The sequence below is a fragment of the Melozone crissalis genome, unplaced genomic scaffold, assembly GCF_028551555.1.
Source record: "Melozone crissalis strain CALT ecotype California unplaced genomic scaffold, PUWL_Pcris_2 ptg000027l_1, whole genome shotgun sequence".
Lineage (NCBI taxonomy): Eukaryota > Metazoa > Chordata > Aves > Passeriformes > Passerellidae > Melozone > Melozone crissalis.
Genome location: NW_026535805.1, coordinates 75,282,865 through 75,427,043, shown reverse-complemented (window position 1 = coordinate 75,427,043; position 144,179 = coordinate 75,282,865). Strand labels below are relative to the sequence as shown.

General features: G+C 37.4%; 2 protein-coding genes across 3 annotated transcripts in view; one reads left to right on the top strand and one right to left on the bottom strand.

The window, feature by feature from the left end:
- IRAK1BP1 (interleukin 1 receptor associated kinase 1 binding protein 1) overlaps window positions 1-19,948 on the top strand; it is a 19,963-nt gene extending 15 nt beyond the window's left edge. Inside the window, exons 1-4 of one of the 2 annotated variants that reach the window (XM_054279838.1) lie at window positions 1-246; window positions 6,754-6,819; window positions 10,639-10,769; window positions 11,778-12,059. The exon at window positions 1-246 is cut by the window's left edge and continues 15 nt beyond it. In XM_054279838.1, the coding sequence (XP_054135813.1) occupies window positions 1-246; window positions 6,754-6,819; window positions 10,639-10,769; window positions 11,778-12,048 (714 nt within the window). In that variant the 3' untranslated portion in view covers window positions 12,049-12,059. Of the gene's footprint in view, window positions 247-6,753; window positions 6,820-7,337; window positions 10,770-11,777; window positions 12,060-14,976 lie in introns of those variants that run through there. The other variant, XR_008483200.1, reaches the window with a different exon arrangement.
- Window positions 19,949-27,222: 7,274 nt separating this feature from the next.
- Window positions 27,223-136,230, bottom strand: PHIP (pleckstrin homology domain interacting protein). The gene is made up of 40 exons (XM_054279370.1): window positions 135,958-136,230; window positions 135,790-135,848; window positions 135,572-135,601; window positions 135,354-135,413; window positions 125,277-125,427; window positions 125,065-125,163; window positions 114,412-114,572; window positions 109,141-109,362; window positions 108,475-108,575; window positions 100,852-100,922; window positions 99,985-100,085; window positions 99,828-99,868; window positions 98,637-98,735; window positions 96,477-96,630; window positions 95,408-95,542; window positions 80,258-80,386; window positions 74,975-75,200; window positions 71,948-72,085; window positions 70,731-70,914; window positions 70,044-70,167; window positions 62,192-62,332; window positions 61,326-61,402; window positions 60,423-60,654; window positions 57,365-57,484; window positions 53,696-53,803; window positions 53,118-53,242; window positions 52,838-52,920; window positions 49,606-49,717; window positions 49,309-49,370; window positions 47,633-47,788; window positions 45,581-45,701; window positions 43,814-43,939; window positions 41,728-41,800; window positions 41,275-41,325; window positions 40,821-40,970; window positions 39,201-39,353; window positions 36,999-37,162; window positions 36,243-36,523; window positions 35,762-35,923; window positions 27,223-33,992 (listed from the first exon to the last, which is right to left on the bottom strand). The coding sequence occupies exons 1-40, from the start codon at window positions 136,001-136,003 to the stop codon at window positions 33,346-33,348; spliced, it is 5,475 nt and encodes a 1,824-aa protein (XP_054135345.1). The 5' UTR covers window positions 136,004-136,230; the 3' UTR covers window positions 27,223-33,345.
- Between the last annotated feature and the right edge of the window lie 7,949 nt (window positions 136,231-144,179).

The following is a 144,179-nucleotide window of genomic DNA, read 5'->3' as shown; positions in this document are numbered from 1 at the left end:
CCGCCCCCCTCTCGCGTCTTCGCCGAGCTCGACCTGGCCCCGTCCCCGGCGGGACGCGTGGAGCCTGCGGCGCTGCCCGGGCGGGAGGTGCATGTGAGCGGCAGCGCGGAGCTGAGCGCCCGCCCGGACCGGGCGCGGGTGTCGCTGCGGCTCGGCAGCCGCAAGGAGGCGGCCGTGGCGGCGCGGAGCAGCGTGTCCCGCCGGCTGCAGTACATCGCGCACACCGCCCGCCTGCACGGCATCCCGGTGAGCTCCGCCGCCCGGGGCCCGCTGAGGCGCCGGGGTGTCCCCAGGGGGAAGGCGGGGGGGCAGCAGGCGGGGCTGTTCCCGGTCCCGTTCCCGGTGCCGCTCGGCAGCCGGCGGGGTGCGGTGCCGTCCCGCCGGAGCGGCCCTGAGGAGAGGCGCCCGCGGAGGGCCTTGGTGCCGGCGGGAAGCAGGGCAGTGACGGGTTTGGAGCTCTCGGAGCCTCGGGAACCGCTGGGAAAGCCTGCCCGTCTTTGGAAGGCTGCAGCCATGCCAGCCCCAGCGGAAAAGGCGGAATGTCGCTACCCGGGCTTTCCAACAGGTTGCTTGTTAAGCGTGTAAAAGCCGTCCTGTTCGACTCGCACGGTGGTGGAATCGCCGTCCCTGGAGGCACTTTAGGAAAGGCTGGACGTGGGTTTTAGTGCCATGGTCTATTGACATGATGGTGTTCAGTCTAAGGGTGCACTCTATGATACCAGAGGCCTTTTCCAACCTAATTCTGTGATTTCTGGTGTAATACAGCATTCATCCGTGCAGGCGAGTGAAACTGATAAAGTTGTACACAGTAGCATAACCTGTACCTGTGTGTGTCAGACTAACTGTGATGACCGGAGCTTAGCAGCAAATACATACAGAGATCTTTCCCTCTTTCTTGTTCTACTTAAGTAGAGAGGTTTTGGAAAACTTGGGATATGATCAAGATAGCTGAAATGACAGAAGCCCCTTGTGGACCCACAAAGTTCTTTTACCACAATGAATATTGTAGCGTCTGGAAGTAATTTTGCAACAATGAAAAAAGCACAGACTTACCTTTAAAGCTCTGTCCAAACAGTAAATGCTCCATAAGGGTGATATTTGTCCTAGTAATTGTGCTGATGATGTTTTTGGATTTCACGAAAGAGTTTTGGACAGTGTTCCACACATAGGGCTCTTAAAAACAGAAAAAACCCCTTATCTTTTATGGAATATGCAGTTTTTTTCAAAAGTTACTTCTTATTGAAGTTCCCTAGGAGGTTTGTGCCTTTTGAGTGTATTCACAGTTAAGCTAGGGGGAAAGGGAGATGATCGGGTTTGCTATGAACACCAGATTATTCAATGGAGTAAAAAGGAATAAAAGGAATTGCAGAAGGGTTTCCTGATACTGCATGATGGTACAGTGCAAGTCAGAGTTAGTAAATGCAAAGTAGGAGAGTCAGTTACTCAGCCTAAACAGTGATGTGCCACAGTGAAATTGCATGCCCACATTTTGGATGCTGCATGCATTTGAAGATAAGTACTGGCATCAGCTTTCATTCCCAAACAAAATAGGATTTTGTGGGATTTTGGTTTTTGAACTGTTATGCTGTCTCTGTAGTATCTATATAAATTGTTCAGGAGTAAAGAAGGCAGTGAAGAAGACCACTGTGCCCCTGAAAAAGCTCATATTGCAGCTCTGGGACGAGACAACAAGGGGGTATGGAGGCTGCTTCAGGACAGGTATTGATTGTGGCTGGGTGCATGTCTGTCACAGGCAGCGTTTGTCAAGGGTCCCATTGACATCAGAATGATTTGTTCAACCAAAACTGGTGCATTTTAGTGAGGGATTGCAGGTTACATGCCTTCAGTGTCTATTAAGTGAATTAACAGGAGTTTAAAGTGGTGGGTTTTAAGAGGAATGGGAGAAGACAAAGCAATTCAGCATGCATTCCTTCCTATTAGTAGAGAAAATGTTAACCTTTGTACCCACCACCATGGTGAGATACCAGATTATGGGAGATTTTTGTCCTGTCATTAAATAGTTCTTCAGAGCATGGCTATATTGGAAAAGATAGTTGCAGATATTTCTCCCACAGTGAATCTGAACAACTGACTTCCAGTTTTGACTTGATACTGGTTGAATTGGGACAGCAAGGAGCGTCCAACATGTAGTGGCTGGCACACAACAAGAGCAGGCAGGGTGTGAAAGAGGTGAGTGTGCTTTAGAGGGGCTGTGTGCACCACTCCAGGCTAGAAAAAAGGATTGCAAACTGAAGTATGACTTGGACAAACAAATGACTTTATTTGGATTTATAACAGTCAGGTTCAGAAAAGTAATGTGAGCAGGCAGGCAGGGTGGAGAGTGGGCTGTTTTTACAATGTGAGAGTATTTGGTGTCTTATTATAGTTACAATAATTTCACAGTAATCTTTTTCTCTTTGGAAGATGCTGTGTGTTGGAGAATGGAAATGTTCTTTCCACTTAGTTGAGAGACTGTGAAATGCTGCTTGAGTTGTGGGTTTCTCAGTGTTAGCAAAGTGTTAGCTCTAGGGAACTCTGAGAAAAACAACATGAAGTTATTTTTTTTCAGAGTAGTTCCCCACGGTATAATTTTTAGTGCTTTGTTTCATCCAGTTTTAAATCACTCTACTGCTGGAGCTTTTATTTGCCTTGCAGCTTTTCCACTAACAACTCTCACTGCTGGCAATTTGTTCTTTAACTGCGTTTGCTAACTTCACTTGCAGCTAATACCATTCTAGGCAACTGTAAAATTAATGTCTCTTCACAGTCTCCATATGGTTCTAGTTGTTGCAAGCTTATCTAAGGCCTCTTTAGAAATCATCTAACTATGCTATATATTTATTTTAATTAATGCACAGAACAATTTTCTTAACCCTTATTGTTGCTATAGTAGGAAGCCTGTGAGATGGGAAGTGCATAACCTTGGCAGCAGCAGGAGCTTGCATTAGCAGCTTCTCAGGAGGCCTGGGGGCAGCACCTGATTTCCATATACATTTACACAGGATTTTAATCAGAAATAGATGCACATAGTGGCATTTATTTATAGAGTGCTGTAAGTATATGCAGCACTTCAGAGCACAGAATGTGGTTTCCCCATTGATTTTACTTTCCCTGCAGCCTTCAAAGCAATCTCCCTTAATCAGCCCAGCTGCTCAAAAGTAACATTTTCTTCTCTTTCTCTGGAAGCAAACAGATTTTATATTTGCCAGCTATGATTTATTTGGGGAGTGGTGTGGAGATGACACTTGTTTTCTTTAATGGCTATATCTAACTGTTGGCATTGGCACCATGTTTAAAATAACAGTGATAATATTTGTTGTACCTGTCAGAGTGTTGTAGAACAAAACAAACCATCTAGCAAAATATATCTGGTAGGCTCTGTGTTAGAGATTGTCTGAACTGGGATACCTCCCTTGGATTTATGTGCAATATTCTTCATATTTCAAAACTTACTCTGGAGTCACAGTTATGGATGAACATCCATACAGTCAGTTAAAAAAGGTTTTAAAGTTTGCTGACTTAGTTGCAAAATCTTCCAATGACAATATATCCCTGACTGAAGATAAAAACCTGTGTAAGGCATCACCTTTTTTATATTAGTACATATTTAAAGAAATATCTCCAGAGTACCCTGCATTTGCTGAGTACAAATCTGCTTTTTGTCTTTCTTGTAATAACTGTTACATATACTTCGGTTATTTCTTCTTTAAGCAGCAGAAACTTTTTCACGATGGGTTTTGGGTTGTCATTCTGTCATCTCATGCCAAATAGACCAGACAGAGTGTGGGGATGAGAGGCTGGAGCACAGCTACCCAATCCCAGAAGGTGCTCAGCATCCTTAACTATCTGGAGACACTGTGGATGACTGGCAGGAGACAGCAGCGTACATCAGGGCTCTCAGTAACCATTTCCATAGTGCCAAGAACAAAAATGCTGTGATCACATGGAAGAAGCTGACTCTTTTACTCTTTTGACTGTTCAGATATCCTTCTTTTTGATAATGTAAAGTTGTACTGGATATATCAGTTCAAATGTACAAGTGGATTTTAAGAGACATTTTCAAATGTCTCCAGATATTTTTTATTTACAGTTACACATATCAGCATACATTACCCAACAGGCATTAGCATACATTCCAGACTGTAAGTGCTTTTCCTTGCTCAGGCTTGGCTTGTGTGTCATAAAAAGGTCTCATAGTTTCATTAAGTCATTAGCCAGAGCAGAACATAATTTTATGTGCAGATGGGCTGTTCTTTTAGTATTAGTATTGTTGCATACTTGTCTCCTTGAAGTATGCTTTTGCTAACTTACCCATTATTTTTTTTCCTGTTCTCTTCTGGGGAAAAGAGCAGTCATTCCTATAGCCTGCCAGTGTCATGAGGGTGGACACAATGGTCCTGTGACTAAGACATTGTCCAGAAGTAGCAGATAGGAGGAAGGACTATAAAAGGTTGTGTTCAGTTGAAAAGAGTGAAAATATAAAGCAAAGCAATTTCTAGACTTGATATGCTCAATGGGATATCGACTATCTTTTTCATTTTTGTTTCTTTTAGAGTGCCTGAAGCAGTGATGTGATGCCACATAAAAAATTGGCTTTATAAGCAGAATTCACAAGTGTGATTCTGTTAAGAGTTGTTCAATGGCTTCTGGGGTGATTGAAATACCAATATTGTTATATTGGTTTAATTATTTTTTGTGATTCTTGGCTCACAGATTTAGAAAATATAGAAAGTTATTCCAGATGTCCAGAATACTTGAGGTGCAGCTTTCCCTAAGTCACAGTGAAAAGTATTTCTTCTGGGGGCATTCAATCAAACTGGTATTTCCTCAGCCAAAATATGAATAGTAGACATAAGCAGTAGGGAAGAAACATTTTTGCTTTTGAAGTAGTCTCAGTCTTGATTCCAATTTCAAATTCTGTTGTCTCCTACCTGTCTTTTCCATATCTTTGTGTGAACACAGTCACAAACAGAAGCGAAGTATCTAACAGAAAATGTATCACAGAAGGCCACCTTGTTATGACTTCAGCAATTGCTTCATCCATTTATCTTCAGTAGCACATACAGCTACTGTCACATTTGGTGGGATTAAATTTAGCTGTGAAGGAAATTTTGTAATACGTGGTGCAGAATGATCTTTCACTCCATAGGATTGATCTTGCCATAGCGCCTGGTGCCACGGGATGGCAGTGTCCTTAAATACACAGGAACCTTGGGAGGGCACAGCCAGATTCCAAGGCTTGGATCTGCTCAGCAGGAAGGAGAACCTGTTTTAAAAAGGATTAAGGAGAGGGGACAGGGGAAAACAAATGCATTTTTTCTATGTTTACAGTTGTGTTACAGCACAGCTATTTCTGTAAGATACGAGTTGTAGTAGTTTGTTTTTTCTGTGTGGTAATTTCTATAAGATACGTGAAACCTCTGGGGAAAAATATTTCTTGGCAATTGTAATTGAATTCTAACATGAATAGTAAGATTTACCCCATCCTGTAAATTAAATGAGCTGTTGGTGCTAGACGGTCTTGATCACTCTAGCAAACGCCAGCCAAATAAAAGAAAAAATACAGCTTTTATGGACTACTGGCCCTTGCTAATCCTTGCCCTTACTAGAAGAGACTTTCTGAAAATATCTAAAAATAGGACTGTTGTGCTTAAATTTGAGCACTACCAATCAATCATGATACAAATTTTGAAATTTCAGTTTTTTATAGACTTCTATTCAATGGTAATAAAACCGTATAATATTTTTAAAGGAAAATGCTTCTCATAGTTAATATAATTTGCATTAACTTATGCATGCATGCATGCTACATGATAAACTTGAAGACTTGAGCATCTGTAGGAAATACTCTGACACAAAGCATCTTGAATGTCAACATTGAAGAAAATATTTCCTATGCAAATAAATCTAGTAAATAAAACTTCTTTAGTGACTGGAAGGCTGGGTATTTGCTTTACTACACTTCATAGGTGTTACATGCAAAGCTGCAATTAAACTGTAGGCTGTGCTTTTTTTGCTATGTTTGAGTAATTTCACAATAAATTGTTTGTTCAAACTGTTTGCTGCAGAGCAGAGTGGGTGAAAGATATGTGACTGTTAGACCAGTAGCAAGCTGGTCAAATATTCACATGTAACTGCAGTTATTCTGTATCTTCCTGAGTTCAGTACCTTATTTACGTGTCCTACAGGATTTGCTAGTGCTCTGTGTGCAGCCATCATGTTGACCAGTGGAGCTGCTGTTGATGCCGAGGCATCACTGGTGGAACAGCCTTTTTCAAGGGTTACCATTATGCCAGAATAATTGCTGTTCAATCTTTGTTCATATCACCTTGCTACAAGCTGCTGCTGCTGCTGAAATATCTTAAAAGAGGGGCCTAAAAAGCACTTCTCACATACTAACTTTCTAAAAGCAATGGAAGCTTCTAGATTTCTTGTACCAGGTGAATTTACAGCTACACACTAATACACACAGCTTCTACCTAGCAGCTACTTTTATGACCTAATTGTTCTCTTCAAGGGAATAGCAGCAAAATCCCATTGTAGAACTACTGTATAATTGATTTAGAATAATTCAAGAAATCTTTAACATCCAGCTAGTTTTTAACTGAAGATACTTGCATGGAAAATTCAAAATTTCTGTTTCAAAGTCATGAGTAATATACCAAAACAGTTCAGCTTTTATAGGACACCATGTAGATATAGCAGATCCTTAATTTCTGTCTTTTAAGGTTGTATTCCTCTACTTTGTTTTAGGAAGAAAATATGACTGTAACAGAAGATTTTAGTAGAGTAGAAAATACTTACCAAATGGAAGCAGAGGTATGTATTCAACCTAACCAAAAATAAAAATAAAATTAAAAAGTAAGTGTGTCAAGGACCTATAAAAATTTGCAGACTATCTTTACTCAGACCAAGGAATATAACGGCAGCATAGTCCAAAAGAACTATTTAAGGACTGCAGTTTATAGCAGAGTTCAGCTGCAGTCTTCTGTTGTGCTGAACTTGTTTTCTTCTCAGATGAATGTGTGCTTTTTAAATGTTACCTGATGCCACAGACTGGCATATTTGGTTCTGGGGCAGTGTGAGCAAACCAACAATTCTGAACTTTCCTTCACCTATAGCCCTTCCTGCCCTCTGCTTCTTGCAAGGAGTTGGTGAGTAACCTTTTTTTTTCCCCAGCTCAGCTTTCTTTTTTTTTTTTTTTTCATTATTTTAGCTCCTTGAGCTGGGAGCAAATGCAAGACCTGCTTAGGCCACAGTTGCAGAGCACCTGGATTTTGGTCTGTTCTGTACAACTCTGCCATCAGCTTGCTCTAAGTAAAGTAAAGGTAATTGTTTCCTGGGTAATTGGCTCAGAATTTTGTAGGTAAAAAGTGCTCTGTGAAATGCAGATATTATGGGAATAATCCCATTTACTTCAGTATCTGCTGAGGGAAGTATATATTTGCACATTCATGCCACAGTAGGAAATAAATGCTGTGCTTGAAACATTCACTGAGGGAAATTGTGTGTTTAGCTAATGTATTTTTTAGACCATAAAACTTTAATCACTACCCAGCAAGTTTAGAGATCCTTACAAAGTAAACCTGGAAGCCTGCAATAAAATGATAGCTGGTTTATAGAGCTGTGGTTTAGAGTCCTCTTAAACAAGTTCAGCCTCCTTAGTTTGCTTGCTTTAAGGCATATTCTTATCTAAATAACACCAATAAATACAGAAATGATTGAGAATTTGCAGAACAAAAGTTGGATTTTAAAATGAGTCTTAAGATACTTAAATGGTGTGCATTCATGTTCTGAATGACTTCAGCTTCATCATGGAGACACATACTACCCTGAGAGCTTAAATCACCATGTTTTTTAGATGACCTGTACTTAAAAATTAATAAACCCCCTATTATTAATTATTATATGAATTATTGTTTATGCTACAGACAAGCTTAGGCTTGCAACTTCAGTCTTAAGTGGTAACTTAACCAATTATCTGCCTTCTGCTATTAGTTTTTATGCAGCAAGGATTATATGTGGAAGGCTGATTACTTTGATTTAGTGTTGATTTGTAAGCAGCTTGGACCAGCTGTAATTGCTGTTGCAAAGTTGTGTGGTTGCCTGGGACCCTGGGGGTTGGAACTGGAAGAACCGTTGCACAGTGCTGCTGTTTAGGCTGCCCTGCACACTGAGGTAGCAGTGTGGCCACTCTTAATGCAGAGATCAGTCTCTCCTTGCTTCTCCCTTTATGAATATCCTTGTTTCATTAGTGCAGCTTCATAAACTAGTGAGGGTCCATTGACAAGCCTGTTTGCCTACTTTAGCAACATGAATGAATTTAAAACTCACTTCCACTCACTTCTCTATTAAGAGTTTGCCATTATATCTGTGTTACATGTAAAGTCTTGGACATCCTGTTTTACTTCATTCTGTAAACTCTTCATCATTTGTCTCCTGTAAAGAATTTTTAGAAGACTGAAAAATTCCCAGGCGTGTAGCTATTTAAAAGTATAATGAAGAATTCAAGATATTCTTTCAACTGTAAGGAGATAATCTTAATTCATGCTATAATAAAGGAAAATATTCAGAAGAATGAAGTTGTGTATAAGATCACAAAGCTTTATAATATCTTTATCATAATAGTTCATTTATTGTGTGATGTTCTCATGGGAGGAAGATTATGTTGGGTTTGTGCATTTCTTTATATGCTCGCCTCCTTATAAACCATAACTTCTTGTCATTTGCAGCCTTTTCCAAACCTGGGAATGTCTCTAATAGTTTTGCATAGCTTCTTGTTACCTTTTAATCTTAATAATTGACAAAGTTAAAACATTTATTTGCATTTTAATGTTGAAGTATTCTCTGTAATTGTAAGTGGAATGTATTAGATGTAGCTCTAAATGAAAATTTTTATTTTAATTTTTTTTAGGAGGGGGAAACAGCAAAATCAGCTGTTGGTCAGTTGTTTTCTGCTTCTGAGGGTACCTGATCAAGTGGGTTTTTTTAAACAGTAAAGTTCCTGAGTGCCCAGAAGTGCCCCAGTCTGAGCAATTTATCTCCTGCTTAAGACCCATAGTTCTTTTGTTTCATCACTTTTTTTGTTTCATCCCCTAGAAGGAACAAATCTTGTAAATGCTGATGGCAATCTGGAAAACACTATGACAGTCCTCATAGTGAGACTTTACACAAAATACAGCTATGACAGTTTCCTGGCAAAACATCACAGGGGGATGTGTGCTTTTTATATGTATGGCAAGAACTCCCGCTGGAGAAAAAACTGTAGGTGTAGCCTCATCTTCAGTCTGTTCAATTGACACTGCACCTTTCAGAGCCACTGAACCAGTGCAAGGAGCCAAGCCAGGATAAGGTTCAGGTACTACACCAAAAGGCTGTCAAGGGTAACAAGATGGGAGCATTAATTACTTTTTACCTTACTCTGCATATGAAGTAGCTCCCTCCTTCCTCACTGAGAGGCTCAGCTTCTTTGAATTATCTCATTGTGCACAAGGTAAATAAATCTCTGATATGCACACAGGAAGGTGCTGCAGTGCTGCTGACATGCTGTAACTGAGATTTCTGTGTCGTATCCCTTCACTGGGGTAGAGTGGTGCATAGACTGCAGCAACCATGGGGGCAACTGTATGTCCCACGTGTTGGCAGTAGAATTTTCTTAACTGCAGGGTTTTTCTTCCACTCCTGTGGAAGCTGTATTAATATGCAAAAACAAGGGAGTTGGGGATAAGAGAGAAGGTGAACCTGACTCATGGTGGGAGCACTGTACTGGAAGTGAAGATGAGGCTTTAGGGTTTTTTTAAAAAGGTTAGGGATCCAGGATTTCTGATTCCTGAATGCTGTATCAGCGCAGTGTCATTGCTTCAGCCCTGGCAGCTGTGCTTTGCCACAGAGAAGAGCTGGCTTCTGCCTGGCAAGTTGCTGCCTGGCTGGACTTTGCACCAGGAAAACTGTTGGGCTCTGGATGCAGAGCTGATAGTGATTGCTACTTCATAGCATTTGGGAAGGACCTCAATTCCTAGTGCATCTTCATTTAATGCTTCTTACAGCCAGAGCCTGTTGGGTGTTTAAATTGTTTTTAATCCAAGTCTGAAGTGACCTGTTCCCTCTCAGCACTGCAGTGAGTCTGTTCAGACAACACAGGATTTGGAGCCCACTGCAAGGTGAACTGGGCTCAGTCTAGCTTAATCTCATAGCTGAGGTTTCTTTAATCTAATGCTTGGAATTAAAATGTATTTTTCCTTCATGCACAGTGTTTTCCACATAATTTTGTATGAGCTTCTGCATAATTAACATCCAGCAATCTAAGAAGGGACGAATCAGGATGCATCTAGTCATGTGCACCAGAGCACATTCATTCTTCAGATTGTTTGCATACCAAGAATTCTGCATTTCCTCAGGAAGGGATTTCTTAATCCTCAGTTTTAAGCTATTTAAGAACTTCTTTCTGTTGCAAACATAATGCTAGTTTCTAGGGCTATATAAAAGTCTTACAAGTTCATAAATGTTGGAGTTGTATATGGCACTAGTGTGTTTAGTTACCTTGTAGATGTCTGGCCTTACACTGATTTAAATGCAAGTGTTGAGTCATAGTGGAAAATGAAAATATTACTAATGTGATGTCTGTTCACTCACTCCCAGGTCTGTATCATATTCAGTGATTTTGGAAAAATGCAGAATGTTTGCAATCTACTCATTGAAAAGTTAGGAACCTCTGTTACCATCAATCCACCTCATTTCTACCATACACCAGAAGCCATAGACTCACTTCGGTAAGTTCTCTCACGTGCCAAAAGTCTTACAGCCTCAGTTAATAAGAATACATAATTTATGCTGTTTGCAATGGGAGCAAGTAGTTTCCTTCACACCTATGAATATTTATGTTAGAGATTTCAGTATTTAATATAACTTAAAAGTTAATGTTGTTCAGCCTAGAAGGTAGAATTTGTTCTTGTCCCTGTGCAAAAGCAGAATGTAATAAAAGTTATTTTCCCACTGATTTCCACTGGAGTATAATCTGCTGGGAATTCTTAGATCAACAGAATTTGTCTCTGATTACATCATCATGTGTAGATTTCATTTGTATTCATTCATGAGGGTGCAAGTGTGTTACCAGGTGTTGATAATTTTAAGTACCTTTGCCAATTACCATTACTGTTAGCTGACATGATCTGGAAAGAACCATGTGTGACACATCTCAGCATCAAAATATGCTGCCCTGAAGCTCACAATCTTGATCTGTTTTAAGCATTGACTATTCAGTCCAGGCTTCTCTCACTAAATGGGAGGGACAGAAGGAAGTTTAGTCTTGGTTGGGGTTTTGCCTCTTCTAAGAAAAGAACTGCCTGGTCCAAGCAGCAAGCTTAATTAGCTGCTGTTAAAGGTTCCAGAGATGCCAAAAGTGAATGCCAGAGGTATCTACAGGAGATGAGGAAATATGGCCAGTACTTTAAGCAGGTGCTAATATACCTTGCAGCTGAGCCACCGAAATGCCTGGAGCAAGGGTTGAGCTCTTGCTCGACTCAGCGTGGATGCCTGCAGCATGCAGGTGTTAGAAATGCTTGATGTCATCAGAATTAGTGGATGCTGACATTTCCTCCACACACTGTCCCCTCAATACCCAAGCAGTGGCTCAGAAGCTGGGGGAAGGTGATGTAGGTGATGTGCCTTAGCATCTCTGCAGTTACGAAACCTGCGACACTAAAAACAAAAAGCTTGGCAGGAGCACTGGTACATCAGTTGATCCTGCCTGTTATTGTGCTGCTGCTTCCACCTCTCAGCCGCCAAGTGTGCGTCACTGCCGTGGGAAACACGCGCCGCAAGGCCCAGGAAGTCTGTCAGCTCTTTGGCCAGGCATTGGGAAAGCCTTTATTGATAAAAGAAGAGGACACCAAAGAATGGGGAGGCCACATAGACAGTCACCTGTCACTCTCTGCTGATTCACAGACTCTGCAAGAAAGAATCCAAAATGCTACTGCTTATGCATCTTGTAGAGTGTTTGCTGTGTTTGAGATAAAGGGAAAAGAAAACCGAAGAAGCAAATTGCCCTAGAAACCTTCAAATCCTACACATCTTAATAAAATTTTTATGCTTACTTGTGATTTTTGATGGTTTTTTAATTCACTCTTGTGATAAGTCTATCCCCTAAAATTAAGGTTACAGTTAATTCTTGAAGTACAGTTCACAACTGCTTTTTTTTTTTTCCCGGCCCTTGTAAAACAGCAAGATATTTGATGTGCCAAACATTTGGCACACCTGGCTGAAACTGTACTATATCTGAAACTGTGTTTACCTTTCCTCCCAAAACTGGAAGGAAGTCAATCTCCATTACTAAGTCATGACAAACTGAGCATGCATTGTGTTCACTTCTGACAAAAGTGTGTACAACATAAAACCTGCTTAGGAATGTTTTATTTCATCATAGGAAAAAAAATATACATTTTATCCTGGTGTCTGTTTGCTCAGTTTTAAAAAGGACATCTGTTATCTGGATGTACATTACATGTACAGACACTGAAGTACTCAGGCATGAGGGTAGAGTTTTTTCAACCATGGCTGCATAATGTATTTTGATCCATCATATCCACTGAAGTAGGTTTCCATATCAGGGTGATACACCTGAGAAAAAAATATTTCAAGTTGAAGAAGCATTAGAATTGGCAATAAATATAAACTGATACTTAAATGAAGTATTGAAGTTACTACATTGTTTGAAAACTCCTGATGAGTTTTATGTACATAGAGGTACTTTCAATGGCATTTTCTGTGTACCATAACTGAATTTCTGTCATCAGAATAGCAACTCTCTCCAAGTACTTTACAAATGTTGAACAGATCTCATGAGATGTTACAAGCTAGATTTACACCAGCATCAGTGTTTAAAATCAGCACTGTTTCTTACTGAAGTAGTTCCCACTTGTGTTGCTCTAACATTTGTTAGAGGTATTTGGTATTTCTTTTAGCTGGATCAGTTATCTAATCCAATGAGGCAGCGAGAACAGTAAAGAAGCAGTGGGGGAAATGGTGAAGACAGACCCAGATGATGACCCTAGGTCCAACATGAAGATGCAAACCCACCAGGGACAATCCAAGCCTTGTCTTGGTGCAGGAAGCCTGCAGTGAGTGGCTCAGAACTGTCAGCTGGGAAAGGGTCATGACAAGTCTAAGCATTTTCTGATCTCTCAACTCTTCAAGAAATTACTGTGCCTATTAGGCTGTACAAAAGGCTGAGTGAGGGCAATCCACAGACCTTTTGAACCTGAGGCATGACTCACCATCTGTTAATAATCTCAGCTAGACAACTTTGAAATACCTGGTTTTGTGAGCTTGTTACCAATAGTTTCTCCAATAATCTTCGTGGAGAATTAACCTGCCACGTGGGTGAATAAAGCAATTTGATACCATAAAAGCTAATTCCACAAGGTAAATATTTAAGATGAAGTATCTTATTTCTCCTGATGGAATACAAAGGAAACTGAAGGTAGCCAGCTAACTGGCATAGTGGAAGATGCATTTTTAGACAGTGTGGGCAGAATACAGTTTTAAATATTTATGATACTCATCTGGAACAGCATAGTTTCTGCTCCTAAATTCAGGCATGTTGGCATATTCTATATTACAATTGGTGACTAAACAAGAATGGACTGAACTAAGGCTTCTCCCAAATAAAAGAGGTGATTGTGTCACACTGCTTGAGAGGGGTCCTTTATATGCAGCAGCACAGTTTTGAGAGAGAGCATGGAGAGCCTTCAGGCCAGTCTGATTTACACAATTCCTTTGGGGGGTTTTCCCAAAAGGCAGGGGAATGTGCCAATTTTAATCTGCTCTGTTTGACTAGATCAAGTGTCTTCTGTTAAGGGAATGGTTCATCTGCTTGCTGTTTTTTTAAATACAGACCCTGTATTTACTGTCCACAGAGGAGGCATCCACAGCAGCATAGGGGTCCCTTGCAAAAAGCCACCTGTATGTATCTTGCATGCCTGAAGGCTGTTTTCTGGCTCAGAGTCTCAGACTAGTCTAAAACTTAGGTGTGCCTTGCATAAGCCAGGAATCAAAAGCTACTTCAACCCTGATACACAAAACAGAATTTTTGGCTCCCGAAGAATTTTACAGTTAAGAAAGAAGACATTCTTCAGTCTGGGCAGCAGCTGAGCAGGAGCTGTTTGAAATGGAGATTTTTCAGAGTAGAATTGAGAAACCAGCATACTTTACTAGATCCCCAGAAATCACAAAAGTCTGTGTCTGCAACAGCCTATATATAATGGAAATCAAGTTGCTAAAACACTTACAAACCTCAGCAGTTGAATACTTCAAAGTGGGTACTCCCCACTTGAAAGTGAGCTTGGTCATTTTTCAGCTTCAAAAACCCATGCTTGAAAGTACAGCAGTAATTTGTTTATCTGCTTTCTCTATTAGTTTTCACTAACTTTGCCTCCTAGCTGGTATTTATTAAGCCAAAGGTCAGCCAACTTTTAAACATACAGGATAACAATCAAGTTGCAACTGAATAAAAATAAATACTACCTCTAATCCCATAATAACTGTTATCTCTTCCTCAGAAACATAAGCTGTAGATTTGCCACATCCATTTGCTTTGTTAATTAGAATTCGATAGTGAGGAGTATCTTTTAGATCCTGTAAAAATAGAAAGAAAATAAATAGCCTCAAAGAGAGATGATGACTAAAGATTACCTATTATAATCAGTGAACTTTCAGTGGGCTTACAGAACCTAAATCCCCTTGAGATACATGTATATATATATGTGTGTGTAAGTGTATATATATATATATATATATACAGCCAGTTCATTTTTGATTTTACCAATGTCAGAATTAAATATAAAGTAATCAGAACTGCAACACACGAAGTTCCTGGGATATCTGAAACATTTTTTAGGAATCAAGAGTTTAATTAACCTTTTCTTCCCACAGACCTTGCAAGAAACAAGATTTACAATATCCTTGCTTTTTTGTACATAGGCCCAATGACGATCTGCTACCACCCTTTTTCCTTCACAAGTGACAATGAAACTCCAAGAGAAGAAGAGACAAGTTCAGAACATAATGCTACCTCCAACAACCATGGAAAGAGCTAAGGCAACTTCTATGTGTGTATATACATGAATCTTCCAACAAAGAAGTACCTATGAAAACAAATCCTGGGCCAGGGAATATGGGCCATGATATTCACTGCTGTCCATAAAAATTCCTGCCCAAAGTAACCCACAATCTAAACACAAAAAAGTGATGGATGAATACAGATGGAGTTTATGAAGCAATCAGTATCAATCAACGAACAGGCAGTGGCCTCTGCTCAGTGATTTCATGAAGATCTGGAAGTCAGAGGAAGGCTAGGAAAAGTTGGGCTGAAAACCTGGCTGATGTTTTGAGGGATTTACAAGGACCAAGTTCAGTAAGCTGCAGCCTAAAGGTCAGAAGGCATTTTGCTAAGTGCTTGTGACATGATAGGCAAAGGCAATTAAAACTCAAAACCAGCAAAAGACGCTTACCATTGCTCTTGAAATTAAAAACAATAAAAATGAACACAAGGCTAGGACAGCAGAAGAGTGTAAGGTACATAAAAAGAATCAATATCTGCTAAGAAATTCTTGGGGGTTCAGCTGGTGATAACAGTACTGAGTGGAGAAAAGAAAGCAAGGATGCAGGTGTTTTAGAAGCCAAAGATGAGGGACAGTTGGATAAAACTACATTAGGGAAGGAACCAAATGCACAAAATGGGACAATGTCAGTTCCCAGCTGAACATGAATTTTCTGCTATAGGCGAAGATTTTCATGTTTTCCTCATTTTCACTCCTCTGACTTAATACTTAGTGTCTTCCTGCCACTTAAGCAGCATGTCAGTGGCATGCAGAGTGTGCAGCACTGCATTACCAGATTAGCGCTGTCAACAAAGGTTTAGCATCTGATTTTCAAATACAAGGACTTAAGCAAAAGAAATTCAAAGGCTTCAAGAATTCTAACAAAAATGTGTTTTTAAATAGATTTACACTCCAAGTAACCAGATCCTCAAAAACATTGCTTTTTCACTGAAACTGATTAAACACAGAGGATTACTTGCATTTCTTAAATGCAGTGAAGATTCCACCAATTATGGATAACCAGATAAAGGACTTAACAGCTTTTCAATTTTAGTGACATGGCAGGAGAAATCCATTCAGACATCATAGGTTGACACTGTTATTTCAAATAAAACACTGTTTATAAAAAGTGAGTAGTTATAATTTGAGATATATCCACTGCCCTGACCAGCAAAGCTTAGCCACTCAGTGGTGTAAAAGCCAAGCTGTACTGGGACCACAGTGCAGAAGCAGCAAAGGGACCACTCAGCTGCACAGATGATGCAGAACTCTGGAGTATTTCCCACTAGGATGGCAGGAATTTGGTCTGCAACAGTGTTTCTGAGGGTATTTTAACCTGAGTTATTCTGTGTATATATTAATAAAGCAAGAGTTTAGTACATTCAGACCTGTTTCAGTGGAGGATATCTGGGTTGTAGTTGTTCTTCTGGAGTGTTAGCTTTTACATCCCATCCAACAATGACTCCTGAGTAGCCAAATCTTCTGTGAATTATTACCTGGCCCACACAGAACTTAATATATTCAGGCTTTGGACTGTGAACATGAGCTGATTCTAATTTAACAAAGAAAGAGACTTAGCAAGGATAAAAGTTTGGTCAGCTATATTAAATATTTTAACAGAAATTATTCTGACTTCTACATGAAGAGAACTGATAATTAGATTAATAGGGGAATTAAAGAAGAACAGGTGCTTTGTTTGTTTCCCCCCAGAATATTAATTACTATAATTTACAAAGGAACATCCACTAAGAAACTTTTCTATTTGTATGCATTTGATATTACATAGGGATTTTAACAGAGTTTTAGAAAGCATTAACACGTGTGTGCATTGACAGTTACTTAAGCCTTACATACAGTATTTTACAGTGCTGACTTGTGGTAACTTATTGTGACATTATTTTTTGCCAGTTTAGGTCACAGAATTCTTCTATTCAGTCTGATTAGGGACTTTTTTCCAGGAATAAAGTGGTCAGCTATTTCTTTTTTCTTCCTTCAAAATACATACACTGAGGTATTCAGTAAAATACATACATATAGTTACATCATATTGATACTATTACACAACACAGGGAAGAGGCCTTGGATTTTATGTTTACTGTTTTGTTTACTGAATATTATCAATCATGTTTAGAGACACGAAAAAAGGAAAACTGTCTGCCATTTACAAATTAAGTAAAGAAATCCACTATAGAAGCCTTGTAGACAAGATCATAAATAAATTATGAAATTGCAAAAACTTCAATACCTGCAAGATAAGAATGGGGTTTTGCTTCATTGGCACCGCTTTTAGCTTTGTTCTCTCCATAGTACCAATTCCTAAAATGTAAAATTAATAACTCAACATACAAACAAGTTCTTTAGAAGCTGAGTTTTAGTAATAATCAGAAGGTTAATTATCCTGAGTGGGATACTGCAAAGCCTTTGATACAAACTTCTTTACAATTTGAAGCCTGCATGAGTTTTACATAAAAACACTTTTAAGGAATACACAAGAAAAAGGAATTTGTTCCAACAGGAAAAAAAGAGTATGAATCTCATTTCTTTGCATATGTTACTCTACAGTTGCATTAGAATTTTTATATCAGAGGAAACTCACTAATTTTATAGAGGTGAGCAAACACTGCTCTGCAGTGTGATTCTTCAGTATCTTTTGTGAAGTTTTTTAAAATTGGTTTATACCGGTATGGACAAGGTGTCTGGCAATGAGTCCCTGCCTAAGGCTGCAGTAAGTGTAGCTTTTCCTTCTTCACTAGACTGAATTTCATCTGAATGTAAAAGGTGGGCAGCAGGAGATGGACATGTTTAGAAAGGGGAAATGGCTAACATTTTTCATTGCTATAGTGAAAAAGAGAAAGTATAAAGAAACAATGAGAATATGGAACATTTCCTTCTGCTGGCAATGTAACAGCAGCAGTCTATGAACAGAGGAGTTTGGGTAACATTCTGCATCCATACTAGCCAGCAAACCATTGGTGCCAAAGAACCACAGGTTGTCCTAGTCTCCTTCCTCTTTGATAGTGCCTTTCAGTCTTACTCCCTTCACCCTGCCTGCAGGAAAATGAGAGCAGGTTCCTGTGCAAACAATGTTTTTTACAAAAGTTTTGGTTTAGCTCAAATGTATAGAAAGACTTAAGGCTGACAAGTACCTCTTAACAGAAAAGGAGTGGGCAAAGTTAAAACAGCAGCTAATATGTGTCTCAAATGACATTATTTTTAGAATAGCAAATTCTTTATAAAATATTCAGAAGACACAGACAATATACACAAAATATATACAAATAATCCAACTATATACAAATAATCAATGTATCATTGCATCTTTGCAGGCTTTATTTTAGATATGCATGGAGCTTTCCACGAAGTTGAGAAGCAATTTATGGTGAACCTTAGAAGAGCACAGTTTTTGATTCCATTCATAGACCATTCCCCTAGCTTTTGCTGGAAGCAAAACAAAGTCAGGATCCTCCACAGTTCAGAGAACTTGACACCATTGATTATTGTACATGGATCAAGAATAAAGGACCTTTGAAGGTCCATACAGAGTAAAACCTTTGGAGTATTTCTACTCCATGAATTAAATCTCACAAATAAGGCCATCAACAAACTGAAAGAAGTCCATGAAGTCTTCTTAAATTAAAATGGTGTGTATGTATGAATGGATAGAATTTTAGTTTTTCTAGACCAATCATTGTTATATGACCAATAATCAAAATTTCATTACTTCTTAGCCCACAGATTTTCTGTTTGTGATTCCTAATTCAGATTTTGAACTTGAACTACAATATAGAGCATAAGATATCCATCCAATGCTAAAGCATCTGATGTGGCTAATTGTTCTGCCTTCAGAGTCAGATAAATTTGAGGATAACATGTACAGAATTACTGCATGAGTTACGTTTAGTTTCACATGGAGTTCAGTTTTGATGTTTGTGTAGAAAGTTCCAGATGAGTCTCAGAAGCAAATGAGAGATATTTCCTCTTTGTCCCTTACTTCCCCCACAGCACACCTTCCTGCTCAGAGCAGACCATGGCTGAAATCTCCTAGGTGCAGACAGTAACACCCTACCTTGTCTTTGAGAGCCACAGCTTTAAATGATCTGCCCACGCATCCAGACTCAAGTAAGATCTTGTTGAGATGCTCCAAGAGGCAGTTATCCTTTAGGAGTAAAAATGGTCGTAATATTGTTTTTAAAACCTTCTCTAGTGTTCTTATATAGATTTTTAATATTTAAGCTTTGAAGTTTCATTTCTGTAGCAAAGAGAAAGAAGGGGTCAGTGACCGTGAACAATTTCTCCTCAAGATTAATATCAACACTGAAAATGAATATTCTTTCAGTCATCACTTTTACCAGTAAACCATATGTAAATTTTGGAAAATACCATTTTTCATTACAAGATTGCTTTCTTCCTGTACTTGGACCATAGGAATTGTTAAATTACATTCTGATTCTGCAGCTTCAACTGTTACTCAAGAATAGAGAGCATGAGATATTTTTTTAATGGTGTACATAATCAAAATACTATTAAAAAAGCCTACAGGTTTTTGCATAAATCTAAATAATAAGTGGTTGACTCATTCCATGAGGCCTGAAAATTATTTCACTCTGGGTCTTTATGCATAAACCAAGCTTAGTTCTCTTTTCATCAGATCAATCTTTTGCTCTTCCTGCTTCATGCACTGGAATTCCACAGATGCACCACACAGCCAGCGCACTGCACAGGCCACATGTACAACTGAGTCTCTCTTTGCATGGTTCATTTCAAGATACCAGTGTTTGCCAATGGACACCACTATCAAAAATTTGGATCTGATGTAATAATCTCCACTTTTTCTTTGGAGATATGTGTGTGGGATTCTGCCAATACACTTCTTAAGTCATAGACGAAATGGCACTCCTTACTTAGCTCTTATGATTGTCCCTGCCTTAGGTAATTTACTGTGAGTGAATTTTGTTGGTTAAGAGTCTGTACTGAGTCATACTATGCAAGAAAATATTTTATAACAGTAAATGTCAAAAGGTGATGGAAAATCAGAACTAATGGTACTTAATCAATCACTTAGTTTTCATCTTTTGAAAGGGACATAACCCTTAATAATGTACATTGGAATGTCACAAAAAAGAATGAGGTTAAGGCACTCATGCAGATTAATAAGATTTATATGTGAAGAAATCAGCAATTGCTGTTTGAATTTTGAAACTAAATACAGTCATATTAAGCCATAAAAATGCCTGAGGTGTGATTTAAATGTTGGTTTTGTATAGGAATAGCCAATCCACCCACACTTCAGCTTTCCAGGACAAAGTGTCATTGGGGATGAGGGAGAGAACTCCCTTACAAATAAACACAGTACGGAAGGGGAGTCTTACAACATTTCTGTTATTTGGATGCGCTCGGCAGAGTCCGTTCCGTACCACTGAGATATGAAATACTGTGCAGGAAGAGCAAAGAGCAGCATGGAAATCTGCAGAGCGGCAGCTGCATTGATGTGAGGCATTCCAACAGGAAGTTTCGGCAAAGACACTTCACTGCTCCCTGCTCTGAAAAGAGGAAGAGAAAAATTTTAAAAAGAGATAAAATAAGTAGCTGAGAGCTTTGCTAAATGTGTCAAACTTAAAAGTTTCCTTCAGGTTGCTTTGCTGGTTCACAACATTATGTACAATCTGTACTCAGGCATTTTGGCTACAGCTGTAGCACACTTAATTTAGGCCACTTTAACTCCATTAAATTTCATGGTGCTTACAAAAGCTAATAGAAGACTAAAGTACACAAGACAGAAAAACCTGCTTTTAAGATTTATACAGGCAACTCTTTTGTCTGTAAACAGAGAGGGGGGAAAAGGAAAAGAGGAACTGGGAATTTGTATGGTTGTCCAATTTGCAGTAAAAAGCTGCTGTCCGTGAACCAAATTATTTGTACTGCATTGTCATCTGATTGAGTGCATTAAACATGCCTGGCATACCAGATTGATGGCCTCAAAAATAATCTGTTTGCATTCAGTGGTAATTGCACATCTGACAGAACTAAGGGTTTTTTCTTTCAGGCTGAAGGCACTTACAGCACTGTGCCAGGTCGATAATGTGCCACAGTCCCACCACTAGATTAGAAAAGGATTTGACATCCCCTTTCATTCCCATAGGCGCCTGAAACACCATGCCAGTGCATATTCATGGCTCTTCCCTCCTTCTCCAAACCATCAAGATATTCACCTTCACCTGAGGACTGTCTTTACATCTGGTAGGCTTTTTCAAATCAGAACTAAGACGTGCTGAAATTTGAGACTTGTGTCTTTTACACAGGTGTTCTCACAGTACCCGGTTTACTGCAGCATTCACCCACTCTGTTCTCCAGGAGCAGCTGGTGCAGCTCCTGCTCTCTCCTGGAATGGAATACTCAGCCCACGAGCAGAAGCAATTCACTACAGTTGTGTCCGAATTGCTTCTAGATCCTGCTGTCCTAATTTATGTAATATGCAAAATAATTTGGGTTACTGTAATGTACACAGCACAGGTGCACATGGGAAGGTAGATTTATGAAAACTGCCCAACAAAAGCAGTCAAGATCACAAAGAGGAGGTTCAAAGAATATTGTAAGGAATATGGAAACGTCCTAGTGTGTGATGAAGCCTTACTACAAACTGTATTTTTAACTTCTGCATCATCTGCTTTGGAGCCATCAGTAAAGAAAAAACGTCTCCTAATCGCCTATTAGACGTTATCAGTAGCTGTAGAGTACTTGTTTAGCTTTGTGTGGTGTGGGGGGAGGAAGAGTCACAAGTAGCCATGAGCGCCCTGGGGGGCTGGACAGGAGCCGGGGGTCGCCGCCGCGCTGCCCTCTGGGGCAGTACAACTTCTGCCGCTGTGCATCTTCCTCCTGTCCCTGAAACCGGCATTTTCAGCAGCCGCATTCCCCAGACAGAAAGGATGCGGAGGCATACATCGAGTTAGCCCGAATCAAAACATTTTTGTGCATATTTGGAAGCACCCGAACGCCCGCAAGAAGAAGAGCGCTGTGCCTGCAGCCCCTGAGCGGGGACCGAGCCGCAGCAGCCCCGAGCCGGCAGCGCCCGCGGGGAGCCGCAGCCCCAGTGCTCCTGTCCTGGCTCCCGGTGAGCTCCCCTGCTCCTGTCCCGGCTCCCGGTGAGCCCCTCTGCTCCTGTCCCGGCTCCCGGTGAGCCCCTCTGTTCCTGTCCCGGCTCCCGGTGAGCTCCCCTGCTCCTGTCCCGGCTCCCGGTGAGCTCCCCTGCTCCTGTCCCGGCTCCCGGTGAGCCCCTCTGTTCCTGTCCCGGTTCCCGGTGAGCCCCTCTGCTCCTGTCCCGGCTCCCGGTGAGGTCCTCTGCTCCTGTCCCTGCTCCCGGTGAGCCCCTCTGCTCCTGTCCCGGTTCCCGGTGAGCCCCTCTGTTCCTGTCCCGGTTCCCGGTGAGCCCCTCTGCTCCTGTCCTGCTTCCGGCTCCCAGCCCCGCTCCCGGCCCCTCGCCCGGCCCAGCGCCCACGGGCGGGAGGTGGGGCCCGAGCAACACCGCCCTGAAGGAGCCCGGAGAGGCGAGCGCCGAGCCTGAACCCGGGCCAGGCTCTCAGCCGCGTTGGGAGGTTGCCCCCTGCTCTCGGCTTTCCCTCGCACAAAAAGCTTTCAGGGCAGAATTGAAGGATTTCTTAATCTCAAAACGCAACAAAATCCCCCGTGGACTTTACACCCCGACAGTTTTAGAGTTAAAATAAAGAAATAAAAAGTTCTAAGTTATTTCTTCAGACTAACTTAAAGACAGTAACATTTTCAACTTCCTTACCTAGGTATTTTTTTCTGTGAATGTGGATGAACAAGTGGCGTGAACCGGTATGAATAGAAGTCCGGTGGTTTTCTCTCATGTGATGTTTATGCAAAATATGTCGTAACCCTGTAACTCAGCCTCATGTCCTGCCTCTCTCTACGCTGTTGGTACTTCAGAGAGCCCCTGGTGCGGCCCTGGCCCGGCAGTGTCACGGCTGGATGCCGGCACAGCTGAAGCAGGAGCGTCCTCGGTGGTTTCCATAGCACGCGTGTCAGCAGCAGGAGCTCCTGGGCTGCCCCTGCTGCAGGGAGTCAAACCCGGCCATGAGCCCCAGCTGTGTCACGGATTGCTGTGGTGTAAATTCAACTGCAACCAGATTGGCTGATGGCACCCAAATCAGAGTGGGAGCAAACAGAGGAGGCAGACTCAAACTGCAAATGATCCAGAGAGATCGGAGCAATGGGAACATTATAGACAAGAAGAGAGATTCATCAGTGGCAAACCTTGAGCCTTACCAAGAGAAAGGAAATGCTCTAGCCATCGCTTTCTCACAAGAGAAAGGATGCTCACAAAGAGCAAGGCTCTGAAAAAAACCAAAAATGTTACCAAGCCATACCTAGTGAACATGTGGGAACTAAGGGCCCAGGCCTAGGATGGAATTTTGTTGATGGATTTAAACCTGTGCAACATGGCAGGAATGCCCAATTGAAAACTCACATGAATACTAGCCTACACTAGAAATACAAATTCTACCTAAGAAAAATAGTTTTTTAATCATAGAATCATACATGGTTTGAGTTGGAAGGGACCTTTTCAAGGGCACCTAATCCACCCCTCTGCAATAAGCAGAGACATCTTCAGCTAGATCTGGTTGTTCAGAGCAACCTGTTTGCCTCACAGAGCCCACCCCGAGGAGAACAGACTCGTTTGGGACATCGTGGCTGTGTTTGCATCACCAATCCCAGGCTGCAGTAAATTCTGGGACCTACCAGCTCCCTTGAGCAAAACCTCAGGAGCCATGTAAACACCTGATCCTACCTCAGGGAGGCTCAAGGTTTTAGTGTGACTCAATTACTACCCAAACATTAGGACATCTTCTTAACACAAAGCAAATCAAATTGCAAGATGATTCTTTTACAAAACAGCTTACTGCCCATGTGCTTGAGCAGAGATCTGCAAGAGCCAGAAAGAAACCAGCCCTGTGTGTTCTGTCATGACACAGGGGTGGGCAAAGAGGCCATAGCCAGAGGAAAATTACAACTTCATAAATTAGCATGCAAGAAAAAAGAAACAATCCTGACCATAACACAATTTCAGGTGATCTGCCCTTTCTTAAGACAATGCTTATGTGAATTTTCTAGTAACTTTTCCTAAACAACTTAACCACTGATTTCCCTTGTAAACTTTATTGATCAGAAGTTTGGCACACATTGTCGCACATTTTACAGCCTCAAACATTTTACAAGCATGAAACAGCATAAATGTTTTGAGTTCCAGATATTTAATCTTTCCCCATGTACTTGTGCATGCAGACTAATTGCTGTCAATGAAGGACAGCAATAGTACAGACTGCACATCTACCCAGCTCCTCATGTTGAGATTTTAGCTGGGTAAAAATAGGCAGTGTATTGAGAGGCAATCATTAATTAAAGACTTCTAAGTAGCTTTTTTTTAAAGCTTTTGACAGCTGTATTCCAATTCTTAGCAGTTCATGGAAGTTTACTCCATCTTCTTTAAGAGTTAAGAGAATTCAAGTTTTGAATAAGGTGCTCAAATTTCAGAAAAATAACCCCACTAGATTTCTCTGCTACAGAATACAAATACAGTAATTCTTTCTAATATTTTAATCAGATTCTAACCAGGTTTGCATTTTAAGTTCTGTCTTTTTTATTTTTAATATTCTTGTTCAAAGTCAGATTCCAAGATCTGAGACAAAACACAAATTAACAGCTGAGGTTGCCTGGCTCTTGAATGCTAACATTGTTTGAAGTCAATACCTCCAGGAATAGGCTTCTGCAGAAATTTGATGCTGAATGAGTTGGTTGCCTGCCTTTTGCTTCCTCCTTCTTGATTTTTTTTCAGTTTTTTTTTTTTTGTTGTTTGTTGTTTTTTTGGGGGGGTTTTGTTGTTGTTGTTATTTATGTATCTAGCTAAAGTAAACTGAGAGGCCAACAGACCAAGTTTAGGTAAAATCTTCCCATTTCAGAGACAAGAAAAGGAAGCATGAAGGAAGTTTGTATGGCTGTTACCAGAGTAGGAACATCATTCCCAAATCTTCTACCCTGTCATCCCTTCAGCACTCACACAGATTTCAAAGTATAAGAGAAGATTCATAAATTCTCACTACAGCCCTTTCAAAAAGTAAATTAAGCCTTTTGCAAAGATTTCTTAGCACAATATTTCTCTGAGCTAGAAAAACAACCAGACATTTTGGGCTTTGAGTTTACTGTTAACAGTAGTAAAAGCCACAAAAATTATGTTTTGCATTATAATTTGTTGTACAGTAACTCAACTTTATGCTATTTAAATTCCAGTCACATTGTCCATTGCTTGCTGGCACTTGCTTTATTTTCACATTTGCTTCAACTAGCAACATTGATTAATCTTTAAATGCATTACACTTTGCTCATTTATCTTTGGAAAAAGTGACAAACATTTTTTGCAAAGCTCATATTGATGGCTAGAGCAGTGAATACTGGCTTTGGCCCAAAAAACTTTTCACTTTGAAAGCAAAATGGTGAACTTCAACAACCACACAATTCCCTTTGTTTAATGAGCATTATGATCTGTCCTGGTTAGAGAGGGGGTAGAGTTTGCAGTGTGGGTGTGGCCAAGCTGTTATTCTGCATCACACACTGCATCACCTGGACCTGGACTCAGCAGGAAAAGGCAGGCACCTTATGGAAGTTGGCCACTTTTGCCTCTCCTGCTTCAGCAGGAGGGTGACAGCAAAGGACCCATGGACTCCATCCTGGGACACTTTTCTGGGACACGGTGCTGAGGCGAGGCTGTGGCGTGGCTCCCATGTGTGGCACTGCAGGGACAGTGATCAGGGACAGCATGAAGCCAGCATCCCAATGGGACATCCTCCCCTGCCCTGGTGCACAGGATCATTGGAAGCAGCAGCAAATGCACAGAACTGAGCCTGGCAGAGCAACCCCTACTCAGATGACTCAGCTTCCAGGGAGGGTTGTCTATCACTGTTTTCCATTATTTTTGGCTGGGAAATGTTGGCCCTGGGAGCAACCCCACCACACTGCCATGTGGGCAGCATGCAGGAATGATCATCCTATTGCCTTTGTCTGGAAAAACCACATGGACACAACCACATGTTCACCACCGCCTTTGTTCTTGTTCCTGGTGGTGAATACCTTTTGGTGGGTAAAACACCTTCTCTTTTTGTATTGTACTGTGGGCGTCTTATTCCATCATTTCATGTTTCAGTAAGTTGTTATGTCTTCCCATATCTCTCCTCTTTTGTCTCTCCTTTACTGGAAGGGGCAGGGGCTGGGGTGTGGCTTGTTTGGAGTTTAATTTCCTGCTGGTGTTAAAATCAGTACATGCTCCAACAGCATTGTCAGGTACCAACATTTCACATCATCTGTTAATACAAAGCAAAGTCTTGATTTCTACACAAAATGAAAGAACTACAGTAGGTTTCCAAAATATACCTGTCACAGAAATGGGAACAGGGAAACAATTGTATTTTAAAGGATTCTGTACAGAGTTACAGAAATATATTTTTATATACAGAAAAATATTTTTAGCTATTTTCAAAACAAAGGAAATTTTATTAAGTGCTTAAGACTATTCTCAGCAACAAAACTGAAATCCTGGACCTTGGAGTGGCTTACGCTTGGATGAGCATACCACAATTACTGTTGTGCTGTAATACTGGAAGGAAATGTACATTTAACAGAACTACCACCTCCAGGACATAACAGCACCACCAAAGTGTGTCATATTTTCAGTATTCTTAAATGATTTTATCCAAGCAGAATGCGCCAATGAGCAAAACTCACACGCTTGGGACAGACATTTTTTTCTCTGTTAAAACAGGTCTTGCTTTTGCCAGACTTCACATGGAGTCTGGAAAGTCACAGGGAACTCAATTCATTCCACTGTGGCCATTCCACATTCCAGTCACCCAGAGGCACACGTACCTGCATCTGAGTGAGGCTCTCCTCCATCACTGCCTTGGGTTTTCAGGTAAGGAACATAAGGAAAAGATCATCTGATAAAGTAAAGTGAAATTAAACAGAATCCACAATTCTTTTTTCCTGCATCTATTGAACAGAAAAATGAAGATATAAACAAACTAACCCTGCAGTTTTGTGAAAACACATCCTATGTTGAGTTTTCCTTGCATCACCCACTCAGGGCAGCTAGGCTACAGACCAGTAATCTGCAGGAGGGAGGCAGGGGATCCTCTCTGCTTAAGTGTTTCTACTGTCTTCTGGAGCTGTTGGGAGCAGAGATTTCCATGGATTGGACGCAGCTGTGGTACAGTTGTCACCTGAACAGGGAAGGCTTCCTGGAGGGCTAGAGGCAGGTGCCCTGGTGCACACATGGAAGTGAGCTAAGAGGACTCAACGAGGTGTCTTCAGTGCCAGATGCTACTGCCTTTATATTTTTTTTAGGAACATCATTCAACTTATTACTACCCAAACATTAATCACCTTGAACTGCAGGGCTTAGTGAAAACCCCTACCAAATGGCCAATTCTGATCTCTCTTCAGAGTCAGAGAGTGCTCTGGTTCCAGTTTTGTCTGTTCCCACGTACCCACTATACCATACTACCAGATACAGCTATTCCATATTCCACAGGGAATTAAGGAGCTGAATTTAAGGAGTTCTGAAAAACACAACCAATCATCCCATAGCAGAGTTATAATTAAATTACCAGATAGAAGCAAACACTGTTGGACAGCTTAGAAAAACATGTTTTCTATTTATTTAAAAATAAGTTTGTAGTTACTACATTGCAGTGACAGTAATTCTTACACATACATTCTAGTTTGTATAAAAGGATTCAAAGTATTATGCATCAAAACTAACATAGAAAGTGTCCACATAACAGTAAAGAAATTTCCAATCCATATGTACAAAAAGAAAGGGCACTGTTATCCTGGTGAGATACTTCAGGTTATATATAACATGATAATCTAGATTTCTGGAAGGAAAAAAGCCTTGATAAAGCTAAAGAATTATAGTTTTCAAAACTGTTACTCATTACATACAACAGATTTGTGTTTTACATAATTCTGTACAAAATAAGTGTAATTTTTAATCTGAAAATCTGTCAGTTTTAAAATTAACCTTTCCAGGTAATTTACTTGAAGTTGAGCTCCATTCTATACATTTTGAAACATTATGACAGAATTTAATTCACGCATGATTATTATCCAGTTGTCCACCACACTTCTGCAGTTTTAGTATGGTCCAAAAATGTAACTTCTGTATGGTCTCAATGCATTAGCAAACCAACCTGCACAGCTGTAAGCACAAAACAGTACATGTACATCACACAGTACATGACAGGTACTTCTATTTCTTTCTACTCCTAATTTGTGTGACCTCATTCTTTGTTCTTTCAGTGTAGAAATTCATAGTATAGTACTACTTTCCCTCCCTAAAATGTTATTGTTTGTATTAATTGAAGTGAATTTCCTGATGTATTTATCTGCATTAAAAAGGACCCAAATGACTACTTGTCTCACTACATATCTCCTAAAAGCTAAATTTATTCACCCTTATTTTATTGCAGCATATAAGGTTTCTTTCTAGAGTGCCTTGAGGCTGTTAGAACCTTGGGAAAAGCGGGGGGAGGTGGTGAGGGGGAAGCAGCTAATCACCTTTTTCTGCAATTTAAGATGTCTTTTAATCTGGTTTCCTGGCATGTTTCCTTCTCTAACACACTGTAAAAGTGGCATGGCGAATTCCCGCATTAAATCCAGCAGAAACACAAGAGCACCTGGAGGTTAGCTCTGGTCTAAAAGCTACCTGCTGATTTCCCCCAGACATCATGGAAAGTCAGCAAGCTGGAGTCAAAATTCAGGAACAAGAAGCTACATAAGCTGTCAATGCCAGATTTGTTATTTGAAACACATTGTCAAGCCTTGACCAGATTTATGAAATGTAATACACTTTCCTCTGCATACAAACAAATAAGTATATACAGTAATTTACAGCAGAAAAATAACAGCCCTTTTATCAGTTGAATATCTAGGTCCCCTTGGAAACCAAACTGTTACAAGAACTTCAGGGATAAAAGAAAATATATACTCATTTTACACAGTTCATTTGTCTTCATTTAGGTCATAAACAGAAAATGAGCTTTTGCTGTTTCTAGGTGAGGTTTCAAAACCCTCTACCTTTTCTATCACAGCACTGTAGCAGAGTTATAATTAAAAGATTTTATAACACTGTTAAAAAAGGCAAAAAGAAAAACCTTTGACAATCTACTGTCAACAAAAATATACTAGTTAGAATAAGGTAAGGACTCGGGACACAGTGTAAATATTGTGGTATGGGTATATTTTAATTGACCAGTGAAGTTAAAATTACCTCAGCAAGATTCACATGCTACAAATAAAATGTGAATGTTGATGAAAGTGAGCTTAAAAACCTCTCACCTCCAATCTACTACATAAATACAGAGTGAAAGGGGTCCCATCCAGTTAAGCCTATTGCTTTTATAGAACCAATCAACTATTTAACATGTGCCTAAATTCAAATTACACACTAAAGAATTTACTTGTAGTCCTCAATCCAGCAAATGTGAGCAAAAGATTTAAAAATGTGGTGCAAAAATCCTAACAAGTTTGAAATTACTGAATGGACAGACTGTTTTTTGTGTTGCATGTAGTCCTTTTTTTGGTAAGACAAAAGCCTCTGGCACAGAATTGGTACTTAAAAATATTTGTACAGCAGTACAGTGAATAAACTGTCTCTACACTACAATTTATTTTTGAATAGATATTAATATCTATACGTGCTGCATCAGGGTCCTTCATCAATTAATAGCTTTACAGATATTAAGCCATAGTAATATTTAACTCAACCAACTCAACCTCACAAGTCTATCAACAAACTGACCACAGGTACAAACCGGACACTGTACAAATAAACATCTGTAAATCTTTATCACAGCAGTCGAATCACTGGAGGAAGACATTTCTCTGTGAAGTTGGATCCCTGGTCACTGCGCAGTGACAAAGAGCTCTGGTTCAATATTGACAATAATAATGAACGCTACAGTGGTAAGATTTCAGTTCAGTTCCCAGAGAACAAACTAACAACAGAAACAGAGTGGTAGAGTTGTTAAGTATGTAGGCACAGGCACAATGATTCCTGTTAAACATTTAGAGCACACTTATGACAGAAGCAGAAGTATTTCCTCACTGGCAGTTAACACACTGTTATCCAGATACCACTCAACAGCAAATACCAATTTTAACGTTTCCCAGTATAGCATAGAAGTACCAGAACAGTATCCTCATATCCATGTCAAATATAAACAAATTTAATGAATAAAACTGAGTTAATTGCTGCCAGATCATTTGCATGTATGTGGCCATGAAGCTATGTTATTTACAATGCAAATGTAAAACAATCACATGAGGTTTTGATACTCCATTTTCTGAACCAGTTGTTAGGTACTTGAGATGGCATTATAAAACATGCATAACTATAGATCTTAAATTATTTCAGAACACTGATCAATAGTTTATTGCTCACATTTAAAAATCTAAGACTCTGTAATCAAAAGCTCTTTTTCTGTATTGATACAGTAACTCACAACCACCTCAAATAATAAATTTTTCCCCAACCAAAATACAGTCTGATGGTAACTAAAGTCTCATAAATAAAGTTTGCAACCTAGTGAAATTAAATTATAGAAAATATAAATTTTAAATAAATCTGGCATTAATTTCTAATAAATGTTAAGCGTTGCTTCTATAAAAAATTGACCCAAATTATCCACAGTTTATTTTTAAAGGAAAAACATTAATGTGTCTAATAAGAATCAAAAAGTTACTGGCTAAAGTCACCGATATTACTGGGTGGGAAGCAGTACCCATGTTCTGCAGGTAAGGCCTTCTACCCTTGTAAAATTAAAATGTACACTCCTCTCCCTGCTGTTAAGGGAACACAGATTACTTCAGTCTCCAAAACTTACACACAAGGTATTTTTGATATATAAATATATACATAAACATGCCATATAAAACATTATTACAAACGGAGTAAATACAGAAGATGAATTTTAGATATAATCTATTTTATATATTACAATGCAGATAACATCAGGAAATTACACATTTTCAAATGATTGCCTTCATCAGTGAGATTAGACAAAATTAACAAGTAGGATCAATCATGTTTGAATGGAGAAGCTGTATTGCAACTGTACAAACATAGCTTGTTATCTTACCACGTTTAGTGACTCCATTTTAATCAGATGATAAAGAAATACTTGTTAGAACAAAAAAATACACCAGCAAATCAAATACAAACTAATCCCTGGCCCCCAAATTCAAATCCATAACAATTCAAAGAGGATCTGGAAAATATCTCAGCCATTTTTTGTAGCAAAATGAACTACCTAAAACTAGGTATGGTGAATACTCATCTGCTACCCACAGTAGCCTATTTATATTACTCTTGGTGGAAAATACCAATATTCTTTCTTCAAACTTTTAGGCTCTTTTTTTTGTAAGAAAATAAAGAGTGAAGAATCAGGCCTCAAATACATATACAGAATCTGTGCAAATTTAAGATCTTAATTCTGCATGTCTTCCCTTCCAGACATTGCAGAGGATGTGTAAAAACAAAAAAAGTATAACCAGAAAATTTTGGTTACATTTTTGTACCATACCAGATCTCAGTAAATACCACTACTTATGTATTTTTTTCCTTGAAACTGGACAATACTTTTTTTAAGTGATAGAAAATGGTATTAAGGTTTGTTTGTAAAGGTATAAAATAACTAAATGTACCATAAACAAATAAATAACTGCTTTTCTTTTCCAGAGCAGTACATATAACAATACATTCCCCCTAAGTCATATAGTTATCATTTACAATAGACAACTTAATTTTAGTAAGGATGCGAGAAATAATAGAATACAAGGCACAATCATTAAATGGAATTTTTCTTTAGGGTGTATATTGACATATGTCAGCGTGATATACCATAAAAAGTGCAGAAAAACACAATGTGCAATGAGACCACTGTATAAAACATGATTGCATAAAAAGTGATTTGGCCTTTTAACCCTAATAATTGAAAATAACCAATCTTCCCCTTAAAATTAAACTATAAAGTATGACATTTACAATTTTCAATTCTAGTGCTATCTAAAAAATCCTGAAAAAAATTTATACCTGGGTAATATTTTAGACATATGTGTTTATGTATATATTAATATATACACATACACTATTCTTTGTAGGTCATTTCAGCCTCTTAAGCATGTCTAAAGTTGTAGAAACAACAATCAATCTGGATCAGAAAGTAAACATCATAATTCCATACCTGTCCTGTAATTTCCTTGAATCCTTTAACCAATTATACATTTAGACTAAAACATCTCTGTCAAAGGACCCCACCAGTGCATTATTTTCTACCAGAAGTACCAAAAAGGATACATTTCAGAACAATGTTAACAACTTACTATTTAAAACAAGACACAGCTTTTATCACTGCAAATGGTATGCTGTACTGACACTCAAAAAGAAAAAAAGGTTTTCCACTGCACTGATTCTCAGTCTTTGGCACAATAAACAGAGATTAGTGATTGATACAAGAATCAAGGTCTGAAAAATTAGACATTAGTCAAACTTTTTCCAATGTGGATATATATATTTGTGATTACATTTTTGCTATGTTTGGCAGAACTTGGATAAACAATGGCCTGTGCTAGGCTTCTTTTGCAGCTGAACATTCCATCACAACTGAAATTAAACTTTTTCAGATTAGCAAAGTTTGGTATTTTATTATTTAATAGAAATGCAAGTGAATTTACTGCCACTTTTTGCCAAAGTCTGCCTTCCTAGGCGACTTGACTTTACAATCCAAGTGTACCTTGCTTGGTCAAAAATAGATTTCTGTTTTCAATTTGTGGCAATTAAAAGTTCTATTACCTTTTTTCAGTTGTGTAGAGATATTACATACTACTTGAGCAGAGTAGCTCTGAACTCCGTACGTCAGTCAGAAATTGCTTCAATTATTTTCAACTGTGAACAAAATGACTGTTGAAATGTATAACCTATTTGGAGGGTAATAAATAGCAAAAGTTTAAAATATATATTTCTTTCAAAGAATGTTCTTTCAGTTTATCATTTTGCTAAATTTTTCTCCTCAAATCAGAACATACTCTTCTAACCCATAATAGCAGCAGGGAAGCAGAAGTCTGTTCTGCTGTTCCTTAACTGTACCTGCTTCATAGCATTCTGAAGTAAAACCCTTGGTAAAAATTACCAACCAATTAAATTAGCTTTTGCTTTTTCAGTCAACTTTCGGACTCTGCCTCTGCTTGAAGTTCCAAAAGTTAAGGAGGTGTCTTCAAACAATAGCTGCCTTTGCTCTTCCTCAGAGTCATCTTCATTGTAAAAGGCTGTCCTCCTACCCTGGTTTCTAGTTCTCATGTGAGGTTCAGAATCTTTAAGCTCTTCAGAACCCTCCTCCATAGGCTCGTGTGTCTTTTTCCTCCTGCTTCTCGTTTGCATTTTCACATTTGCAGGAGCTAAGAGGTCTGAGCCTGGCTGGCGGCTCTTTATCTTCCTTTTTGGCTTTCTACCCCCTCGGCCTTTTCTTTGTAACAAGTCTTCCTTCACATTATTTTCAGAAAGAGAATTGCATGCAGTAGAAACAGAGGCTTCCTCTGGTATATCCCTTGTGGTCTGGATTGTATTCTGCTCTGCAACCTTTTGCTGTTCAACAATTTGTAGCTTTTTTGGTTTCCTGCCTCTTTTCTTGTGCACCACCACTTCACAGCTACTGTTATTAGTCTCCACCTTGGGCTTCCGTCCAGGACCTCTTTTAACTGGAGGTTTCAAAGGCTGTCCTCCATGTCCATTCACCTGAATGCTTCCTGATGCCAAAGCATTGTTCTTGCAATCTGCTGTAAAGAAATGGTACAGAAATGTACACGTCACAAAACAGATTTGCATTTACATTCATTTTCACACTGCCTTAATAAAACTCTTACTAAAATATCTGAATGGATTCACAGTGATTGCCAATCTGTCAAAATCTAAGAAACCCAAAGTTGAGCTCAGAGAGGTTCATTCTACAATGGAATGAGGATTAACTTCTAGTTGGATTTAGCATGTGGTAGCTGCAAGGAAAAAAACCCCAAGAAACAAAAAAAGCCAGGAAAAATGCGGGAGGGGGAGGGGGGGAAAGAAGGGAAAAATGGGAAGAGCTGAAGGGTTTTTCTCAAATGATACAACACCAGTGGGCAGAACTTCTATTTTGTATCTGCAACAGCAAAAGGTTGCTCAAGAAGCATTGGGAATGGTGCAAGGATCAGGAATGCTTCACAGTAAGTCATCTCTGGAGAAATAAAGATTTTCTTTCAACCTGAGGTACCATCTTTTGTATCAAATTTGTACAGATTTCTCACACTAGCAGACAGCAGAATGTACTTGCTTGGAGACTTTTACAGGGTATGAGTTTTCATTATGTGAGGGGTAATCAATTTTCTCAGCGGGGCACGTCACTGGACCTTTTAGAAAGATGTTCTGACACCACAGCCTTGCCTAAAATATGGCCAAGAACAGGCTCATAGCCAGCATGGTAGTTCCTGCAGCCCTTTCATGAAACACCTACACACAGCTTCTGCTGTGTTTGAACGTGCACCATCATGCACTAAAAGCACAGGCCTCCTCTGTCCTATGAGTGGATGTAAGGAGACAGGACCATGTCAACAACACTCAGAAATCCCTGACATCCCATCCTGTAACAGCTGCATATTTAGCCATGCAATATGGGAACAGCTGGGGCCCTTGTGAGAAAGCTTACAAGCAACGGACAGATGATTTCACTTATCAGATCAAGAGCTACTTTTTCAGAAGCATGGATGAGTAAGAAAGAATTCCTTGGGGAGAGGACTACAAGGAGTAGGCAGATTAATTAGATGGGACTCAATCTGCAGACTACTGTGTCCCCATTTTCAGAGAAAAGATGTTTAGTGGATCTACCTGCTTAAACCATCTTATGAACATTTCAAAGCTCCTTCTTAAACAGGAAAGCTTTCTGACTAGGAGATCCTATTTCAACCTCCACAGAAGCTTTGAATTTTAAGGTATTCTGACATCAAAAGACCAATCAAGTTCACTCAAGAGATTTCATGAACTAGGTCCAAGCAGGTCATTCAAATATACTAAATAAAAGCAGTAAACACTGCATAGGTTTTTTTGCTGTGCCAAAAAATGAAAGAATGAATTTACAGCTGGGGTCTTCTGATCCTTATGCTTGCTGCTGCACAGAATGTCATCACACTCAGTGTTACAGACCCAAATATAACCCACAGAAGTTTTATGTGATTAAACACACAGGATTTAGAAACTTTTAACATGACATTTGTAATAATTTAAATTAAGGTATTTGGAAAAGTAAATAATTCCAATTTCAATTGAGATGCTAACATTTCAAAATCATCTAAACAACAGTTATCACACCATGGAAATGGTGTTAAGAGTGGTCAAAACCTTGCTAATTCATCAAGAAGGAAACTAATGATGACTGAGTTGTTTTGTTAGATTTCCCTATTCTGTTAAATCATAATGCATTCTAATTTCCCCAAATTACCACAACGTAAGTACAACACTACAGTCACTACATCAATAACTCTGAGGGTGGGGAGGAAGTTCCAGAGAAATTTGGTACCTTGTGGATTAACAGTGGAAGATTTTACTTTGCGCTTGATTTGCTTCTCTTTCTCAGGATTTTCTTTTGTGGAGTTATTCCTAGTGTTATGACTGTAATCAGATGGGGAAGGGTTTGATAAAATATTCTGGTTCTTGGAATGTTTGGTTGAATTCTCCAGTACTAGAAGGACAAAAAGAAAAAAAAAATATCAACTTAAGTAGTTTTTACTACATTCAATCCTGTTGGGCTAAAATGGAAGTCATGTTCTACTACAAAAAATTTGACTCTGTGGTCCAAAAGGGAGAAAGCTTCCTACATAAAATGACACAGCCTAACTTGTTCAATTTTCCTCTGAAGAGCCTCAAAGGCCCATCAGTTTGAAAACAGAACCAGTCTTAATGGAGACAAATATACTAGATTTCCAAAGAGCCAGTTTTATCTTCAAAAACATTCATGGCTTAATTCATAGAAAACCAAAACCAAAAGCACCCCAACTTGCCTGACTTTCCTGACCCTGCAGTAGTATTAGGCTTTGCAATTAAAGGCTTTATAGTTAAAGGCTTTGCTCCTGAAGAGGTGGAAGGTTGCTCTGTGACAGCCATGTCCGTTATCCCCCTGTTGCTCCGAGTGCGCACGAGGGAGGCGGCCTCGGCGGCCCTTCCGTTCATCTGAGGCGGAGCGTGTCGCGGTGCTGTCGACCGTGCAGGTGCAGAAGATGATGAAGTGGCAGAAGTTTCTGCCTTCAGCTGAGGTTTTATTAATCTCCTCTTCCTTTCAGGGCTGCAAAAGGAGTAACAATTTGTATCCTGGATGACCATCTCATCATTTTACAGGAATAAATAAAATTAAATGCTAGTGTCTGAGATTGTGGGAGTAAAACAATCACCTCTGCATGAAGTATGTTAAAAATATGGCATTTACTGTGGAAATTCATGTAAGTTGTGAGCTTCTGGAAAGTGAATCTTTACAATAAATACTATAGTTATATGATAAAGCATGATGCCATCACTATCCTAACGATGCTGTTTTACTGTACACATTTAGCAGTTATTTGAATTTTAAGCACTTACACTAGGATAGCTCTAAGTAAAGTTTAAAACTCTTCCACATCATAGGGACTTGCATGTCAAAGCTACCATTCTGCAATATAGGGAATAGTAAAGGAAGTATTAAGAAAAAAACACACTAAGTTTTATTGTTTAGGTATGTCAAAATTTCACAGCATTTCATGAATACTGTAAAGGAATTCATGTACCTGGATGCAACACTACTGGAAACTGAGCTGCTTCTACTTCTTTTTTTCCTTCGTTTCTTTATTGTATTTCTTTTATGAAAGCGTAGGGCAGATTTATAATCTGATAAAATAGAACTTATGTGTTCTTCAAAGAAAGCAGAAAGGCGCAAGCTCATGCTGTAGATCTGAAAAGGAAAAGCCAGTAAACAAGTTTGATACTTTTCCAAAGTGTCCCTTTACTTATTTATCACTAAACAACAGCTAGAAAAGTAAAAAGTTTTTTATATAGAAATGTTTTAGGGAAATTTACCATCTGCCTCAATAAATATATGCTAACCCATGTGTAGATTTGCTTTAACAATTTTCATGATTTTGAAAAGTGTATCACAACTGAAGATGACACAGAAAACGAAGAATTGGAAAAACAAGTCTTTCAATTGCCTTTCTAGACTGTATCCCTTTCTAGTTTCAACAGAAATCACAAAGAGAGATCCTTAAGGTAATTTTGCTGTATCATACCTAGGGTCAAGAAATCTTATTTTCTGCTCTATTAGCTTGTATCCTTATATCCTATATTTGAACACTCTATTCCTTTTATAGATGAATTGATACCACAAGTAAGTTGGCTGCAAGAGGTACAATAAATGTATTGGAATTATGTAGGTGCACTTTTTTTTTCCTATCTCTAGACTTGGATGATTTACAGCAACTCCCAAATTCAGTTTAGATCATAAGTAATTATTTGAGCACAGCTGCTATTCTGGAAACAGAATTAGTGACCTGTACTTTGAGGAGACACAGCACCTTGAATGAAAGACAAAGACAATATTGAACCAGTGCCTACTTAATGCCACACCAAACCATCTGAGCACCAGACTCAACAGGTTTGACTGCAAATTCTGCATGTGTGACTGGTGATAGCATGCAAAGGAATGTGAGTCTGATGTGCTAAGCAAAAAACAAGCTGATGACTTTAGGTTTACTGATCAAGAAAGCATCAGTGACATCAGTTTACGGTTCAAATAAGCATCAGTGACATAAAGTAAGATGCTAAAAATATAAGTGCATGACATAGTATAAACATGACATTCAACTACATATTGCATGCACTGAAAGCACATAGGTTCTAGAATATTAAAACTCTTGACATTAGAACCTTCCACTTCCGAGTAAAACAAAAAAGACAAATTTATTACTATATCTGTGTGTTTGGATGAAACATGAAAGAAATGAAAATGTCAAAAGAATCTATAAAACCACACAAAGCTAAAGATAATGTCAGGTATGATGAGGTCAAGGAGAGAAAGAAAAACCACAAAAGAATCCAGACCTGCCCCAAAAGCCCTGCCATTTGCTGCAACTGAACAGAGTAATTCTTTTATAGGTTATGGCAGCCTCAACAGAGAGTGGGCCTGTCTGCTACTGACTGGAGAGTAATCACTGATCCTGCTAGTTACCTACTAAGAAATTTGTGCCCAAGTCTTAAAACAATGAAGTCCTAATGATTAACTTGCTATTTAGAACAGCCCAACATAAAAGCTGTTAATAATTCTGCTCTTAAAACCTAACACACATTAGTAGAAGAAAAGCTACACCGAAGCCTTGAACCCATGTAAATATGCATCCATGGTTTAACTGCTATCAGACACTGCACCTACTACTAGCAGGACATCTCAGTACAAAGAGCTTTGTAAGCTGACACTTTGTGTAAACTGTCCTGTTTCCCAGAAGTCCTAAGAGCTTCATTACAATCCTAGTGCACAGTAGTGAACAGCAGAGAATTTCAACATCCTCATCTGTCTATACCTGCATATTTCAGTTTGGGGCAACCTTCAAAGTAGAGAGGCTCCCGGGGTATTTCTTATGAAAATCTGGTTTCTTCCCCAAAATACTGGTTAAATTTCACTATTTTACTCATAATCCTGCTTCTATAGAACTTTTTTTCCACGTGCTTTTCCATTTAGACCCACTTTCTAATATTTACTTTTGAAACACACATGCAGAACATCAGAACTTTTGATATTTAAAAAGCACACATTCCTTTCTCTTCAAATACAAAGCTGTAATATTTTCTCAGAAATATTAATATTTTAAGATCAGAAATAATGAAACTTGTTTTTTAAAAGCAATCAAATTACACTGTCTCTCTGCTTTTACAGTCCTATATTTTTCAGAGATAAATGTTCTTTCAAACAACAACAATGAAAAGCAATAAAATCTTACCCTTGATCTTTTACTTGGTGTATAGGCCTTGGAATTGCTGAAAATTAGTCTCACATCTTTACATAACTCCATTGGTGACTCGTAGTTGCCAGCTTCCAGTGTTTCTCTAACAGTAGCAAAGTCCATAGGAGTGTCAATAATATCTCTATAATCCTGTTTGGAAATAGCAAAGCAATTTATTACAGTTTTTCTCCCAAGCCTGAATATCTAATTTTCATTAGGATGAGTTTGATAAACCTGTTTAAGCAAAATGTCCTCTTTGAATAGGTATGGAAGACTGCTGAAGATATTTTCCCCCTTTCCACTAATATACAACATAACTCCCTTACAGACATACTCAGCAGGGTCAAGGTTAGAAGTTAACTGATAGATTATTTAATTCATTTTATAAACCTATTTACTGAAATGCAGAGCTCAGAATTTGGTGTCCTAAGGGTTGCATTACTGATACACTGACATGAAGATAACAGTGATATGAAAGTGTGACTACAAGCCTTCTGGGCAGCTTAGAAGCTCAAACTTAGGACTAAGACTAATACTGTTCTCACATATTAGCTTTAAAATGTGAAGTTTGAATACTTGAGCCTGATCAGAGGCTTATCACATCCTTTCTGAAACCTGAGCAGTTTCCTAAATGGAGACCCAAAAATCTATGAATGTAATGAAGTATCAAAAACTCCACAGGCTTAGGCAGGACCCAAGTCAAGCCAATGACAGAGATTTTTTTCCCAGACAATGGAAGAAACAGAGACATGTTCACACAAGGAAAAGCTTAAATACCAAATTTAACCAACAAGTTTTAGTTAATCTGTGAGAGCAAACAGAAGCTACAGGAGTGCCTCTGCATGTTAAACAGGCTTGTGACACCAGGGACCAGTGTGTTTCATGCCTAAGCCTAGCAGAGTGCTCTCTATCAGCTCATTTGAGGATCTCAGATATATAGGGCTACTTGCAGTTGGCCACAGCATAAAGTTTAGGTTACATAAAAAATAATGGTACCCAGCAGCTGCAGAAGTACCAAGACAGATCTACTAGTGATGTCTGAAAAAGAAGCATTTCTTTTCTCTAATTGAGACAGTTAATTTTGCCCAAGTTAATCACTCTAGAATAATATTTTACAGAATTTAAGATACAGTAGAAGGAAAGCAAGCAAAATATTTGCTTTATTACTCCAAGTTTTCATATAATCTTACTTTTAGTTTTTATACTCTGAAATGAAACCAATGATCCTTGACAACACATCACATGCAGCAACCAAATATATGCATTTCATATATATGACCATTTTTCAGTCAGGAAAGGAGAGACATCTTAATTGCAAAAGCTGTCATTTACTTTAAAAGCTGTAATCTATTTAATAACATAAGCATCCCTGAATATAAAATATTTTCCAACAAAAGTATGAGAGAGCAGAGAAGTATTATTTGTTTAGAAATTCATTGAAAAAAAACAGTAAACATTATTTTAAAAGTGACAATGAAGTGCTGAAAAGAATTCTGTCACTACAGCTGCCTGAAGTTTCAATTGAGCTAAAGAAATGGTCAAAGTTAAAAAAAAACCAAACCAACCCACCACTTAACAACTGGATTATAACCAGTCATCTTGTTCTAAAATACTCACTGGATACTCAAGAAGATCCACTGGTTGTCGAAATGGTTCAGAGTCCTCACACTGAAAAATGAGATTGAGCAGCTCCTGGCATTGCTTCTTCCATGACTGAATGTCATATGACTGAGCCCTGTTACGCAGCCGCCGCTTTGGCTGATGGTCCTGAAATGACAATATTGCCCGGTGTACATTAAATAAACTAGCTGCTTTTACAAAATCAATGGGACAGTTACCCCACAGGATATAAATGAATTCACAACATGCAGCAGCAGAGACAGAAATACTTTTACATTGAACAGTTCAGTAGAACAACATATCACAAAGTTCAAAACTTTCAAAATGCTGACATTACACAATACTAGAAATAGTCAGTTTTACATTCCATTATTTACAAATACAATATAAACAAGGCAATTTCAGCAATGTAGCACTAAAAATATAAATTAAAAAATTTTAAAACATTTACCTTTCTTTTTCTAGTGGAAGTCCCCGGCACATTTGTGTCTTTCTCTTCTTCCTTTGAGCAAGATAATGAGTCGCATAAAAAGGTTAAAAAATATAAGCATATATGAGTAGGTGAGTTTTTTTATATTCTAAACTTATAATTTGAGTCTTTACAGTCCTACCTACAGTCCTACATCCTTCTGAGAAGCATTTCATATGACAGTCAATTTTGAGAACCTCTCAGAAATCTAAGCAGCATCCTCCAGCAAACTATTAAAGCTCTCTGCACTAAAGGAAGAGAGGAGGCTGGATTTTCACCCAGTTTCCCAGCTGACAAGAAGAAATGTTGTACTGACAGAAAAGTACACTCCACTTCCCAGCAGTGACTGAAAGCAGTACTTTGGTCAGTACAGGACAGACAGCAGTCTGGTTTCTCCAGTGTATCAATGCCAATGCCCAGGACACAACCACTTACCTCATCAGAGTCAGACAACACTTTCTTCTTCATTGCGTTGTATAATGGAATTATGTCATAGCAGCTCTGGTCTCTGTAAAAAGAAACAGAAGCTAACATTTATTTTCTATCACCTGTGGAAACAACTGTAATTTGCTTAGGAAAAGCAAAATATTTATGAAGCCATCTCCGAATAAATTGAGAATGTGTTTAGTGCTATATGAATACTAAGAGAATTGAAGCAATAAGTCAAGCTAACCACCTGCTCAAAAACTTGTAAAATATAGATCACTTAACAGTGTGAATGTTTTAAAATTAAAAATCATAATCCTTTACCATGCATTTGCCAGCATCAGAAAAATCTAATCCTGTACTATATAAAAGGTTTGAGGCTTGCAGTTTTTTAAGGAGCATTACAGTAAATTTATTGTACAAAAGTGCAATTTAATAATTTTATTTAGCACTCACAATCTATGACATTTGAAATGCACGTATGGAAGGACCAACACTGTTATTGTGTAAACCTGCATAATGAATTTAGCAGAACACGCTGATTCTCAATTCTTGATTAACACCTAAAGCTCCTTAGAAAGGAAAGCTCAAAGGTGTTCTATTATGTAGCAATACAAACCACTGGGAAGAAAAGTGGTTTGTAACACTTTTACCACTTGTAACTGCAAACACTCAGCAACTCCACACGGAATCAGAATCCCTAATACAGGCTACTGCCATTACCACTAGAATAGCTGTGTGTGAGAAAAGGTAAAAAAGATAAACTAACTGCAACACCCACTGCCCATCTTCAGCTCTTTAAGATACTTGGGTGATGTAAGAAACTAAGACATATATTCTCAGAGGCATCGAGATATTTCATTCTCATTAGAACCATGGGCTTTGCTTTCCATTGTCTAGGTCTTCTACCTTACAGTTACAACCATAAAGCCTGGGCTTTACATGAATTGCTAGTTCACTTAAATTAGTATATTCATAGAGTCAAGCTATAGCCCATTATTAAATAAGAATATCCAAGAATATCCACTAATTTAACTAAGCCAATTAAAAACATACACTTTGAAAAACTCTGAGCTACATACACTTTGAAAAACCCTGAGCTGCTTAATTAATCAGAAAAAAAACCATGTAGGACAAAGATGTTAAAGAAAATTAGTAACAGAAAAACCCTTTAGATATGCATCTGTTCCTAATGGTATATACTTCACTAAAACTTTTAATGTCTAAAGTAGTTAAGTGTTTTACATTCTCCAGCAAATATTAGAAATCACAGGCACTAGAGAAATTGAAGATTTATTTATGGACTCAAAGTCCTAGATTTCCAAATACTAAACAGAGTTCTAATGTTTTTTAAGAACACACAAAATAAAAAAGAACTAGATTCAATTTAACATTGACAAGTGAAATCACTAAAAATGTCACAATTTTTGTTAAACTAATGAAGTATCTTGCTGTGTCTGCAAGGTGGAAACGGCAGCGCTCACTGTGTATGAGCAAACCAAGGCTGTGGGCACAGTAACTTCTTACAAACTTCAGCTCTGTAGATGTGTCAACTCAATGAAAAATCTTAAATATTTGTCATTGAGTCTATAGATAATAATAGAATGTTTGAAAGACAGCTACAACTTCAGTTGACTACAAAGCCTTTAATTTTTACTTTGCATGCATATCAAACATAATTTTCAAACCTATTATAAATTGTAGTCTAGATTTCAGATTTATGCTACCATAGCCAGTATTCAACCTCAAAAACAACCAACTTACATTGGTAAGTTAGAACTCCTAACTTACCAATGAATATATCTGTATCTCCATGAAGATCTGTAACTCCATGAACTCAAACCCATTTTAATCATTTAGGAGAAAGTCTCTCAAAATAAAATGCCTTGCCAATATATGCCTTTCCATGTATTACAAAACTTGTTTTGCAAACTTATGAATTCTTTGTTAACATAAGCTCTATTCTTTTCTGCCCCAACAGCAGACAACAGGTTTATTTAAAGTGCAGAACTATCTTACTTTAAAATTCCGATCTAAAAAGGCTCTTGCCTTGATAAGAGATAGGAATAAACAACAGACCTACTAAGCAACTCACTTTATGAAGTGTAGCAGAAGATCTGTGACAAATTTGGCAGATTTGACAATAGGGCTTCCAGGTTCGTTAAATGTGCGAGTATTGTGTTCGATGTACCGCACTTCCCACATTAACGAAGAAAGGCGCCTGTATCAAAACAGTTACAGGAAAGAAAAGGAAAAAGAAATAAGGGCAGCTTCTAGCAATATATATATGAACAGGGGAAAAGACCTTACAGCCCTCTTCTCATTCACCATTGTTTTTCCTTACATCAGAAAATGTGCACATCGGATATGCTGCCCTGAGTGACCAGCAGCAGGCAGCTTCCTCTGGCTTCCCATTCTTATGTTATGTTCTGTGGTAATCTCTACAAATGGCTTTAAGAACATATATTCACTTCAGCTTTTATTTTTCCTTTATGATATATATAACCCATCCTACATAGCCTGTGAACTCAGTTAAGGATTAACAAAATAGTAATAAAAATGTTTTACAGTGTACCTTTTTCTGACAGACAACAATCAGATTTCTCCTGATTTAATAACCTAACTATAGAATGGTCACATTATAAAATATTATGCACAAAAGCAGAATAACTGAAAAAATAGATCCAAATATTAAAAAAAAGGTAAAATAAGAAAATAGTAATGACTGATGGCATAAAAGTTACAGTTTTAAGGTAAACGTCATGAAAAACCACCAAAAATCAAAATTGATCAAAAGTGATCTGAACAATCCACTAAATATAAATATAAATATAAATTACTGCAAAGTGCAACAATATGGTTGCTTATTACCTAACTAGGCCTCAGCAATATTACAAACTAAAAAAGCCCATTTATTTAAGGTGTGTTGATTACCAAAAATAACTGCTTTCTCTTTTGACAATAGAAACAAAATCCAGCAAAAAGTTCTCTCTATCTGACAGCAAAGCAGTGCATTATAGAAGAGAAAGTTGAATTACCTCATATGACACAATAAACAGGGAATTCAATATTGCAATAGAATGATAAAAAACAGAGGTGCTATTTTGAAAATGAAAAAGCAAATCTAGTTTAGAATTCAATCTTCATTTAGCATGTAAAAAGCATAAAAAATTAATTTTGAAATTTGGCCCAAAACAAAATCTATCCATATTTATTCAAAATAAACTAAAGCAACACTGATTTTAAAAATAGAACAAAAACTCAAGGAAACTGAAGTAATTTAGAGAACTATATTCCTATATAGGTAGTTACTAAAAAAAAAGAAACCCACAGCAATTGAAATCACAGTTTAAGAAAATATCAAAACAGTATCAAAAAGTATAAACTTTTTTGTTGCTGTACAACAACTCAGAAGTTCAACTCCAATAATTCAAGAAGTCAGATTCTGTGTAGCTGTTCAAGTGATATAAAAATATTTTTTAAAGCACATCAGGACAAAAAAACCACTTGAGATATTTCTAACATCTCTCTTATTAAATTTTGAAAGTACTTAAAAAATTATTAAGTGGAAACTTTATCCTTTGGACTAAAAGTTACTTTACTAACCCTGTAAATTTGAATCTCACATGGAACAAGTCATTTACATAATCAGGAATTTGAATGCCATGTCATTCTAAAATACATTTTGGAGGTGTTCAATCCTTTGTTGAGTTTTAGGAAATGGAAACCTAGATCAAGAATAGAAGATGAAAGGAAATAAAAGCACAAACCCGTGCCCACCTCCTAGTTTGTATGGCAAGACAGAAAGTTAACAAAAATAAAGCTGCTGGTAGATCACAGCAGAACTGAGAAATGGTCTCACCTGTAAAATCTGCTTTCCAGTCTTTGTTTAATGGTACTGAGGTCTGTGGGATATGCCACAACAGTGCAATACATTGGGTAAGCCTGAAGATCCACTGGTGCCACAAATGGAGAAGCAATATCTAGGTGAAAAAAAACAAGCAAACCACAAAACCCTCAGTGTTATATAACACAAAGTTCCATAGCAGTTTTGAGATTCATCCCCCTGCAACATAAGCTATTTCTTCCTGTTTGACATGCACAGCAGTTTCCCAAAAATAACAGTAACTAAATATTCCAAATGATTACTGATATCCTATTTAGAGTGCTTGCTGAGGTTCTGTTGTACATCCCATTGCTGCAGTGACTGGGTGCCCGTTATGTTATGCATGAAGCACCACACTCCCCAAAGGCATAGCCAAGTGCACATTTGAAATATATGCATTTGAAAAGTATAAAAATTATACACAGATGAAGGCATGCAATTCAGTATCATTATTTACAGCACAGGCTCATTTCATTTCACTTTATATTGCCACTCTCACATCTTTAAACAAAGCAATACATTAAATTCCTGCTATAAAAGCTACAGTGCTATTTCAGCCTCTGTAAGATGTGGGTAAAATCCATGCTCAAAGTAAACAGAAACACTCATTCCTGTCCCTACCTAAAAGCAAGGAAGCCTTCCAAAATCTATCCAATATAGTGCTAGAGGACTGCTGTGTAATTTAATCTGTGCACCTAAACAACCTTGCTTTTTCCCTCCTGTACTTAAAATCATCATGAGGGCTTAGACACATCATTCTAACGTCTTGTATCTCAAGGAAAAAATACTGCAATACAAAATCATAAAATCATCTTTAAAAGTATCAAAAGTCTTTAAAAACAGAAAATATGCTGCTGCTAAAAAGACTGCTCTTCTTCTTAAAGCTGTTTACTTACTCTTCTGAATGTCCTAGCAACTGCTACTTTGTACCAATATGCACCACACCTGCTGTAGCTGAATCCCAAACTGAGTGCTCTACCATACACCATAATGCAATATATAAAATTATTACTCTTAGATGGCACAGCAAAAACAACTCAAATTTCATTTCCTCAGAGTTTTAGGGTTTTTCAACAGAAATCTCTAATTTGTCCTACTACACTATACAGATAACCCTTTTGCTTAGGAAGCAAAGGGAGGCTTCTTATGCAGTATATCATCAAAGAAACCATATGGAATATACAGGTAATCAGAATTATTTCAAGAGTTGAGAGGTTTTTGGCTTTTTTTGAAACACAAATCTTACTTTGCATTAAGTGCTTCAAAAATCAGTTAAATGAAGTATCTGTGACTTTTATATTTCATGCATGACCACTGTTAGCCCAAAACCTATGACTGCTGATTGAACATCTTTTGATCCCCATAAAGACATACAGAAGACTTATAATTCAGCCTGTATTTACTGATGGATCTCCATCCAGACATCCATCTGTGATCAGGTAAATTTTGCAGCAATGTGTTAAACATTTTAACAATTACTTTTTCAGAAGCTGCCTATAAAGAAAAATTGTTCCACAACTAAATGGGAAGTAGCTTTCCTAAGGTAAATCAATTACTTTGCTCTCAACATTTTATGTAATTAAAGAAATGTGGGGAAGAAATCAGGAATTAGCAAAGGGAGAATCCACACATTATCCATTCATTATCTAAGTAAATCTATGCTTTTTTCCTCCTCCCCCATATGTCCATAATGTAGTTAATATTCACTTAATCATAAAGGTTTTAATTTTAACCCCAACAGGAGATTCTGGTAGCTAAAGTTAAAAACTCAAGTAACTTGCTTTTAACATATAAAACCCAAACCCCTAGCATATGTCAAACTATCTACCAAAAAACAACGGTTACCTTGGGAAACAAAAAAAAATGTAGGTTTCATAAGTACTCACTATAAAAAAAAACTTCAAAAATGTTCAATGAGACAGTTTTGTTGTGTATTTTATCACATTCATTTTGGTAATTTCAGAAGTGCTCATGATCATAGTCTGAAAAACATCAACTACAAACATACACATAGTATTCAGAATTTACCTAGAGTCATAAGCTGGTTTATCCCTGCAATAATTCTGTCACACTCCTCATCTCGGGCCCTGGAACCCCACTCTCCATCCAAAGGTTTGTAGAGCAGTGTTCTGCGTTCATCGTCAGTTAAAGGAACACTGGTTCCCAGTTCTTCTGGAAATACAGCTGGAACAAAACACGAAAATTAAATTAAATCAAACATCAATGTTTGTATCTTGTGTAATACATATACTTGTAAATCAAAGATATAATGAAATCATTTTTATAAATGCATAGCCCTTGATTTGCTCAAAGACATTTTGGATGTATCCAGTATCATTTCTGTATATTATGCTGTGTTACATTTAAATGCTTACAATGCAGTTTGGTGTAGAGATCCTCCCTGAAAATACAAATACTAATTTTAAAATTTATTTTAGAACCAAGTCAGACACTCATTTATCACAGTTAAAACTTGTGTTTTGGTTTTGGAGGTATTCTGTGTTTAAAAGCCAGTATTTTTGGCAATAAGTTCTTTTGGTAAGGAATGGTGGATGATTTCCAGATAGTTTAAGACAACTTTGACATTGCTGCTAAAACATTCTCCAGGTAGTAGTTCTACATTGCCACAGTTTTGAGGTCAAATGCTAAAATGACTGCTCCTGAGTATGCAAATTAATAGTCTCATCACCTTAGAATCCTTGAGGACCTACCAGTTTTGACAATTTATATTATAACAGTAGATTTTTAAAGTAGGATGTTAAGCAGTCCTCTTAACAATTTTTAACAAAAGTTGATTTTGTGAATATAGCAAAAAAATCAGATTCAGGTTTAGTTATCTTAATCAATATTATCTGAAAATTATTTTTCCTTTCTTAAGACAACAGGAACTGGCCTCGACTAAAAAGTAAACAGAGGCACTCATTTTTAATTATTTATTTTAATCATGTTATCACTCTAACACCTGTCTTTTACTTATGATAAAGAGGTACCCATTAAAAGAAGGACTGAACCAAAATAAAAAGTTGAAATGAACACAATTACAATTAGAATAATTAAGAATTATTTATGCTCACTTTCGAGAGACAATATAATCAAATGTTTCATGGAAAACACAAGGAAAAAATGCTGATTCTGCTTTGCTTTTTAACAAGAGTTCTAAGAAGTCTTAGAAAAACCCAAGCAACCAACCAACAAGCTGTGAACATGTGAATAGTGTCCATGCTATGCTGTCCACCCTGCAGCCTGTGTATCTGCTACATGTGCTGGGCCAGAGGGAGAGGAAAATGCTGCTATTACCAAACTCTCTCACAGGCACAGGTTGCATCTGCAATGCACTGAATGTCTGCAGAAATGCTGGCATATCTTAAAGCAGCAGTTTCCTCAAGCTGACCTTGGGCATAGGTTTATCTTCATAATTGTACAAAGAGTTAAGTTTAACTGCACATTATCTATAGCAATTTTTGTATTATTTCTATTTTCAACATCACTCAGTTTATCTAGCATGGCTGGTTTTTCCCATTTCTTTTATCTTGATTCCCTTTTAGTTTATTAATTGATTTAAAGATATTCTTTAAATGCAACTGCTTTGTGGGCCTTCTTCCCCCTCCCCCCAAAACACAGGATTGTTTATGTAAAACCATATAACATATTTTTTCTTCTTAAAATACACTTGTAAAGCAAATTATATTAATAAGGTAACATACCATTACTTGGTATCAGCTCCATGTCCCAAGGGCTCATCTTCTCAGTATCACCATTGTCCCAGCTTAAAAATAACCACACTTAAATTATCCACTAATATTGCTTCAACAATGTAATTATTTAATGTTTGTAACAAAACTGTAATTTATACACTACAGAATATTATATTCTGTATATTATACAGAATAAACTGGTACAGTGAAATGCATGACTGAATTTAATGAAAGTAAGTTTCTCAGTCAGTACTTCAAATGAAGGAACTAATTAACATAAAAAAGATTGAAGATAAATTTGCTAACCAGACATTGTAGCACTGAAATAAGCTATCAGGATAATCAGGCTGAAGAGGTTCCTGGCTTTCAATTGTTCCAAACCACCAAGCATCATCTATCACTGACCTGAAACGATCACCTAGGTAAGAACAAAAAAAACCATTTCATCAATATAAGGCATGTACCCTCCCAGAAAAGCAGGTGTAGATATATCTGGCTTGATCCTGAATACAGAAATCCTTCTGAACATTTACAGCCTCAGCAGGCAAGCATGAGTAAATGCTCAGTTAAAAACTAACAAAACTATTACATTCTTTTTGAAGATCGTTTTTTAACCAAAATGAAAGCTAATATGGCATTTTAGAAAAATAATGATTTGCAAATCTACCTACATATTCTTTACTTATGAATTTATTTCTTAATTTCATATAAAAGGTAAGACATTTCAATGCTATAAGACTCCTTTAAATCTCAAATCTACTTGCATTAAATGCTACATGCTACCTTAAAATAACTGAGCACTGACACTTCTGTATGGGGAATATTTTACAAGCTGCTGAGCTCGTCCTCCTTCGTTTCTGAAGTGCTTTTTCAGCAATGCAAATGTAACTCAAGAGGTTCATTCTGTTTACTATGCAGGCAATCTGACTGATAATAGAATAAAATTTATTAAAGCTTGCTCAAAAGGTTAGCAAAGTAATTTACTGTGACTTGCAATGGCTTCGCTACCACAAAACATTCATGCAGCTGAGAAAAAAGGTCAGAAACATTATTAAAAAAAATTACATATGAGAATGCATGTATTACACACCATCATAAATGCTAACATTTTCTATAACACATGCCACAAACTTAAGAAACAATTTTAGTGTAGTGTTCTGTTCAATATAAGAAAAAATGTAATTTAAGCTTGAGATTCCAAGAACTACACATTTTTATGTGGGATTTGAATATATACACACTCTCAGCTGCTGCAGTATTTGTTCCATTTCAATACATCCACCCTCTGCCCAAATGCTTGCTGAAGTTGTCTGAAATAATAGGAAATAAATCTATTCTCAAAAATGGTCTGCTTTCTTTACTGCATTTAAAAAAAATCGAATTTAATGGATCACTGGTAATACGGGACAATTATAAGCTTCTATTAATAATCATAATTGTGCTGAATAGAACCAAGTAAACCAGAAATACGTGAAATGAAAGATCAAAAATGTAAATAAGGGCTGATGTTTTATTTTGAAAGAATAATTTATTTTCTGAAGAGCTATAAAATTACCATTTTCTAATATAGCCTTCCCTAGAGATCAGTTTTACAAAGAAACATCCATAGGTACAACTAGGAGTGGCTTCACTGAGCTGAACATAAAGCAGATCAAAACCACTTAAAGAGGCATATACTGGCAGCTGCTTCTAAGTTCTCAAGACCCACAGCATTCCTACAGACAGAATGCTAAAGCAGAAAACAACATGAGTGAAAGAACCATCTCCCACATCTCTGCTTTCCCCATGTTCTCTGTGCTACCTCATCTATGCAGGAAGCACTCAAAAATCCTTTAGAAGAAGGTGGCTCTAGTGCAATTTTCCAGAACTGAGTATCCCTGCATAATGCTCACTTGAAGATAACAAAAAATGTATGTGCAACTCACAGTGGCTGCTATGTAAGAGACAGGCAAGCACACCTGTCTAAGACATGAAGCTGCAGGAGTACTACTGGGGTAGCTTTTAGCCCAAGTATTAAACTCTTTAATACTTGGGCTAAACTGATAGAAGTTTAAATATATCTTACTATAGTTAAACTTGAAGGTTAACTACAGTAAGATAAAGATATGCAGTAAATAGAATCTGAATGCAAATAAGAACCTGTAATTTTAAATGTTATGTTTGTTCCTTCTAAAAGGATTCATACAATTATATAAATTTAATATTAAAAGATATAATAGATACACAGATATTCTTCCCTAAAACAAAGGCAAGACAACAACAAAAATTTGCATTATATGCATTGGAAGCTTGATAAAAGGTCCTGGTACTTCCAATACTTTCTGTGTAGCTTGGATTTATTCCAGACTGGAAGTTTCTTGAAATACAGCATCAGCTCAGGAAGCCTGGCTAGGCTGTTCACAAACAAGCTATGGCAATCATTCTGCTGCTGCTGCAATGATTTTGTGCCAAAACATGGCATGGCAGAGGAGGATAAGACTGCAGATCCATAACCATAAGGAAAGAGCAAAGCTTAGTGACCTATTAGTAGATCTTCATCAACCTTGTCACTTATGAGAGCTTTAAACTGAAATGATCTTGGAGAGGAAATCAAGGTTTACATTTCTTACTGGATCACAAGTCTGGGGTCTTTACCAACTTCCCTGTAGAACTGAAGATGAGCTGTCTTTCAGACAACATAGTGCAAAGTATGAGATGATATGGAACTTATTCCTATGGCATCATGTAATTTATACATGTAAAGTAGCTAACCTAAGGATACTGCAGAGGCATACAACCTAAGGCTATCAAAGGACAGGAGATTAATTCATTCCACAGCTGAAAGATGATCTTTGTCATCATATGGAAAAGATGACTTGGAAATAGATCTGACTGGAGGACCTACCAGTCATGGGCATTGTTCCAATATCCAGTACTCCAAAATAACTGGGCACAGGCAAACTAAAAAGAATCCAAGTCATTCCCTCATCACTTGACAGCAAATTATAACTATATACACTTCAGTGAAGCTAAACCATAGGGTTTAGAAAAGAATTAAAAAAGGATAAGAAGATGGAAAGAGCATTCTTTTTGTATAACCTAGACATCAATTTGCAATTTTTGAAAAATTATTCCCATGTTTTCAGCAGAAATTTCAGAAATTGATAAAAAATAATCCTAGTAGCAATGCAGTTGCAGGAGGGCCTTCAATTAAAAAAAAAAAAAAAAACAATATATAGGCTACAAGAAGTTTTCAGCTAGCAACAAACACCACATTCCTAAAACCTATCCCTAACTATTCCCTCTGCAAATATACAACTGACATTTTCTTTGTACTTTCTTTTAAAGATCACCTGCAATATTTAGCTTGCTTGCTGCCACTTTGGTCAAGGACTATGTAGAACTCTCCAGCTAACTATGGGCAGAGTTTACTCTCTGACTTCAGTATAGCATTAGGATTTCTTTATCATAATCTACTATTAAGAAAGCTATCATGAAAATAGGTAGACACTTAGAAAAACAAACGAAACCACAGCACACAACTTTCCCCACAACTCACCTATATTCCATCGCCTATGCTTTGCATCATCAAATTGTTGCCTCAAAACTAGGAAATCTATGACATCTGGCATATCATGGTACCTAATTACAACAGAACACACAACTATTAAGCAATAAACCAGCAAAAGCATAAACAGCATAAAATTAACACTTCAAAATCAACACTTGAAAAGCACAAGGCAATATTTATGTAATCATTCCACTTTCAACCTCAACACCCCCCCGGCCATCCCCATCCGAGAAAACCCCTAATTTGCATACAGCATTGCTTTCCTTACTTCATGGTGAAGGCTCCTCCAGTCAGTTTACCCGTATCAGGGTCAAGAAAAGCTAGTTTAAGACAGCAGAGAGTAGGCAATCCAACTTCATACTTAATCCCAACTATTTTCATCAGCTCTTGCTCCTAGAATAAATAAAATACTATGTACCATCACTGAAGTTAATTGAAATAGCTTTCTGAAACATGAAAACATGGGTATATTGAATGTACTATATTTCTGCCAGATCATGTAAAAATCAAGAAGCTGAAATTTAGTCTTTCACAATGAGCTATCATTTCACAATGCAATATGCTTGAAAAATATTTTGCTATGAAGTATAACCATCTTATCTGCTCAAGCTGATACAAAAAGTATTAAAGTTTAAGGTCTGATTTCATTTGGCTATAAGTCAAATTTTTCCCCTTATCTTACAATATTAAGAGCACTAGATTTACTTGTATCAGGGACTTACTTCCAGTTAGGTTTGTTTGTTTGTTTGTGGTTTTTGTTAGTTTTTTGGGTTTGTTTGTTTGGGGGGGGGTTGTTTGGGTTTTTTAAATATTAAGTTAGAAACAAAAAAGAAAAAGAAGTCATACCCGCAATTCCATTTTATGCCACGGTTGTTTCTTGGGATTAATATTATAAATTTTGTTCTTCTTGGCCATTACAACGTATGCTTCATGACCTTGTCGGAAATAGTAAACCTAAAAGTGAAATGTGACAGTTATCCTCCAAAGACTCTGTGGAGCTGAAATGCTAAAAAGTCACTGTCGTACAATGTGTGTACTTTCTATTTCATCAACTTTTCAGTCTGTTTTCCTGCCAAAGTCAGGAGTTCTCAACATTTAAGTGGAGGAAAATTAAAAAAGAATTATTATATAAAATTATAGAAACATTTATTAAAAAAAAAAGCAGAAAACACTTAGAACATTATTTTCTGTATGAAAAAAATACCCTAAATTACACATGAGTGAGGCCAACAAAATCACTAACAAAACCATCCATTTATCATTGCACCATAGAGCAATTAAATGACAGCAACAACTAATCTATCTGGTTAGACATCACTGTAGGACAGCCCAAAGTTAACTATCAAGTATCACTAAACTCACTATCTAGCTTATCTTTTTCAAACAAAAAATATATTCTAGAAGGAAAAGTCTGTTATTGTTCTGGTAAGATTTTGGTGTTTGCTTCCATATCACTCAAAAAGTAGCCTAACAAATGCCTGAACAAACTAAAATAGACATTTCCAATACTTATTAATTTTTTTAATCCTTCTAGTAAATATTTCCATGGTTCAGAGACATCCAGTCTAATCCAGTTCTGCTTTGATCTTGTTGTATATATCATACCACATGGATGAATGCTTTTATAATAAGCCATCACTGTAATGAGTTAGTAAGCTGAAACCCATTAACACGTATTCAAGGAATGCATTTGAAATGCGAAACAGAGGTTCCCCAAACTAGTCAGAACAAAGATCTGATAAATGGCTGTATTCTTTGTGCAATTTATGCCAAATAAAAGATCCTCTTCAAGTGTCCCAACATGGGATTTCCATCTAATTGCACAAAGGAAAGATAGCTTTAATGTAAAGGTCCAATACAGCAAGAAAAAGCAGAGCAGAAATCACTCTAAGTTTTAAAATACACAAATAAACACACTAATATTTGTATTCCTACCTACTTGCCAAAGCACTTGTATCATAAAACATTATAAAGAAGTCTTTGCCAGGTTTCTACATTAACGAGTACTGAACTCTTAGTGTCATGTGTCAATTTTTTTTTTAAATTAAGAACTCAGCACCACATTTTTTTAAAAATCCCTGTTTTCAGAGTATTCAATATGCATAATATCCTCATAGGGACAAAACATACAGCAGCTACAAAAGGCATGAAAGCATTGAGAATCTCCTAGGCAATGTCAGAATCTATCTGTCAGGAAAAGGAACAGAGGCTACTGAGACACATCTGAAGGCAAATTTACATTACACTCTCAACATTGTGATGATTGTTTCTCATACATTCCACTGAATCAAAACAAAAAAAGTGCACAGGCTACAAACAATCTCTGCTACACTCAGTGTTTCTGCTAAACCACTACATAAATTCAACCCACTGTTTACAGAAGTAAAATATTCTTTATTTTGCAAATGACTCTAAGCATTGCATCTTCTGGCAGAAGAACAAACTGCAAAGATATTTGTGAAAAGAAAAAAAAAATTCATATCTTTTCCCAGGAAATAATATTTTTATGCTTGATGAATTCCTGCTTCTGCATGTTTGTTGTAGTACCAGACAAAACTGGTTTTTATTGTGTTAAGGGCAGAACACTCCAACAAACATGCCTGGTATTTGGGTATTCAGACAGCAAAGTTGCAAGCCCATCTCTCTGGTGTGTTTCCACTGTTCTTCAAGTCACAGACTATTCAGAAAGGGAAAAGGGATGGTATGTGCTATTCTTATACCCTAAGTGTAACTAAATATAGCACTACTGGTTTTTTATTACATGTTTGTACAGCTTGAGAACAAATTTTAAATATACCCCTTCCCAAATCTTATAAAACATACCTACCATCCAACAAAGTGTTGGAAGGCCACACAATATTGTTTCTCATAATATTCCTCTAATTAAGCCCACCCTTTATTTCTGTGAATGTCAAAAGTAACTTTCTAGATGAATACTTTCTTTTCACATATTAAGCAAATCCGGGGAAGGCAAGTATCAGAGATGGAATTTCAGACAGAGCAGCTGGATTACAAACATACTCTCAATTGGAGCAATTATTCCTACTTTCTAGGCACAGGACACAAAACCTCCCGTTTTCCCACATAAAGCATTTTCAGCAAAAGGATGTACCCTACTTAGATATTCCTAGTACACACTGTACGTGGTATTCAGCCGGTGCCAAGTCAAACACAACTGTTTATCTTACTAAACCAATATGATGTTAAAGTCTCCTGAGCAGTATGGTACTGATAAATCCTTGGCTGCTTCACTGGATCCAGATGGTATCAGGCACCAAATATATTTATTTGGACTTGATCTTTTGAACAGCAGAGTCTCCAAAACATGCTTCCTGGAGGATATCAATCCATAAGCATTCTCTCTAGCTGCAACTCTCAACTTGAAATGCTCCTTCCCTCCCTCACTAGACTTTGCTGATGTAATTTTTGCATAACTGTGCTATGAACTGATCAGTGAAGTGATCCAGTAAAAACAAAACTGCTTGCACATGCAACCTCTGTTCCTGATTCTGCTTCTGAGGTGGTGCCCACAAAAAGCTTCAGCTTGGGAACAAAGTTAATCAACTTTGCTGCCATGTCAAATATTTCTCCAACAGCATTCTAAAAGTGTGAGCTATACGACAACTCTGTTTAGTAACTCAGAAAACATGCTGCTCCCCAAATAGACAACACACACTGCCCATTACAGCATAAGCCAGCTATTTCCTCTTATTTTAACCTGAGGGTGTTTTAAGAAACATGTACAGACTCTGGCTTTCAAGATTGCATTCTACCTAATACTACTTATTCATAGAATGCGCTGTAACGTTCACCTGCTACATATTCCAAAACAGAAACTGGTGGGTATACTTTTGCTACTGTATTTTGACACATCTGGGTCATTTACAGTCTGGTTTGTATAAAATACATATATACAAAACTTTTCTCATGGTTTTCCATTGTAAGAGATGAGCAGAAGCTTTTTATATCAGGAACACAAGTGATAAGGACAATATCAGTATTTTTCTTCAAAATAAATGATTTTTTTTAAAAAATGACGCCAAAACAATCATACCAAGCAAAAAAACTCACAACCTTCCCCAGGAGGCTTGATTCCTGGCGTTTTTTTTCAAGTCCCAAACTGAAGTATGTTTTCCAGACTTAATTTCATATCTGATTTCTTACCTGTTTTTCAGGATCCTAAATGCTCTACAATTAAGGAATACTTTCACAACATAAAGCACCTCACACAGCTTGTCTACAGGTGTCATAAGGAAATCCACACACTGAATAGCATACAAGAAGGAACACTACTGCAACAGCAGGGAATAATAATATAAAGTTAAAGCAACACTATGCAGAATATTTTCGAAGTACAAAGAAGCAAAAGCAATTTTAACCAGATCAAAGAATGTTTTTAAGAAAATCCAAAATATTTTGATTATAAGTCTCTGGAGGAAAAATGCACAGATGAAAATACAAAAGGCAAAAAACGAACTGAAAGAAGCAAGGACACAGAGGCAAAAACTACAATACCTCATCTCCCATCTGTGGGACAAACGGGCACCGCCGGGGAACAGTGTCTGTAATCCACGCTGAAGGCAGCCATTCCTCCAGTGTCAAACCATTTTCTGCCAGAACTCCTACAGCCAGCCTCTGAAGAAAACATAGAGGATTTGTACAAAATTATTGTTACTGTGAGGATTAATCTTAACTGCTTTTTGAGATTTTTTTGGGGGGTGTGTGAGGTAATTATGTCTCATGCCCAAAAAGATACAATGGAAACATGTCATTCTCTTGAACCAAATTCACATGGCTGCGTTGGCCAAAAAGGCACTAAAATTATACAGCTGCCTCCAATTAAGGAACCTTGCACAAAACAAGTAGGAAGATTTATGAGGTAAATCATGTGAAAATTACGTGGATTGGGCACATCCACATTTACTATATTTACTATAAAGTGCTATGCAACTACATTTTCAGAATGCATTTCCACATCACATACTTGTAAGCAATGACACTCAAGGCAGTTGCTCATCCTAGGTGCACACTGCTTGTCTGTATCCACTAAGTCAGATAAAGCAGGGGTTTGTACAGCCATTCAGGCAAGGCTGCTTTGAAATTCCTAACAGGATCTTGTGTGTGTGTACAGAAAACAACCCTGGATGTCTGTACAGAAATCCACTGCATTCAGCCACTGCTGGAGGACTGCATCTCCAGACTGCAAGTAGGATATGCCATGTGTAATTCCATTATACCAATTCAAATGTGGTTTCACATGACTAAAAGCACTGTGATGATTGCACCAGTGAGTATCACAGGAAAAAGCATACATATAGTAAAAAACAAAAGCCCACCAAAAAAAAAAAATAGAACATCTCTACTGTAATGAGTCAATAACATAGAAGCACTTTGTGAATTCTGAGGTTCAAGTAGGTCTGTCTTGCAAAAAACTGATACATTGCATCAGAGCAAAGTGTCTAGCCAACTGGTGAATTATGGGAAGGCAGAACCTTCCCTTATTATAACTTTACACATTAATCATCAGTTGAAAACATTCTGGAACTGAAGTTTGAAGTTAGTAACTCATCAGGAAGGGACTATTCCCAGTGATTTTATTAAATAATTTCTGAAACTTTAATAAATCCTTTAGTAATTAGTTTCACTACCTGACTGCATACTCAAGTGGGTTTGGGGTTTTGAGCTTTCTGTGTTACCAGGTGCAACATCTCACTGTAACAAAACAAGGAATGAAATCACTGTACATTTATTCCTTTCTAAACCATTATAGTTTTATACAAGCTTTTTCATCATATCTCTTCCAAACTCTCTCCCTTCTAAGAGTCAGCCTCTGTGTCTGATCTAAAGAAAAAAAAATGTTCAGCACTTTTGATCTTCCTGGGTGATCCTTCCTTGTCTTTCTTTACTGCTGTATCATTTTTTAGATTGATTTTTGGTAGAGGAGGATAAGAAATGTAAGCACCATTCAAGATCATTAAACCCATGCATTAATAGAGATGAATGTCAATATTCTCTACTCCTTTTTTAATTTTAAAGCTTCTATGTGTGGCTACAAAGACATTCAGAACTTCTTTCCTCAATTGAAAGACCTAATTTTGAATCAGGATCAGAATGAGGAAGAACTTTCTACCAGAAAGGTCTGTGAGCTCTCTGCTCAGTAAGGAGGTCAAATGTCCACCACAAGAAACTTCAAAGACTAACATCTGTCAGGAATGACAGGTATAATTAATGCTACCAAGGGATAGAGGAAAGAGAGATGATTTTCTAAAATACTTCCAGCCTCATATTTTCTTCTGACTCAAGAAATAAGCAGGTCAGCTTTTAAAGTCTGAAATATCTAGCCCTGGTACTTTTTAAATTAAAGATGTCCCATATCTCAATAACTGGGACTAAAATGGATGCAAGATTCCCAAAACACTCTGGTTAGTTTTAATCTAAGTAGAAATACTAGGCTGTCAACCAGTTTTTTTATAATAAAAAGCTAAACTAGAAGTTTTAATCATCTAAAAAGTCCCCCAGCATCTATTTTTCTCATCTGCTTTCTTATTCCTTCTGATACCTTCTTTTTGTTTCAGATTGTATGAATAGCAATATACTCTTAGTATTGACAGTGCAACTAATGACTGTGTACAATACAGAAAAAGTAGCCAAAAGAAAGAAGAAAGATTACCAGCTGACATCCTGTGTGCCATACCAGAGATTCACAGCTAATCTGACACTGTGCCAGCCTCTGTGTTTGAACAGCTGTTTTGTCAGTCTACCTTCTAATGAGGGCTAAGACACTGAAATAATTATCTTAAAGAATTCTGAGGACTCCTAACCTAAGAAATAAACAAAATACAGGTACTTGGTTTAGATGATACAGTTAGCTTCCTTGGGTACTGCAAAAATAGAAGCTTTAAGCTTACAATAACAACTAACATCTACCAGATAGATCACTTCTGCTCTCTGTAAAGAAAGAAGGAAGAATGAAGTTTTCAGATCTAACAATTAAAAACAAAACAACCTCTGAAAATCCACACTGAAAATAACTAAAATCACTGGAAATTTCTGTGTACTGATATAAACTGTAATTACATTATATTAGAAAGCAAACAAAATACAGACAACAACAAAGTCCTGATCAAGTCATATTTCTCTTGATGGAGTCAATAATGACAAGCATAATGCGAATTGACAGAAAAAAATTACACGGTTGTGCAGATCTAAAAAAAATTGCAATTATATAAGAAGACAAGTCAGCACAGCTGTAAAAAATACTGGCACTTTATAACAATACTCAATTGTATTGGAAGTTGAATACTCTACTTCCACAGAAAGGAAGTTTCTGGTGTGAGTAAGGATAGTGATAAGGACATTAGAAGTGCTCCTTACATCAAATGTATCATATTCAGAAAGCATATCATTATAGTTACCTGTCTTGCAAGAGGTCTTTAATTACCATTTGTAAAGAGTAAAAGTCATTATATGTTTTAAAATTAGACAATATTAAGTTGTATATGTAACTGAATCATTCATCCAATTATTTCTAAGTCAGTAGGAATGAGCAACCTGTAATACACAAACATCTAACCTTTTGTTTTCTCTCTTTGGGTTTCCTCTTCTTTGGTGATGTTGATGGTCCATCTTTCTCCTCAATACCCTTTTTCCTTTCCTTTTTAATTTGCTTCCTTTGTTTTTCAGGTCCTTCTTCATCCTCTGAACTACTTTCTGCTTTCTTTGTTTTAATTTTAGGAATTTTCTTTGGTGGTTGCAAATTGATTCCTGCATCTGCCGTCCAGTCAGAATAATCACTAGAATAGTCACTATATATGATATAACAAAGAAAGAAGAAATGAAACCCTAAAGTTAAAAAGTGCATTGGATTACATAATATAACCCAATAAAAAATTGCAGTTAACAGTCTAGATAACTACAATGTTTTGATAGTTAAAACCCTGATGATTAAAACCCTATATTCTATCTACAATTTAAATGGGAATAAACCAAAAGCCCTGACATCATTTGGTCTTGCAAAAAACTTAACTTATAGCATCCCTCAAAGTAAATACTTTTATTTACTTCATCAATTCAAGAGGATAAACATTAAAGTTTGGATATTGTTTTCAAGACTTCTGGTTTTGAATAGCTTTGAATGAAAAAATAAAGGACGCTCTATTTGCTCTTTAATTCCAAACCAAGGATCACAGCTCAGACTGAGCACCATAGGAAACTGCTACTACCTGCCTGAAGTGTTTGTATGCCTGAAAAGAAATTCCTTCCTGCAAAACAATTCTGCTTCTAGCAAACAAGGAAAAACCTTCCCTAAATTTTAGTTAGCAACATGACTGAAAATTAAAGCCTTAAAATTTCGTGTTCTTGTTCACTTTTTCTTCTAAATCTGCACAAGTTATTACTCATTAACTGTTTACAGCAAAAATTATTAAAGATTTCTTAGCAAGAATTTTCTCTGTATGTTATATATACCGTCACTTACCTAGAACTGCCATCACTGTGCCATGCTCTTTCATCATCCTCTGATGTTCCACCACTGGCAACAACTACTTCCCCTTCCTAATAAGGAGAGCAGAGGGCATTGGGAAGGGGGAGAGAGGGAAGCAGAGAAAAAGAAAGGGTTTTCTTTAGAGTTTAAGTTATAATATATGACAATAGAATGAAAACTTTTCTAGGCTTTATATGCGTTATAAACATCTGGTATTCTAGAAGCTTTATGTTAAAAAGGAATTTTAGTTTGCAGGAAGTTCCTTTACTTTAGTGGACTTTAGAAAGAAGCATGAAGATATCTGTGCCTGGCCAGATGCAGTGTAGAGCAACATTTTTCATCACCATTTGAAAAATTAGTTTACCTTCTCAAAAATTATTTTTAACATCGTATTTCCACATCTTTTTAATACTGAACAAAAACCCAATATGAACATTATGTACTCCTCACTCATTCTCTGCCATAGCTACAGAAGCACAGAATAATTGAGGCTGGAAGGGACTTCTGGAAGTCATATTATCCAACCTCCCTGTTCAAACAGGGTCACCTACAGTTGGTGACCATATTGCTAGGCCACGTGGGCAGTACTGATTGGGCTTACAAATTGCACACATACTTTAGAAAATACCCTTACAAATGAGCATTTTTCTCCTTTGTTGATTACTTTTTAAGTCAAAGCTAAACATATACAACGGCATGTGAAAACCTAATACAGCATAATTTTTTAAAGAGGTGAAAGGAAACACCCAATGAAAAATGTAACTTGACTTTCCACTAAAAACAAGGTTTCATTCGCTGAAACAGGAGCTTTATGCATAGAAATGGAATATGTAAGACTGCCTCAAGAATAAGGCTCTTACATCTGAAGAACTGTGTCCATTTTCCAGCTCTTCAGCAGGCCTTGCAGTTTCTTCTGCTGCATATCTCGTACGGTAGTTGTGCTGATTGGCTGCTTGTTTCTTTGAGTCACTAGCATCTAGTAAATTATCATGAGAATGGTTCTGTGAAGATATAAAAGTCAAAATACCTAATATTTGAGTATACATTTTATTAATACATAGCATTTTCTTTAATAATACTATTCCAGGAAGCAATTTTTGGATTGGCAAAAAGTTACAAGTCCAAAACAAAGAGCTGCTGAAGAAAACACTCCACATGCATAGTTGAATGAATGTAAGCACCAAACAGTTCTGTGTATTCTGGAAATAATTAAATTTCTTCCCAGACACAAACACAATTTTTAAATCTGCAATTATTAAAAATATTCATTCTCTGAAAAGAACATGTCAGTTAATAAGGACTAAAACATAACTACTGATAGGCTGCTAAGGGTTTGTAAAAGCTTAGAATTACACTAAAAATGGCTAAGGAAAGAAGACTCTTAAGCATAAGTCCAAAGTGTTATTTTGCAGCCAAGGGGTCAGATGTGTTAGAAAAGAAACCCGTACAGTAATACATCCTTAGGATAGAGATGACTGTTAGAAAATACAGACCTTTAAATAGAATGATGATGCATTGAAGAATTCAAATGAATGAGTCAGTTTGAAAGAATATGAAGCTTAAAAGAATGAAATAAAGCTGTAATTTAGAAACACTTCATGCTCCAGCATTAAGAGATTTTGTTCCTCCTGTAGAATATATATAATGCAAACGCTCTCTACATCAAGTCTACAATCTTGTCGTAGTCCCCAGTCACTGGGAAAAAACCCCAAGAGTCATGATCACAATTTCAAGAGTTTTGTGCTATTTTTTTTTTTTTTGGCATGTATAGTCAAACTTCATCCTACTTCAGATCCAAGAAAATAATTTCTGGGCTCATTACTAAGTGCCACAAAAAGAGGCACACTTCCTTCTGTTCCAGTATTATCCTCCTGCCACAAAAGAAAACCTCGAGTATCTATTAGGTGCTGACAATAGTTTAAAAAAAAAACAGTCCCAGAGATGAAGAAAGCAGAACTGGAACAAAACAAAGAAAGGCACTAATATTTTGACAGCCTTCTAGTAGAGCAGACTGCTTGTACCTATTCCTCTTGATTTTTTTTTCTTTTGTACGAAAGAAAATACCTTTTCTATCATGTATGATATAAGCTGGTTCATTAGGTTAAATTTTCTTCTTGAGGAAAATAACTCCCACTTTTTACAGTAAAAGCTGTACTAAAACTTGGCTATAAGATTTAGTTTTCCTTAGCCACAACAATCATCATTAAAGCGCAGAAGTCCAGTAACTAGCTTTTCTCCCATGCTCCCTGCCAGAAGATACACACCTTTTGCAGGCATGACGGCAACAGTTCAGTAAAGCAAGCCAGCACACCACTCTGTAAAGTTGTGTTCCAGTTTTCATCAAAGCACAGAGGACCAACACAAACTGCTCTATGGTCTTTTCAGTGAGCTTCTTTACTGTGTTTCTGTTGTTCTGTCCTGTCTAGTTGGGGAAGTTATCACTGACAGCACAGTTACCAGAGACACTTCTAAAGGGACTGCTCAGCTATCAGCATTTTATCATTGCCTAAGATTTTGAGACCTGGGGCACTCATTCCTCCTTCTGGATTCAAACTGGCAGTGCACAAGGGATCTCCTCAAGCTGCTCTGACCTGACCCAGAACAGCTCCAAGGCAGCCCTGAGCCCAGTGGCTGAGCCTATCCCACAGCCTTCTGTCCTTCAGCCTTCTGGGGCTGCTCACTTCTCATCAAGCTCTCAAAATGCATTACCAAAGCAAAGAGGTCACAAAAGCCAGTGCTATAGTAACTTGTTCCTGCTACTGCACTGTGCCTTTTTCACCATAAAACATAGTAGGGACATAGCAGGGACAGCAGAATGGAATCCCATAACCCCAGTGAAAGAAATTAGTCAAGTATCTATCACGATAAGGGGGACATATTTTGCAGAAGCTACGTTACAGCTTGACTGTGATGTTCATGTCTTCTCTCTAGAAACAAAAGTCCTAAAATCCTTGCCTCCCTGTTTTTCTTCAGAGGTGAGGTTTCTCAAACCTCAAACAGCTTTTCCCTACTGAAATAGAACTACAGATGCTTGGAAAACTGAAGCACTTTGCATTACTCTTTGGTTTTGAAAAGAGTTCTTTTCTTTTGGCAGTTCAAAGCTTGAGGGAAAAAAACAACTCCCCAGCCCCTCCACCCAATCATTCGCACACGGAAAAAAGCAATACCACTGTGTAAGTACTGGGTCATAGTGATGCTGTACGGAAAGATACAATGTCAAAACAAGAACAGAAAAAAAAAAAGGAAAACAAAACCACAAGTACTTATCCATGAGTAACAGAATGATAGAATGAAGTTGGAAAGGACCTCTAGATGTCACCTTGTCTAAACCCACTGCTCAAGCAGGGATTAGGAAAGTGGTCATAACGTATACAATTGTCTCATCTTGCCAAAAAAATACATTTTAACTTCATTCCTATTCATCTTTACTTTTCAAAATCTGAAGAGAAGCTGTAAAGGCAGAACTTTATTTATTTGGGGAGGGGTGGAGTTGAATGCAGAAGTTTGACTATAAAGTACAACAGGTTTTTTTCCAACAAAATGTAATTATCACCAGCATGTTCAAGTAAAACTGAGGAAACACAGCAGCTGATGCCTCCTCTCCCTCAATATAGAACCTAAAGGGCTTGAAATTGTACTCTCAACTCTAACAGTAGGCTGGGAAATAAAGGCAAGATAACCTATGATTTGAAGTTCAATCATCACTTTCTCTCTAAACACTTTGATGAGCAGTAATATATGCCGACAAGTACCTTGTACCTTGTCCAAGGCTTCCAGTCAGTATCAGAGCATATCTATTGATACAACAGAAATTACAGCTCCTGACAGAAGTTTTTCTGTGAAATAAAGATTATGGCATTTCCTGTACTTGAGAGGGATGCTGGACACTGCTGGGGGTCTTGGTAACATCATTTGTGAGAGATACAGTGGAAACCCAGTGATGTCCTGACAACTGAGACCACACTGCATGCTAGGGTCCTTATGACTCTGACAGCACTGGGAAGCACAGCTTTGCTGCAGTCTCATACAGGGCTGAAGTAATTTTGGAAAGCTTTGTCTGTAGCAATTTCATGGTATTTCTTAACCAGCAGAATCTATTTTTTATGTGAAAATGATCCTTCCTTCCTTAAGCCCACAGGAATTAACTTCTACTAGGAAGTTTAACAGGGGCAAGGCACAAGCATATGCCCAGTATCAGAACCCCAACATTAAATAGATCTCTTGCCCTGGCATTTTCTCTTTGGCTAAAAAGCACCCTTCCACACTCTCCTCAAGTCTGATTCAGTGTCGGTAATTACTTAGTATTTACTCTTACCACATCACATGTATGTAAAAAAATAATAAGAACAGTTCCAAAAGCAGTGAGATAACAGACACTAAGCACTAAGACCTATGTTCTGGAGTTTAAGATTATTTTCCTCTTAACATCTTGCTGATTTAATTGGAAGTATTGTTTAAATAACATGTAAGTAGAAAAACTTATTTCTGTGGAACAAAAATAAGCCACTTTCAGCAGAACAAAGTACATGTTGCTCCTCCCTGGGTTCTGTTAGTTTACAATACAGTCATTTGCACCCATCACAACAGAGGCTTATACCTACTTTTGTCCATCCATAACAATTTCCCATGTTAATTGGCATCACATTTCCACTTAATGATAATGAGGAATATTTCCATTTTTGTCACATTTTACTAGGGTACACATCATATCAACCCTCTAGTGTACAGAAATTTCACACTCTTAAACATTTATTAAAATGCTCTAATCCCAGTAGTTTAATAGACTAATCCTCTTAAGTACTTGGACTGGGAATATTTACCTAAGCATGTTATTTATCTCAGCTTTCATCTGCTCCTGAAAACAAGTAATTTGGAATACAGCTCCATTTTGAAGATGTAAAAAATCCATTCTATCCTCTTTCATTAATGTATTGAGGGTTCAAGTTTGTGCTGTTTGCTTTTTTTACATGTTTTTGTTTAATAATAGAAAAAACTCTAATCCTCACCAATGACTTTGAAAGTCAAACCAAGCTTGTCATTCAGCCTGCAGGTCAGTTATACTAAATACTATTTACTAAAAACTATTCAGGTCAAAATACCCCAAGTTTTTAGTTTCTCCCCCACAACTCCATTAGTCCCTTAAGCAGTCACATACAAACACTTTTCTGTATGACCTGTGTCAAAAAAATGTGAGCTTTCAATGGCAGAACACTTCTGTGACTTCTATTTAAATTGCAGATATTGTTAAAGAAGAAGGACTGAGCAATAATTTTGTACTACTTTTAACACACCCTACAATGACCCTGAATTAAAAATTAGCAATCTCCTCAAAATGTAAGTACAGCTGCTCTGTGTTCTTCCTTATTGACCTACACTTCAGCTTGCAATCCAAAATGCTAATAACATTCATTCCTGCCCATCTTTTCATTTTACTTCGGTATTTTCAACTTTTTTTCAGTTAGAAGGGAACAGAAGAAAATATTATTTCACCATTATCATTATCATCTGAATACACCTGATAAATTTTGGAAGTTGATATAAAAAACAGTATTTCCTACTGGTATGAATTACAACTGAATTTTCCTATGAAGACAATGTTTTAAATACAAGCCTTGTTTTACTCTGCTCCCAGAGAAGCTGAGAGTTCTATAGGGTGAGACATTTTCTAGAATTCTTGATGCTGTAGTTCTTAGGTCTAGAGATTACTGGAAGAAAATGTCATGCTCTGTATTTTACTGGACGTGTTCCCCATCTCCTTTAGCTCATAAATTCTCTCATAAAACCCATTAGAATTCCCTATGCAATAGGGAATAGTCTTGCAACAATACTGTAGTATAACTTACAAGGAATCAGTATCAAAACTTACTGGATATTCTCAAGGAAAAGAAAGATTTGCACTGTGCTTTCCAGTTCAATCTTCAACCTAACACAGTTTCTATTTCAAGTCACACTGCCACTGCATAAGAACAGCAACAGAAGAACAACCATAATGAAGTTATAATTTCTACTATAATTTAGAGTTATAAAAAAACCCTAAAAATATTGCACAACAGTTTTTGGATTGCAGTCAATCTTGTTTCTCTTCCCAGGTATTTATTTGAATTTATTGTGAACACTACAGAAGATGACAATTCCAATTCACTATTCCTGTTGCTTAGACACTCCTGAGCAGAAGTATTGCTCTTTTTCACTATAAGCAACAACAAAAATCATAAAAATCATAAAAAGCAGTTAGTTGAATTGTGAGACTCAATCACTCAAGATCAAACACCTTTTCCTTCTTGAAACGTGCTTATTTAAAGCCCATGGGATATCTACTTATTTCTGAATCCCTCTGAGATTTTACTCAAGAGATCTGAATTAGTGAACGTCTCAGCAGTCTAAGTCCTCCAAAAAGATATGTATTTAATGAAGAATCAGCTATGGAAGAATACCACTTTTTTATTCCAAGATGTTACAAAAAAGTATTCAGTAAGGTTTATGAAGGCTTTAAGTGTTCTGTAAGTATTACTAAGTATATCAGTAATGTTTATGTAGAAAATTTACTGACATACTCATATGAAAAGACCACAATTGCCTGGGGTTTTTCATTATTTTCTCAGAACAAAAGTAGAAAGTGACTAAAGGATTTACCAAGTTATCTCCCTCACATTCTGAGAATCCAGTCACAGAACCCCCCATGTGTAAATATATGAAACTGAAGAAAGTTATTCCTAAGTAGCAGTTGCTCTGAAGGATTTCAAGGACATAAATATCTGGAATAAAAATATGGGGCCCAAAAAGATCCAGTGCTACCATTATAAAAATTTTTTACCATAAAAAAAATGTTTAAACAGGATTTAAAAAAAAATTGCTTTAAGTTTTTTTATTGCAAATATATCATAAAAATAATTGCTAAAACCACAGTGCTGGACCAGCTAGCCAATTCTATTAAACTTTTATGTCCTAGTGATATTTTAGAAGAAAACTAACCCAATTAGAAATTTAATGGTAATTTGGTATGAATTCACATTATCAGGAAGGATCTTTTGACTAGGCTGCAGCAAAAGACAAGGAAAAAAATAGAAACCCTTAAGCAGTGCAACTGTTAAACTAAACTAAAAGAAACTGTATAATTCAGCACCAAAATACATTCCCTCAAGACAGGAAAATATTTTGTTAAATGTGAATTTGTCAGGCCCATTTGCTATTATTCCCAAAAGAAAAATAAGAGTTAAAGACTTCTGATGTCCTAGTATTTCACTAATGAGTCCTGTCACGTGGCATAAAGTTTGGAGACAAAAGTGAACAAATTTCTTTCAGTGTATCTTGGGAAAATACAAAATGTTGGTGCCTGCAGAACTGAAAAGAGTGCATCAGGATCATTTTTTAAGATAGTAATGCATTGAGACTTTAATACAAGAAAGAAATTGAAGGAAAAAGTAAGAAATAAATTAAATAAAGAAATTTAAACTTATTAGGGAACTGTGGGCAGAGGACTGTTCACATCACTTTTTTTGAAATGTTTACTTTGGTTGGGTATGAAAAATGTAGCAAAACAATACTCAAATTTAATATCAAATATAAACTTGCTCATTTCAAATTTACACTATTACATATGGAATTAATTCATTATTATTAAAAATTACAGAATCACTACAAAGCATCTGAAATTTATTTATTTTCAGATTGTTTTCAATCTCAGTTCCTTCCTTCACAGGCATAAAGTATGGTACTCTAATGAATTAAGAGCTGTAGTCTTTTGCATACTTGTTATTTTAATTTCATTTATTTATTTTTCCACCTTATATCTCATGATTTTTAGTTTTCATTCACAATTGCCACAATTTGCAGGTGTTCCTGAAAGCTGTTTTTACAAGCTTCGGTTTGAGGATGAAAAGAGTCTCCTCCATATTAAGCATACTATGAAACTCAAAGCATGAGTTCTCCTTTTACCATTGCTAAAATTTACTTCCTTTATTACAAAAACATAGTTGGCTATTTAGCTGAAAAGCATAGATAAGCATGTGCAATTAATAGATAAAACTAATTTTAAACAAAGAAGACTTAAAATTCTTTCTGTAAACATAAAATATATATCTTTCCATTTTTGTAACCAGCAAGAATATGCAAGATTGAAATTTTCTGCAAGTCATATTTTTTAAAAAGCATGTGGCTTATGACAATCTAATTCTTAATACAACTTATTTCCTTCTACTTAACCTATCCTGCTTTCATCTTTTCTGAAAATGTACTCCCAGCTCTAGCAAAAAGCATGCCTTAGATATAGCCCATAATAGCCCAAAATATGATTTTTAGGGTACTATGAGAAAAAATACCCCATTATCTATTTGGAGATGTATTTAATCTGTTAAATTTAAGAACTGTGACTTGAGTTTTAATATAACCATTCCACAGAACAGTATGTCAAACAGTAGACAACAGCAGCGGGGTGTATTGATGAATAGTGACAGACTCCCTACAGCAAATCACGTCCCTAATGCCAGATTTGGAGGGATTTCTCCCCACTTCTGAAAGCAATCCATGTTGTTTATTATTAAGAACATATTGAAACATCAGTACAGACAGGCTTCCTCATTCTGGGGAGGCGAACAAACTCCCATACCCTGGTGTGTAAATTTAAAACTGAGAAGAGGAATATAAATTTATGTGACCCAACTTACTGAACATTTTATGCTTCATTCTGTGATAAGGTACATGTGGACCACTTACCTTAGAGAAAGTAGGTATTTTGTTTTCTCTTGGAATGTGACTCATTACATGCTTTCTTTTCTCTTCTGATCGATACACCCTTATTTCTTCTTCTCCCTTTGCTGTCCTCCATTCTTCTTGCCTACTGAAAAAAGAAAATGGAGATGTTAACTTCAAAGGACATTACTAAAACTAAGAAGGATCTATTCCAAACCAAGGAATAGACATTCAACATCTACACCATTCTTTGAGCAGCAGTTCTTCTGTTTACAGTTAACATATGGTTTTAAAATTAGCTTTTTTCAAACAAAGTAAGATTTTCATCTTATTTTATTAAACTAGAACAGCTTATGCTTGACTATGGAAAGTAGGTTTTTTGATTTACTGATTTAAGTATTCATCATTTACTGATAAAAATTAAAGATCCAGTTCAGAAATCAAAATCAACTTCTGTGTTGTATAGGCAATGGAATCTAGTTGTTTCATTCTGTGTCATTCATTAAAAGGACAATTTTTATTCCTAATCCTTCTGGAATTACAAGATTTTTCAAGCGATATACCAACAAGTGATTTCAAACTGAAACTGACTTTATAAGAAATTTGAGATGACAAAATAGAAAACAAATGACAATGTGAATGGCGATAAGAATTCCAAAACCGTTCCATTTAATGAAGTTCACCACAGTAAAACTCTCCATCTGTGTTTACCTGGCCACACCAGAAGACAGTTCAGGCACTACCACCCTGCGGCTCCAAGCCACCAGGTCCCGCTCAGTGGCGATTTCACTTCTGGGTGCATTGCTGTGCATCTGACGCACACCTTCAATTTGCCCACTGCGCCTTAACCCTATATTTGGTGGGGAGTGTACTTCTGAGGTAGAGCTTACAGATCCTAAAAAGTCAAAAAGCAATAGTTCTTGATCTGAAATTCTTAGGGAAGCATTAGAAAAGAAAGACTTGGAAAGAAATGGAAAAAATTACTTTAGTTGATCTATTACTTCAAAAGAAATCATACAAACTGAATATAAGTATTTCAGCAGTTTCTACAGTCATCACAACACAGCACAAACAGCTACTGGGCTGCAGCACCCTGTTTAAAAATTCACATTGAAAAGAAGCAGTACCAACAATCTGAAGTGAAGCAAATGTTTGCTTCTTTAAAAATACCTTTGAAAACATTTATGCAAAGCTGACTATTGCTACTGCACTCTAGAGCTGTATTATAAAACAGTGAGCTATCTCACTGAATCAGTGTGTTCCTAAACAGTCTTCTACCTTCAAAAAAAAGGAAGCCTCAACCCTGGAAATTAGGAATCAAGCTGTAAAATTTACAGACAAAAAACTGAAATGGTCAAGAGGTTAAAAATAACTAAACCAATCCAAAACAAAACCACACACACATGCAAGAGCCTTCAAACACCTACGCAGTAGCAAAATATCAACATTTTTCCATATCCTTACACTCACAAGCTAATCCTGGTTACTCTAGTGGATTGCTAACAGTAATTTTTAAAGTGCTGAAAACTACTGTGTACTCTAGTGCAAGACACTGAAACACGGAACAACTCTGCAGAGAAATAAGTATTTCCTTCCACTTTTCTTCCTCCTGTATCCTATTTTGAAAGAAGTCAGATTTCAAACAACTAGGTGGCCAGTTCCAGATTAAACAGTAGGGTAGTTACTCCTAAGGGAACACAGCTGCTGCACTTCCCTGAGTGAGGAGACAATAACAAAGATAAATCTGTAATGTTAAGAAGCCAAATATTTTGCAAAAGGCAAAAAAAAAAAGATAGGAAAGCTGTCCTGTTTTCTACAGCTGCATACCTCCTTTCTACCAGTTCAACAAAATGCACAGATCACGACCAATATAAAGGGATTTATGTTTTCCAGCTCCCAGCCTCAACAGCCATCCCCCAGTGATCTACCTCTGCTTATCCGGCTGGTACTACTGGTTCCTGCCTCCCCAGAACGTCTCTGGTCCTGCTCCTGCTGAAGTCTTTGAATCATGCTGTCCAACGGACTAATTTCTTGATTTGCTTGCTGACTAAGAACTTGATTCAATCCTGTGAAGTAAAATGTACAGAACAACACACAAATGTAAATTTCTAGGAAATTAATGTTACAGACAGCTCATCTAAGTTTTAGCTTTGAAACAAGGTCAGAAAATTATCACATGTAGCTACAAGCTAATGCTTATTTTTCTAACAACCATTTCTTAAAACAGGACAACTTATTTTCTTAATATATTTGAGAGCATTATATTTTCTGGAGCAGGGTCAAGATGACCACACTTCACTTCTAATAAAACGTTAAATTTGATCAAGCGCCAGCAAGCCACAGAAGCTTAATACAACTGTTGTTTGTCAGCTCAGTCAATGCAAATTGTCCAAATGCAAGATTAGCCTGCCTCAAATGCATTAAAAAACACTTTATAAGCTTCAATGAAAGAACCACATCAAGAAGGTCTAACTGAATTAGAAAATAATTATCTATACTGTAGAAAATGAAGCAGTAAAAATGTTTAATTGAGCTCCACATGGACACAATGACTGCACAGATCAAGTAATGGTAATTTTCTTTGGTATGTAAAACAGTCAAGAAACCTCCTTTGGGATAGGTCTTGTGACTGGAGGATGGGAAACAGTTCTAAAGAAGTGATTACAAGGTGATAATACTGTTTCTGAGCAGCAAGCAAAATACACAGCACATAAGCATGAACAACACAAAACCTGTTTTCATACTTACAATGATCACAAAAAAGTTAGAGAGGTATAGAGAAAAAGACAAGGGTTACAGTACTGATTCAAAAAGAAGTCAGACATCTCCACACAATAGTGAGAGAGTGGAGTGGAATGGTGGGAAGCTCTAGTCAAGAGAGGCAGAACTTGCAAAACTTTGTAATGAGGAATAACAGTGTTCAAAGAAACAAGATATAGAAATTATTTTTCCAGTATGATTCCAAAGAAATATCACAGTACAAACTGCACTTTGCAAGATCAAAGGCTAGATATTACAGTAATTGTGCTATGAAATGAAGAGCTTTGATTATGTGGCTGAACAGAAGCTGCTATCTCTTAACAGTATGCAGAAAAAACCATAAATATTTAAGGTAGTGCTCTCAGGCTTTACAGGTTATTGAAGTCAACTTCCCTAAAGCAGCAGAACCTTGGAATAATAGAAAAAGCTCTGGTATAACTACAGTTGGATGTTTTCTGAGTCAGGTAAGTGAGACATTAATTTGCCAATCTCATTAGCAGACATACTGTCTACTGAGAACAATGGGAAATAATACTAATAACCCAAGAATGATCTTAAATAAGGAAACTGCTATCTAAACAAAATGAATGTCTCTATGTATCTAGCCTGTGAGACAATGCCTTAGCAAGAAACAGCAAGTGGTTTCTTTTTAAATGAAATAATGAAGACACTGGTGTATACTTGATTTTTTCAAAACATCTGATTTAAAGGAGCTTCATGTTCATCAAGGCAGTAAATCAAGTATGACTATCTGAATTCCCCCTACTCTTAGAAATTCTTACAGAAAACTTAACAAGAAATAAATGGTCAGTGCTCTGAGTGAGATGCATCAAACCCCACAACAAAGCTTCAGAAAGAAAAGGAACTTTCTTAGTGGAAGGGAACATATAAACTATATAAATGTTGTTTAGGTCTGCATACAACTGCATTGTTGCTATATTGTAAAAAGGTAGAAAAATGTCTTGTGTCTGTCCATCACCTGTCAAGCTGATGGATGGCTCTCTGATACTAAACAAAATGCTATGGACATCATCTTCCTATAGGCATTCATGTGTCCTGCAGACAGACCACTAAATTTAGTTTTGTTGGGTCTGTGTGTAGAGTCTAACTTGTTTCAAGATACATTGAAGAATGTGCCCAGCACATTTTGAAATTTGGAGAATTTCACAATGCAATGGATTCACACTTTAGCTGTAACAATGAAATAAAGTCAGATCCTTCCCTAAAAATCAAATTTTGTTTCATAAGTCACTAACTAAGAAATTTACATCCACTAGGAAGCATATTTTTCTTCTTACAGTTGCTTCTCAAGTTACATTTCTTCTTGTAATTTTGGAGGAAATATGGAAATCCTCCCCTAAAAATGCTTAAATATTCACTGCCCTGTAATCTTGAGAACTACAAATAAGGATAAAGAGATTTTTTGGTAAAAACACTCTCAGTTACCCTTCCTGGAATGTCTGACACACCACGGGTTTAAGCATCGTGAACATATAAACTATAAAAATTTATAGGAACAGTCAGTTTTCATATATTTTCAAGAATATCCGAATAGTTAACAATGCTTATTTTGAAAACATTTAAAGCTACTTTCACCAGTCACCAGTTTGCTTATTCATACTAATATCAAATTTGTAACATATAAGTAGGCATTATTTTTCTATCCCTACCCACATGAAACACCTTTAGGCAGTTTCCAACAGCCAGCCACTGGCCCAACATAGGCATGTTCTTCTCACGTCATGTGCATGAGAATAAAACTTACAAGGAACTTCCTACATTTTGTATCTTTTTCAAGTCTTCAGTTCTTTAACCATATCACTGAAGCTTAAGAGATGTTCTTGTAAGTGTTACCTTTTCTAACTGATCTGTGGAAGATCAGTCTGTTTCCTAGGTTTTCTAAAGGAAATCTTATCCCAAAGAGATAACTGAGAGCTCACACAACATTATACATTGCTCCAGTAACGAAACAAACTCCAAGCTAACTGGTGTTGTAGCACCAACAAGTGCCAACTTGGTTGCTGACAATGCTGTAAATGAAATTGTCACAAGCAACCAGTGCCAAAGGCATTGCAATTCTTCCACACTGCATGAACTACTATGCCCATAAATGAAGAAAAAGGACAAAGTGAAAGTGTAGAACAACTGAAGGTAACTAGATGGACTACTGGTCAGTGAAGTCAAATTTTCCATACCTGAAGATGTCACTCCCATCTGAGGAATAAGCTGTTCCTCCCTGCAGTTCTCACGACCAGGAACTAGTCTTTGATACCTTGCAGGATGAGGGTTGCCATCCACATCAACCAAAAATGGGGGAGGCATAAGGTGTGGAGCCTGCTGTGTCTGTTCATCCAGGACAAAGTTGTTGGCATCACGGATAAGGGGCCGATAATCACTATGAAAGAACATCTGATCTGCTATCTGTAAACAAAGTCATTTTGTAATTTTTTTAAAGAACCTATTACAAAAGCATACAGAAGAGAACTGCCAAAAGTATTTTTAACATTGGTACTCATGGTCAGTTTTGCAAAAAACAGGGCTATAAGCTGATGTGTTTATTTCAGTTTAAAGGGGAAAATTTAATGACTCCATTATTATTTTGTTTCAAAGTACTCTTTTCTATATAACATTGTAAAGGGAATAATCCACATGTTTGAGGGTGGGAAGCATTTAAATAATAGGGGAATGGGGTAATATTTAACTACTAGAAGACATCTGAGCAAATACAGCATTAATGTATTAGTTCATAAATTTTCTTCTACAGTCTGAATATATGAATAAATTTTCTGATAATAAAAAATTGTGTCACAGACTTATGAGATATGGTGCAGGCAGAAGACTAGGAAAAATATTTATTGCATGAGGGCATTGCCAAATATTTTAACATCAACAAAATATATATATCCTTACTATAATGCTAGATATCAGAAAAAGTTTCAGTTGATAAAATAAAGCCAAACTAAAAATTGAATTTCTCACTTTATTTCTTCAAAATAAAAACGGAAGTTTTCTTTTTTATTTCTGTCCACCTGCTCCTAATTTATTATAGACGACTTTCCACAGACCCTCAAGACTGAAGACTATTTTTGTCCAATTAAATATAAAAAGATGGCCTCACTGGCACAGGTATCTCAGTATTGAGCAATAAGAAAGATATTGAAGTAAAAGGACAAAAGAAAAAGTGAAGAGGAGAGAAGTTGATGCATATATTACACATCCCAGGACCACCTACTGGCAAGCAAAATTTGTGGCGGCTCATGTATTCAGTTGAACTAAATGAACAAGTGAAAATCAAATCATACAATCATCATTCACACAAATTAAGATTTCCAGTGCAGTATGAAAACAATTAAATGATTGCCTCAATGCATAGAGATCTCAAAAAAATCTTGTCTTTGGAGCATGGAGAGAGGAATGCCCAAGTCATCATAGAACATCCTCTAATTTCTGGAGAGTATGCTCTATCATGACCAATTCATAACATGGTTTCCAGTAATTTGTTAAGTAGAAATCAGTAAGGCAGAGATCATAGCAGCTACTCAGAGGTCTGGTCTCTCAATGATAAATGTCTCCCACTCTGGAAGCAAGAAGACCAGGAACAAAGATGGCAACAAACATTTGTCAATTACAACATCAGAAAGTGCATCCATATGATATGGATTTTAAAAAAAGAACTGGAACAAATCAGAGATATCATGGGCTCTAGACCTCACAAAATCTCAGAAAAATAACAACAAGAAGAAATTTGAAAGATACAAAGAAAGATCAATGGAAAATAATTCATTTCAGAGATTTAAAAGACTACTCTTACAAAATACATGTGGACAAGGTGATATCCCACTACAGTAAAAAAGTTGACTGGATGAAATCTTGCTGCCAGATTCTTTGTTAACAGAGGCTGAATGAGAAAGATAAAAGTGCTTTCATGTGTCTGACTGACAGAATCAAGGCCTGATGAACACCTTTGTTTCTTCATCTCACAATAGCTCAATATGATAGAGACAGAGGTCCCCTAGGAGCATTCACAATGCCTGTGAAGATCATAATAGAATATGCATTACGTACACCTAGTATAAGTCTTCCTACTAAGTACTTCCCACACTGAGAAAAAAAGAGTTTTAAATGGCAAGGTCATACAACCTGTGGGTTTTATTATGTTGTGTCTTGGCTGTACAGTGTAGTCTGCATCCCAAGTTTTGTGAGCAAAGGGAAGACCTGGTACAAGATCACAAGGGACTTTATTGCAATTACACTTCTGTGCACACTATAGTGCAATCAAGTATAATAGGGAGACTAAAGAACCATTTTCTACTCCATAAGATAATGTGGCATTTCTTGCTGAACACGGGCTCAGAACAACTCTCAGGTAGAATATCCCTACTAGAATCCAGGAAAATGTCTTATCCTGAGAAAAATAGGAAGAATTAGACATTCCATTAGAAAACCAGCCAGAAGTATTAACAATGAGACTTATTTGCTTATATACTCTCAGAGATCAAATTTATGACAATAAGATGATATCACATCACCATTTGCATGAGAGTCTTCTTTTCATATGACTTCACAAACCCAGCTTGGGAACGAGCACAAAAGCTTTCCACAAGCTCTGAGCTCTATAGATAGAGTCTCCTCCAATCACACATTCAGAATGCTCAGCTTCTAAAAATGGGCACAGTTATACAAAGAGGTTTTCCCCAGTACTGCACCAATCCACTGTACAGGAACTGTCAACTTGCAGCTAAATACTGTGGTTTGGGCAGTCTGCAGGAACAAATGCCTTAGAAAGCTCAGAGATCAGGTTCCCCAGGAAAGTGGCCATGGCACCAAGCCTGCCAGAGTTCAAAAAGCATTTGGACAATGCACTCAGGCACGTGATGTGCTTTGTGCAGAGCTAGGAGTTGGTCTTGATCCTAGTGGGTCCCTTCCAATTCAGAATATTCTATGATTTAAAATCAACAGAATAGTATCTTACACTCTAGAACTCCTAGTGTCACTCCTGGACAAGTTTCCACCTAATCAAGAACTTCTGAAGTGCACATGCCCTGCTGACAGTGAACTTGGCTCAACTCTGGTGATGACACACTCAGATTTCAGCTGAGATTGGCTCAAGCAACCCAAGGCAAGCAGCACATGTATTCTTTTTATTTTCCCCCACAAAAGAATTACTTCACAAAAGTATATATCATCCAAAAAAACCCCAAAAAACCCCATAAACCCCAAACAAAAACCAACACCCCATCCCATTCCCCTTCATAGAGGCCAAGATCACACCACAGGAGAAGGAAAGCCTAGGCATTGGTTCCAGTCAACTAGGAAATGTAGATACTATCTGAACATAACATGAAAAAACAAAGATGTAGAAAAATAAGAGCTTGTTCTCTCAGTAGAATTAGCACCATCTCAGCTATAATCACTGTCAATTCCAAAATGCAGGAATACAGGACAGGTTGCTATGCTTCTTTCTTCCATAAAATTAATTTCCCCAGAGAGATGGGAAACACTTTAAAGACAAAAAAAAGCATATCCTACCAGATCATAGTCTCACAAAATGTCTGAAACCCTCCCCAGCATCTGAGGGGAGAAAGACAAAAAACCTCACCATCTCCAGCAGCTACCTACCTGTAGTAACATTTTCCCATAAATCAGGTCAGACAAAAACAGAGGTGATGAAACCACACATGGAAGACACCAGACACTTCCAAGCTGAGTTTTCTGTGAGTGGAAGACTGAGATTAAAGTGGTAACAAATAAGTCCTATTTGGTCCCGTTTCTGCTATGATGAAGCATGCCAAGGGTAACATTGGCACAGCAACCAGGTAGAGGATTATTTTAAATCATTCAATAAGTGAAAAGTTTAAAACAATCTTTTCTCAGGGGCTGCAGCAAAAACCCCAAGAGAGCCAAGGGTCTTTAGAATTCAAGCAAGGAAAAGCAACTGCATTCATTCTACTAACACATTTAATCTTTCACAGGTAAATTCTCAAATAGCAGCATAATGGAAAATTTTGGTCTATCCTAGCAAAGACCAAAAGACTCACAGTTTCAATTTAATTTCCAGCATTTCAAAGTAGCAGAGATCTAAATTCTTCCAAAACAGTTGGAGAGAAAAAGAAACCTGAAACAATCCACAGATATGGTAAGAAAAATGTTCCTATTACAACAGGCTTTAAAGTCTAGAACAGTAAGAATCCTGAAACACAAAGAAAACTATCTGATCATCCTGATTTTCCTTGCTTGTGATGTCTCTACTTATTTGTTTTATTTGAAATGGAAAGGGAAGTGCACAGATAGTAATAACTGAGGGATAGCAACAGCAGCTTAGTAGTGAGGAATTCAAATGATAGTTGAGAAACAAGGAGAAAAAATAAATCTCCAAATGCAAATCCTCCTGCAAGTCTACAGAAAGAAATCCAGTAGCTTACAAGATAAAGATTTAAATTCCTTTTGCACTCCCTCCTCAGGTCCTTCTGTACTGCTGTTCACCAAAATGCTTTCAAAACCTGCCTGAGCCCAAAGATCCAAAGCAGGAGGCAAGATCCAAAAAACAGCACCTCACCAACAGCATTCAAGTGTCAGCTACCAGAAGCAGAGATGAAAATGGAGCAGATAGGTCTACTTAAGTCCTAGGAAAAGGGAGAAGAGACACACCTCATTTCTTTCCTGGGTGGTAAATGAAGGACCAAGAACCTGTGGACACTCCAAACCTGTATGGTTCCCAGAGCACGTTCCTCCACAAAGGAAAATAAACAACACCACATATCTTTACAGTCATGAGGGTCTGTGGCAAGACACCCACACTCAGAATACACAATGTAGACTATTAGAATAGACATTAGATAATAGACATTAGAATAAATATATAATATTTAAATCACACTAATGGTGGAATACTGCTGTGCAAGCACAAAGGTATCCATGACGGTATTTCATTAGCAGACATAAAATTGCATCACTAAAACATAGCACGTTTTTTGTAAATAATTCTCTCATAAGTTATGCAATATTTAAATACAGATAGTAGGAACTAGTTCTATTACACATCCATTTTTTGGGCTCAGTTAGGAAGTTAAAAAAAGAAATTCAAGTAGAATGTGTAACTATTATCAGTTCCACTACAGCTTATTCCCATTATCCATGTTGATCCATTAGTAGACATTTGTAACTTTGTCACTAAAGAGAGTAGACAGTGACTGGTTAATTCTGAATTCTGGTTTTAAATTATTATTATTATTATTATTATTATTATTATTGCTATTATTTTGAACTTTTCATGTAAACAGTAGCTTAACAAAATGTTTCTATAATTAAAAAAAAAGACAGTGAAAGAAATCTCATTGTCAACAATAGGCATCCAAAACATCCCATATTAATAGCTCAAAATTGTGTCAAGACATGCCCTCTTGAAATGAAGCTCTAAAGAAGTTTGCACAAATGCATTCAACACAGACAAACATTTTGGTTTACATTTTGCACTGTACCTTGTCATATTTGCTACTGGAACCAAAGCCAAAAATCAGAAGGTGACCGTGAGAATCAGTACATGCAAAATGCTGTCCATCAGGAGAGCACTTGCAGTCGAAAACTGCACCATGTCCTTGTCCTTCAATCTGAAATACATCAACATACAAAATAATTAACAGAAATTAATCATTTTCAATTATGATTCTCAAAACTGTGGTGCTGATATTAAAATTTATTATAAAATCTGTATGACAGTATACTGCTAGATGGAAGTTTCTTTAAAACAAAGCTTACTTTTTTAGCTATTCACTTTTCAGTGAATTTTGTAATAATGCTCATGAAAGATTCCAAATTGATAGCAGTAGAAACTGACAGACTTTATCCACAAAGCAGGCACAGTATAGGAAGTGAAAATAAAAGCTTCCCCTTGAACGTCCTGCTAATGAGCCTACCCAGAGAGCTGGGCCCAGTTCAGGGCTTAGTCACTACACCCTTTCCATCCTCTGCCTTCTTGCTAAGCTACCCCAGTAGCAGTGGCTGCTGCAGGGTGTTCCACAACACCTGCCCCCTAGCAAACGCACTGACATAGACAACCCACATTACACAGCTTAGCAACTACCTGCTTCTGGAATTCCTACTCCTAATTTATTGGAGTGGGGAAGAGCAAATTTGCGTAAAAACTCCACCTTTTATAGGAGAACTGCAAAGATTTTAAAAAAGGAATTTTTACCTGATACTCATTTTCTGTTTTCCAGTTCCATTAAGCCAGAACAAATGGGTTTTTGTTTTTCCCTGCAACCTGTCAATCAAGCAGAGGTGACCAATCACCACTCTGAATTTTCATGTCTTCAGCACCTCTTCAGAAAGCCCCTTTCTATTCTCCCCAGCAAAGCACTTTTGCATTTTCTTTAAAGAGACACCAAACAAAATTCTTTCCCTAACTGTGGCACGCCTATATATTGCCAGGAAAGGGGGGAAAAAACAAAACAAAACAAAAAACAATGATATTCAGCCTTCAGACAGTAACTCTGTGCACTTCTGCAGCACCTTCCAGAGGCCATCAGCATTATTTTAAAAAGTTAACAAAGCCTCAAAAATCCTGGGAGATACGTACTGTTTTCACTCTCTTGCAGGCTGAGACAAAGGCAAGAATTCTAAATCTTTTCCCCACAGTCTTACAACACATCCACGCCCCTGCACGTCCCCCCAGTGAGAGAGGCTGCTACATCTATTGCTTTCAGGTCTTTCTCACTACAGGCAATTTCCCTAAAAGTCAAATGAGTTTCTGGACCAGCGAAAGAGGAACATAAACCAGTGCAAGTCTTACGTTCTATTTTGCCCATTATTCCAGAAGAAATGAACAGAAGTATCTCACAGAAAGGGATGGAAAATAAAAACAGAACTTCAAGCAAGTGACACTAACATCACAGCAGTCAGGAATGCAGAATTAATTTAGTCTAAGCAAGATCCAACTACCACAGCAAAGTTACAACTTTGTGTTGTTTTTTGCATATAGAAAGCTCACTGTATTAAAGGGAGACAGTCTGGGAAAGCAGGTGGAAAGCAGACAGAATTTCACCACAATAATAAGCTTTGTAGAAACACAGTTCAAAATTGGAAAAGAAATTTTATATGTAGAGATTTCTGTTCCCTTACCCTTCCTCCAACAAAGGAAACATCAGTATCAAGCTTCCTAATGTTGAAGTCCTTCATAAATACAATTTCATGGTTCAGCCTAAGTTTTTACTACCTTTTGTTTTGCAAGGAAAATAATACATGTTGTGAGAAGAACTATTTGTTAACCATGGTGAGGGGAAAAATTATAAACAGAAGGAAAAAAAAAATCCAACTAATAAGATGATGGGTTTTTTAATCCTTTCCATCAAGAAATGGTTTGGATAGACCATTATCAAGAAACCTCTGGAAATTAGAGTGTTAATCAGAAAACATTCCCTTCCTATGTAAAGAATAATGTTCCACTATTTGGGGACAAATGCAGTGCAAATAGTTTTAATCTAAACGTGCCTAGAATTTGGTTTTAAAAAGTGCTTCCAGAAAGGGCAACTCTAAGACCTTTCAGCACAAACCTTCAAGTCTGAAGTACAAATACTTGGAAATAAAGATTCTTACAGGAACAAAAACTATCATTGAAGATAACCTTCCAAGATATAATTACTATTCTAAATTAAAGAACAAAGTCAACCAGAGTGACCAGGGAACCAAATTCTACCAAGTAGAATTTTCTTTTCAATAAAACTATTTCAGGATTAATAAGTGGCAACTTACAATAATTTTTTTTCCATAATAAAGCTAACATAGTCATTTGAAATGGAAACTAAACATTAAGTTACAAAAAGGGAAGCTGTAGTAAATCAGTGAAGCTGTTACTTCAGCAGGCTAGATAAAGAATTTCAGCAAGAAGGAAGTTGCCTTCCCCTGTCCATCCCTTTTAAATCAAAGATGCAAGAACTATGTAAAGACTGTATCCCAAGAAGATTCAGAGTGCTTATTGTGTCTTGAATCTTCCCATGCTACATAAAAGGATATCAATTGTGAAGGGAAGAGACTGCTCAGGAGTGCAGAAAAAGCACTGGTTAATTAAGAGCTGTCATAGAATCACAGAATTATGTGAGTTGGAAAAGACCCTTAAGATCACATAGTTCCAACCCCTGCCATGGGCAAGGATAGCTTCTAGCCCAGGTTGCTCAGAGTTCCATCCAACCTGGTCTTGAACACTGCCAGGGATGGGGAGCCCCCAGTTTCACTTACATCGTGTTCCAGTGCTTCAACAAAGGCTGTGTCACAACAAAAGGCCGTGAAAAGTGAACAAGACACTCCTGGTAGCAAAGCAGGTAGCAAGGATTTTTCAGCTAAACAAGAAAGAACCAGTGATGCTATACAATGAGGATTAAGTAAAGATTATTTTTAGTTTTAGTTCCAAGAATGAAGAGTCCTGTTTGCCCATATTTTCACTAGCAAGAAAACATGTGGACATTGGTATATCCAGAAGGGAGGAAAGATAATGAAATAAGAGAATGAAAAAGGGACTACTTTTCCTCTCAGTTTTGAGGAAAGCTTATTGTTTGCCCCAAACCAGGGAGAATAGAGCTATCAATATTGTACACAAAGTAATGTCTTAAATGCCTAAAAATTATTTGTTGTATGAAAACAGAATAATAACACTTACATAGCAAGCTCAGTAATAAGCCTTTTTGACCTGTTATCAATAGATAGTATGAGATAGCTAAACCCTACTTTTCAAGAAGAGTATAAGACATGGAAGGAAAAGTTAAAAATTCAAATAAGAAGAAAAATTAATAGAGAGTACCAGAGAAATTTAGGAGACTTTCTTCAGAAAAATAACTAATTTTTTAATGCCAAGAAAATATAACTCATTCAACCTAGCTAGATTTCAAAGGCATGATACTTAAACTTGATTCAAATGATTGTGATTAGTAGGAGAAATGCAGAGTAGGCAAACTTTATAAAGAAAGGATAACAGTTACTGATTCCAGAAAGACATGCAGAGCTAAAAGGATGTTATTACTAAAGTTTCTCAAGTCAAGCCTTTCTGTTATTGACTAAATAAAAAATAAGAGCCCTTTGATGAAATGAACATTAGTGAATCATCCAGTGAGAACAAATTTGGGACAGCATAAATGATATCAATTGAAGCAATGAAAAGCCAACAGGACAAAATGCTAAAGAGCATGAACCTAATAAGATTATAAGAAATAACTTACAAGCACATTTACTGCCAGAAAAAAATAATGAAACTCAGTCTACATAAAATAACATTACACATTTCTATAAAATCTTCCACTACTAGTCACCAGCACAGTTTAAAAAAACAAATAAAAATCAGTGAACTAAAATCTCTACTAGCCTGAGGTAGAATCCATCCTTCACGTTAAGGAACTGAGGCAATTAGTTGGAAATACAGGGAAAAAGATCACTGTGTATTCTTTGCAATACATTACATATGACGCAGCAACAAAATGAAAACTGCAATTCTAAACTAGACCAGAAGTGCATCCAGAAAAGAAAGTGCATATGTGCTAGACAAATAGACAATGCTAAGAACAAAATCTTCCAAAGCAGTAGACATTTTTTCCTTCCCATGTTCAAGATGAATAAATTCTAAGAGGAACAGCTGCAGAGTCACCCATCATGATAACACAAAATCTAAGAGCTCAGATTCTTTATAAGAGCACTAAGGAGAGAGGACTATTTTGTATAACTGTACTAAAAGACTTTCAGCAGGAAGAGAACTACAATACTAAGACCTTAAAGAGGATGAGAACTTCTCTACTTATATGCATAGGAACAGATGAATATAAGTTACAAGCAACATCCAAACTTGAAAATTGAAATCCAGATTCTAACAAAAACAATGGTATGCTAGAACAAATTTCTGAAACTAGCAAAGAAAGCAGCACTAATTATTAGTAAAATCTCTTTTATAAGTGATGAAGCCACATCATAACTGCTCAAGTCAAACCAGCTTCCAAGTATCTGGAAGTTCCTTTGTAGGTTTGTGCTCTCCTTTGCTTTAAAGAAAAATCTTCAGTCACAACATGCTTCCATAAGCCAAAAATTATCTACAGACTTTCTGCAAAGTTAAAGGAGGTTGCTACTCATTTGGAGGAGTGGAAAACAGACTGACTTTTTAAGCCAGTTTAGAAAAATTTTAAAAAAAACCAAAACAGCAGATCTTCTACACTGCTCCCAGAGCAGTTACAAGAGATAAAATGGTAGGAAGAAGACAAGGAATAATTAAATTCAGAGTAACAGATTTACTAAAAATGTTTCTATCCTCCTACTAGCCATCAGTTATTTATTCAGGAATGCTGTATGTGTCCTGAAAAATAAATCTATCAGTTAAAAGGTCTGATAGGTCACCCACCCTGTGGATGCCTGAAGTTATATAAAGGCTATATATATATATGTATGTATTTAAATTATTTACAGCTTTTTTTGTTATTGTGAAATATTTTTCTTACTATGCACCCTGCAAACAGTACTGGCTTCTTCTATTTGAACTGCTAGAGCATTATGCTGGTTTTGTTTTCCAGAGTTGGTTTCTCAGGATGTGTTCTTATGTGCTATTCAAAGGTGGAACCTCTCAAAAATTTCAAACCATTACAGAAGGACTATAGACAAACTGATTCAAAATAATGCATCCATAACCTTACTTAGGTCATTCTGTATTTCACATAACTACAAAACCTGATCTAAAAATACAATGCTACATAATTCCACTGAAAGTGAAAGCCTTCATGAAAGCCATAACATAAGAAATATTGTTTTCACATCTCTAGTTCCCACTGGAAGTTACATTGTTCATATAAGCAAAAGTCATGTCTTTCAGACATTAGTCAAAAAAAATCACCTTGTGTGACAGAAAATCCACACACAGAGCATTCTGCTGAGGTGTTCTAAATGGAACCTGATCTCTCACACTGTTCTTTAGACAAGGACTTCCAATCTTTTGGTAGATCATTCAGCCTAAAACTAATCAAGTAGCTGCTAACAAAGACCTACATAGGCCTGACAGGTTTAAAGGAAAGAAAACAATATTGTAAGTGATATGATAATGCTATCATGGCTTTAGAGTTTGCCAGTTGGCATTGAAAGTAGAAGTAGAATTAGAAAATAAGAAACCACATCACACAGATCAGTGGAAGATCAGACTTCAGAAGATGGGGCAGGAAAAACATTAAGGTACACAGACATAAGTAGCCATAGCATAGGAACTGCCTGCAATGAAGTGTCCACTTAAAGCTAAAAATAAAGGACAGTTAACAACCAGCTCTCTGAAGGAGCAAGAGCACACAGAAAAATCCAATTGCAACTCAGTGGTCTCTGCTTGATTGACAACTTGCAGGAAGAAACCATTTTAACCTGAATCAGTTAATACCATAACACTGACAGTAAATTCTAAACAAAACAAGGATTAAACTGCACTAAAACATTAAAACAGTCATTAACAGGAAATGTGTGTGCCCAAATTCACAAAAACTAGAAATACATTCCTACTACAACCTCCATGGGTTTTCTAATATTTTTGACTGATTTATATAAAAAACAAAATCTGTAAAGAGGGCAGAGAGACTGAGCAAGTAGACAACCAACACATTACTGCATCCAGACAGTCTGATTCTTCAACTGTACTGCAGACCATCCATTAATAGGATCAAAATTACACCCTCCACAATTTCCATTGTAGAAATCAGGAAAATTCTTGCAGCTGCTTCAACTTGACCTTTTTATGGCCAAATTCTGTACATGATGACTTCTGTCACTGCTTCTGCTAATAACCCCAAATAAATATAAAACATATCCAAAGCTCTCAAAAGCTAATAAAGTTTTTCCATTAAAATTTTTTAGAAGATACATTGTTTAAAAGTTGGAGAAAATGTATAAGCTTAAAAAAGAATCATGCAATGCAACTACCATACATCCTAGAAAAGTAATTAAGGATTTGGAAAGAAACGCATGGAACCAGGAATAGCACCAGACAACTTTACATTAGACAATCAGTTTGCTACAGACTTGGGGACAAAACACTTGGACATGATCTTCAGCCATCTTATTCCTTAATTTCTGTGTAGCCATAACTTTCAACCTTAACATCATTGTGTGAGATGATTTTAGGGTTGAGGGTTTTTTGAGTTTGTGTGTTTTGGTTGGGTTTTTTTTAATACATAATATATAAATAATATTAAAAATTTATCTCCATTTACACACATTTACTTGTATCTGTCTATGAAAAGGCATATATTCACCATGATAACTTCACATAGTGAATGTGAAACAAAATTAGCATGAATGTACTCACTTGCTTCAAAGTTTTCTCACTGGATGCATGGCAATACGCATTTTCAGTTTCAAAAACAAATTTAATGTTTTAAATACAATTATTGCTTTTTAAATTATGTATCACCCCATTTCCTGATTATATGCCAGCATATCTAAGTATAATCTGTTTCACTACTACATCATTTTAAATAAAAGCAGCATTTAGAAAGATACAACCATAATCTTCACATAACCAGATAAGCATAACCTCACAAGGTAGGTTAGTATCTACTTGCTGATTCTACTGCTCCAATTGTTTTCAAAGGCAATCAAATGAAATAAAGGAATTTCAGAGATCAACTTCCAAACAACCTTATCATATCCACTTTTTGTTTCTTCAGCCCAAGGCTTCTCAATAAAGAAGCAACCTGAAAAAGAAAACTAAGGACCAATACAAGTCAGGGTTTTTTCTTGACTATAGCAAAGTCGTAAGAGCTTGGGTCTTAACTTCAAGATTGGCCAGAAAATCAAGAGATTTAAAAATAAGTTTGTGAGTATATTCTCTCAATCATAGGAAAGCACTCTTCACTGTATAAGAAGTTTGAATGCAGTGAAATGAAAGCTACTACAGCAGAGCTAAAAGTAAATAAGGTTTTAATGAGTGGTCCTGCACCATTCCAAGATCCTTCCAACACACCTTTTCTTCTACCTAACTTGTGCAGTGGTAACTTTTAGAAATATAGCCATGTTGTAACCCTCAAAGTGAAAAAGCAGATCCTGGAGTCTTATCTTCAAGTAACACACAGAGGTCTCCCAGCCTAGTAAATCTTTTATTCTTCACAAACAGTACTTCAGGAATAACCAGACATAACCACCATAGCTCTTCAAAAGCATCTAGTAAAGTTTATGTCTCACTTCATGTACCTGACATTGATGCATAGATGTTAAAAATTTAATTTACAATTAGGTGATTTTTGACATACCAATATTTAACCCTTTCACTAAAAATTAAATAGCACTTAGAGAACCATAACACATGTTGGTTTGAAAACTACATAAACAAGCTGTGGTAAATTTTCCCCTTTAGGGTAATTTCTCTAGAATTTGTGGTACAACAATTACTTTAAGTCAGTCATGCTAAATACCTGGTCCTCATGTCTTGCTAAGAAATCCTGACCAGCTTTCTCAACCACAGCTCAGTATTTTCATCTCTCTGATAACAAGCACTGAACCATCATATTTGAGACTACATTAGGGAAGCCAACTCAACCTATGAGTCAAGTTAGTAAGACAGGATAAGACATTCAAATTTTACAATTCTATAGTTGAAAGTAGGAGATGTTTGTATTTTATAATTCTATAACTAAAACGTTTGTAGAGTCAGTAACAATTTCACCCTGCTGCAAAGCTCTGAGCTTTTTTTTTAAATTTGGTTTGGGTTGGGTTTTTACTGGCTTGGGTTTTTTTCCCCTAAGAATTATTAACTTCTGCAGTACTTTTCCAACTCCAACCAAGAACATCAGCAAAAAATCAGCCCTCCAAGTTTGCTAGGTCTGATAAAGTAGCTTATACCTGTTGCACTGTATGTTCAACAATAGTTCATATTTAAGTTCTTTAAAGAGTTTTTCAGTACCAAGAATTTTAGAGTTGCTATTCCCTATTAATACAGTTGTTAAAGAGAAGGACTACATTTAAGTTTTGATGTGATAACATAATGCCAAGTCATGTAACTTTATCTTGCTGAAAAGATCTGTAACTATTTACATAAGGTTCCAGTAATATGTTCTTTCATCCTTTCAGAAATAAAAGTTTCCTCTCCATTTCTCTTTTAGTTGTCATGATTTTAATTAAGAAGAAAAAAAAATCCAAAAAGAAGCACATCTTTGTTAATGGAGTTAAATCCAGGTTTATCCTAAAATTTTAAGTAATTTCCTTCTGGGCTGACAATCATAAATGAAGTTGGACAAAATAATGTGCTGCTAAATTTATATGGAAATTGCAAGTGCAAAACTTGAACTCATTAGAAAACTGTCATTTTTCAATTCAGCTGCTTACATTGCATCTGTTTCAATTTGGTTTTTGACACATATAGGAGAAACTATGCTCATCACACTAACCAAATCTTTGAACAAGCTCTTAAACCTTTTTAAGTAAACACAAAAGTGTGTAAATTCTTACTTTGCTTTAAAAATGTTCATATTTAAGGTTTAGGTTTCATAATCTGTTAAAAATTAAAACATATTATAAAGAACACATGTAAATTACATGTCACAAGCTTTCTAGATCTGTATACAATGTCTATTTACATAAAATGTAACTAATGCATTTTAAATGAAAGTGTGGGACCATTCATCATGAGCTTGTAATAGAACACTGCCTAGAAATGAAGAAAACAGATAGAATTCTGATATAGAGCCTTAGAACAAAATATGCCCTAGTTAAATAAAAAAATTAAAAATAACTATTTTTTCCCCTAGGACCTAGGACAAGAAGTCTCATCCTACCTTACACCAACTGCAGCTACCAAAGACATTGTTGTCCTTCTAAGTCTCAGTGAAAGAGTATACCTTAGCTCCAGGATCAGAGTCTTTCAGAAACAGCCAGGAAACAGAACTGTGGCCTGTATCTTCTCCAGTAGCGATGCAACAAGCATGTCAGCCTGCCCCTCAGGCCTTGCCATTTTAAAAGTTTATTTTGTATTACTTCAATTTCCTGACCATCTCCATAAAGCTGGGACAGAGGGCATAAGAATGACAAATACCAATTCAAGCGCTAAGAGTTACACTGCTGATTTTGAACTACCAATATGGTTTCCAGGGCAAGCAGTATATACTAAGTGGAGAGTAAGCATTTACACAGAGGAGAACAGTGGTGTTTCTGGGGGAGATTAAAGCTTTTCTTCCACAAATCTAACTGAGTTACTTGTCATTTCAAAGGAAGCTAGAAGTGGGAAAGGGGAAGAGCAGGTTCAGTTAGAATTTTTCTTTTTCTTCCTTCTCCTCCAAAAGAATCAGAAGGTTGCTTCAAATGACCAGTCTCTAATTCAAATTGTAATGCATTTCTGAAACACCCTTGGTATTTCTATATGCGCTCATGAAATGTGCTTTGGCATTTAGAAAAAGACTCATCATATAATTCTCAACAGTTAGAGATATACACACTGTGATGTGTAAGTGTCAAAGGCTAGGGTGGCTTAGCCTTTCAGCAACTCAGATAGTCACAAAGGTAGGGGGATTTTGAAGTACTTGGATCTGTGAATTTAATACCAAATTTTAAAAAAAAATCTTTTCATATCAGTATTTCAAAGCATTCCTCACAGTACAATGAAAGAGCTACGGCCATCTTAGCCCTGAGTTCCAAGGAGTCCCAGAACTACCACCCAGAGCGTGTTAAGGATACCCTAACACAAACACTGCTCAGAAAGACTCTCTCAGCACTGAGGTAATGTCACAAGAATCAGTCCAGACAAACACTTCACAACTGGCAACACATTAAGATTACAAATAAGCAAAAGGCCGACCTTGACAGGCTGTCAGGCTCACAGGAGGCACCCAAGGCACACATATGTCAGACATAAGAACGCTGACTGCTGGCTACAGCTGAGCCTGCCTTCTCAAAGAAGCCACTCACAATGAGAGTCAATCAAGTAAGACAGCAGAACAACACCTAGCCATGAAAGATCTTTTGTGGTTAGTTCTCTTTGAGTATTTTTTTTTAAATCTGTTGTCCAGAATATTTTTTTTCTTTAAAGGCTTCAATATTCCCACTTGATTAATTTTTACATTACACAAAGACTTGTTAAACACCATAAGGCTTGTCTTTATCAAAACACAGGCCTCCTGTTTCAGTAATTGCAATGCCTACCTACAGAATCTGCCTAGTCAGGTATCAGATTCAGGTAAAGCAATGACATTCAAAGCCACAGTAAGAATTCCAATATTCTATAGTGAAAAAAATTTTAAAAATGCCTGCTCTCCCCTAATCTTTCATTCTTGCTACTGTAGTACAGCCTTCATACTTTCAAAAACATATTTTAAAGTAATAGGAGTCACCATATGTTCCTGCAACTGTTCATAAAATTATGCTATAAACCAAATTCTTCTTTAAAAAAAAATTTAAAAACAACCTAAAGAAAAAAGAAAACAACAACAAAAAAAAACCCATACAAAAAACAACAAAACAAAACCAAACCCAATCCCAAGCAAATAGAAAAAGATAAAGAACAGAACTACAGGCTTGTACATATTCTAAAATCTTTTAGGAAACTTCTCTCAATATTCTTTCCCAAGGCAGCCTACTCATGGGACAAGAACTATCAGGAGAAACCTATACTCCAAGGCCCCAGACAAACTGCTTTTTGCAAGCAGTCTGAATAAACAGAGCCATCCCAAGAGCTACTTCTTAGAGGAAAGTGTGCTTAAGTGAAACTGCCTAAGTAACAATCAAGGGCAGCACCATAACACCACAAACCTATTTAGGGTCACACTCAAGGAACACCAATATTTAATGTCTAAATTATAATACCAACAAAAACCCAATCACCAAACCAAAGACCTGTGCATCCACCTAACATTACCAGACATCTCCGTTTACATCTGAAATATTTTGTCCCTGTAGGGTTTTTTGCCTTCATATGTTCTCAGCATTGAGAAACTCCTGTCTAAAGCCTAAGGACTAAGCTGCAGCACACATCAAGTGTCAACCCTGGAATTTCTAACAAACCAACAGTGTCAGATCTACTAGGAAGTAACTTGGTGGGAACACCTGAAAGAAAATAAATGCTATGACAAGAACTGAGTGGTGTACACTTCCTATTTTTCACCTGATGGAACAGGAATCCTGTAAATACCAAAGCTTGCCTGAAAGCAAAGAATTTCCACCACTTTCTAATTTACCTAGAATGATTTGTATACCCAAGAAAACTAGCCAGTACCTAATGCACAGGCTACAGGTTCAGTTCTCTCCATAGCAGCATAATTTGGGAAAATTGGGAAGAAGTCCTGACTAGGGCATTTATAGCCAAGATGCTCTCCTGAATAAGCAGATGTTGAATTGAGTGCTTCACTACTGAGGATGTAACAGAATCTAGGTCTACCATTTCCTGACTCCAACAGCCAAGGTTATCCCAAAAAATGAGTGCCACTTGCTCCTGCAGGCTCCTTTAGGAAAGCAAGGACCTCCCTCAGTTGTTGGAAACATGCCTTACCACTCAAGGGATCCAGATGCCTCACTGCAGCTTTGAGTAAGGGACTGCCTCTCAAATACATCTTTATGTACATTATCATGCAGCTGCTTTCACCAGACAGCCTACCATTCAGTGTATTTTTCCCCTTGATCGTCCATAAAGACACCTACAGCTCATACATTCTTCAGCAAAATAAACTACAATTTAAACATTTACAAGAATCTGCACTGCTTTTGTGTAGCAACAGCACTGTTTTTGTGAAATACATAAACTCTGAAACAGTTGGCTAAAGGAACCACTTAAGAATTATTACCCTGTTTCTTCAGAATGCTTCTTTGTACCTGGGAAATACTGCAGATAAAACTGCCCTAATATTGCACCAAGAGCACATTCTTCATTAGCAGCTGTACTAAGTCAGGCCTGGTGTGAATATGGCACAGGCCAAAAACCAAACACCTACATTTACATATGCAATTTAAAACCATCTCATCATCTTGCTAAATGTCAAAATTGCCTAAAATGCTTTAACCATCTCACACTCTTGATATTTCTATGACAAATTGCACTCTCTGGCATATTGAAAACACCCCTGAGTGTAGGGGACTCAAGTCACTGAATTAAACCAGTTCTGAATGTCCATGGACTCCAACACCAAGTTATGCAATATTTACACAACTAGACCAAATGAAATGAAGACTACAGGTGAAAACATGAAATATATAAAGCATATATATACTTACTGACAGTACCCCATGTGACAGTGTGGGGTGACTGTTAATGATAAAGACCAAAATCTGGCAAACACACCAAAGATGCTTCAAACAGACCAAAGATGCTTCAAATTAACCACAATTATGACAATTAATTTCATAGCAAATCTTCAGTTTAAAAACCTGGGAAAGGATGTTCTGCAGGACCACCAGAGTCACCTAGTGGGACCAAATTGCAACCAGCAAGGAATAAATAAATGGAGGAATCAAAGTTTAAGTTAAATACAAAACAAACAGTATATTTGGTTACTATGATTTTCTTTGCAATTTCATATTCACTGACTGGATAAAAGAATTAAGATTGACACTGCTTGCATCCCTTGATGTTTTGTTTCCTTTTTGGTTTTTTTTGTTTTGGTTTTTTTTTTTAATTTTTGGGGGATTTTGTTTGTTTGTTTAGGTTTTTTCATGTTGACAATGAAGGCATTTGGGGCAGGGTGGAAAGTAATTTTAAAAAACCCAACTCTACTTTAGGGATTTGCCACAAGGCTTCAGATGTACAAAGCAATTAATCCAGGATAGATGGACTGGACCAACATTAATCTAACAGTCATCTATGATTTTGCTAATTCAACCAACTCCCCCAAGTTCTGCAACATTTTTTAAGGAACTTTTATTATGAGAAAATCACTAAGTGCTACTTCTGGTACCACAGACCAGGCAATGATAATGAGAGATTTTTCATTTGCCATTTAGGAAACAGAAGACTGGCAGCTCTGTATGGATTCATTTATCTCACTGTTGCAAACCAGAGCACTTAAATTTTGCAGCTCTGCAGAGGTGACTGCACAATGTCCTCTGCCTGCCACCCATCACCTAAGAAAACCTGAATTCCACCCACATCTTTTAAAGCATCGAACACAGTGGTGAAATATTAAGTCCATAGAGAGATGCCTCTCTGGCATACCTGGCTCATACAGTCTAATTCCTTGGTTTGAGATGAACTGATTGTCAGATTTACAATTCCCCTCACCTCACACAGCAGGCACACTTTCTCATATTAGTTTCTAGCATAAAGCACAGGTTACTAGCTGCTGAGATCTTCTGATTGTCTACAAATGTCTCTGACTCCAAAGATATTAAAATGTATGTGACTACTACCTTTTTAGGTGCTTATGTTGCATGGCACTCTTGACACAAATATTTCAGTGTTTTGGAGGCTGCTTATTATCAAAGGCACCAGTAATTTAGACTCTGATAGCTCTTAAATGGACTTGGTTTAAAAAGAGCAGATTAGCTCAGACTCTTCTGACCTAAACTCCATGAAAACCATCATATATCCATTGTAAGTAGAACTGGAAATGCAAGCTAACCATGAAATGAGAACATACACCTCAACTGGCAACAGTGAATAGCACCAAGTAATGAAGATGCATGCTCATAGCTCCAATATGATTGTCCTGGATCCTTCATAAGCTCAGTTACAGAAATCACTGCAAAGAGTATACTCCACAACCCAGGCCATTGCTGAAGGAATCTATGTTGCACTCTCTGATTAAGACTGGATGAATTTTCTCTAAGACCTTATGAACTCTACTGTAATGCACATCTCAAAATCTTTCTTTAGGTTCAGTGACCTTCCTGGCTTGAGTTCATTTCTACATGTCCCTTATCTTTTTGTGACTATCTATCATAGGCCTCTTCTTCAGATCATTTTCTTTATGCTGTTCTCCACATCTGCCATTCCACTACAGCTGAAGCCCATCTGTCTATTCTCAAGCATTCCAAATTATTGTGGCTATTCTACAAAGGCTTTTGTAATTTTGTCTATGAGACAAAGTCTGAATTGCACAACACATCATTACCTTTTTGAGGAAAAAGGTATGTACAAAGACCCACTTAATGTTGAGAAACAGATGAAAAACCTATTGCACTCATCTTGCAGGAGAATTAGTCTAGTGCAGAACAGACCAAATTTGAAACCTGCCTGTGGGGAAGTCTACACAGAAAGACTGACAGTATTCCATCCAATGGGCCAAGGCAACTTACAACAACCTTGTATGAGATCAGGAGACTCCTGAACAGCTTTAGCCAGATTAAGAATTAGTAATGCAAAAATAAACCAAGTTCTACCTTGGCTCCCCAGGCAGGAAAAAAGCACAAGAGGAGGGTCTTTGTCACCCTGCCTCTTACACACGATCTCTGACAATGTAACTAACATTCCAATTTTGTGTGGATCAAGCATACAAAAATAAAACACTATGAAATAGAGCCAAAGAAACAATTTTTAACATTTTACAGATTTACTCTTTGCCCCACTGAACTGAAAAGGAATTTCTCGTGACTTCACCAGATGCAGGATCTTCCTCTATACATAAATCATACTTCAAGATGGCCTACATAAAAATGTACTAAAAGCAGAAGGTTTAGAATGATTGCTTTGGCATATTTGTATAAAGCACAATAATTACCATGTTGAAGTAAGACCGGATTTTGACCCCTCTTGCCAAATCCCAAACTATGACATTTCCATCATGTCCAGCAGAGAAGAGAACTCTTGGATCAAATGGGTGAGGTTCAAGCACAAACACTTCATCTTCATGTCCCTGAAAACAAAGACACAGCAGAATGAGAAGAGTATTGTCTCACATATTACCCAAGGACTCAATATGGTAACACTAGCAGTTGCCTCATTAACCTATGAAATACCCAGCAAAAAACTACTTTAACCACACTTTATTTTTGCTAGTAGTGGATTACTCTCTTTTCTTTCCAGTTGCAATTTTACCTTCCTAAGTAGTTTGTCAAGTATGTCACCTTCACAAGTACATCCCAACACTTTCACCAGGATTTAAAAAAGATTAGTGTCCACAATACTTGGTATCTTGAGGTCTTAATATTCCACAAATTTCCATTTTTTTAGCAGAGTATCAGTTAGAAATTTAATTTAAACTCATAAAGGATGAAATATATAACTTAAAGGTAGAGGAAAACATCTTTCATCTTGCTATATTTCAGAGATTTGCATTAAGTATTTCCATGTCTAAGCAGAGTATCAAGTTACCTAGAGTTAACCATTTTCTCAATTACAAAACAAGTGTCAGACATTAGTAAAATGGTTGATTTATTTTACTTAGAAGACAAATTTTTGTACTCATGGAATGATTAGATTGAAGAAGTGTCACTGGTTAAAGAGGGCAAATTTACCCATTAACAGTATTTTAAAACATCACATTAAATAAAGATTAAAAAGCCAACCGCTTCCTTCTCTCCTTCAAGATAGAACTCCATTAAAAAAAAACATCAGAACAAACCAAAATGTCCAAAATTAGTTTCAGACATCTTGAACAGCAGTGGTTACTTGCAACTTTAAGCTTTTATTTTCGAATAAGCAGCTGACAGACATCTCTATCACACTTCAGTTATCTGGAAACATCTGTCATGGCAGTTTTCAGACAGGAGAAACCATAAGGAGGAATGTTGATAATGTATAAATAAATTTTGCATTCAAGATTGATAAATCAAGATGGTACACCTTACCATGAGAATGTGAATGAGCTGTCCAGTGAAGGAATTCCAGACTTTCAGAGTCATATTATTGACTGCAGTTATAACAGAGTTGTCATGGCGGTCCCATGCCACCATGGTCACTTTCAGCTTTGTGATTTTATCTTCAACTCCTTGACAACTTTGTCTAAAACAAAAAAGTAAAAAAATTCAGTGTAATACTACACTTTACCAAAATAGTTTAACAATGTTAACAAGTGAAATATTTCTGTATTTTGCTGTATTTTTAAGAATATTTCCTGAGAAATTAAAATATTTCCTGAGAAACTAGAGAAATTAAAGATGTTTTCTATAATGCACACATACAATCACAAAGAATTGTAGATACTTAAACAATGACTAAAGGATCTTCCAGAAAATGTCCTCTGATACATGACCTAATTTACTTAAATTGATAGCCACAGTATTTTTTGTGACATCTAAAGAACAAAAATCCAAATTAATCAACAGCAAATTGTTGTAAAGTAAAAAATGTAAAGTAATTGTTGTAATTAAGTAACAGCAAATTGTCCTAAAGAATATTTGTAACAAGTAGTTCTTAATATGGAGAGAAGTATTCTATTCCTTTAGATTATCTAAATTCTCAGGCAATATTTAGAACTACACCACTACCCTGGCATCATTTTACTATTGGTAATAATGGCACTTAATCTTGCATGAAACCCAAACAACAGTAATCTATAATATAATATACCAGAATACTCAAAAATTACATTTTGGTGGTATGATTTAAAGACTAATTATCCTTGAATTCTCTAGCACATTTACTTCTATGAAAACATCAACCAAATGCAACAATAGCATGTGACCACTAAGTAGGCAGACAAAATACAGAATCTTCCATATAGTAAGCACAACAACACATTACACAATAGTATGCATTGTAAAACTCAATAATAGAAAGTGTAGTTATAGCCAAATTCCCTTCTAGATTCAATGCAAAACCCAGCAGGCTTTATAAGCTGAATTCACTCTTTCCTTTCAGAGCAGCGATTTCATTTTTTGATAAAACTGTTCTTGTGCAGAAAAGATCAAATTTGGAACTGCACTTATTCCTCTCACCAAAAGGATAAAACAGAATTCTGCTATAGTGTTTTACAAAAAGAGCATTTCAGTTTCTCAGATAGATTCAGCATTTATGACCACAATGCCCAGTATTAGTATTAGTTAAAACTGAGAATTTTTACTAAGAGTAACTCAGTCTGTTATCAAAGTAGAAGCATTTTATACACTCTTTTCCAACAGTTTGATAACTTATGTTTGGTTGCATCTGTCCAAAACTGAAGAGATAATGTCTGATCCAAACATCTAACTAAATTTCAGTTTATTTAGCCTTCTCTTCCATCTCTCTCTTGGTCTTTTAGGTATCTTACCACACATTACTCCTGAAACCATTATAATTTTTTTTCGACTAAATATCCTTCAAAGCACTCAGTAAGGGGAAAAAGGTTTATTCCTTAAACCTGTTATAAATCTTTTTAATTTATGCCAACTGGAAAATATCTTCATGCCAAAATAAAAAGGTGCAAGCCACAATTCCTAGGAAGTCATAATCCATCTTCAAGCATTTTTTGTTGCTTGTTCAAGTGTACAGAAGTTTCCCATACCTACAAACTCTTGTAAACACAGATTGCTTTAACAAACACAAAACCCTTACAGAGCCAGCAATTTCTTTGCTCTGGCATATTGTATGAAAAGGACCCAATACTGCTTTTCTGGGCATGCATGTTCCATAATATCTGTAAATAATACTGAAATGTGAGCAGTCTCAAGAAGAGACCTGCCCTGGTTTTCTTGCTCCAGAAATAAATGTCTATGTGAAAAAAACATATAAATCTGACCTTCAATGGGTTTTGATTATCTTTTATTGTTTTAATCTAATCAAAATACTAGTGGCACTATTATCAGACAAGCTAATTTTCTCAGCTGAATATGTAGTCAAATATTTATTTTAGCTGTATTTCAAGAGCTAGATAAGCATACTGTGCCTTTAAGCAATAACAATTTAAGCTGTCTCTTTTTCTTTTCTTTTCTCTCACTGTCTTTTTAATTTTTTTTTTTTTACTAAGTCAGCAAATTATATCAAAGGCCCTCAAGAATCTATATGATAGCAGAACATTTTACATCACTTACCCTGCTGGGCGAGTAGCCATATCTAACAAAATGCTTTTCCATTCCCTTCGCTTAAATTGCCAGATTCGTGCTGTTCCATCACGGCTTCCACTCACAAATCTAACAAAAGGGGGAAAAGTTACTCAGAGATCAAAGGCAGATCTGGACAGAAAAGACACCTGAAAATTGAAGTCCCAGACATTAGAATTCAAAACCAGAAGGTACGATTAAGAAATCCAAACAGTATCAGAATGCTGTACAAATGGTTTGAGGTAAAAAAAACTTCCCATACCAGCAAAAAAATTGAAGGCCTCTAAAAGGTCAAATCTGTTTCCCTATCCTGAGCCCCTTCCAAACTAACTGTTCCATGACTTTTGGTGCACCTTGCTGAGTTATGACACTGCACTGGCAGAGGGACAGCACAACCCAATGAACTTTCCAAGGGACAGACCCTGTAACACCAGGTCAAGAGGAGAACCCTGCCAGTAGAAGTGCAGACATGATTTAAAACAAAACCTATTCCCAGTAAGTTTGCATTGTACACAGAGTAAGTATTATGATATTTATATGAAGAAGTGTTTCCCAGGCTGAGTTTCTCTCCCATCCTTTTCATCACCCTTTTAGAGTTTCAGGGGTAGGAGGAGGAGAAAGAGGTGGGTGAAGCTTGGTTTACAACTATTTGTGTCATGATAAAAGTGTACATTAGAACATCAAATAGGTAAAGTGTCAGATGCTTCATAATAAACCAAACCATTTTCTTGAGCATCCTTCATATCCAACATTCAGAACTTAAAGTGAAACATTAAAAAAAGCATTAAGCTAGCTAAACAACACATTGTTAGATCTAGTTTGATAATTTCTGTGTATGCAGCAGTCACTTAACTGCAAAAAGGTTTACACATTAAAATATATCTAAAAGTACATGTATATGATATGTGAATATATATATACACACACATATTTCTCAGGAAGAAGTTCCAAGTATTTTTATACTCATAATTTTAGCAAATTCAAAATACTTCAATCATTACAATGAAAAAACTGTGAAACTAAGGAGTACCATTAAAAAGAAACAGTGAGACTCCAAGAGTTATAGACAATTTTACTGGATGAAACTCAAAATAAAGCTCTTTTTCTAAATAACACTCCCTGGAAACTGGTATTTAAAAATGTCTACAAGGTCAAAAAGCTAGCTCTGAATAGTGTGCTTACCTGCTACTACTATTAGAAAACTGAATGCTGTCAACTTTGTCCTATATAAAAAAAGAGCAGAAAAAGAAAAAAGAAATCAAATTTCTCCAAGTTATCCCCTTTTATCCAAATTATTACTTTAATCAAGTACATATGTAATTTTAAAAAATGTATTTACAGTATGAAACTCCAACTCTGATATCTTCTCTGGCTGACCTGATCCAAAGAAATAAACCCTAATGATGTGATCTGTACTCCCAGTGGCCAAAAACATTCCACCTGAGAAAAACAAACAGATAAGTCTTAAAAAAAGGCAATCTACTGTTATTACAATATTATCAAAGGGATGTAACATCAAATATTTCAATTTATTCTCTGAAATTTATAGTTTTATCTCATTTCAACTATGTCTGTAACTGACCTTTAAGTCAAAACAAGATTTAGAAACTCCAAAGTTTAACTGGAGCTGAATTACCTCACATTTGCTGTCAGTAAATATGCATCAGCAGATGTATCCGAAAGATTAGCTAACCAGAATAATTTGCTTACAGCTAAGCCCTTAGAAGCCTCCCTCTTAAAAAAAATCAAACGGAACTAGAGCTCCAGTACATTTTGATATTTTATCCAATTATTTATGTAGCATTCTTCAGTTACCAGCTCTAGAATCAATGAAACCCAGACTGTGAGAACTCTGTAATCAGCCCCTTCTTGTACAAATCCCCACATATTACACCTCAGATAAAGCTGACTCTCCTAATTATTCTGCAAAAAAGGTATATATCTATCCTGTTCTGAAAAGACTTGCAGTCACAAGAGACTTACTTACAACATTTCATGTTTAACTGTTTCTAGGAATTTCTGTAGAAGCAAGTATTAATGCATAAATTCTGAATTTATATTCTAAATATTTGGGGTCTTTTAACAGCCACTTAAATCCATCTCATTAAAATGAAATATGCTACAGTAACTGTACTGTACTTTATTATCTACTTCAAATGACTTCCTACACAGATACAAGGAGAGGAGGAAAAAAGAAGTTGTTTACCAGCACTAAAAGAAGAACAGATCATTTGGACTCCAGGACGAGGACGTTCTGTAAACTTCGTTGGCCTTGGACTACAAATAAAAAAACCAAAAAAAACCCAGTTAAATAATTTCCTAATAGAGTTTCAAGAAACGAGTCAGTATCTTAGAAATAAAGGACAGAAGGATAAAATTAAATATGAAGGAACAGATGGCTGCCCATTTATAAACAATTTTGTGTGACTATGCTTCATGATCTGATCTTTAGGAAACTAAGACATCCAGATGGACTAAGTAATCCACGCATCAACAAGAGTTGTAACGTAACTTAAATCCCATTTCCTTCTGATATTGCTACACAAAACACTCTCCTGAAGTTATCAGTAAGGCAGAACTGAGCCAGTTTCCCATGATGTTCAGTTTTAAACCACTGGGCGTCCTGGTTTTCTCCTGTGGCATATGCTTGCTTTGACTAGAGAGAAACAGAGCTGGGTGTTCTATACAGACAAGGATATCAAAGAAATTTAAATAAATTTGGAGTTTTTCATGGTATTAGAATATAAGAGTTTATTCAAATGACATATATCCTTGTAGGTTAGTTTCAAACAGTACCCAAAATGTCAGGACAAAGACTGAAGTTTGTAAGAGATTTTACTTTATGGCCCTCACTTTTCTCTAGGCATTTCAGAATCTGATGTGCAAGCAAAACTAAAGCTTCAGTGAACCTAGCACTTTAAGGATGTGTAAAACCAAAACAAACCAGATCAAGTTCTTCAATCATTATTTCAATTCTGTTCATGCATTACAGCAACCTCAAACCAGTAGGTGGTCTTGCACAGTATGCCATCTGCAATCTTCCCTCAAAGAATTAACTTACGAGAGAACAGCAGCACTACACCCACAAGTGTCATCACTAAAGATCTGCTCTAACACAAAAGAATGCATATTCAGAACTTATCCAAAATGTTCTCTTTTAAAAGCAAAATGGCCTGGATAATTCATTTCACCTGAAGGCAGATGCATAAAAGATCTTTCTCCACTAATCAGTTATTGCTATCTCAAAAAAAGTAATAAGCATTAAACCTTGGTGATGTTTATGCATAACACAAAGTAATAAACATCAGCAGTACCTGTTAAGGACTCTTTCTCCAAATTATCCATTCAATATAGGCTGTTTCTGTGACCTTTCCTGCAGGAGTTTTAAGGTAACTCCATGCAGATTTGTGACAAGAAAACTTCACAAGATACACTAAACAAGACAAAGATCTTTCCTACAAAACAGTTGAAATGTTCCTTAACTGATATACTAACAAGAACTATCAAACAATTCAATATGCAGTTTACATAACTTGGAACAAATGTAAATAAATAGGCTGTTATTTTCTTCCACTGTTGTTTGTGAACTCTGCCTTTGGCATTAGGACAGCTACAAAATAGAGAAAGTATGCACTTACATCCTAGTTCAGAAAATCAATTTAAATTCTCAAACTTGCATCTCTCCAATGTGTGCTATTTTAGGCATTAGGAGACAAGAGATTACAGCACTTTTCTATAATACAGCAGATTGCAAAATGAGTTGGGCAATCAGTATTTTTGTGAAGTGTGGAAAGGCGACAAAAGCTGGTTCTCTCCAGGATCATTAAAGTGTTTCACTTTAAATATATTTTCAATGTGTTTATTAAGTGTTTTATTAGTTTATTAATCTAACATGCAGACTAGCCAAACTCTGGTCATGTAGTAGTTAAAGCAAGACTTCTTCACAGATGTGAAGTTGTGTGATATAATCTCTCTAACTTAAGTCTTCATTCACAAGTTAATGAAAAAAGTTCAGCATATCTGAATTGTGATATATTACCAGCCCCTTTAACATCAAGTGCCTTCTGCATAATAAAGTGTTGTGGTTTGAGAGGAAATAAGTTTTCTGGGATATGCTGTGGTCAAGCCAATAGGTATTCAGATTTGCATATTGGCACCTGGTGTGGCCATTGGGGACATGAATATGCCTCTGAGAATACAGGGGTTAAAAGCAGAGCACTCCCAGGGGAAGCTCTCTTGGGTTCCAGCTGGGGAAAGAGTTCAGACCCCTGCCCCGGCCCAGCTGCTGGCTGAGCAGGGGAGGGGAGGCCATGCGGCTGGGTGAGGTAGGCCAGGGCCTTGGACAGAGAGGCCCCGAGGATGGAAGGGTGGGAGAAGCACCAGGAGGCATCGGGCAGCTCCTCCCAGGGGAGAGAGAGAGAGAGAGAGAGATAGAGAGAGAGAGGGAGAGAACAGCCTGTGCCTGCTCCCTTGAAACTCTTAACATGTGCCGGCTGTGCTGCTGAGAAGGAGAAGGGGTGGGGGATGCAGCGAGAAGGTGCCCGGCCACTGTGGGAGATCTGGGCAGGCAGAGCCCGAGCTTTTAACCCTTTTTTGGACAATGAAAACTTTGCAGAACATTAACCTTTCCTAGAAGAGAGATAGAGATGAAATGGAAGAAGGAAATGGGTAAGTGTGAAGGTCTGTGCAAGTGAAGGATGTTGGAAGAGTAGAGAAGAATCTTAGGTGGGAAGAGATGATGGAGTGGCTTGGCTGGACTTTTCTTGTTATAGCCATGGACAGAACCATGTTTCCTGTGACACAGAGACTGCATCCAGGGAGAGGCAATGGCTCAGAGCCTCTCTGAGCCACTGTTCAGTGTTGAGACCCCATGGGCCCAGGAGGTGAAATTTGGGGGAGACAGGTGTCCTGAAGGTGAGACTGTGCTCTTTTTGGAATGGGACAAAGCATCCTTAAAAGGACAACCCTAGAAGCAGCTCTGGTCCATGGGCAGTGGTGAGAGCACTGGGCATGGAAGGAAGAGGTCACGATGGCAGATGTTCTCCAGGCGGTGCCACATGTGACAGGAAACATGAGGTTTCAATGGTATTTCCTGGGGAAGCCTATGGCACAAGAAGGACTCCTCTCCTCTTGATGAACTGAGAATCTATTATCTAAAGGGTGGTAATGGACTGGGAGTTAGTGATCTGAGGGATGGATGTATTGGAAATTTGGTGGGGGGAGGAGGAATGTTTTTGGAAGGTTTTCATTTTTCTGTGTGTTCCTTTTTACATATAGTTGTAGTGCAGTTAATAAAGTTTTCTTTTCTTTATTTCTAAGTGGGGGCCTGCTTTGCTTATTCCTGGTCACATCTCTCAGACACCAGGGAGGGTGTATTTTCATGGGGGCACTGGCATTGCGCCAGCGTCAAACCATGACATAAAGCAAATGGGAAATATCACATCACACTGATGACAATTGAGAAATCAGTGTCCAGTCCAAAACAGGAATGTCAAAATCAGCATGTGTTTTTCCTGAGATTTTTTTCCATCTTTTTAAAATTATGGGAAAATAAATAGATAAGAAGAAAAGCAGTACACCAAGCTCCTCTATTCAAATCTGTGAGACAGTTCTGCTGCCTTGCTCATATGGTCTGTCAGTAACAGGCTAACACTGCAAACTTGTGATGCAAACAGGTGGCACAAGAAAAATGAAACTCAGTGTCTTCCTCTGAAAGGATATATAGGGAAATATTTCACAGTGCAACTAATTTAACTGTGATGCACTGACCAGTTGTAATAATAATTCTCCCTTAAACTTGAATGAAGCACATGACTATTTAGTTTCTGATGAGGCAGACTTTCTCACTCCTCCCTACTGCAAACTGATGCAGGATTCAACTCCTGTGTTTACTACCACCACCCAGAATAGTAAAAGAAGACTAAACCCAGGGTAAGACTTGATTGCCTAAATTTTCAATTGTTTTACCATCTTGTTGGGACTACATTCTGTGAATTCCTTGCCTGCAGCAACAACCAGTCTTCCTCTGTTTGGAAACTGAATTATTCTACCTGGAATCTTACTGCTTTTAGACAGACATGATAGCTTCCTGGTCATAAATCTCTTCAAGGAAAGAAGAAGAGCACACAGGTGCCCCTGTAACAATAAAGAAGATGCATCCACACTAATCACACAATCGTGTGAACAAGGTTGCTCACTTTCCTTTGAACAACCTGAGAATTTTGTGATCAGCTGCACCAATGTCTCTCTCATCCTGTGACACTAAATCTATTGTAATATGTCCTTTTGCAGTTCATCAAAACAAAGCTGTCACTAACATCTCCAGACTGAGCTATATGTCTGACCCAAACACAGAACATGCCTCAATTAACAAGGCTATCAAAAAATAGGAGAACAACTAATTTCAGACATACTATTAATTAAATAATATAAACTGTAGCAGAGTTGTTGGCAAAGCTGAGTTACAAGATTTTTGCAATCTGAGAATGAAACAAAATAAACATTTGCAAAGATAAGGAAAAACCACAGAAAGTACACAGTGTAGTTAAAAATAAAACTGATTATTTTTGAGAGCACACTGAACACAATACAAACTCTGCCTCTCCCCTATTCCATGAAAAAGTTCAGCAAAGTACTAATGGCACTGCCAATCATCTTGAAATGACAATCAATCAACCACATGATCATCATGAGGCTGCCCCTCACCAGTGGCACCAGGTGATTCGAGAAGTGTTGAGTACAAAAAGCAGGCATGGGATATATTGATTTTTTTTTTCTTTAAAGCAGCTAAAATTTCAAGACTTTACCACCCATCCCCATTTGAAGCATGGGATAATTTAGTGACACATTTTCATCACCGATAGAAATTGCATCCTTGAAGAGCAGGCTGCAGTCAAGCTCAGGAGGAACATGAATTCAAGTTCTGACTTAAACATGTTTACAGCATCTTTCCCGTGATCTACTCAGAACTCTAAGTCTTGTTTGAAAGTTCCAATTTCTCCATTCGAGGGTGGGAGTTGTACTAGAACAAGACACAGGGCAGCAAGCTCAGAGGCTGAACAACCACGGTAAGATTTTGTTGTCCCTGCCAGCTTTCCTCCTCTTCAGAAATATTGAACAGAAGAAAGCCTGTATTTTTTACTACATAGATAAATGGAAGGGTAAACCTCCCATCTTACCAGTGATACTCTCTTCCAGACGGCCTACACATCATATTTTTTTAATGTAACTTCAAAAATGGCATTATGGCAAAAATGCCTTATGACAAAAATTAACAGGCATCTTTCTTTCTCTTGATGGTCTTATATTGCTGGTACTTGTTTTTCCCCAGCACATAACTGAATGGATGTAGAGGGAACCTGCCACACTTCTGCAGCTCTGGGAGGAGAACCACATCCAAGTGTGTAGGAAGTGCAACCACCTCACTGAAAACTGCTCTGACAATATACACCCATTGCTGAGCTGCACTGGCCATGGAATGCAGCCTTCTTGTGGAAAATTACACTGGATTGCAAGTTTCCCAGTAAAATTTATTTTGGTTTACTGGAATAATCATGATAAGCACATGAGTTTACAGGAAAGTTTACAGCTTAGCACATGAAGTAAAACTTCCCCTAACCAACAATTTGGTAAACTAGTTTACTGTTCAATTCAAGAAATTAAGACTCATCCGTTTGTCCGACTGTTTTTGGTATTACAAATGGCACACAATTATACTCCAGGCCTAAAAGACATACTTGTTTCTAATTTAGACATTTTCATCAAGTTTTAGTTTGGATTAAAAAGCATCAATTACTTCAAATACATTACAGTTCTCTTAAACAAAGACCTAAAAGAAGAAAAAGCACACAGTGACGCCTTTTAATATCTTTATATAATGCATAATACTCCTGTGGCAAGGAGTTTTGTCACTCAGTTGCATGTTTTGTAAAGAACCATCTCCTTCCACTTTGAAAATTGATACTTTCATTTGATACCTTCTAGAACCATAAGGCCCACAAGCAATTCCTCATTATATTCCCTCTTCAGTACACTCACAACTGTACATTACTCATCTTCATGTATTCCTTTTTTTCCAGACTGAAGAAATACAGCTTAATGACTTCCTCTTCTTCTCAAACCCAACATAAAAAGTATTCCAAAACAGAAGGTAAGAGCAGTAGAAAAATTCCAGTCTCAAAATTTAATCTGCACTCTGTTGTTAAGCAATACGAGTCACTGGCATGACTTAGGTTACCAAACCACTTCCTTGCTGTGCTGCACAAGACATCTCAACTGATCTGTTTTCTCTATGCCCCTGTCTAATCACATCTGTTGAAATGACTTCTACATGAAAGCATACCTCAAATATCTTCTCTTCCTTTAATATTTGCTGAGTACATCACTAACAATTTTTATTCTTCAAATATACATCACTATGGGAGAATCCCCTACCATAATAGGTACCAATTTTCTCCCTCTCTAAGTTTTGTCTCAAGACAAATCTCATCCAACTCCATGATTCATTCAAACTTTCATGGTTTCTAAATAATCATCTCGCAGCTTATATATTATAATCTACCTAACTCTCAAGGATTCACTATTTTCTAATGACAGAATTAGTTTCAAAAATCAATTCCATAGACTAAACCTTTACTTAGGAAAAGAAGAAAAGAAAGAAAAGAGAAAGATAAAAGAAAAAAACATGTGGGCTCAAAAGGTTTACCAGTCAGAGAGACTAAAATTTCATCTTGTCAACAAGAGCTCAAACTTAGGAAGCCTTAAGAAAAATAATGTGGTGGCAACTCCTTTCCTTCACACAAAAATAAGCATGTAAGCTATCTCCTCCTGTGCTCAGTAAAAAGGGGAGTCTTAATTTGATTACAGCATGCACTAGGCAACAGAGGAGTAAAACATGAGACACAGCTTCATTTACAGTTCCAAAAGAGAGACAAAACATCCAGGGAACATCAAAATAGTTAAGGCCCTAACAACTAGAAAAGTACCAATGCAAGTGTGCCTGCATGCTCTGCACAACCTCAGCACACTGGAAAAAAAAGATTCTAGCAGCAATTACCAAAACTACAAGGAAATTGAACTTACCTGTGAGGAACATATATCCATAAGAACATATCCCATCATCAGAGCTAAATCACTGATGATTACTAAAACAACTATTTCCAATTTTAAGCTATAGGTTTTAGTGATAAAGGAAAATAAAGAGCAAAGAACATTTGAAATCTGCTGAGCAAGTTGATTTTAAAAAACTGTGCACAAAAGTCCTGACAACATTTTTAGTAACTTTGAAGGCAGAAACTTCAGGCTCAACTTCAGCCATCAATAACGGCTGTCCAAGAATTCTGCCTTCTGCCATGTTACAGCCAAGAGCAACTATGAAAAGGTAACGCAGTTAAGGAAACAACAAACATTAAAAATATTCTATCCTGATTTATACTATGACATTACTGTCTCCTTTAAAAGTGGATTTTGTAATATATATCACAATAATTTTATTAATATAATTTTAATTTCATTTGAAATTGTGATGACATCAGAATAACGGAGTGCCAACTTTGACATTATATTAAACAAAAAACCTCAACAGTGGACTCATTTTCGAAATTAACAGATATACATTATCACTCCACAAAATGTTGTATTAACAAATTAGTTTTTAAGAGATAAGCAAGCAAGCTATAGCTACATCAGAAATACATCATACCCAACAATCATATACTGAAGTAGTCAATGACAAAATGACAAGCTTGGTTTAGTCACATTTTTTTTCTATATTTGTACATCATTCTTAATCACATAAACAGAAGTAGCAATAAATAAAATATCAACTAACTTTATTTTAAGGGTGCCAGCATCCCACAGCCAAAAGCATATAGTTCCATCTGCCCCGGTTGAAGATAAGTATCTCTTTGATCCACTGCATAGTGGAGAGAACTGGGAAAAGGAGGAAGAAAAAAGAAAAGTTTTCCTGTTAATCTGTTCCAGATGTGCTAAGGAATTCCCCAATTCATCTCAACAGGAAAAAAAAAAAAAAGTCAAGCATCAAACCATACTTAAGGGAAACTGATTGGAATGAACACCAAAATAGCAAAATGTTGCTCTGTCACTCCCTCCAGAACAACCCTTCTGGGTTACTTGCCAAAGCCCTCCAGGTACCTCCTCCCTCCCCACCAACCAAGTTGCACAACAGCATGTAAGTCATGCAAACAAAACCACAGTACTCCCAGTGACTGCAGTTTTTACTCAATGCACTTCTGCTCAGAATCACAGCCTTCAAAGAAATGGTACTTCACAACAGAACTGCCCACATGTGTCATGCAGTTTTTTTAAACAAGGATTATGTCTGGGATTCTTCAAAGGTCAGGCATTTTGACAATAAATGTGTTTTTTCACAATGCATACCATGAAAATTCCTTCCCACTTCAAGCTTACTTGCCAGGCATGCCTTTCTATTATGCTGAACATTCTCATGACTGATTTTGGCAAAGTGAAAACCTACCTGCAATGATGTTATAGATGCACTGTGGCCCTGCAGGACTGCTAAGGGTGCACAAGTTCGAAGGCACCAAACCCGGATCATTTTATCACAGCTTCCAGCAGCTATCATGGTGTTTTCATAGTTTACTGCCATATCAGAGATTTCAGCTGCATGCCCTCTCAGGGTAGCCAACAACCTTCCATCATCAGTTGCCCAGATTTTTACAAGGCAATCATCTGACCCCTAGAAGTAAGGTAGAAATAATTTCAACCATACCATTGGCAGTTTTGATGCTAGAGTTAGCACAGTGAAGTGAAAAACAGAACTAGTGACATGCAGATACTCCCACCCATGCTTTTAACAGTTTTCCACACTGCATTCAAAACACAAGTTTACTTTGATTTTCAACAGTATATACAAATCATGATGCATTTATAATACAGATCACAAATCCTACAGCATGTTGGTTTATGCTTCAGTAAGACACTTTTTCCAAAAATCCAGCACAAATGAAGAAGTTGTTGCAAGACATTAAAATAAAGATTTACATTAAAAGTGAAAGTTAATTATAAACTGGTATAGTCTACTATTTATACCCACATATGTTCCTTATCTTCCTAGTCTCATCATTATCATACTTACCACAATAAGTTAGGTAAAGAGCATTTATGAACAGCTATTCCATTACTAGGACAACTATTATAAACCTGCTTAAATATTCACATTCACAGAAACATCAAAATGATCATTCTTTCTCAACAAATTCAAGAGGTTTCATCTACATATTCATACTTAACTAAAGTTTTGCTGGTCTTCCTACACAAATTTAACAGCTACTGGCCTGTATACAACAAATTCCCACCCCTAACAAAAAAATTCAGAACTCATTCCTTCATTTTTTATTGCATTTCTGTGCCTTCCTGAAAGTCTGAGCATCTGCACCACACCATGGCTCAATACCATGACATTTGAGCACTGCACACACACTGACAGACAAGGTTTATTGTAAACATTTAATTCAATTACTTAGGTTTAGAAGCAATACAAAGTTGGGTTATAATATCCAGAGCACTGAGCTGCTACTGGACACACACAGGTGCTACAGGTTACAATGTGACACCACCCTTATAAAATATCACCAGTTTTTCCTATTCCATCTACTTACAGTGCCTCTGCACATCTGCCTCTGTAATCTAGCAACTGCACTTTAAAGACAGCAGAAAGCATGGCAACACTATCATCTACCTTTTATAAAATACCACCAGGTCTCCTAGGCAAAGGAAATAGTTACAGAAGCTTGTTCATAATTATATTTTTTGCCTCTTGGGTGAGAAGAGCAATGATACAGCCTATACTATTTCTACCTATGCATAAAACTTCCATGCTGAGATTCTGTGGAACATATTTGCCTCTTTTAACTGCTAGACCGCCACAGTGCCAGACCAGGGAATACAACCAGAGTCTGAGTTACAGCAATGAGCAGAGGACAGAATCACAGAACTGTTGAGGTGAGAAGATACTTTGGTCTAGTCCAAACTCCCTGCTCAAATAAGGTCAGCTAGAACATTATGCTGTATCTACCACTCAGGTTTTGTTATCTTCTGAGCATCTACTGAAGGCACCCTCTTGTTCTGTCACCCAGGCCCTTAAATGAAGGATGAGAGAATACCAGTCCCAGCACCAAAGCCTGTGGTACACCACTAGTGACTGGCCTCCAGCTGGACCTCGTGTTGCTAATCACAGCCCTTCAAACCTGAAAATGCCCTAATCTGCCAGTCTCACAGTCCACACATCTAACCTGTACATCATCAGTTTGTCAGTAAGGATGTTACAACTGTCTGAAAGATAGTATCTGCTCGTGTGGTTCTGTTACCATGATATGAGACTGGAGGATGAAGAAACATGCATATTCTTCTCAAAATGCAGTCACCACCAAAAAACCCAAGAAGCTGAGACAGAAGGATATGTGTGCTTGCTGGTGCGTAAAACTGCAAATAAGAGCCTCACTGCTCTAGAGAGACCTGAAATTAGGGGGAGGGAATGGCAGACCCAACACTAGAAGAGGTAGAAATCAGTTACAGACGAAGATGTAAAATGGTGAGCAAGGAAAAAAAATAATAATTGTGGCACCTAATACCACCTGGAGGGCCCCCAGAGGTCTTTTTAGTAGCAGCAAACCAAGGCAAGAACATCAGCATAAAATGGGCCTGCTCCCTGCCAGCTGGCTATAGTGTCTCTATAGAGGCACACATTGTACATCTCCACTGCAGAGAAAAAATACTGTCAGCCAAGTCTCAACAATGAAAATGAGGCAAAAATAAGGCAGGGGGAAAGAAAACAAAAGAGAAAAAAGCTAAGGTAAAATTATAAATTCTGTAGCCCCTTGGCAAGACATCAATATTAGACTTCAGACAAATTCATGTGTTGCTATCTGATCTGAATGGGACAATCCAAACTCTTAAAGTACTGTTGTAATTCTACTAACAAGGGTATTTGGCTTACACCACAGCTCATGTTTCCAAGGTTGTATCCACAACTGCTACAAATTATATACCTATTAAAAAGCATCTGTCAAAAGTGAATCCTGAAACAACTTCAGCACCAAGAGAGAATTGATGACTGCATAACCACGGTATGGAGTAAAATTGGTTCATTTTCCTACCATTACACACACTTGTGGGATGAAGTGAAACTGCCAAGCAACACACAAATTAATCTTGGCTTGGAAATCTTACACGGACTATTACACAATGCTGTTTATTATTCCCTAGAAAGAACAATCTCAGCAGAGACAGGAAAATAAAGGTGAGGAGAAAAGGAAGTTTTTGCAGTCAGAAATTTAAGTAGTGCAGGAAGTAGAGAAGACAGTATTTTTGTGCATGGGTTCTGCAAGTCATGCTTTTCAGTAGAACCAGAACACAAAGTTTCTACAAGCTGCAGGGGAGCAGCTACCTCACCACAGTCTTCCCCACAGGTTGCAAGGGAGTATCTATCCCAGCACCTGAAACACCTCCTCCTCTTCCTTCTTTCACTCATGATAAGGTCCTGCAGGACTGTTTCTCTCCCTTATTTCACTCCTCTCTCCCAACTGCAGCCACCACCCTGGGATTTTTCTTCTCCTCCTTAAATACGTTATCCTAGTGGCACTACCACCATCACTGATGTGCTGAGCCTTGGCCAGCAGCGGGTGTCTCTTGGAGCCAGCTGGCATTGGCTCTGCCAGACATGGAAGAAGCTTCTGGCAACTTCTCCCAGAAGCCCCCTCAGCACCACAACCTTGCTATGTGAACACAATAAAGACCAACTAAGCTGGTAACTGTCCCATTTCCACTGTCTTTAGGCAAAATAGAAGTAACATCTTTCTAGCAAGGACAACATCTCCCAGATGACTATGACTCAAAAATGTGCTGAGAACACCTTTTTTTCCTTTTAACTTGAAACAGAACATGAACAAAGCTTGAATTTAGAGGCTTTCAATCCTTCAGATGTCAGGTAGAACAAGAAACAATTACGATGCAGTTTCCAGAATCAATTACAAATCTAAAACAACACAACTAACTAACATCACACTGAAGGCTGCAGATTAAAAATGTAAGGCAAGAACAACTCCCCACTGATGCACACAAATTTACATACCACATTAGAGACTTTAGTAGTTGCAGTGGTCTAGATTGAAAAGAACTGACACCATTTCATTATACAGATGCAATTACAACACAACAGTTCATGACTGTTTATCCACTGACTATATGAGGCCAGCTAGAGTAACTTGGGTTTTAATGAAATGCGGAATATAACCATTTGCCAACAACCCCTTAAACATCCACCCGAAGAAGACTGGATTCACCTCAAAGTGCAGAGATAAGTTGTTCAGTCCTAGGCCCTCCAAAATGAAAATTCATCAACCACAATTAATATCTATGGCCACTTTATTTAACACCTGAAGTAATCATGATCTAAACTGGGAACTTTCTTTCAAGCAACTAGACCAGGACACCAGTCAGCAAAGGAATGCCATCAAAACTCTGGGGTTGCAGAAACATATCACCCATCTCCATCTCCCATTTTATTCCAGGTTGTTCTACTTCTCTCTTAGATTTTATGAGAGAATTCTCTTGACAGTAACAGCAGTTTTTTTCTTTCATGCATTCTGCCATGTCATATACAAAATAAATCCACAACACAGAGCCTATTTCCTGGCAAGTAAATCATGTATAAACCACAGGACATGAGATTTTAATGCCTGTGATTCAGCTTGGTGAAAAAAACAAAATAAATATGAAAATTAATCTCTTCTATGCCTGAAGTAACAAGTAAACTAATAAATAAGCCTGTTCAGAACATTGCAAGGTGTCCCATTCCTTCAACCACACATTTCCCCATGGGACACAGCAAGACATATGTGGGCAAAAGGGAGAATCATATTTACAACTGCCTTGAAAGAATTTTAGAAGTTAGGACTGCAAGGCAAAATAGGAAACCTGAACTGTACTTCTATCAGCATTGTTCAAGCTATCTGACATGAGGTTAGAAGGACACAATCAAGCTCCTGAATCCACACAGGTATCAATTACATCCAGTGTTTGTAGGAATCCAATAACTGCAGCCAAAGCATCCTGGACTGGCATGAAGTGTGTTTATGAAAGCTTTGTCTCTACTGAAACTGACTACTCACCAAGAAATCTAAATATTACACTGACATCTATGTGGTTTTATAAATCCCATTCCTTTGAAAACCTGCAATTTCAGTACTGATTTCAGACATCTGTCTAGAATTTATGACGTAACAACACAAAAAAAGGCAAATATTTAAAAATACTAAAAACACTAGTATTGAAAAAAGTTCCTAGGATTTCATAAAGACAATTTGTTGTGAACCAACATTTGTTACAACGCACCATGTGATTATTCTCTCTCTGACTTCCTAATCTAATTCTGTGGTGGCAGTTCCTTGTTTGCTTATGTTTTTTGCTAAACAAAGCCAGAAGAAAGAACCCAAACAGAGTAAATCCTTTCCATTGAAAATGAACATTTTTCTCAATGAACTACACACATCAGCAACCACCATCACATCTCTAGTGTTCAGATATATATGCCAAAACTATTTTAGAGTGTAAACCAGCATGGCTATTAAAAAGCAAATATGAGAGGAACAGTAGTAAAGGACTTATTCTGCTTTTCATTCATCATCATCGTATCTATCCTATATTCAGGTTTTGGAAACAACTAGGTGACAAATTATGTGTACTTAAAAATGAAAAGAATCTACAAAAAGAAAGATTTTGTACTCACAGTAAATATTCGCCTGCCAGTCCGATCAAAAGTTACACAGTATACAGAAGATAAGTGTCCTAAAATTCGCTTGTGCATCTTCATATGTTGATAGACTGCAGTTGGAACAAGGCGTTCAAGTCTGTATTTTCCATTTAGTTTTCTTGAAAACAGGGTATCCACTACCAAATGGGTAAAGGCAAAAGAAGAGACACATTTACATTGCATTCATAAACTAAAATACTTGACAAGGATGGAAAATTTATTTTAACACTGGACCACCTGTGCATATGAACAGCTTAGTATAGCAATTCTCATTTTGCCCTAGTTAGAGAAAAATACAAAAGTAGCCTATGATACAGACAGGGAAAAAGTACTGAACTGCAAGGCATAGTACAAATATTCAATATAACTTTGAACTTGAAGTGGAAGCCCAAATTCAGGAGTACTGAGGCAGCTTCCATGAAGGAGTAACCTACTTCAAATATAAAAAGTGTAAAAGCTTCCCCATAGTTATTAACTGAAGGTCAGCACACATTCAAATCTCCTCCAAGGCAACCTGCTTCTTGAGGTCTGCTCAAACATTTACCAATCACTTGTAAGACCGTTCATTTTTTAAGAATCCTGCTACCCACGACAGCTAAACAAATACACACACAAAACCACCAAACAAAAATTTACAAATGAATTTACCAAAACCTACAGAAATTTCTGAGTTTGACTAACAAAACTTTGTATCAAAGAACTTGGTGATATTTTTCACGTTTAAAAGCTAACAAGTTCCAAGAGCAAGAATTCAGTTTAACAAAATGGAAATCTTTCATCAAGAATGTCAGAGAAGAAAATTAAGCTCACTGAAATTAATTTTAAACTGCTATTCATGCAATAATAAAGCAACAAAGTATAATATTTCTCTGCATGGATACATAAACATTAGTCACACTCCATATCCCTATCAGACCAAAGAATGGCAATGGTGATACATTTTATAATCTACAGAACTGTGACAAGGCACATAATATAACATTCACACACTGAATGGTGTTGGATGATTTAAAGAAATTTGGAAAGGACCACAGTCAGTCATCCAGTCTAACTTCCCTGCTCAAGCAGTACCATCCCAGAGTACATGGCCCAGGACTGCACCTAGACAGTTCTGACACGTCTCCAGTGAGGGAGGCTCAACAACCTCTCTGTGCTGTTGAGCAACCTGTATGGGTGCATAGTCACCCATACAAGGAAGAAGTTCTTCCTCAGATTCAGGCCAAAGCTTCTGTGCATCAGTTTCTGCCTGATCCCTCTTGTCCTATTGCTCAGCAAAAACTGAGAAGAGCCTGGCTTCTTTCTCTTGGCACCCTTCCTTCTGATACCAGCAGACATTGATATGGTCACCTCTCAGTTATTGCTTCTCAAGGATGAGGCCCAGCTCCCTCAGCCTGTCATATTTATCTCAGAGAGAGACACTCCAGTCCCTTAATCATCCTCATAGCCCTCCACTGGACCCACTCCAAGACCTCCATGTCTCTTTGTGCTGACAATCCCAGAACTGGACACAGCACTCCAGACTGACCTCATCAAGGCTGAGTAGATCACTTCCCTTGACCTGCTGGAAATGGTCTTCCTAAGGCATCCCTGGACACCACTGGCCTTTTTGGCCACAAGGGCACTGCTGGCTCATGGACAACTTGCTCCCTAGTATCAACTGCAAGAGAGCTATAAACCCCTCACACTGCTCGGGTTTGGCCCAGACCAACAGAACAGTGGTTCATAAGCCAGCACAGGTCAAACGATGTCAGATATGCCAATTTTTACAGTGGAATTGTAGCAACTCTGTAAGAACACAAGCTTCTTGTGTTATAGCCAAGTGTCAAGTCCATTGGCCTCCGGCCCTAATTCAAAGAATTCTTCCTAGTTAAAGAAGCTCTGTGAAGAAGTGGAATTATTAGCTGTAGAGCAAAGCACTTTTAGTCAAGGAGCAATTGCTGTCTTAAGGCTCTACTGTTTTTTCACTCTTCCCTCATACCAGAAAAACATGCAGTTGCATTTGCTTTATGACAAACTTTTCCCTTGCCAGCAGTCTACTGCAGAACAGCAGGAAACCAAGATTAGTTTAGGCACAAGATAAATCTAGTTTTGGTATCTGACAAATCATCCTATGTTTAGAAAAAAATCCTCAACAAAAGAATTACACATACAAAAAAAGAAACCAAACAAGTACACACGCACAAAGAGAATAAAGGTCTTGGTCCCAACAAAGTGAGTTTACACAATAATCCCAAACCACACAGAAATTACCTTTTGTCTACTTTTAATATAAGATGGATATGGTTGATGGATATCCCAATGCCTTGAAATGAAACAATAGCTCACAAAAACTGAAAAAAGCTTAACTAAAAGTTTAATTTGTAGAGATGTGTCAATGAAACAAAACTGCAGGGAGACTTTGGAATAAAACAACAAATGGCTTTACATAAGACTGCAATTTTTAATATACACCTGAATTTATAAAAAACTTCTGAAATACTTGAGATCAGCTTCAAGCTTGAGAGAGTTTATGGGAGTGAGTTGTTTAGTTTTGGGGGGTTTTTGGCAACACTGGAGAAGATCATTTTAGCAGAACACAAGCCAGTGTTTCTAAGAATGGTCTCACTGATGCCAATCACCAACGGGCAACTTGCTACTAGTTCACATATCCCTGGGAAACTCAACAGGTGAAACAGCCCTTGTTCAGTAACAATCAACCTACCAGAGGATATCAAAGGGAATACTGTGACACTAGAAACAATACTGGAATCCGTCTTACTCTTTAGCCTTGATCAAAATTTAAAACATGTAAAAAACTGGTTAAAAATAAAACTAAGTGAATTAAAGAACAATCTGACATGAAAAAAAAAAAAATCCACAGTATTATGAACTTACATTCTCTGGGAAGAATTTTTTTACCAAGTTCATGCAATTAGCAGAGGGGAGGGGAAGAATCAATCTCCCACAGGTTTAAGCACTATCCATAAACACCTAACTTTTAGGACTTCCCAAACTGGGGGGTATCTTCTGGTTATTTAAAATGGAATTCTTACATCCACCACTGTTTTTTAATATCCCTTTCATTTAACTACCCTTATATTTACTCTTATCAACATTGCCAAGAATCTATCCTGATTTCTCCGACCAATTCCCAATTTTACTGCAAACACCTGCAAATTAAGCTAGCACATTAACCTTTTTTCCCCTTCCAGAGTACAGGTAAAAATCAAAAATACCTGTGGGAAAAATTCCTGCATTCAAACAACAAACTTGATTTTTTTTGTCCAAGCCAGGATGAAAAAAGTTACCCACTGTCATAATAATGCCTTTGTACAAATTATAGGCCCTTGGTTTTATAATAATTGTTACCTCAACACTTGTCCAGTCTGTACGCTATTTAGCTAGATTTTAACTGCATTTGAGAACAATGAATTTAGAAAACTCTGCAACAGCAAGTCTAATCTCTCTTGTTTTAGCCATATTAGCACTCTTCTGTCTTTGCTTGGCCTCACACAGATGAGTCAGTGTGAACAAAGCTGTTAATCACAGGAAGAATGACAAGGTATAAGTAGTTAAATGGTTGCAGTGGGAGCCACAAACTACATAAGGGAGTGAAGGAAGATTATACTTTATCCCAGGATGCGTTAGAGAATGCTGGCTGGACCTTACAATGAGTCAACCAACTAAAAGGGAAGGGTTGTAAAGAAGAAAACAAGAGAATAGAGATTGCATGCTCCTTGCTGGAAGGGCACTGTGAAATGGACACGGAAATTAATACTACCTTAGGTTTACATTCCCATCTTCTACTTACACATAAGGTTCTATGTTTAAAATAAATAAATAAAATAGATTAAAAAACAGATTTTACTAAGTGGTTGTTACAAAACATAGTATGATAAACAACCACTTACTCCTAAATGATATTTTGGTTTCAAAATTAGAATTCTTCATATTTAATAATCAGTGAAAGCCAGTGTCTGAGAAAGCTGTGAATTTGTTGACATTGTGAAACTTATTCACAAATTTTATTATTTTAATTTGCTAACAATTCTTTACTAACTGGTTCCAAACAAAATTAAGTGGCTTCTAGCTTTTAGTAACTCATGTTTTAGTAACTTACGGGCTTGTGTTTCTATACTATGACCAGCCTCCAAGACTGATACAGTCTAGTACCACCCAACCATTGGCAAAGGGGGGAAGGAACCCAATGTATTCCAAGCCCCCTGCTCAAGCAGGGTCAGCCAGAGCAGGTTGCTGCATCCAGTCCAGTTTTGAGTCTCCAAGGATGAAGACTTCACAACCTCTCTGAGCAACCTGTGTCAGAGATCTTATCACCTCCCAAAGCTGTTCTCTTATGTTTAAATTGAAGTTCCTCTATTTCAGTTTTGGTTCATGATCTGTCATGTCAGGATGCACTGATGAGAAGAGCCTGGCTCCATCTTCATTGCATGCTCCAATTCAAGTATTTATAACCAATGATAAACTACCACCATCCTGCCCATGCCACACTTTCTCTACTCAAGGCTAAACAAGTCCAGGTCTCTTGGCTCCTCTTTGTATAACAGACACCACAATTTCTTCATCACCTTTCTGGTCCTTTGAGAGACCAGTTAACAGACTGTCCATGTAGGTCTTTTCCTGAGGAGCTGGATCCAGCACTCCAGGTGTGATCTCATTTGCACTGAGTAGAGGGGAAAGAACACCCACAATCTAATGGCAATGCACTGCCTCCAGCAACCCAGGATGATGTTTGGGTTTTGTGTGCAAGGTCACATTGTGTCTGACACATTCAGCACCAGGACAGCCTAGTCGTCTTCTCCACAGCTGCATTCCAGCAGTCAACCCCCAGTATATCCACTGGTACATGAAATCATTCCTCCCCAGGGGCAGGACCTCTGCTCTTCTCTTTGTGAAAATTTATTAGATTCTTGTTGACCCATTTCTCCACTCTGTCAAGGTCCTTCTCAATCATTCACTACTCCTGGATTTCAGTTGTTTGACAAACTTTTTCCATCATCCAAGTTATGTTCCATCATCCAAGCTATTAATGAAGATGTTGAATAATGCTGGCTCTTGCATCAACTTCTGGAGCACACCATTAGGGACTGGCTCTTGTGCCAGACACTGGAATTCACTCTGCTGATCACAGCCCTTTGACCCCAGCAGTTCTGTCATATCTTTTCAGTTTGTCATTGGGAATGTTATAGAAGTCTGTTCAGAAAGCCTTGCTGAACTCAGGATAAATAGCATTCACTACTGTCCCCTAATATCCAAGCCCCTCATCTCCTTTAAAAGGTTATTGGGCTAGTCAGGCATAATTTCTCCTTCTTAGATCAATACCAACAACTCTTAACCATGTACCTGTCCTTTCCTACCTTGACCTCCAGAAATATTTGCTTCATCACTTGCCCAGGGACTGAGATGAGGAGGACACACCTTCATTCTATAAAGTCTCCTTCTCATTCTATTTCAGGTCCCTGTCCCATTCAGCAACAGGACTACTGTTCCTCCTACTGCTGACAGACCTGAAAAGCTTCATGTGTTGATTCATATCCCTCACCACCTTTATTGCCAGAAGAAGTCCAACTTCTGTTACTGCAAAATCACAGAACGGTTGAAGTCAGAAAGGACCTTTAAAAATCATCCAGTCTAACCCTACTTTGGAAGAAGGGCAAAATATTGCTCAGAATCTTGAATCTCTAGAGTTTAAAAAACCAAGCAGGGTAGAGAAAAAAGCCTGCCATTCTTGACCTAAAGGCTCTAAATGTAAAAGTTTAAATTCCTTTTTTCATAAGGGCCACTCAGGAACCTAAAATGCAACTTTGTTTTTAAAATATTGCTTCTGCTGTCACAATTCACTGCTGCCAACAACCTTAATCTCAAAACCACATATCTCAAAGTGTCAAAAACACAAAAACACCTTATTTGTTTGGTTTCCTGTGGAACAATGTAAAAATCAAACACAGCTGATGGAAGTGGTGGGAGTTTTCAGTGGAACTTACAAGAGTATAGATTTTTCTCCCACTCAAAAGGCATGCAACAGGAACCAAATTAATGCCTTCAAAGTTTGAGAACTTCTCTAACTCATTCACACCCCAAATAGAACAGGCAGCTCAAAGAAAAACAGAAATCTGTTAAAAGGATGATAAATTTAGGGGTCTGAAAGATATGGCAGTATTAGCCCTCTTTTTTTTTCACTTGGCTTTCTTTCTACTTTCTAATTTTACCAAAATGATCAATTCTACCTCCTTATTTACATGGTCTTATCCTTGAATATAGAACATGCCTTAAAGATGGGGGACAGTAATCTGCCTTATCCACTATCCAGTGATAAATCAAATTTAATTTTGTACCATATATAGGTTACATTTTTAAAATGCCTACACAAGCTTTCATTTTCTTCCTTTCTGGAGTTGTATTTAACTAATGGAAGTTCTGTTCTGAAATCCAGAATCCAACTTCATTCCCTATCCAGTCACACAAAAATAGAACCAGATTCAGAAGAATCCTGGAAGGATACCCAAAGGATATAATTCACTTACAACTCTTACCCTTATTGAATCAAGTTTCATTAACTTAAGAGGCTAGACAGGCCTCTAATGAATACCACAGAATTCAGAGCTGTTAAAAATAGTAGTAGAGACTGCTAGACAACTCCTTCCACTCTCCAAGCTGAATGTATCAAGCATTCTGTTTGGTGCTGTTGAAGGCTTTTTTTCTCCCTTCTTCAAAGACATCCAAGACCAAAAAACCACCAAAAAACAACCTGCTTGAACTGAGTTCTAACTTCCTACCATTCCCCTGTTCAGCTTTCAAACTCTATATGGTATTCCAAGTCTCTTGACTTAGACATGACTGTCAACCAAGTAAAAGGATTAAGCTTGCTATGCTATCAAGCCAAAACTTGTCTCTGGTCAAATCATGAAGTAAAAGAATATCAACTTCTAACTGGAGTATTTCTGAAAACACAAAAATTCTATATACACCTCAAACTTCCCGTACAATATTCATTTGCTTGATGAAAGCAACTGCCAGCTCTTCCTAATTCAGAGTGGAAAAAGGTGAGATATTTCAAGAGACAGAAAACAAAAATAAATGAAAGCTACACCATCTTCCAAAGTTCCCTGACTTCAGTAATACCTCAGTTGCTTTCACTATATAGTTCCATTGGTACTTTACCCAGAGTTCCATGACTTCTACCGCTTATTTATTCTTGCACACTAACAAGTCATTTACTTTAGTATAATTCACTCTAGACATGACTAAATGTGTATAACAAGATGTTACTTTTACACACATCTTTTAATAGAAATGCAGTCTTTGCCTTTATTTTCTTCCTATGGTTAACAGGATAATAGAGTTGCACAAAGTACTGGGCAGTTAGGTTTCACGCCTAAAGTATTTAATGCATTTCTAAAAAAAGACATTTACACTGCTTTCAGAACCTGGCATTCTCTTTACAGCCAAAACACCAGTACCACTTAATAAACATACTGAAAAAAGTGTAAAATATCTCAGAACTTTTCTTGAGATTGATTACTCTGCAAACCTGTGAAATACTGATTTTGGAAGACAGATATTTTTTGCTGGTCAGGGTAAAAAAAATCTTCTTTGTCTGGGACAAACAGCCAGTCTCATTCAGATCCTCACACCCAAGTAGTCACTTTGCCAAGAGCTCTGAGCTCAAAGCTCTCAAAGGTTTATTCTTAGCTTTGTTCCTTTTTCAGCAGTTCCCAGAAATTACTGAAAAAGAACACTTTTTCTCTTTCTTCATCCACAAAAATGAGACCTTTAACAAAACAAATTAGTATATGATTTAGCTGCTTTTGCTCTTTATTCAGCACTTCATCAACTTTTATAAGATATATACAAGTGAGTGAGAGTATATAAGATATACACAAGTGAGCCCAACCGGACAAAGACTATTCCATATTCAAGTTTTACTTTCCATCATGTTCTACACATACTCTATAGTTTCCAGGGGAAATAAGTACTTGTACAGATCTATTTTAATTGGTATAAGCCAGCTACCTACAAGGCAGGTGGCACAATATACACAAAAATAATTCTAAATAATACCCCATCAGCATCATACCTGCATTGATTCATCAGGCTAGGAAATAAATTAACAACTTTGTGCATTCTGAAATGTAAGTTAAGTTTTCCTGGACAACACAGAAGAATTTCAGTGTCTTTATTCCTGTTCCTTAAACATTAGTAGGTTATCTACCTGAAATACATACAACCTGAAGAATAATAAGTTCTAACTTTTTTTTTTATATAAAATGTAGTCTTCCCAGGGGAAAACTGGAAGTTATTTAAGGAAACAGAAAAAAAAATCTAATTCAATTTATAAAAGAAGTGTTATTCAGGTTCCTTATTTTATTGAGAGATCAGAGTAGACAGAATAAGATACATCAAAAGTAAATGCTTTAGCATACAGCTCTGAACCAAATATCCCAAAAATTCAAATACACTTCACAGTTGAAAACATCCAGTTACTAGCACTTATATGAATGTTTGGAAAAGGAAATTACTGGTCATGAAAAAAGTGGTATTTGAAATAACTGTAATTTTGCAAACATTCAGTGCTCTGCAAAAGGCTCAATAAAAATAACATTTATTTAGAAAGTCTGACTTGTTCTTCTCTAAAAAGAGTCTGAAAGTTATTTTTCTTAACATTTTCTTTCACTACCGCAGCAGCTCTACAGCTGTCTTTGAACTTCAGCTACCATGAATCTCATACATTGATCTTTTTCCCTTTAAAAAGTGTACACCAGCTACCATACACTGTAAGCCACAGTACAACATAAAACAGTCCTCAATCATTCTGATTCCTCCAACATGTTTTAACATTTCTTCACAAGAAAAGCCAAGCAACCACTAAAGAAATCTTAGCTATTAAAAAGCTCAGTCCTACAGTCACCTCGCAAAAATAGCCCAAGATTTTCCAAGACTATTATCATCAAGCCATTGCACAACCACTCAAGAAGGGAAGGGATTTTCTAACCAACAACAAGCATTTTCTCCTACACACCTAGAGCACAATACAGAAAATATCCTCTAAGTGAATACAAACCTACTGGCTCTAAAAAAACCACATTGAATGATGCAGGTGCTACATTAGGGTTGATCAATTGTGCTGATCAATACACATACCAGCTGAGGAGTTCTTAAAGCTCAGCTCTAAACAGCAAGCAAAAACCACTTTCTCAGCCTACAGTCCAAGCATCTACAGAAATATGGAAAGCGTGTAACTTGTGCTTTAAAATGGAAATGCTACTAGGACACTAAACACTCTGCCATCTAGCAAGTCAAAATTGGCTGTGCTGAACCTGAGAGTTTGGCTATAGCAGGGTTCTGGTCCAGCTGTTGTGAGATAACTATAATTCTCTGGATTAAGTGTAATGGTGTATATTTTGATATTTGATTTTTAATTCCTTCAACTGAAGAAAAAATACAAATAGCCCAAATTAACCTCTCTTGATTTTTACATTTTATACATGTTATGTGTATCTATTTAAATTCATTAAAAACTTAGAGGCTACCAAAAGCCTCCAGAAGGAGTTTAGAGATTAAAGAATTGCCATGGCAAGTTACCACATTAAAAAAGTCTGTTCCTAATAGTGTCTGCCTACATATTTATATCATTATACTATATATAGTATGTAAATCATTTTTTCACATACTTTGTTATATATTCATTTCCCAATAAATCTGCAAATCTTCTCCTTTTTTTGCCAAGACAGAAACCTTTGTCTTTGCAGCAGCAGCTACACCTGATCCAGAGCCAATCAACTAGATATTCTCTGCCCACTCTCATCCAACACTGCACATCTATCTGCAGCTACCATTTTATTAAAAAAACCTAGTCCTTTTCTGGTGTAATCCACACAGACAATTTGGTCTTAATCATTTCCCCTTCAGTGGACATCAATAGAGAAAGATGAAAAGACGCCAATGATTCTGCTCATTTTTCTATACATGAAAAAAAGAGTGCTCCTTAAAGAATCTTCTAAAATATCACATCTTGATCCTTCTAGCAACTAAACAAGTGTGTATCTTTGTTCTTAAAACATGAAAGCTAACAAACATTTCAGTGAGTATGTGAGAGCTTAAAAATAAAAACTAGAATACCTCTGACCTCCAGCTTTCAATTTTTCAACAGTACATACAGCACATGCATCCTTCATGATATAGCACAGCAGAGTAAGCTAAAGGACAGCTACAAAATTAGTGAATGGACCAGACAGCAAAAAGAATAACTTCTACAAGACTCAATTCTTTCCCAAGGTAACCATTACCAGACTTACTTTCCTACAAATAGGTGTAGGCCTTGCTGCCCTGTAATACTAATTATTTATCTACTGGCAGCCTTATTATATCTTTAAGAAAGAGTTTTGTTTGTATGTAGTCATAGTTTAAATACATTTCATTCAATTTCATACTTCAAAGACAAAATTAGCTTCAGAAGAAATTTTACAATAAGTATAGAAACACAGCATCTTAATAGAAACACTAGAAGTAAGCTATGTGACAGTAACAAGGGTAAACATAAACAGAACTACTATTTATCTCTCACCATCATAATAATCAATCACCCTGAGAGTTAGGTATTGAAATGGCAGTGCCAGAATAAAATTGACTTACCTATACTAGGTGGACTGCCATAATTTACAGGGGACTCTGGAGGCCTTCCACAATGTAGTGCAGCAAGAGCAGATCCCTTCCATACAACATGTTTGCAACCTGTTCGTTAAAAATCACACCAAAAAATGAAGGCAAGTGAGCTTTTTCATGCAAAACCACAGGAAAGGTATGAAATATCAGGAAGTCTCAAAATGCTCATGCAATTTTCATACTTTTGTTTGTACGAAGCAAAGACTGTCTGCCAGCCCCCAGTAATGTCTGCACTCCAGGGACACTTTGTGGAATTTCTTGCTCTAGAAGTGGCCCAAGTCGATGGCATATTTGAAGCAAGTGATCAGGTGCCAAGTGTCTGTAGTATTTCACCTATTACATCAAAGAGCAAACAGAACATTTGAGAAAGAATGCAAAACTTTTGATGCCTTACTGGTTTAATCTTTCCCCCCACCCCCCCCGAGAATGTTACACAAGTTTGTAACAAAATTATAGGATATTAAAGGATAAAAAGGAATTATGACCTTTAAGTACAATAATTCATTCCAGCTGGTCCTAATTAATTCTTCTATTCAGTACATGCCATTTTGTACAGAGAACTGTTGGTATTTACTACTTTCTGACTTCAAGCCACAATTGGTCACACTAATAAGCTCCCTTATAACCACAGTAAAAAAAATTATAAGTATATATTCAATGTTACATTTAAGTAGTGGTCTGGTCAATTTAAGTTACTGTAAGATAAAGATGAGACAAAGATTGTAAAGACAGGAACATCTACTTCTTTCAAGAATTACAAATACTAAATAAATAACATAGCTTTGTAAAAGAAAATTAAAAAACATTCTGCCTCAATTTACCTAAGTTAAAATACCTTGAAACTTCACAACTGGCTTGATTTATTTTACATCTAAAGCTTTGAAACAAAAACATTGGCTTAAGTAATTCAACTTTTAAATTGGCAAATGTCTTCCCTCTTGCGTCTATAAACATGGCAAGTTTTTGTAACAGGTCATAATTACACAGTACAAAAACAAGAACCTATTATCAGCAACATAATTTCTCACCACTTGATAATAAACCACCTTTAATGACTGCCAGATAAAAACAGTTTATTCTTTTGAACTACCATAATTCTAGATCAGAGAACTGTCTTCAATAATAAGGGGGGGGGGGGGGGGGGGGGGGGGAATGCTTTTGAAATGTATGTGACAGCAGTAAAAATCCTACTAACATAAGGCTTTTGGCTAAGAAACGACATTTTTAAAATCCAAAAGCTATTGTCAATTTAGACTATAAAAGAAACAAATTAAAATAATAAATAAAGAGGGAGAATAGACTCAATTTCTCAGATTCTTGTATAGAATTTGGCATGTAGTAGTTTTGTCCTTCATACAGCCTGAAATACATCTTCACAGTTTTACTTCACAGTAGAGGGGGGGGAAACAGCAAAATACTGAAGAAAAAGCTTGTGATGTTTTGTTATTCTGTAACTAGAGGAGGTCTTGACTGACACTTAGGCAGAATGATGCTTCTATATTACACCAAATTAACAGAATATACCTCATTCTTCATCAAATGTTCTCCTATCTTGCTGACAACCACGATCATTTAATGTACTCCAGCAGTTTGTTAAAATAAAGAGTGCTGATGTCTGAAACTGAGGTTCTGGAAAAACCTTGCTTATACCAGTAATTGCCACCACCACCACAATCTCCTAGTGAAGGAGAGAAAGTTTTCTCTCTCCTGTCTTGGTCTAACACTGGCCAGCAGTTCAGCCTCCACTTGCTCATTCTCATTGCAGTGGAATGGTGGAGAAAATCAGATGGGTAAAAGAGAAAAACTTGTGGATTGAAATAAAAACAGTTGAATAAGTAAAGCAAAATCTGCACAGCAAGCAAGGCAAAATAAGAATTTATTTACTACCTCCCTCAGCAGGCAAATGTTTAGCTGCTTCCTGGAAAAAGGGGTTTTCCTTCTATGGATTCTATTAAATTTGTAGATAGCCTTGCAAACTGTCCGAATTTGGCTGCCTAAAAGTTCAATAACTTGCAAAAATCACACAAGCAAAAAAAAAAAGTTTTATTTAGAAAAAAAATATTTTATTTTACTTAAATAAAATTGCAGCTCTTCGTAAAGATCAGTTAATTTAAAATTGCTAAATTCAATGTCATCAGACATGCACACAGAACAGTGGCAAAAAATAATTCAGAATTATTATGATAAGAAAAATTAATCAGAATAGCAAATCAATATGCTTTTTTCTGCTTAAAGAAGTAATCACAGTCAAAATACATGCATGAGTGCTCTAAAATATTTAAATAGACATAAGAATTTATGAAGCTGTATACATTTTTGCCATCAACAGCCCTGATCCATTTCCTTAGCTTTTGTTCTTCTCTTTCCTATCAAAAGGAGCACAAAAATTTTAACAAACACTGCTCTTTTCTTAATTCCTTCTGAAACCAGAATTTACATCTGCAGAATCTGAATTCATCTCTCAAAGATGAAAAATTGCAGAGTTTTCTGGTTTAACCATGAATAACACAACTAAATACACAATACAGTTGTCATTTTATCCTGATCAAGATCCTACAGTTTTACACATCCTAAGAAATTCACAAAATCTAAAGTAAATGAAGTAAATAATCTTAGACACATTCCAAAACTACAGCAAGCTGACATCTTGAGTCATATTTCTCATGATTTGTCATCAGCCATGCGCTCACTTTTTATTTTAGCAGCAACTAGGTAGGCTCAATTCCTCTTGCAGCTTTTAAAGCAAATGTTTTGATAAGAGCTATCTGTCTGTTTTGTTCTTGATCATCTGTATTAAAAATCTCAATATATACCTTACACCCACGATGCAGTCTCTTCTAGTTTAAGTCCATTTGTGTGAAAAGAGCTATTTATGACACATTATGCAGCAGTTGTGTGATGCTTCTTCACAGCATTTGTCTAAGTAATCATAGTTCACTACTAAGCAGCATTTGCAGCAGCTCATTAACAAACTGATTCAACAATACTTGGGAGCTGTACACTTTGCCAAAACAGAAGTGGCACTGCCCATTTAAATACTTGTCAGTTGCAGGAAGTTTATAGAGCTATTTCATGAACCATGAACAGTCAACATTCGGCCCTTGTTTTCCTTCATAAAGCTAAAGTACACACAAAAAACTTAAATAAAAAAATAGGCTTTGTTTCCCTGTAAAATCAGATAAGAAAACTTATTTAATAAAGTCTTTATTTGGACTGATGTAGTTTTCCTTTTCTTCTTCTACAAACAAATAAAACATGGAACTTGAATAACTTACTTAAAACAGGCTATTCATTTTCTCCAGGTGACAATTTCTTTATTAAAAAAAATAAAACTCTTTATCTACTCCAACTGCGTGACCACTTCAGGGCAGACCCAAAGTTAAAGTACAGTGTTAGGGGCACTGTCCAAATGTCTCAGCTAGCAACAGGCTTGGGGCTTTAACCATCTCTCTGGGAAGTCTGTTCCAGTGCTAATTTGTATGTGTGAGTATTATGGTGAAAGTCACTAATTAAAAAATTGTGTAACAGAAATTCACCCAATTTCTGCCTTTTGAAAAAGGAAAAATGAGAATTGCAGAAAAGACAACCACAACCTCATAGCAATAAATCAAGACAGGACAAGATAAGTTTATTTAATACATTAAACTAAAATTATTCAGATTGTTCCATGGTGCAGCCTACCAGGAAACAACTCTTGCCGTGACAAACTGCAAAAAGAACCTAGAATCAACAAAAATATACCTGCAATGCAAAAAATCCACATCCAGAGTACTTTCAAGTCAGATTATTGAAACAAAACAAAATAAATAATTTTTTGTTTTAATGGTAACTTTAGAAGCTTTGTCAGAAACAGAAAAGCTCAAGACGATTCAGAATGAAATTTGAAATGAATAGAATGAAAGAACAGAATAAAATTTGGTTGGATATCAATCTATGATTCCAAGAGAGAAAGGAAAGCAAAAGAAAAAAAATAACAGATGTACAAGAATTTAAAATTCATACAGCTCTAAATGAAAGTGAAAACTGGACTCTACAAACAGGAATTTTAAATTTATATGCCAAAACTGTGATGTCAAACAGCATAAAAAGCGCAGGATTTTTTCTCTGCCAGTCTCGGCTGAAATTCTACTTGTTTTTCTTCCTTGCCCTATTAGGCTTTTTTCAGTGTCTAATTCTGTCTGTGCTCCCAAAAGAAATGCATAGAAGATGCGCTTTTAAGGTAAAATAATAAACCCTCTTTTTGTTCTCACAGTCTTTCCACATAAGTTAACGCTTCTTAATCATTACTGCAACATAAATTAAACTCTGTTAGCAAGTACAAAATTTTCAGATCTTAAGCATAAATATTATTTTCTAGAAAATCAGAAGCAACATTGCCCTCAAACCTCTCCCTTTACCAACTACCCCAACTCCACCTATTCCAAACAAGCAGCACGGGAATACACAAAATGCAGCTACACACCTATCTGGACTAACACACAAATCTTTAGCACCTTTGAAATAGACCTAAGTGCTTATATTTTCATTCTGCATGACTCTGCAGCATAATTCAGCATTAGAATCACAATGAATAAAACAAAAGAATCGTGATTTGACCTAGAGCCTTTAGTTAAATTTGCAATACATAATGCAGTTATTCATCACCAGGGTTTTAGACAGCAAGTAAAATATGACCTTATTCTAGTGCTCCAAATACTCGGCACACTGAAACATTCTCTCAGAAATTGTTAGTTTCCCCCCTCACCCTGCTAACAGTCAACATGTTCAACTACCAGATTGGCTGTAAATATATTTCAGAAAAACACATTTCCACACAAGGACATTTAACAGCAAAAACTACGTCAGTCAGCTACCTATATTCCAAGATGTGAGGGCTCAATCTTACTAACACCAGCAGCTATCCCACTCAAACTACCCTGCTATGTAACATATTACCCAAAACAAGCCCCAAATTGAATTACAGTAATTGTTGTACTCTACCAGATCATCAATCTAATAGAGTACCATGTACCACCAGCTACTGCCTTATCACTTTAAAATTAGGAATTGCAACAAAATGCCAAGTAGTTTTCTCTGAAGAATTCTCATTCCCTTTTTGCTTTATTTTAGGGAGGACACAGGGCAGGGGCAACCAACAACAGAGAGGGAGAACCATTTTCCCCAAAACTATTTATTTCTTGTATACTTTCAATTCTGCTTGAGCTAAAACTATACAAATATTTAACCACTATTTCCAATCAGAACGACTATTATTTTACTGAGATTACTCTTTCTCTAATTAAATACATGTATAGAAAAGCAGCCATGCCAAGAACACATTATTTTTTCAACTATTTAATGCTTTCAATAGGTGTGAGGCCAGAGCAGATGAACTCAAGCCTTAGTATAAACAGTGTGTCACAAGCTTAGCACATGAGAAGGTGTGAGCAGAGGCAGCATTTTTTGCCTTATGGACTAAGATGTTCAGCTGTGCCTGTTACTGTTAAATTACCTGTAGCTATTTGCCTTTCTTAAATTGCTCATAATGTTTTGTGGGTTTTGTTGGGTTTGGGGTTTTTTAAACAAAAGTTACATTTTAGAAACTTGATATTCCTATTCATCCCATCTCAACAGTGTTTCTTAGTCCCAGTTTGAAACAACTAGCACAAAACAGTTGGCTTGGCCTTTTCTCCTGATTATCTGTGGAACAAACAAATGTGGTGGTGCTACTTAAAACAAACAAGTGTTTTCCCATATCAAAATATACTGGTCTGAACAGAGAGGTTTTAACATCACCCAAGTTCTCAGCTATGGGAATAGTCTGTAGAGCAGAGGCATTTGTCTTTTAGAACTCAGAGGAGATATTTAAATTGACACATGTCCAACAGAAGCACAGTTAATGAGACCAAAAATCTGGCTAAGGATAACAATCAGAATACTTCAGTTTTCTTACCACGGTGCCAAGCTTTTCAGAACACCTTCCAAAACATTGTATAGATTGTCCCCAAAATACTGTTAATAAAATCTAGGTGATAATGCAGCTAGCTCTCTGATTCAACTCAATTTTGCTCCCTATTTCCTGGAATATCTTTACAGAACAAGCTTTCTTTCCTAGAGAAATAAACCACTTACTATCTGGTTACTTATTAAGAAACAATTTCTAAATAGTAACCACAATTCTGCTAGAAGACTTAACTATTACATGAACAAAGAAACACAGTAGCAATGTACTTAGTGTCCTAGTCCCACAGAGACTCTTGGTAACTTCGCGGAGGTTTGCACCACCAAAAAAAAAAAGAACAGTGAAATGGCCTGAAAAATGTATTTTGTAATTTTTACTTGAAATCACATTAATAATTGTGGGTTGGAGAAGAGAAAGGCACAAATGTCAGCAAAACAATCATCAACAGTTCCTGAGACCAAGACATACTGACTATTAAACATATTGGGCCATCCTATTTGAAGTCCCAGCTTTCTCCTTCCTCAACCACCATCACTACCATGAATAAAATTCTAAGCAACAATTCTGTCATTTTCAACAGAGAAAATGACAATTACACTGATATTCTGGATAAGACCTTAAAAACAAAACAAAACAAAAAGCCACCACAAAACACACACAAAAACCCCAAAAACAAACAAACAAAACCCCACAACATTCCCTATGGTAGCTCCAAATTGTCAAAGTGAATCTCAACAGTTGGTTTCATTCAGATGAAGTCTACTTTGGTCCCAGAAGAAGCAACTGCAACACCTTCTCCAACCCCTCCACACTCACTCCTATCATCTCCCTCGTGGTGGTGGTAAGACCCATGGTGTAGCACACAAAAAGAGCTGAGCCATCTTAAAATTACTGTTCATTTTTGAGACAGGTCAGCTGCCTCATCCAGCTAAGCACACATTTGGATAAGCACTCGTGCCTGCACAAAAGATGCAGCAGAAATGCACAGCTTTCACCCACAGCATACAATTAGTGCAGCTACACCCATAGGGAAACTGCAACGTGAAAAAAACAATTACCCTGGAGTCAAATGATGCACCAAAGCTTGCTCGTGTAATAAAAGCCCTAACAAAGGTGTTAAAAAGCTTAAAAATGTAACCCAATACCTAAACATCTTATCCACCACGTCTAAACAATCCACAGGGCTGCCTTGCTCTGCTGTTAACTCTTAAAATTTCTCAGTTTCTGTTCCCTATAGTAAGAAAACCTCAATATTTCAAAAGAGAAAATAAGCTATCCTACAATTTGCAAGTTTTCACAACAGAAGCAAGAACACAAAACATCCTGAGATCTGTTACTGAAGAGCCCCACCATCCTTGGTAGATCTGTATTGAAAGTGGCCTACTGGGACTCAAGTGTCACAGGGTCTTCAGTTATAGCACAAATAGAAATCTTAATACTGACAATATCAGAATGAGATCAGCACTCTGAAATAAGAGCCTACACTATCAAAGACATATTCATGTTATTTATTTCATCACACATACTGACTCTAGAAAAATATAATACTAGAAAAATATAATATAGGAATACTGGGATTCAAAAAAAATCATTTAAGAACATAATATAAGTATAATAGCATTTCTAAACTCATATATTTGCCTGCAGCATTACAAGCATGCACAGCATGGTATTAGTTTATTTAAGAAAATGAAACATTTACTTCCACTGACCAAACAGAAAAATTAAAGTAATTTGCAAGACGAAAATTGCACCAGATTTAACATTATTTGCACAAATTAAGTAACAGAAATAAAACATCTAAGGCTGTGAATTCCAGTCTAATAACAAAAAGTTAACTCCAATAAAAATTCTTAAATAAATGCTTTCAAATAAGGACAAAACCAGAAATACTATCTCTTGAAAATATATTCATATATATTAAAGGAATATGGGTATAATAAAAAGCATGATTTTGTACACAACGAAAGAGAAGCTTGGGATTAAATTTCATCCCAGTTAAACAGAGCCCTCATTCCTTCCCAGAATAAAAGTCAAACATCTAACACTACATTTACTGGTAATTTTATATTTTTAGCCTTTTATCCCTTCAGACCTCTCTACAAATTTAGTGAAAGCTTGGGGCATTCATGCCTGAGAAAGGGTATCAAAAGATGGCAAAACGTGCCATCTTGAGAAGGAAGAGTTGGCATCCTAATGAAAAAATTAAAAATTAAAATTAAAAAAAAAACAACATTAGCTCAATCATTCTCTATCTCAAAAGCTAAGAATCCTTTGGTTTGAGACAAATAAATTTTTGTTTAAAGAGGACACAGTGAAAAACTCTTCTTTTGTACAAAATGTAACTGTCATGTGCAAATACACTTCCGTGCCAGCTTTCACATGCCTAAAATGTCAAGTAATACAAAGTTCACACAGCTTTGACAACTGAGGCAAGAACAAATACAGATGGAGGGAAACATCAATAACAAAGTAACCAATTACAGACACACGCCTCCTCCAAAATCTAGGTAGGGAAAAGGTGGGAAAGCACTTAGAAATGTTTATTAGGAAGTCTAAGGAAACTTTGTTATGAACAGAAGGAAAAGAGAAAGGACCTAGTCAGCATCACCTCTCTGAATATAAGCATCCAGCATCAAGTCCAAGTTTTGGGAAAGTTCATCTTATGTCATTACCTATGCTTATTCAATTGGTATTTACCTGCACTCCACAAAGAAAAGAAGCTTCTTGGAAAGGGTCTGAATGAGCTTATTTCTCACCAACTATTCTTACTTCAAACTTTAAAATGTCCTTTTTTCCTCACTTTTCCTTTTTTCACATCCTTTTATACTCTAACTGTATAGAAGAAACTCAAATCCATGCTACACTAAGACTGTGCCTCCAAGTCTTTATAATTTATAGGATAAAAGAGAAAGGTTATTGGTAAGTTTTACCAAGCAACTCCTTGAAATGGGTAAAACAGCCTTACAAATAAATAAGTAAATAAGAATATTATAATATATCATGCACTTTGAAATTCCCAGTTGAGTTTCTTCATACTTGATTTCAAGAAAGTTAAAAAATACTTGTATGTATTCTTATGTTTTCCACAAGCTAATTGCTGTCAACTCTTCCACACCATACATGTGAAAATGCCTATGCCAGTGCAACTCTTGCTACAGAAAAAAAACAATGCTCTAAGTAAATCTGCTCCAACTACAATAAATACCTATGCTTCGTACGATAACATTTGTTACAAAATTAAAAAAATGTATATGGCAACGGTCCTTATCAGAGGCATTACAAATGAAGATGGTGCTGTCTCCTTTCATGTAAGTTCAAAAGTTATCAAGTTATCTATGTTTCAGAAGTATTGGAGTTCAGAACTACTACAAGCAAACAGCAAGGGAAACCTCTCTTTGATGAGCATCACAAACAGGGCTCAGCCTTTCTCTTAAATCGTTTTCAGAAATTCAGAGACTAAATTATACAATAGTGTACCTGCAATGAACACAATACCAGCAACAAGTTGCTAACACTTACAATTCAGACACCTCATTTGCTGTTTTGCCAAGTGCTGCAGTTAACAACACGTATGGGGAAAAAATCCAGGCCCCTCTCTGCTAGCCAGAGGTACATCGCTGAGAGGAACACTTGGTTTCATCACTGATCTAACCCGAGATGAAAAGCACACACTAGGAAGTTTTAAAAAAGAACAAACCAAAAATCCCCCCATCCAATTTCTGATATGACCCTGGCAATCGCGGTTACTCCCACGCACCACACACGGAATACAAACTCTCCAAGGCACACGGCGCACCGGGCGGGCCGGCCCGGGGCAGCGCTCGGTGCCGCTGCGGGTGCGGAGCGCGGCCATTGTGTGCGCGCGCGGCGCACAGCGCCCCCGCACGGCCGCGCGCGCCCCGGCGCCCGCCGCTGGCCCCGCCCCGCCCGGCGCCGCGCCGCGCGCGCGGCTGTGGCGCCCGCCCGCACCGCGTCCGTGACGTCGCGGAGCGAGCGCGGCCGGGCCCGGCGCGCGCGTTATTATTGACCCCGCTCGGGCGGGCACCGGCCGGACCCCGGCCCGAGCCCGCCCCGGGACACTGACAGGGGGTGCAAGGAGGGACAGAGACTGTCAGAAAAAAATTAAAATTAAAAAAAAAAATTCCAAAGTTTTGTTGCTTTTTTTTTTTCCTAAGTTGGTGCCTTTTTTTTTTTTTTTTTTTTTTGCGGGAAATTCAATTTTTTCACCGGGCTGTTCAGGGAGAGTGAGGGAGGGGGAAAAACAACTTTGCCCGCCGCAGCGCTCTCTCCTGTTACCAGCGCCTGCTCCTCTTACCAGGTTCTCGTAGCTCCGGGGATGCTCCTTGCCCGTCCAGTCCGTGCGCTTGGGCAGCAGCTGCGGGAGGGAAGAGAGGGCGCCCCATGAGCGGCTCCCCCCTCCCCCGAGGAGCCCCCCGGCAGCGCCCGGGATGGGGCGGGGGAAGTGGGAGAGCGAGGGAAGGGGGAGGGAGGCCGCAGGCGGGGCGAGTGCCGGGTGCACGGCGCCGCTCTTACCTCTTTCTCCGCCACTTCTCGGATCAGGACCTGCAGCAACAACAAAAGCGGGGCGTGAGAAAAGGTTTCAAAAAGAGAGAAAAAGGGAGAAGGAGGACGAGGCGGCCAGCGCGCCGCCCGATCAGCCGCCCTGCCCGGCCGCCCCCTCCCCACCAGGCCCGGCGGCGCCATCCATCCATCCATCCATCCCTTCATCCATCCATCCCTCCATCCCCTACCTGAGCCGCTTGCTGGCACGGTCCGTCCTCCAAAAAGCGAGCGATGAGGAAGTAGAGCTCTGCGGAGAGAGGACAGGCCGTCAGGGCTGGAGCTCGCCTCTCTCCCGCGGGCTTCCCTTTCTTCCCCCTGCCCGCCGCCCCTCTCCGGATCCCCCAGCCACCACTCACCCGCTCGCAGCTCCGCCGTGTGCCGGCTGCCGCCGTCCCCGGACATGGCGAGGCGAAAACCGGGGAGGGGAGGGGGGGAAAGGGGGAGAAGGGGGGTTGCCCGGGCCGCGCTCCCGCGGCAGCGTCGGGTCCCAGCGAAATGCGCCCGCCCGGTCGCTGTCACTGCTCGTTCACCGGGGAGAGTCTCGGCTCCACCATTCAACCCACGGGCAGCAGCAGCAGCAGGAGGAGGAGGAAACAACAACTCGCAGCCGCCCGCCGCCAACGCCGCCGCCGTCGCCAGCCAGCCAGCGCGAGCGAACGCGATCCCTCCGCCAGGAGAAAGAGTCCCCTCCTCCTCCGCGCCCCCTCCTCAGCCCCCACGGCCCCGCGCGCCGCCCCTTCCCCCCGCGCCCCCCCGAGCCCCCGGCGCTGCCTGGCGGGGGCGGCCGGGCAGGGCAGGAAGGGGGGAGCCGGACTCTCCTGACCCCGGCTACCGCCCCGCTCCCGCGGCGGCCCCCAGCGCTGTCCGGCGCTGGAGGGGAGAGAGGGGCGAGCGCTACGCGTTTATTAGCGGGAAGGCGGGCGGGCTGTGGCAGAAGATGTCGGCGGGGTGGGCGGGAAGGCGGCGGGCGGGCGGCTGAAAGGCGCTTTCTCTGCGCGGTGCCGGCGCGCGGAGGGATACGACGCACAGCGAGGAGGAGGGGCTGCAGCGGCAGCGGCGGGGCCGCGGTGACTCGCGGCGGCGGCGGCGCTGGAAGTTCCCGAGTTCCAGCGCCGCAAGAATGGGAAGCGAGCGAAGCCAAAATGCCCCCGGGGAGCGCGGCCCCGCTGGGGAGGCCCGGCACTTCCACACCCCCGGCTCGCGGCTCCCCCTGTGCCCAGCCCGCTCCCTCGGAGCCAGCCAGGGACCTCGGGGCGCTGCCAGGGGCTTTGGCATCTGCGCGTAAGTGCCACAGGGTCACGCGTTGTTGGTTCTTATTCTTGCAACATCGCGCCCGGGTTGCTGCCGTGGGTCTGCAGCGGGGGGAAATCCCAGCAAGCCCCCAGCAGCTAGAGACTCGCCGTTTTCCCTTTCTCCCTTGTTCGGCGGGGCTGCTCAGGCGGCTCCGCCTGCGGGTTAAAGGGCTCGCAGGGCGCTCGCTTTGAGAACTTCCCTTAAAAAAAAACCAAAACCAAAACAACGAAACAAAAACCAAAGCAAGCAAACAAACCCCGACAGCTGATAACGATTCTATTCATTGCTCTTGCCGCCAAGCAGAGCAGACATGCGGGACTGACGAATTTCTGCCTTCCAGGAGCGGTGGGCAAGAGGAGCAGCGTTGTCAACGCGAGCACCGGCCAGGGATGGTGATGCCTGCACCCCATGGCTGAGCTGGAGGTAAATCACCAGCGGATCGATAACCTACCGAAGGTTCCTGAAAGGCTGCAACATTGTACAGAGCCCGGTTAGCGGTTAAATAATTTCTTTATTTCATGTTTGCTACTTTGAGGATACTGAATAAAACCTTCCGGTTTGTGCTGTAACTGTTTCTTTACTGCTTACAGTTAAAAGAAAATAAAAAGAAAGCCGGTGTTCGCTGATAATTAGCTTTTATGAAAAAATCCATATCTGATGAGGGATTTAAAGGAGCATGATTCGTTGTCTTTATGTTTTGCAACGTGTCTGTGCTTTTTCTCGTCGAGCTTGGGCCTTGCAAGAACGAATGTGTTTGTGGACAATAAGAATGAATTTAGCAGGGATCGATGTAAACAGGGCAAGCTGTAATTTTTAAACATTTCTTTAGCCTCAGTTTTTAACTGATGCAACTTGCGAAGCAAAGACAAAAGCATATTTGAAATTGTACAGAAACTAGACAAAGAACTATTTTTTTCCTGTACATAAAGCCCCCTGAAATTCTCAACTGTCTAACTTTCAACAAAATTAAATTTGAACAACATTTCTGTACAGATGAGGGTAACCTGCATTGAGCATTTTTATACGTTGTTTCCAAGGCCTGCAAGCTCAGTGTACGAATTTGAGCTTTGTGCTTGATATGGTGAGCAAGCTTCGCTGCAATCACCCTTCTGCTTTATTGAAGAAATCTTACCCTGAAAGGTTAAAGAAGGGAGGCTAAAACATCACTTATTGTATTGTTGTATTACAAAAACTATATTTATATAGTGGATGTCTAGATGCTGTGCATTTTTTATATACAATTATCACATGTCCTTAAAAATCATTAAAATCCTAATCTAGAATTTTTACCCTTAAGGTAAATTAATTTTGAAGCATAATTTTTTTAATTAAAAAAAGCAAGACTGTATGTACTAGATTTGATCACTGTATCCATAGCTATGATCACTATATATTTTTAAATGTACATGCATCTCCCTTTCCCAGATTTGTTACAATAACCACTCTGTTTCAGCTTCATTTTAAATCCATGCTTCAAATAATTGAAAAGGAAATGAAATCATATTTAATGTCTAATAAAGATTTTAAAAATAAAGTGACTTGAATCTTTTCTTAGCAATGTGAAATGTGTATTGTAATATCTTTCATAGGTGATTCTCACAACAAAGGGCTACATGAATAATGTGATTAACATTTTAATTTCCCTTGATATTTACATAAAAGAAAGTATACTGATGTATGACATCACTGAAACTGTAAACCAAGCAATAGAAAAATTTTAGCAGTTAAGGAGTCTGAAAGTACAGGAAAACCTCTCCTAGATATATTGACCCTCCTTGTTCTTTTGGCAACTCATAACTTTTCCTATTGCAGTTCAAAATCCAGCCTACAGAATCAAAAAGTTCTTGGTGTTTTGACAATAAAATAAGGACTGTGTCTTTTATTTAATTTTTTTTTGATCGCCAAGCAAAATGAAATCATAATCCCAGACTTGAGCTTGAGTACTGCAGTACTACAAGTAATATTTAATAAATAGCTTTTACAAACGTACATTCCACTTTCTTTTTACAGATTAGATCTGATGGGATTTTTATGTGCATGTGTGGCACAACATGAAAGTCACACACAAGAGAAAATGCCTAATTATTATTGCTTGGTGATACACATTAGATTGAATTCCTGTAGCAGTAGCAAATATTCCATTCCTTTCTCAGAGATATTTTTAAAGTTTTTTTTATTCTTTTAGTTAAGATTTTTTTGTAATGCACACAAGTGAAGAAAAATCTCTGAATTTTTACTATCTTTATTGTTTTGCTTTCTAATAATCCCTTTCCTTTCATGCCATCTTTTCACCTTACATTATTCTAAAATAAAATACATCAGCAAGATTCAATGTTTTCAGGAGAAATTAATCTGAAAGATCTTCATAAAAAAATAAAAATAGTAATGAAATTATTTCATTTTGTGACTTTCAAATGTTAATATTCAGACACAATTACTAAATTAATTTTACCAAAAAAAAAAAGAAATTTTCATAGATTTTTTCCTGTTGCTGTAGATTTTACACATCAGCTATACTAAGCAATGGACTGATCCTAAGAGTTGCTGGTTTGTGATGTCTCTTTTCACCCTAACCTGGCCTTTTTTTTTTTTTCTTCCATCCTCCTCTTCTCCCCTAAAAAGTGCCATAAGCTCTATAAGTATCCAAGTACAGATGTATTACAATTTTCTTGAATTACTGGTTACCTTTGACAGATAAGAATGTAGTATCTTTGGTTTCTTCTTGAATTTTCTGGTATCTTTCTGCACTTCTAGAATTATTTGGTTGAGGGGTTTGGGGTTAGGTTTTTTTGTTTGTTTTTTTACTGATATATTTTAGCCAGGGGTTTTTTGTGTCAGTATGATTTTATACCTTGTGCCCAGAAAGTACATTTTTTGGACCCTAGTAGTGGCAGTATTTGACATGAAAAGCCTTTCTGTTTCTTTTGAAATTTGCTCTTCTCCTTTTCTCTACAGACAATGGAAAGTATTTAGGGTTTGTAGATTGTCAAGCTGAACAATGTAGCTAAATATTTGAAGCATGATATTGGCAGGGGGTGGCTGAGAGCAACATAAAGCAGTGACTAAGTTTTCCTCGGGTTTGGATGGTTGGTTGGTTACTTGAACAGGGTTTTTTTGGTGAGTTTTTCCACCTCAAACGAGAATTATCACCACTAGTTGCTTATTGATTCTTACTCTTGAAACCAGCCATAAACTTTACAAGGGCAAGACGTGTGTGATGAGTGCTTGTGAGGCCAGCAACATTTTTATTATTATAATTTGTGTTAACTTCATGCAGAAAGAGCCACACGTGCTAAATTACCATACTACTATGAGCAAATTCCTTCTGTAGTTTCAAACAATTACTTGGAGCTTAACTAAGTAACTTCACATCAAAATTCATTTAAATACTCCCTTGGTCATGCTTCGTGCCAAGAATATATTCTTATCTTTTCTGCACCCAGCATCAGTAACCTACCTGAACTTGCTACTATGAAGTTTCTAATAGAGTGCTTAGCTGCTTTGTATTCTACCCTTATCAGATATGAAATAGTGAACTGTATGCTTCTATTTTTTACTTTATTTCCCATTTCAGTGTGCCCTTTACCACAGAAGGTGCATGTCTTCCCACTCCACTATTTTTGAAAACATTTCCTGTTACTCCTGCTTGCTTCTCGCCAATGGCCAAGAGGAGCTTAGAATTAGGCACCTGTATTACCCAAACCACCAGCAGCACTGACAATTTAACATTTTTTTAAAAGAACACAAATAGATTAGCCTCTGAAAATATTCTCTATCAATTTTGTGTAAAAACAAATAATTAGCTGCAAATCTACTGTCAGGCTTTTAAAAGCAGATCTATATGTCATTTATATTTTGAGCGGCAAATGAGCCTTGTTGGAGTTCATCCAATGAACCTAAAAACCTCTTTAATATGCTGTTACCCAAATAAATATGAATTGCACCAGCCTTGACATTCTTTCGGTTTCACTGTTATATCTTTGAGTGCAAACCTTCCCTTAGAAAGAGAAACTAAAAATAAGGCCTATATTATTCCTACTGGATAGAGGAATTCTACAGGGTTCATGCTGGGGATTTTGTTTGGGTTTGTTTTGTTTTAAAGTAAATTTATTTGTGTTCCTGTATTTTGTAAAAGACTTTCAATTAAATTTCCTGGATCTGTTTGACATTTCAGCTTTCTATGCTGAATCCATTCCCTAATTATCCAGAGGATATTGAGAAAATTATTAAAATGCTGTACTTAATTGTTTACTATTGGGCTTTTCTTCACAGAGACTCTTGGATATTTGCCATGTCTATTTTCACGTCTATTTGATGTCTCCAAAGTTTTCTGAGTCTTCTAAGGATTATGTAGAAGTTTTTTTAAGGGAAGCATTGAAAAAATTAATACAGAGGGTATATTTTAGAGGAGAGCTATTCCATAATGAAAATAGGAATTATGTTGCTTTGTATATTGACAATTATTTGCTTAGATTATTACTTCTACAAAAACTTTGAAAATGTTTGCTGTTACTTAACTTTGTAGTAAAGTGTTCTAATATGCTAAGGCAATTTTTATTGAGCAGAAGATTCTCCAAATAACGTGTATCATTCATTTGTTTCAGTGGTTTCATATTTGTGTTCTGAATCTGACTTACTTGAGGTGTTAAATAACAAATTTTATTTAAACTGGTAAATTATGAAGTTTCTTAAGGCACAATTTAATAGTGGCCTTCAGCTACTGTTTGTCTTTCCATTTCTCTAAATGAAAATTTAGATTTCTGTTTAACCAAGTTTGAGCATCATTTCCAATTAGGGGTACGGATTTGATGTTTTTATTTACTGTAGTAGCCTGTTAAAAATACAACTTTTAAAAATACAGATGAGAGGTTATTTGCCTGATTTTTCAAAATGATGCTGGCTATCATTAGCTTTCATATAGACCTGGAATTGCTCTGAGTTAATACAAAAGACTGTTAAAGATTTACATCTATGTAATAACTTAAGGGATTCTGTGATATTGTTATCAGACATACAGTCTGATAAACTTGCTAATATGCAATTTAGATAAAAGTGGATGAGGCCGTAAGAAATATCAGTGAGATCTACCCAGGGAAGAGATGAGCAGAACAATGTAGGTATAATTTCATGATGTTACATTCAAAATAGTCTACTGAAGAAATTATATGAGTCATTCATGGTCCTTATGGGCTCCAAATCAATATAAGGGGGAGAAAAAACCCTCTTTTTGATACCCAGTAGTAAATCTTTTTAAAAGACCTTTCTATTTATTACATATTCAACATTTAGAATATGGTATTTTTTTTTTTCTAGAACTCTAATATGAAGCCAGTGAAACAAAACAATAACACATCCTCTGTTGTAATACTGCATTAAGTCTTTCACCTTATCTCAGAAAATTAGAGTTCAGGAGAAAATTAGGATCAAGGAAAAATACTTGAGGAATAGGATTAAAGACCAAGGAAAAGGAATAAAATACATGGAGGAAGTAATATTCAATCAGTGCATACAAAATTTCTCTGTTTCAGAGAAGATAAAGCAAGACCCTCTATAAACTCTAGGGCATAGTTCAAGAATTGAAATGCTTGAAAGATTTCAAATTAGGAACTATGTTTTTCCTCATAACAAAATACAGCCATCTGGGCTTCACTTTTTCCTCAGAAGTCTCAATGGCAAGGATTTTAGCAGTCTTTAGAAGAACTCAGACTTCTACAGGTAAGAACAGCCAGTGATAGAACAGATACATAATTTTAAAGTCATTAGTCTGATCCAACACAGCCTTGCTCTGTTGCCAGCCTAAAGACCATCCTTAGTTTTTCCCAAGTGCTTCCTTCGAATGTTGTTTTAGTTTAGACCAACCCAGCATTTTTATTTCAGTGCAATTGAAATATCTACTTTCCCCAAAATAGCAATGATGTAGAGTGAGTAGTACCAATATTTGCACTTACAGTAAAAATTCAGGGCTGTTAGCATTGAGCCATTTGGCTGACAGTGCCTACTTTGTGTAGCATATGTGATTTGTCAGTCATCCATGAAATAGGCATCACTGAGATTCCGATCTCCATTTATTGTTCAGTCTTCTGAGAAAATACTGGTCTGCTGATCCAGATTTCTCAACATTTTGTATTCTTGTATAGCATCTACTTGGTGCCTTGAAAGGATTATTTTATATTTTCAGTTTGCCCAGCTCTGGTGAGCTGCATAGGCATGGTGTACTAATTGAGATACAAAATTGTGTAAGATAACTGCTGATTTAAAGTAATTGAACCAAGCTCTTGATTTTACAGGTTGTGGAGTACCAGTGCTTCACAAGGAGTGTGATCAGACAGCAAATGATCCCTGCATATACGTGACACTGGTTGCATTTTTTGTTTGCTTCCTTGTTTTTAACCTGATACTAATGTAAGATGAAGACTGGCACATGTGACTCTCTTTTCCCAGGTGAGGCCCTACCACAAGATTAAAAGATTGTGATCATTCTAGATGGACTAATCAGTAGTTTTCTCATGCAGAGTGGAGCAGCTTTCTTAACAGAGATTAAGAAGAACCCACTCTTGAGGATATTTTCCCAAGTGGCTAACTCAGTCTGTTCTGAGGTACAAAATACTGATTTCTCTTCCTTGGAAGAATTTGAACTGAAGTGGGATCCTCCTGCACACAAGAGTAAATTAAAACTGCATAACCCCCTCTTTGGTTAGGACCTAGTTTGGTAAGCATGCTCAAAAAATGATCCATGAATAGGGTGTACAAACCAGACAAGCAGAGATTTGTGGACTGTGAGCTAGCCGGAACAGGCAGTGCTGGGCAAACTAAGAAGTTTTTTAGACACTCAGAAACTCTCACTGTTGGAAAATAATGTATCTATATTTTGATTGGTAAAATAATGGAAAGATAATTTTATAGTTAGTGTCATGCACATTCTCACCCCATCACTGATGGGTGTTCGTGCAATAAGCTCTCAAGCAAAAGCCTAGTGCTTGTTTTTGCACATGTGATTTTTTTTTTTAAATCTAACTTCCAAAATTGAATAAAAAAAGGAATTTAACTTGATATTTTAGCATCAAATATGACTACTAATAATTACCTTTTTACAGACCCTTATAAATAAAGCATCAAATAACACTAAAAGTCAATCAGCTAATGTAAAGAAACACATCTTATGAAAACTAGATTGAAGAAATACAGAGGAATTTATTTTTAATATAGTTGTTATAATAAAATTATGTATATTTAGTCCATGTATCAATTTGTTTGTATATATGTCTGAAAGTGCTTTCCTCAGACA

What these genes read in the sequence shown, in the direction of transcription:
- PHIP (XM_054279370.1), bottom strand. Translation starts at nt 136,003, where the DNA reads ATGTCCGGGGACGGCGGCAGCCGGCACACGGCGGAGCTGCGAGCGG. An exon ending in CTGTTCTTCTTTTAGTGCTG is followed by an intron (nt 100,086 to 100,851) that starts GTAAACAACTTC and finishes TGTTTTTCTCAG; the next exon opens with GTGGAATGTTTTTGGCCACT. An exon ending in GGAGGAGCCTTCACCATGAA is followed by an intron (nt 52,921 to 53,117) that starts GTAAGGAAAGCA and finishes TGTTGTAATTAG; the next exon opens with GTACCATGATATGCCAGATG.